The following is a 109481-nucleotide window of genomic DNA, read 5'->3' as shown; positions in this document are numbered from 1 at the left end:
ACGGAGCGCCCGGGAACGGCGGGGCGGCCGCCGCGTAGTTGTTTTGCCCGGGGTAAGTTGGCCGATCGCTGCGGAGGCTTCGCTTAGAGAGTGCAGCCCTTGGCTCCCGGCTCCCTGTCGCCCCCAGCCTCCGGGGCAGTGGGGGCGCCTTTTTTTTTTTTCTATTTCGTTCCGCCCCCTCCTTTGGTTTGTGTTTTTATTATTATTATTATTATGGGGTCTGTGGGGGAGCAGGATTTCCAGTCCGGCGTTGCTCTTCTTCCTTGTTCAACGTTCCACGGAGAACTATAATATTTCTTCCCCGAGATGCTGCAGTGAATTTTAGTTCTAGGAAATCAGGCGAACAAAATCATCCGAATAACCCGAACCATTTGTTACCCTGCGATAGCAAACGCAGCCTAGGCACAGATGATGGCAAAAAATTCCTTGGAAGGGTCTAAAGAAGACCTGAGCAAAATTTCAGAAGAGGAGATGCTGAGATGGAGCAAGGAAGAGCTGGTGAAAAGACTGAGGAAAGTGGAGAATGAAAAGATGAACTTAATGGTGGAACACGGCAACTTGATGAAAGACGTGAACCGGCGGCTGCAGCTCCACCTGCACGAGATCCGCGGGCTGAAGGAGGTGAACCAGAAGTTGCAGGACGACAACCAGGAGCTGCGGGAGCTCTGCTGCTTCTTGGACGACGACCGGCAAAAAGGCAAGAAGCTGTCAAGGGAATGGCAGCGCTTCGGGAGGCACACGGCCAGCGTGATGTGGAAGGAGGTGGGCATGTACCAGCAGAAGCTGAAGGACCTGGAGGCGAGGCAGGAGACCCTCCTGCGGGAGAACGTGGAGCTGAAGGAGATGGTGCTGATGCTGGACGAGGAGCGGAGCGGGGCCGGCTCGCGGAGCTCCATTGACAGTCAGGCCAGCCTGACCAACCTCAACGGCGGCTCGGCCACCAGGGACGTGGGGGACGGGAGCAGCACCTCCAGCACGGGCAGCGCGGGCAGCCCCGACCACCATCACCACCACCTTCACCACCACAAGACCGGCGACAGCAAGGCCGGGGCCATGCGGAGGTCTATGGATGACCTGTCCGCGCCCCTGCACCACCGGAGCATCCCGAACGGCCTCAATGGTGAGCCCCTGCCCTGCCCTCCCTGCGTGTCCCGTCCCCTTTGGCCGTGGGGTGAGAGTCTCCGGGGGTGGGGGTCCTGGCCATTCCCAACCCTGTCCATCCTTGGTGACGTCTTTGGCGGAGCGGCCCCGGGAGCCGGGAGGGGCACCTGTGTGCGGGGTGTGTGTTATCAGTGCGTTGACTGTGTTATCAGTGTCCTGGGCTGAGGGTTGGAGCCTCTTTTATCTCCAGCAGGGTTGGTGTTTGGTTTTGTTTGTTTGTTTTGGGTTTCTTTTTTGACAAAAAACAGTCTGAGTTTTCAGGGTTAAATAAACACTGATTGTGTTCCCACTCTTCCCCCTCTTTCTCTCCCCCTTTAAATATTTTGGTTTATGTTTGGCTTGTTTGTGTGCTAGTTTGGTAAGATTGATAAAGACGGGTTGAGATTTTGGAAGCATCTGATAGAAGTGCGGGTTTGTCCCATGGAGCATCACCTGTTAGCTCCACAGGGTCTCAGGGCAGGCTGGCTGTGAAGTGCTCAGCAGTTTTGGAGAGGTGCAACTCGGCTTTCTCTTATCTCCACTTCAGAAAGAGGAGTTTTGTTTCTAGAGAAGAGGTTGCTCTCGAAGGGACGCTGTACTCACGATTTTGTTCAGGCTAGACATTGAAGTTAGAAACAAGCTCCACAATGAAATCGTGCCAAGCCTCCTCTGGCAGTTTGTATTCAAGCAAGGTTTCTCCTGTTGTCTAATAGCGATCAGGCATTAAAATAGCATTGGAATGTATTTAAAAGTGAGATTAAAAAAACCCAAATATTTAAAAACCGACAAGACCAAATACATAACTTCTAGAAGGAGTAGTCTGGTCAAGAAGGCTCAGTAGCAGTCAAACCAGGTAGCAATCTGAAAAATTCTTATATATAAGACTACTTTTAATGTTCTTAATCCTCTTTTCCAACCAGGGAGGACTATTTTCTGGTTGGGGTGTCTTTTTCCCACCTCTAAGCACACAGAAGGGGATGGAGCCCCAGAGGGTGGCTCTGATTGATGTCAGCAGTGGATGTGGTTACCAGATAACCATGCTTTCCATTCCCAGAGCTTTTGGTGTTCTTTTCTGTTTTTTTTTGTGATTTGTGACCAGTCTTTATGTCTCAAGAAACCTGAGGGCATGGAGGATTGATCAAATCGTTTCACAAGTGTTCATCCACGAATGTGCTGTTTGCAGTCCTGTTAGCTCAGCTGCGTGTCTCAAAACAGCTGGGGATGTTCTGGCCACCTTGCCCAGTAGTCAGGGATTGCTGGTTTCAAGGGTGATCTAGTCACCAGATGGTACATGGTACAGCAAACATCTTTAAATGTTTGGTGTGGCATTTTTAAATCTCTCTCTTTTAGAGCTGTGTAAATCAGAAGTATCTGGTTTGTAAATCTGCAGATAGCTTCTGTTCTTGACGTGACTTGAGTTTATTTTCATAAAGCATTGCTCTCCACAGAGGCTTGAAGAGCACATGACAGATATTGAATGTGTTATTACTGTTTTGGAACAGAAGAGCTTCACAGTTCTGGTTTGTGAACCTTAGACCGTGTCCCTTTTAGGTATTGGTAACTGAATGGGACAAAGCCAGTTGAAGTCGCTTGTTAACTCAGGGCTCTCGAGTGTACAAAACATAACCAATACATTAGAGCTGTCCCTTCAGTCCGGGGTGAAGGCACAGCGGGATGCTTCACCTGGGATTCAGTCGTCCCTGTCGGCACAAAGGGGAAAGCCTTTGCCTTCAGAGCTCGGTCCTCATTGCTGTGTGTGTAACTGTGCCCAGCAGCGTCTTTTGGAGAGGATTGACAGCTGAGTCTCATGTCCTACCATATGTAGGGTCAGAGTAGGAAAGAGGGCAGACCATCTGCACACACGTGTTTCCATGCATGCCTTTGCACACCCCTCCTCATTTCCTGTGTCGGAAGGATGGGTATGGGCTCGAGCATTTTAGATGTGACCTTTAGGCTTTAGTGACTTCTGGTTCTGGGGTGCTTGTGGAAGGTGGTCCCGGTGGGAGGAATTGAAGCTCTTTTCTGTGAACCAGTGCTGTTTCATTTCTGAGGATGCAACGGATATGATCAGCACTTTTAAGGCTAATAATCCTTGTAAAGATGTAGACAAGCCTGATCTCTCCACTTAGGTAGTGAAGCTGTAAAATGACTTGAATAGTTGTCATTCTCAGATAGCATCGGTATTCAGCAAGGCCATTTCCCTGACTGTGCCTTTGGAAATGCCTCTCAATACATATGCAAATACAGGGCTTATCAGGCCCCTTTTTGGACTTACAGTGAGGGGTTTGCCTGGGACCAAGCAACAATTCTGCTAAGCCTGTGACGGTGGAGAGGAGCAGGGCAGGAGCAGGTAAGCATGAAAAACCATTCCAGAAAGTCAGGTGGGTGGTGCAGCTGTCATGGAGCAGCCCCACAGTGAGCATCCTGCTGTCTCCTGCTCCAGTCCCTGCTTTCCGTGTGTGCAGACAAGATCTCAGCCTTTTTGTACTCTCTTCTTGGTGAGATTTTTGTCCTCTGGAATAAAACAGAAAGAAGGCAGAGGAAAGAAAGTGCGTGGCCTTTCATTTTTTGGTTGTAAGCTTGAGTCTGGTTTGCTGTTGTCTTATGTTTTTAAAGCACTGAAGAACTATAACCAGTGGATGAAACAGGTACTGCCCAGCCAGCTCAGCTAATACTGAAATGAACAGCCCTGTGTGCTTTCTTAGGGAGAGGAGGTGGCTGAAAAGGATGCTGTGCAGAATTTAGCATCTGTAGTAAGAACTCAGCAGAAGCTTTGGACAGCTGGTGGGAGCAAAGTTGCTAATTGTGAGGTGCTTGCTAGAGTATTTTTGCTTTTGGAAAAGCTGGAAAGTCCTGAAATTGGAAGCTGGTAAACTCAGAACTGTACTGTCCCTGCTAGTGGTATCTATTGAGCTTCACTTGTTAAATGCTTTTCTAAAGGAGTCAGGAGTATGGTGGCTGTTAAAACACTTGCAGGAAGGTAGACTTTTAGTAGAATCTTAGCAAGCAGAGGTGGGTTAAATGTTTCTCGTTTTCTGTTCAGTGATCCTTGGAAGTGAGTTGTTGAACCAGGGCTTGATTTATTGGCCCCAGTGACCCACCCCAGTGAGAGGTGATGAACTCTAGATTTGTAAGGTGAATTCAGAATAAATTGTGTAAGTGTGAAAAACAACCCCAGCCCAACTGGTGGTCCACCTTTGCTTCATTTTTCTGAACTCTGTTTACTTCTGCAAGTTGTCTTTCAGAAGCTGATGATTAGCTATTCGCTCATGAAAAAGAATAATTATAGTGTGAAAATGGCTAATATTGGAAGATATGTAATCCTGCTTGTTCTGAAATTGAGAGGTATGGCCGTTCTCTGTGTGCACAGGGACCAGGGCTGTGGGACAGGGGCACCTCCAGACTGTGATGGAAACTGACCAGTTGCCTCTGTAATGATATGTCACAGTTCTACACTACCCAGATCTAGGACAGGAATTGAGGGACACTCTCTGTGCTTGTGAGTGCTTTGGGTTTCATTTTTATGCATGGTGTGGCTCTCTGTGTGCACACAATCCTTCTGCCCATTCAGCTTTAGACAGCTCTGTTGAAGCAGCTGCTTGGCTCCTGACAGAATTAAGTTTAAAAAAAAGAATGAAAAAAAAAGTCAGGCGCGTTTGGTGATATTGATATCAACATGACCTGGGGCAAGTAAAACCCTCAGGTTTATTTCCACAGGATACATCCCTGAACTGTGAGGTATGTGGGAATTGTCACATTTGGGAGGAGTGACTCAAAGCTCCCTGAGGCCAGGGCAAGGGCTTTCACCAAGGGCTTCCTTATCTAGATCTGACTGGGACAACTGTTCATCCATCTATGAGCTTGGAGGCACACAGTGTCAACTAGTGATGTGCCAGGGACAAAATCCTGTGCATACAGGCAAAGCATTCAGGCTTTAGTTTCGTTTCACACCCATCAATTGAAGTTGTCATTACAACTTTACCTTCCACAGAAACTTTTTGCTCTAGGTTCCCAAAATGGACTGGGTGGTTTCCAGTGTCTCTGACTTTATTCCAGTTGGGTGAAGTGTTAATTTTGATGTTTTGTATTTATAAAATATTGAAAACATCAACAATTAAAAAGTGGTCAGAGAGGCCCAGAAAAAAGCTGTGGGTACATCAGAGAGACTGTAGTAGCAGAGATATTAATCCGTGGCCTCTTGTTGCTGTCTTCTCCAGTGAAAGAAGAATGGTCTCTCTGGGTGAGGAGGTGGGAAGATCTCTAGTTCTATTGATTCCCACTTGTGGATGTCCACATATTTACCTAGAGGGTACAATATATTGCAGTTAAAATGGTGGCAGAGAGAAATTGCTGTTCTCTGTGGATTGGTATTGATTGGTCATGAGCTACCCTGTACTTACTTCTCTTCTTCACACACCCTTAAGGCCAAAATACTTAGTTTTATTAGTGTATTAATAATAAATACACTTATTATTTACGGTGGCATATTCATGAGACCTTTGAGATGAGAATATGCAGAGGCAGAAGCAAAATATCAGGTTCATCCCATTTAATTTGAGACATCTCCAGTATAGGCTTTGACATCTGCATTCCCTTGGACATCCTTTATCGGCCACGTAGAGAAAGGCACTTTGGTGTCATGATTTATGTGAACTGTGTCTGCATCAAAGAGAGCAGAACTGTGCTGGTTGTGCTCTTTCTCTCTGCTGGTGAGGAGGAAGCCTGGTCAGCTCATTCATACACAACCATCTAAAGCCAGGTGAGATCAGCCCTGTTCCAGGTGTTGTGGTGACCATTGCCCACTTTTGCAGTGCACCTGTCCTAGCTCTGGTGAGAGAGAGGAAAGCACCTTTCTCAGCAGCACTCAAGTGTCACCCCATTATAGTCCCCACACTGCGTGGGCAGTGAAAGTCCTGTTCTATGTGCAGGAAACCTCTCAGAGCTCAGTGGCTCCTGCCAAGCTTAAACACAGGTTTGATTACTTGACCAATTGTTTTCTTTCTTATATCAAAAGCACCTTTCATCCTCTGGAAATGGCTTTAATGTTCTTTTTTTTAATACTGCTGTTTTTAATGTGGTGGTATTTTTGGTGCTGTAGGCTGTTACATACAGACTCCTTGTGATTAAGACAGCAAATCAGCTCTGGGGTGGTACACTAGATAGATGTAAGACCTCTGGAGAAACACCTGATTCCATCTCTGCTGTAAGTTCAATGTGCTCTGCTAACTGGCTTATCAATGCTGAGGTCTCAGACATGAAGGGTACAGCTTGAGTTTCTTGTAGCCAGTAGTCATTGGCCACACATTCAAAGGACTTCCACGGAGTGCTTCATTTGAAGCATCTTTGTTATTATCCACTCCTGCCTTCCTGCTGAGGCACTGCCTGTGTGCCAGCCTGCTTGGTTCCCAAACTTCAGGGTAGCTGGTGTCCCTGAAAACAAGGCTCAGGATGCTTAAATTAAAATTGGGCCATATCTAGAAATATATTCTCCATGGTAATGTGTTCTAATTTTGTTTTCCTCTTTCAATATTATATAGAGATATCTTATTCTCAGCAGTCCTGTTGAAGGAAAAAAACTTGTATTGATTAAAACACAATTTTCTATGGGCCTTTGATGGAATTGTCCATCCATTATTACTCTCATTGAAAGCAATCAGAATAAAGGAAGTAGACTGTGTTGGTTACATGTAAATGATTTGGTCCTCTGGAGACATTTCATCAAATAAAGCTGAAGATCAAATTAAATGGTGATCTAATGAAGTGGCAGGCATGGGAACCCAAAATGCAGCCCTGGCAGGTGTTACACTCTATGTATGTGTGGAGAGGAGAGGCATGAATGCCGACACTGACAGAAACATTGCATCTGAAAGCTGAAGGGTTAATACTTTATGGAGATAAGAGTGCCTGCATCCATTCGACCTTGGGGGTACTGGAGGCCTGCCCTGGGAGGCATTGAGCTTTTTATCTGCCCCGTGCCACAGCATGGCTATGGCCTTGCTTGTATCTCACACAGACATATCCATAGCAGGGTTTGCTGATGTTGTCCCCCCAGGCTGCCCTCGCAGCATCCTTCTATATTGGGGCTTCCCCTTGGAGATGCTCTGGGAACAGAACAATGGACAATAGCTGATGGTAGGTGAGATGGAGGTGAGGTGCTTAAACTGGCAAAAACATCTGGTACACATCAGATGTGTAGTGAGGCTAATGAGAAACATCTAAGCCCATTTAAAATTCAGCTAAAATGCTTGAACCCAGAAGGCTGATGTTCTTTCCACACTCACACACGGGCCTTAATGCATCCCACTGCAAAACACACAACATTGCTCGCCTGGAACAGGGAAGGTTTGGGGGCTGCACATGCAGTTTTCCTGCGAATTAGCTGCAACTGGCTGGGTTTGCTTCTGCATTCTGTATTTTTAACCTGACTTTTTGTCTGCCAGCCAGAATTCATCCTGCCCTGTCGCCAAATGTCATCATCCCCTTGTGGTTAACTTGCTGCAATTCATGAAACACTTGGCTGCCATAAATAGTTATGTGCAGAGGTTCCTCTGCACGCGGAGCGGGCAGAAAGGCGCAGGCAGCGCTGCTAGGCACTCGCACACGAACATGTCCACCAAGAGAAAGTTGACCCACTTCTGCAAATAGATAACTCCTGGCAGAAAAAGTAACACTGTCTCAGAGCATCTATCTTCCCCTTGCCTACTGAATTGTGAAGCAAAAAGCAAGCCAGCTCCATCTTCTGAATTAGCAGTGATGTGAGCACGGTACTCCCCACTGAAACCAGGGTTCGTAAATCGGCCCTTGATCTGAGGAGGGCTTAAAATGGCCACAATTTGGTTGTGATTTTTTTTTTCCAGTGTAATGGAAGCCTTTGTTAGTGAATGAGGTGCATGGAGTACAGGACTCAGCTGCTCTTAGGCATTAGGAAACATTTATCACCATGGCAATTGAAGGCTGCTGGGCAGGTTATTTTGAACACTTTTCTAGTGACTCATGTCTGGGTCAAGACCATTTATGCCAGGTTACTTTAGCCCCTGTACATACAGGTATATATAATCTTCCTTCCTTTAATTTGTTTGTTGCCTTCTTATTTCACCCGTCTTAGGGAACTCATTGCTTGTTCTGACTTATGTCTCCAAGGTGGTGGTGCCAAGTGTTCACCTTGCTCAGAGCTTCTTCTGTGAAGGGTCTTTGTGACCTAAAGTCCTTGTGAAGTAGGTTACAGGTTCGTTTCGACTGGCTTGGAGACTTCATGGATCTTGCAGTGAGATTGAAGCAATCCTAGATCTGATGTGAGTTATCTCATTGTCTGCTTGGGCTGTCCTAGGGGCTTGTAGGATGGGACGTCTCCTGTTAGCCTGGGGTGGCTGTGGTGGGAGGGCTGTCTGCAGCAGGGGAGCACCGTCAGTGAGTGTCGGGCTTATGGCATCGGGGCTTTGGCCAGCTGTGCACTGCAGTCACAGGGTGACACGCTAGCTGTCTTCTGTGGTTGTGTCAACGCCAGCTTGCTGGCAGAATTAGTTCAATCAAAGCTGGAGTGCTCTGAAAAGCCCTTCAGACTTTGCTCCAGCCCCCAGCTCTGTGCAGTGACACTCAGGACTGCATGGTGCTGCCTTTTCCCCCATTTCATCCCAAACTCCTCTGCTGCTGGGGTTTCATTCATGTACAAGAAGGTCAGCTGCATTTGGATGTCTGTGCGAGATGAAAGATGAAGTGTGAGGAGCAAATGGATGGAGTAGGGCTCGGGCTAAGAAGCAAGAGGAGATACTTAGCTGCTCTTTCAAACCATCTCCAGGGGTGCCTACGCCTGGGGATTTGACAGCTGTGTCTGACCTGTCCCTGCTTCCCCAGGGCAATGAGAGCCCCCAGGAGTGGCGGGGAAGGTTGCAGAGCAGCTGCCTCTCTGTCCTTGTGCTTTAGAAGGTCCATGAAGAGGAAAGGAGCAGGAAAAAGGACTACTCAAAATAGAGCAGCAAACCAAACTATTGTTTTAGAAAAGAAGAAAAAAGACAGCATTTCCAGTCCCCAAAGCATAATATTTCTATGGAAATAGCAGGAAGAGGCTTGCTGTCTGTCTCTGATCTACTGGGACTGACTAGATTTTGTTTGTTCTTCCCCACATCTTCCATCATCTCTGGATCATCTGAAGACAGGTTGCTGTGCATCACAAATGCAAGAGTCCTGGTTTCTGACTTTTGATTAAGTGCTAAGCAGTCTCTGGAGGACTGGCATCTATCTTTCATCTGCATTTTTTTACTTGCTAAGGTACATTTCCCTCACTCTATGACACTTATTGATAATGCCTTGTCCTTTAAATGCCACTTCTGTGACACTCTGCTCCTGGCTGTGACTTTGTATGAGGCCATGGACTACTTAGTGGTGTCGTACTTCTCAGTGACCAGTGAAGTTACTGTGGGACAATGCTGGACTTGAATGAAATTGACACTTGGACTCTTCACTCTTTCTTTGATATTTTTTCCAAAGGAAATCCTTTAATGTCCAACAAGGGAAGTAATCTGTCCCGTTTAGGCAATGTTCTGCTTGATTTTTGTGTTGCCAGAGGACTACTGCTGGCTATATACATGCAGGAATTTACCATTTTCACGTTGATGTTTTCACTGTTTCCCCCTCATTTTTCTTTTTTACTAGGATCTAATAGAATAGGTTCCAGGACAATCTACATAAAAGTCTTCTGTTTTATGCAAGAGTAACATCATCAGATACTGACAGAATACCAGTAATTAAAAATAACTAATTTTGGTTGATGCTGAATCTTTTCCAGCTCCTAACAAAGGTGTTAACAAAATCTTATTTTTATGTACAATCTTAAAGGGCTATTGTGATGCACAGTATTCTTTTGTCTTCTTGGTTTCTTTTTCTTATCTCCCTTACTGGGATTTGCAGTCTCATATTTATCTATTTCCCAGCAGCTGAATATAACTTTGATCTATGCTTTGGATCTATGGAGCTTTTAATCCCTTTCCACTGAGTTAAAAGCTTGTTTGCTGTTGAATGTGATACATAGTTATAGGTTATATGATCTTCACCAGCGGCTCATGCATTGCACAGGAATGGCACATTGTGAAAAACTGATAAAATGTTCCCTTGTTCATTTTCCTGTTTGCAGCTGAAACCCAGCATGGGAGTGAGTCAGTCATTCACTCCTGGTCAAACTGCTGATACACCTGTCCTTTGCTGCTACAAATACCTCTGCAGTTGCTTGCTTTATTTCAATTATTCATTCATTTCTCTGTGATGCTTATTTTTATGAGTCTACAAACCAGCTGAGTATTTCAGTCAGTGCAGTAGCCTTTCCATCTTTCAGTTCTGATAATATTTAGAGGATTTTCCTTTTCCATCCTTTTAGCACCTTTTAAAAATAGTGATCCATTTTGAAAGCCTATGTGTTTATTCCTCTTTGGTGTCTTGAAGCATGATAATATATGCCTTGTTTGTGGAGATCTTCTCTTCTGGAGTGGCTGCAGTTTCTACCACAGGAGCAATCATGGTTTCTGCAGCTCTGTCCTCCAGGCCATGTGGATGTAGCTACACGTGTGACTGTATTCAACCATCTTCTGAAAGTTGTTCTTTTCGAGTTTTTGGTGCAGCTGTTTGCTTCCTGGATTCTGAGCAATTTATTTGAAAATCTCCCATGCTTGTCTCCTGATCTCTTGTAACAAAATGCAGTCCTCTTTTTATCATGTCAGTTAAGACTGTATTGGTTTAGATGTAAGCTTTAAAATAACAGAAGGATGGATGGTTCTGCAAGTTAGAGCACTGAGCTGGGGACTCAGATTTGGAGTGTTGTCTCTTTGTTACAAGGCTTTCTGATATAGTCTTGGCTAAATTATGTGATTGTGGTTCTCCTTTTTTTACAACCAGGATAATATATTTCCTTTGTCTTCTCCCAAGTTTATTGTGGTGCTCAACAGAATTAGACCCTTACCTCAAATAGGGCCTCGGATCATTGCTATGATACCAATGATAACAAACAGGTTTTGAGTTATCCTGAATTAACAAGGAAGGAGATGTCTTTAGAGTAACTCCACACATTTCTAATTCCCAGTTTTGGAGTTTCTTCAAATCCTGTTTCAACTTTACTGGGATAAAAACATTTTACATATTGGGCTGCTTCCCTCCGTATTGTATGTACTTCTTGGAACCCCAGGATGATGAAGTGTGGTCAGTCTCCTGCCAAATGTAAAAATCCAGAAACTTGTCAAATAATAATTCTCCCAAATGAGAAGATGAGCAAAATTAGATAAAAAGCAGAGTTTGCCTCTCCACAAACACAGACAAGTGCAAAGATGCTGCTGCTGTCACAGTGACAGATAACCTCGATGCCTTTCAGGGAGTGGACACAGCATTTGCTGTTATTTCAGCTCATCCCATCTATGTTGCCCAGTTGAATATCACGTTATATATGTGTATTTAAAATGTTTCTCTGCCAGCCTAGTGCAGTTTTGGCTGAGGTGAAGAATCACAGCTGTGAAGCAGAAAGGTCCTGTGTGTCACATTGCTCCCTATGTCCCTGCAAAGCAAAGGGTGTCTTTGCTCTTCCTCTTTCCAGTTAAATTCTCACCTGATCCCTTGATTGCTTTATTTCTGATGCTGGTAGTTCGGTAACTCCTAGCGAGTTCTGACTGAAAAGTCATCAAAGTCACTCTTGGGTGTGAACAGAGAGTTTCTTAACCACATGGGCTTTTATTTCCATTTGCGTGGTGGAACTGGGAGGGAGGATCTATTTGTCAGTGTATCACTGACGCACTAGGAGGGTGACAAGACTGCAGTAACTCTTCCTAGGCAATTATGTATGAAAGGTTGTCAGTATGAGTAGTATGGGAAGTTAAAAGCCTTAATTTTCATTTGTAATTGAAGCCCTAATGACTTTCCACTCCCACAGCTCATAAAGACCATGCTTCAGCTTCAAGTTGACCAAGAAAAAATGGGGAGGGGACATCTTTTATTTCAGATTTTTTGTTCAAAATTTTTATGAAAAATCAGACTTACATCTGTTCTTTGTATAAAAGATGATTACTGGGGTATGAACCTCAGAAAAGTGACATTTTATGACTTTGCCACTAGCCATGCAATATGAGCTTTTGCTTTCTCTCTATTCAATTAGGTAAGTTAAACAATATATCAGTTTGAAAGGACTAATTTTACTCCTGTTTGTTGTTTACCTTATACACTAATTATTTTCTCTATGTAAAACTAAACAGCAGAGAGGGGAAGAGAAAGGATCATCCCAAATTAATACTCTCTAATTATTCAAAATGATGGGTGTAGATCCCATGGGGTTAAGTGAAGTTGTATGCAGTCACATCCCTCACTTGCAGCATAGTAAGGAAGAGAAACTGGATCACGCTTTAGTTCCTAACTCTAGGAACTTAATTAAGTTCCTCTGTAAATTTGTTCTTTAAAAACACAGCCCTTAAACATCAGTGTTGTTTAATCTGTGCTTAAAAGTAAAGCCATGTTTTTATCCACTTCTGTGTGTTTTGTTGTTGTGTTTGGTTTTTTTTGCCAAGACATAAGGGAGCATTTTGTAACTCAGCAGCATCTGCTGCCTAATGCAAGTGAGAGCCGAGGGCAGGAGTGTTGGTAGAGGTGGCATGTGCAGGTCACAGTCCTGCTTTGGCTCTGTAGCAGCAGCTCAAGAGCTTGCACAGTGGCAAGTGATCTAGAGCATCTTTGTGGGTCCACCAGGGATACTGAAGGGCATCTTCTGTTCAAAGCACAGGTGCTCAGCATTTTTGGAGTATTAAGTATTCTGAGAGTGATGCAGGCTTCGTTCTTGGAACTGGCTGGGGTGACTAGCTAATTTTCTTGGCCATGGGGCTGTGCTCTTGAGAAAGCATCTCTCTGGAGCTGTAAATGCCCTCTGTCCATAACAGCTTGTGTCAAACAAGTTTTCTGATCCCACAGCTGTGGAGAGAAGTTTGCTCAGAGACCTGCAAGATGAGGAATGGTTCATGTAAGGAGCAGCTGATGCAGTTGTTGGAAAGGCCTCTTTTTTTCCTTCCTTCATGTTACAGCATCTTGGCCAGGCTGCACAGAGAAGGTTTTCAATGGAAGATCTGCTGTCCTGTGCTTCATTCTGCCTTATTTGGACAAAAATTAGGGGACTATCCCTTTTAAATTTTTCTTCTATTTGACAGTGTAAAGTGAAGGAAAGACAATATATTTGGGAAAGCCTTGGAACTGCCCCTGTAAAAGGAATGCTGTATAAAGAGTAAAATTCCCTGACTGTTATGTTCAAGGTGGGCGATATTTGAATTTGATCTTTTTTTTACAGGAGAGATTTCAAGTCTGGATTTAGATTAAAACTATGTCATTCACAAAGGCCCAGGTTTCTTCTGTTGAAAGAAACATCTGTAGAGCAGAGAAGAGCTGGGCAGCATGGAGGGTGTGTCCTGGCATGGGGAGCTACGGAGGTGCTGACTTCCTGGAGCTGCTGTGGGAGGGTAGGGAGCAAGAGGGGCAGTTGGGGCAGAACTTTCTTCCAGCTCAAATGAAGCTCTAATGCAGCCCTTGTGCTATGCTGGGGGGAGAAGATGTTCTCAGTGTGTGAGGAGTGGGCAGCAAGAGTTGCCTGCCTAGCTCAGGATGGGGTTGGAGACCACCACAAAAGGGATGTGGCAGCAGCCGAATGAGGGGATGGAGTAAATCACTGCAAAGATGTGGTTTGGGAGTAGCTGTTATTTTTAACAGCTGATTTTGTTGAACTGGATTGAACTCCCTCCAGCTCAGCATTGATGATGGTGCCTGGAGCTATAAAGATTGTATTTTGATCAGCAAGTCAAAAGCAAGTGTACCACTAGTTATGAATACATTTTCAGAATTACAAGCAAAGGAGATATCAGAATAATAATGGGCAGAAAAAGTTGCCTGAAGGAACTAGCTTCCTTGATAAATGCTGGAAGAGGTGTAGACCTGAACTTTGCACTCCTTCCCATATCAGCTTTTTTAAAATGTGCAAACAGATCTAGAATCTGAGTTTTGAACCTGTTAAAATCCTGAGTAGACATAATGCAATATGGCAGGAAAACCAATAATGCTGAGGTTTTGAAAAAACAAATGGTTCAGTTGTAGATGTGTGATGTGGGTTAAAAAAGGGCATGTGTGTCCTGTGCTGTATATCGTTGACCCAGTTGGTTATTCAGTGATGAATTCTGGTCTGTATGTTTCAAATGACAGATCTGGGTTCTGAAGTGCTGATGATTAGATTAAGACAGTGTAGTAAACCTTAACGGTGCATGAAGAGCTACTGCTGGATTTGCAGTAATACGTACTTTTCTGCCTTAGAACAGCATGAATAATACTTTATGGTTGTATAACTCCTACCAGACAAGGAGTCTAGGAGTGCTTTGTAAACGCTAATGAGTTTGGCCTCATAGCATATTTATAAGCCTGAGAAGTAGCATTATTCCCCTTTTTTAGAGTTTGGATGTTGACTAGCCTAAGTATGCAAAGAACAGGCAGCAGAGCTTTCATCTGCTGGCCGTGGGTCCTGGGCCTTATCTGCAGGCTTCCTAAGTGTGTCTGAGGCATGCTCAGAAATCTATTGCAGATTCATTCCAGAAAAAGGGTTGGGGTTTCTTGCAAACTTCTGAGTGTCCTTTGTGAAGCGTAAAGCATTGTAATTATTTGATGATAATTTTTTGCTTGCCTTTTTGTTCTACAGCAGCAGAGATTGAAACTAATCCTCTACTGGAATGAAATCAGATTGGGCATTATGAATATTGTTTCCTTGCCCAGAACAAAGAGACTTAGTTAATGTGAGTGTAAACTTCTGTTATCTTTACATGGGAGCTGCAGGTGGGTAAGGAATGTGAGGTCAGAAGGATTGGGAGCAGATAATTGCGGGTGTCAAAGGGCAGTGAGAGCGATGCCTGTGAAAAACGCCTTGCAAAGTAGGTGGGATTAGACGCTGCAATGGGCACACACAGATTTTTCCTTAGCAGCTTCCTCAGATGTTCATCCCAGAATGTCTGCATTATTTCTACAGATTTATGTAGTAGGATATTCTGCAACATGAGCACCGTGTGGATTGCAGATAAATTTTGAAAATATTTTGTGTGTGAATTTAGTGTTTGGTGATACATGCTGTAAAGACAGTTCTAGAGGGATAAGTCCCTCTTTAATTGTAGGATAAGCATATGCAAGCAGACATTTCACACAGTGCTTTCACATCCTTAACCTGAAAAACTGCTTCCAAATCTCACTGCTTTTTCATGGACTGGAAACCAGTGAGGATCCCAGCAAAGAGGCTGTAAAGTTCTAGATGTGGAGGTGGTGATCTTCATGATGTGGTTGGTTGGTAGAATTAGCAGCATTTCTGGTCTCATAGAATCATAGAATATTCTGGGTTGGAAGAGACCTTTAGAGATCATTCAGTCCGACCACTCTGCAATGACCAGGGACAACTTTAACCTGATCAAGTTTCTCAAAACTCCATCCAAAGTGACCTTGAGAGTTTCTAGGGATGTGCATCCACCACCTCTCTGGGCAACCTGTGCCAGTGTTTTATCACCCTCATTGTAAAAAAAGTCATTCTTAGATTTAATCTAATCTACCCTCTTTCAGTTTTTAACCATTGCCATTATCCCTGTTGTATCCAAAAAGGCCCTAATAAAAATGTTGTCCCCATCTATCTTATAACCTCCCTTTAAATGCTAAAGGCTGCAATGAGATATCCCAGGAACCTTTTCTTCTCCAGGCTAAACAACCCAAACTCTCTCAGCTTTTCCTCTTGGAGAGGTGTTTCAGCCCTCTGATCGTTTCTATCTCTCTCTCTCTTCTGGACCTACTCCAACAGGTCCAAGTCTTTCTTTTGTGAAACTGTGTTCAATGTGTTGCTGCACTTCACACCTGGGTATCACTGAATCAAGTGCCATTAAAGCAGTTTCCTGTTCCTTATGACTGGACTGTGATTTTGGTCTGATTCTGGTATGTTAAATACTGTATTAGCATGTGACATTTTCCTTATCTGGCTACTTCTGGAACGCAGCTTAGACTTAGCTCTTCAGCACAGAACAAAAGCTTCCTGAAACACTGTTTGCACATGGCTACAAATAGAAACCTCAGGCGATTAGCAAGAGGTTTTGGCAAGTCATGCAGATACAAGGGGTATTTCAGTGTGTGATGTGGCATCCTTGCAGAGCTGGGGGCAGGAGCATCCTGTACAGAGGCTCTTAGTTGACTGTGCAGTGCTTAATCTTTCTAATACACCCCATAATGTGTAGTGGAAGATCTAGATAATGCAAGAAAATAGTTATTTATCTGGGATTAACCTACATAAAACATTTACATTGAGCAGAAACTAGGCCACAATACCATTCAGTCTGATGAGGAGTAGCTGAGGGACCTGGGGAAAAGGAGGCTCAGGGGCACCTTATTGCTCTTTACAGCTACCTGAAAGGAGGTTGGAACAAGGTGAAACCTGGTCACTTCTCCCATATAACAAGCAATAGGACAAAAGGAAATGAGGTCAAGTTGAACCAGGAGAGGCTGAGTTTGGTATTAGGAAAAATTTCTTCAGCAGGAGGGTTGTCAGGCACTGGAACAGACTGCCCAGGAAGTGGTGGAGGCAGCATCCCTGGAAGTATTTTAACAGATGTGTAGATGTGGCAGTTGTGAACAAGATTTAGTGGTGGGCTTGGCAGTACTGGGCTAATGGTTGGACTTGATGGCATTCAAGGATCTTTTCCAGCTTAAATGATTTAATAAATCCATGATCCTATGAATTGCAATGTGGTACATCTTCTAAAATCAAAAGAGCCTTTGTAGTTCTTTCAGTGAGTGGACATTAGGTCTGGATTTTGTCTTAGTACCCCTTTTTTTGGTTTGTACCACTTGACTTCAGCTTAGTACTACAACCTATGTGTATTGATGTTCTTGCGTTTACAAAAAAGAAAAAAAACCCAACTTTAGCCTCCCAAGCACCCAAACAAACACACCAAATAACTAGAGCACAATTAATATCATCTTTTTAACAAACAGGTTGCTGGTTATCAGTAGTCCTTATGAAGAATAGCCTGCCTGCTTTTCCAAATTCCTGCTCTGTTAGTGGTGCACAAGGCATTCTCCTGAAGATTTATTATGGTAGGAGCTACAGAGTAATCCTTGGTATATAGATTTATACATGTGACACTCTACTGAATGGAAGATTTATACTTGGCTATTCCATTGCTGCTCATTACCATATGACGTTTCATTGAATGCAATTATATGTCTGCCCTTACTCTTTAAAGTCCAGAAAGGTTTCACAGTATTTCTATCTTCCTCTGCTCAGCAGGGCCTCACAAAGAGGCACTTTCCCATGTGATGGATGGGGTTTGAGGGTGGTTTTGTCCCTGGACATGTGAGGGAAGGTGGGTTTTGACTGCTAGCAGGGCTCATGGAACTGTTGTGCTGAAGGTGTTTGAGAAGTTTTGCTTAACTTTTCCCAAACTCTCACACATTTGCACTGCAGAGCTGACCTGATCTTATATGTTGTTAGTTGTGAAGACCCTTTTAACTCCTGCAGGTTTTAAAGAGATGTAGGTCTTTCCTCTTGATGAATTTAGTGTAGCATATTCATTGCACCAGCTCAAGATCAGAATATTTTCTGTGACACTAGAAGGTTTTTATTAGCTGATATTTTTCACCTAGTTTCTTTGGCCCATATTTTACTATTTACTGCCATTATCTGCTACATTTTTAATCAGAAAACATTAAATCAAAGTATTTTTTCCTGCTTTGGAAATCAATGCAATGTAAAATCTTTTCAGAACTGTGCCCTAAAGCAATGGGGTCTGCTAGGTATTTTATTTAGCATAGATATTTTGGGACACACCTTGACTGCACTGAGATCTATGGCAAAACTTCCCTTGGCTTTGAAGGGACTGGGATTTTACTTCTTATATTCTGTTTGCCTGTAACTTTTCATTCCTGGCTATTGCATATTACATCTTTAATGATTTCTCTTCAACGTGGCTTTTAGAAACCATGACCTTTTTTGTCCATGGTCAAGCCCTGTGTTGCTGCACCTCTGTGCTCTGAGACCTCATTCATAAACATCTCTCCAAACACGGCTCTTTATCCCGTGTCCAGGGATGCGAGAGAATCCCGAACAATAGCGAGGCTGAGACAAAAGCCGGCATTGTGGAGAGGGCGCCAGGGCGGGAGGGCTGGGGGCCCCGGGAGCCTCTCCGGGCTGGGACCATTGTGTCCCTAATTGGATTTCTGCTGCTGGTGGCCGGTCCGAGGGAGCAGGACCCACCGGGACCCGCTGCAATAAACCTGGCAGTGGTTGGGGGAGGCAGATGACCTCCAAAGTCCGTGCTGTTGAGAGAGACTTAATACGGTACAAATGCACCAGGTTGCAACTTTATTAGTGATTAGACACAGAGATAAGCCCCAGCACGTTGCCTAATCTGCAGAGTCTAATTCCAGGCATTGAAGCCAGGGATGCTGATGCAGACTGAGTGCCTGCTCGGGCTGAGTGAGCTGGAGGGACTGCAGAAAATATGAGAGGGAGTTTTTGGGTGACCTGGGTCTGGGGCAGGTTCTGATCATCCCCTGCTGTAGGGGATGCTGGGGCAGGGAGGCAGGCGCAGAAAGTTTGGAACTGGGGTGATACAGAGTCATACAACTGATGACTTCAAACCCAGCTTAACATTTGCAATGGCTGATCAAGAATATTCACATTGACCAAGGATTGCTCCTTTTGGACAAAAATAAAGGTGCAGGCTATAGCTCACAGTGACATACAGAGTATTTAAGAGGGAAACAAACTCTTCTACATTACATTTTTTGCATCTGAGGCTGTTCCTACTCTATTCTGAGTTTTTTGTCGTCATCTTTTAGACTGGGCTCCCTTTCCTGTGATCCAGGATAATGTCTTAGGTGGGTTTGGTCTGTGGTGATTGATCCATGCTGTTTGGGTTAGTCTGTGACTGAATCCTAGTAATGTGTCTGCATGAATGGTGGTGGAAAATGTCAGAGGTTGCAGGCAAAGATGAATCACCATAGGCCAAGGGCTAAGACAGCACAGCAAGAATGATGCTGTGGTATGCTCTGTTATTGGATTTCCTCCAAGGACTGCTCTTTGAAGAGCTTTGGCCTCATGGCATGCTGCAGAGACCTGCTGCTTGGTGCCATCCTTTAAGTGCAATGTGGGAGCCTCCAGTTGGATCGTATGCAGATCCTGGGCTGTGCTACAAATATAAGCATTGAAATGTTGGCAGATTTACTATGCAAATCCAGACAAGCCCATGCAACCCTAACTTTTAAATCCATGGCTTGGAAATCTGCCTCTCAGAGCCACTGCAAACTGCCTTGTCCTGGACTCTCTTCGATGGTATCTATCTTGTCCTCAGACTCACCTGGACAAGTACATAAATATGATCTAAGAAACTAGCTTGCTAATAGCCAAGTCCTCAAAACTTTGTTGTTCAGAGAAGCTGGTTTTGACCTTTATTTGGGCAAACTGGTATTAAACTAATCCCACCCAATCTCTGTAGTGACAGGGTGACCTATTTCTATTTAATCTTGTAAAATGAAGTTGTTAAAGTTACTGCATCTCACTGCTTTTGCCTCTTGCCTCCAGGCAAAACCCATTTGGGATTCTTGCTTCTCTAGTTTTTCTCTTAGCCCTTCCTAACTGTGTTTTGACTTGTATTTTGGAGCACCTGGCTCTGTATTTGGGACTGAAAAGGGGTGAGAATCTTCATTTGCTGTAACATTTACCCCCAAGCAGTGGCAGGCCACAGAAATGAGAGATTCTGGAGAAACCAAAATCTCATCTTTGCAATGTTAAATTTTTCAGTTTATTATGGGGAAACTTGGAGATGTTAAGTTCTCTGATGGTCTGTTCAGGACTGAGAAATGACCTGGCTGTAGGTGAGATCTTGGCAGGTCCCAGGTCAGCATCCCTTTCCCTAGGAGAGCACTTTGTTGGGCTTCTGTGTCAACTTCCATGTGGTTTTGTATTGTTTTCCCTTTTATCACCCAGCCAGGGCTTGTTGGACTTTTGCCTCCAAAATTTTGGAGAGGAGCCACTGAATTCCCTTTCTGTCCACAGCAGCTCTGCATAAACTACTCTTCTTCTCTGTCTAAAAAACTGTGAATCAAGAGAAGTTTCTGTTTCTTTAAGTAAATGTTGGACTGGACTTCATTTTGTGAAGTCAAAATCTGTAAATAACAAATGATACAAATGAAATACCTGGTGCCAGGTGGCCTGTCCAGGCCATTTGGGCATCTTACCTGCAGGTGTAAAGTGGATATTGCTCCACCAACCTTGTGTTTCATACATCACCTTCCCTCAGGATAGGATTACACTTTATTCTGGAGGTGCTTGGAGAAGGTGAAGCAGGAGTTGAAGTGGAGAGCAGTTGCTCAGCCCACAATTTCGTGGCTTGTCTGTGCTCCGTGATATGTGTGAATGTTTCCTGGACAGATGCAAATTTTGGATTTGTATATCTGTTTTTGTTTTCTGCTTGTGTGCTTTACTCCAGAGCAGTGTTACTGCTGCTGTAGACGCCTCCTATATCATAGCTTCTGCTGGAGTTGCTTAGAGCAGGATTGTACCTAAAGCCTTCTGCCTCAGAAAAGGGGAACTTCTTGTTTGCTCTGTTGTATTAGAAGGTGGTGGTGTGACTTCTTCCCACTCACTTCCTTGTTGGTAAGGACAGCAGAAGAAAGACACTTGAGAGAACAACTTGTATTCATGCTGTGAGCAAGCATTCGTGTCCTGGGAGGAGGTTTGGTGAGCAGAAGGCTCCTCACCACCTCCTGGCAGCTCCTTTCTGGAACCTGGCAGTGCTGCATCCTCTGCTCTCAGCCCTCACCACCCGCAGCCATGGGGGCTCCCCGGCACCCTGGGGCTGGGGGAACACTTTGTTCACTAATCTCCAGGCACTGTGGCCTTGGTTAGATAAATCCATGCCTATAGGCAGCTTTCTGGGGCTCATTATAATACTAATTCAGTTGAATTCCTAATTAGAGACCAGTGGTTTTGTGTAGGTATTTGAAGTTGGTGTAACTTTCTTAGGGTGGAGGAATCATCTAATGAAAGCTGCTTTGGGGACAGAGGCTGAAATGAGATTGGAATCTAAAAAAGGATATCTGTAAAATAATACATCAGTTTTAAGTCTGTTGCATAGCTGGTCTATTACTTCAGATCAGCCAGGGTTTGGAATTATTATTTTAGTTGACATTTTTGTGTGCAAAAAAAAAGTGTGCCCATAGATGAGGAGATACTTCTATCCTGAAATACTAGGAAGGACAGTTTTCAAGCCCAAGTCCAGTTTTTCCCCTTTGGAGTCGGTGAGAGGGTTGCTTCAGATAATTCGAATTATGATTAAATAAAAACAGGTTTCAAGAGAAAGAGGGAATCCAAAGCAAGCCTTGTCTGACCCCTTGATAACTGTGGAGAAATCCAAGCAATATCCCTCTTTGACCATTCAGGGTTAGATGTGCTCAGAACAAGCAGAACAATAATTAATTGTAGCCTATGTATTTTAATTTTGTAAAGTGGAAGAAGCAATCTGTCTACACTGTACCATGTCCTGGTTAGGCTTATGATATCTTCTATTTATATTGCCTCTCCCGTTTGAAAGGGCTGCATTAGAAGGGTTTAGTTCAGGGAGTGTTTGTGCATGTGTTTTTGTGTTGGTGTTGCACTCTATCATTGCTCTAATGGGTCTCTGGGGAATGTGATACAATAGTTAGTGCCAGCTATGCTGTTAAATAATAGCTCTTTCAGGAAGGAAGTGAAGAATAATTTATGTACAGGAAAACGGAGCAGGTATACAGAGAACAATAAAAATAGATAAGCTGTGATTTCATTAGAACAGTTGAGCCAAAAGTGGCTTGGGCTCTGTGATGCCTGCTCTGCCCTCATGCATGCTTCCAGCAGTGACGTGAGGATGCTCCAAGGATGGCCAATGGCTGGGGCTCCAGGGGCTTGAGCACTCAGGAGGACACAGTGAGGAGTGGGCCAAAGCCCAGAGTTGTTCAGCCAGTGCTGAGATGTGCACTTGGCAGCCCAAATGCAGTGTCCTTGCCTGTGTACTGCCAAAATCCTGCACTAGTAAGGGTTTAGGAGGGAAAGAGTGTTACCCCTAAGTACAATTCTGATGTGAGGGGCACTGCTGGAGCTTGTTTATACAGAGAATGGATTATAAACTTTGACCTGCCTTTTGATTGTACCAATATGCTCACTCTTATCTAAATAGATTTGTGCATTAGCGTACTTAATTATCTGCTGGACACTCTCAACTTTTGTTTGGATAACCTTCCTTTTGTATTTAAAAGTAAATAAATACTGATAGAGTAGATTTGGCTCCATGTGGGCTATGGGGCTGAACAGGAGCCTCTGCTGTGGCTGTGCCCCCGTGAGCTCCTCAAATAAACAGAGACCTTCTCGGGGGCTACCGGGAGAACTCCCCCACCACTAATTTAAAAAATAACCTATAAATCAAAAGCGTATCACTCACTTTCCTCTAGCATTTCACTTTTAGGGGTGGTTTACTTTTGCAGTGCACAGCTGAAATGACAGCTTGATTAGTCCTTGCCTGTAGTCAGAGATGTATTATTTAATGTAAATACATTTGCATGAGAAGTGGTATCCTGTGTCTAAGCTGGGAAGTGGGAAGCTGTCTAAGTTGGGAAGTGATCACTGTTTATCTTGTCATAGAAACTTCTTACCCCTTCTTTAGGCTCCACCTGACCACCTTCCCTCCCCCAGGCCCCAGCCCCTCTCTCCCCATTTCACTTGTGTAGGGCCTCTCAAGCAGAGAAGGCATGAAAATAAAGAAATCCCAGTTGCAGTCTTGTAAAGAAGCAGACCACCTATGTGATGGGGCACCTGGGCACGTAGGTCAGCAGTGTATTTTGAGAATGTGGATTACCTGTGGTGGGACTGCAGTTCACATTCCCATATGACAGGGGATGGGATAATGCTATCTGCTACCTCTGGCTATAGCACCCTATCGCTTTTCTGCTAAAGTTCAGACGGTAATTTTAAACCATGGGAAAATATTTTTTCTCTTTGAAGAGTATTGTTAGTCACTTGAAGTCTCCTCCCTTGTTCCTTTGCTGAGTGCATCAGCCTTCGATCAGATTGCAGGGAGCTCAGGATTCCCCGCGTGGTGTGGGAGGGGACTGCCCACTGCCGGGGTGAATGCAGGGGACAGAGGGGATTGCCATTGCTTCTCTTCTGGGTTTGACTCATGTGAGTGTGCTGGTCTGTGTTTGTGAGGGCAGGAATGTGACAGACACTTTTTGAGTTATTCTTGAATCAAATTAACCAACATTTCAGAAGAGGACTTTTACAAATTCACAAATTATGGTTAGGTCAAGAAAATACTAATTGCCTGCAATTTTCCTTCTACCCCTTCTCACCTCCCAGCATATCTGTGTTCCCTCACTGAATAATATTCCACCTCTCTGGAAATGTAGTCAAATGCCTGCATGAATTTCAATGGAAGTGTCATTACAGTAAAAATGCCTAGTGTGTTATGTACTGCCAGGTGTTATTGGCACAGGGGGGAAATCTGCACTTTAACAGATCCTTGGCTTAATAAAGAAGTGAAAATGATGCCTGGTATCTTAGGATTGGGGTTTTTTTTTAAATGGAAAAGCTATCCCTGATCTCTTATGAACAATGCACAGTCACTATAAAGTACTTGTGATTCAATAGTACTGGTTTTTTTTCCTCTCAGTGTTGGGTTGAGGGAGATCTGATAATGCAATCCAGAGTGGAAAACCTTGAAAACTTGAGCTGTTAAAATAAAACACAACGTGCTGTGTTGTATTAAAAGATAAGGCTACAAAGGTGTGGTGAAGGTGTGGTGCTTATTTTTGTGGGTTTTTCTTTCTAGAGGCAAGAGGTGGGTTTGACAAAGTCAGAGCAGGGTGGAGGAAAATTTGTTGCTGGTGGAATTGTGCTCATGATGAGTGCATGCTACCAGACCATAGATCCATTTCTGTTTGTTAGAAATATTGAGTCTGTCCTAGAAGATAATGAGTGATGGTAGGAAACAACTTGTGAGATTAATGTAATACCTTTTTGAAGCTTTCTGCCTTTTTTTCTGAGCTCCTGGGAGCTGTTTCCACTGAACACCTCTCCAGTCCCAGGGAGGGTAAGGAAATCCCTGCCTGCAGCCGGGTGCGTGCCAGGCGTGATGTTGCCCTTATGGTACAAACAAACCTCCAAAAAAGCCCCAACAAAACTAGAGCTTGTGCAGCTTCAAAGGAAAGGCAGGGCTGCAGGCAAGGGTATGCTGAGAATCTGACCCTGGGAGGGCAAAGCCAAAAGGGCAGCAGCAGGAGCAGGTTATGGCCATGCCGGCACAGCGGCTGTCAAGCTGTTTGTTCAGTTGCAGTTTAATTAAAAGCTGGGGTGGCTGCAGCCACATTGTTATTTATTTATTTGTGCTGGTAGAAGCTCTTCTCTTTAGGAAAATTTATGTTTCTGGAATGGAAGTGGTTTGAGTGTTGAAGAAGCCTTTCTAAAGGATAGCTGGTGGCATTGCCTGCTCTCCAAGGACCTCAGTCCCATCTCCCATCTTCTTTGGTGGGCATGGTCCAGTGATAATCTCACAGATACAAAACTGACACTAATGTTATTTAGCTAGAATTAATTATTATAGTATTGTAGAACTATTTAGATTGGAAAAGACCCTTAAGATGACTGAGACCAGTCCTTAACCCAGCACTGCCAAGTCCACCACTAACCCAATGTTCCTAAGTGCTCATCTGCACCTCTGTTAAATACCATCACTTCCCTGGGCAGCCTGTTCCAATGCTGGACAACCCCTTTAGGTGAAGAAAGCTTTCCTAAAAGCCAGTCTAAACCTCTCCTGGAGCAGCTTGAGACCATTTCCTCCTGTTTTTATTAGGAGCATCTCCTACTGGAGACAAGAGATGCGGAAAATGCCTTTTCTTGGTGTGAGGGAATGTTGGTTGATTCAGTTTTCTTTCCCTGGTGCAGATGCCAGGCCAAAGCTCACCCTCTGCCATTTGTGTCCCTGCCTTATTACTGCTGCTTCTGTTCCAGAAAGGTGAAAGCACCAATCCAGATATCTGTGTGATCCAGTTAGATCTGGGCACAAACACTCCTAAAATGTGAAAAACTGATAGAATTTCTTCAAAGTGGCAGGGTGCTATCAATCTATTCATGCCAGAGGATTTTTAGATATATTTTGTTTCTGTGCACCAAGACCTGTGATCTTGATGACATTCATAACTTGACTTTTTGGTGAGGTTTTCAATTAGAATATTGCATTAAAATTCTGCTGTCTTTAATGATACTCGTGGAAAGTACAGGCAGGTAATTACACGTAATTTTCATGTATTTTTTTTCTGAGATAGACAACAATCTTCACATATACTAGGGTGAGTGACACAGAACAATCTTTCATCGAGTATGCCTTAATTAATACAAATGTTAACTAGTCTTACAAATAAGTCTCATTTAAATGTCAAACGTTTGTTATTCTTTGCCTATGAGTAATTTTTCTTGCTTGCATATGTGTGAATTAAGCATATGTTTTGAAGTCATTAAGTATCCGAGGTCACAACTAAAAATAGGGACTGTACATTGTTTGTTTTCCATCAAGGGTAAAAGAAATTCTTGATTGCAGACACTTTCTTGCTGTGTGGTGTTCAAAGGAGAGAGAAATGCTCTGAAGCATTTGTGTGGTGCTGTGGGACCTTCCTGAATGCTGGAGTTTGTAAGCTAGGGAAGAATTATTTACTTTTCATTACGAATTTCCTTGTTTGTACAGTCTGCGTCAGAACCATCACTGTATGGGTGTCATTCCCAGCTGCAAAGCTGTAAATCCAGATATGCTACTTTAAAAAGGATGAATGACAAGGCAGAGTCCTTCTATTTGCTTTCCCTCTGTATTCACTAGCATATTTATCCTATTGCCAAATGATCAGCAAAGAGGTAGTTACAAGCCTTTGCATTTCAATAGTCTTTATGTGGAAATAAGTGACAGCACCTTGAGCTCTGCAAGCCTGTGTTGGCTTGAACTCCTGTTTCCTGGTGGTGCTGCTCCAGTGTCAGGGTGACCAGAGGAGCCTGCCCTGCTGCAAGCTGACACAGAGCAGCTCTTCTGCTGCTGGGGTATGCAGTCTTAAGTAGAGCAGGCTGCTTGGTGGCCTGCTTCAGCCTGTCACTGCTAGTGGGAATACTTGGAAGGGTCATTGGTCAGGATGTTTGGAAGAGTCTCTGTTGGGGATACTTGGAAAAATCCTTGTTGGGGATCCTCAGAGAAGTCCTTGGTAAGGATGCTTTAAAAAGTCCTGGCAGGACCAGTTCTTGAAGCTATTTATCTGGAATGGATGTTGGTTTTACCTCCTTCAGGAATCTTTCACTTGCAGCTTTTGCTATTTTAAAAAGTGGAAAGCAAGGTTTTCCTGTGGTGAGGGAGGTGAAAAGGGAAACATTTGTAGGAAGCCAAAAGGCAAATGCCAAGATGCTGCCTTCCAGTTTAAGTCTTTGTGCAGCTCCAGCTGCTGCTGAGATGACTGGTTCATGAAAATGCTGCTGGAGGTGGAATTCTCTCACACCAGCCATCTCATCAGCTTGGCCACGGGACTGTCAAAGCACCCAAAGCAAAACCAAGCTTGTTCTGCTAGAAAGTCAATCCAACACAGGATGATTTGCAGAGCAAGCCAGGCAGTCGGATCTGGAGTGTTTGGACCTACAAACCCCCCTCATTGCTGCAAGCTCAGGAGAGCTGGCTCCTGCCTGAGCTGGCTTTGATGTCCTCTGTGGCCTGGCCATTGGAACTGCTGGATGAAATGGAGGTGCAGGAACTGAGTGTCAGAGTTGGAAACTGGAAATGATGCTCTGCATCTAGGAATGCTACAGAGAAGAAGTCTCCAAATGTTGCCTCTCCTGCAAAACTTTTCTTATCCATTTATACTTGTTCTCCATAGCACAGTATTTTCTGATTTCATTCTCTTTGTGGAAGAGACTGGGACAGGGTGAGGGAGAAGCTGCAAGGAGCAGTGGTCTGTGGAGGAGTGAGTGCAGAGGTTTCAAGTATGGAGCTAGGCTGCCAGGAACAGGTGGATTGGGACAGTTGTTTTGGAGCAGAACTGCTCCCCAGACAGGCTGGTTTGGGGGGAGACTGACCTGGGTCACCTCCTCCCCACTGCCTGACCCTCTGCTTCCTCTGATGCTTGGTACTGGGACTTTGGAAGGGGCCTCTGATTATTTTATTGCTGGGTTTAGGGCTACTTCTGGAGCTGTCTTGAGCATGATGCCTTTGAGGAGGGTTAGCCTGTGCTTTGATTAGGCAATCTGTGCTTTGATCAATGAAGAGCCTTAATTCTGCACTGGGAGTTTTGCAAAGCAGACATGAGGCCTGAAAAAACAGATGTTTGAGTCAAGGAGTCCATCCTGGGCTGCTCAGTTCCTTGGCACGAGGCAGGAAAAAAGAATTTCAGTGGTTCTATTCCCTTCCAATATCATGGCCTTGGGTGATGGCAGAAAAAAAATCCAAGATTTTTCTCCCCTGTTATGAAGGAAATGAAGTGACCCCTTGGACTGTCCATAACCTCCCAGCTTGTCAGGGATGCTCTTGCAGATTCCCCTGCCAGCCTGGATTCCTGCCTTGAAACACATCTGATTTATCTAATCTCTGCTAAAGTATCCTAAGTGATAAGGGATGTTTTTATTTCTCCATTCCTCCTTGTGCTTTCTGGGAGGCTGCAGTATTTCATAAAAGTACAAAGACACTGTTTTAGGCAGCAGTAGGCTTGTTAGCTACTTGAATCACGGGCCCTGTCTTTCTGCAGGTTTTGTGCAGGACTGATCCCACTGGCAGCAATAAATAACAGCAGTTCCCTGTTGTGCAGATGGGGGTGTTAAATGGTCCATCCTTGGAGATAGCGAGCCAGGCTGGGGGTTACCCACAGCTGGGCTTCCAATGGCTGCATTGACATTTTTGGTGACATGGTCCTGTTTGTATCCCTGAAAGCTTGGTGTATCTCAGGGATGGCTGTCAAGCTCTAAATTGCCATCCCTTGAGCTGGGATCTCTCTGCAGAGCTGCCAGAATGTGCCTGTGACCTGCTCTGGGATGGACCTTAGCACCTGCCGGGCTCTGGAGTTGTACTTGTGGGGCCAGACTGGAGCTGCTCCCTCAGCCTGAGCCTTCCCCAGAGCCAAGCCAGCAAAATGGGCTCAAACAGGCTGCTAATCTGCTTAATGTCTCGACACAAAATAGCACAGCACATTGTCTGCTGCTGGTGGGAAACCGGGCTCTTATCACTGCTGGCTTCAAGTGCCTGGTCACACTGCCGAAACAGATACAGCTCAGGTCATGGAGCTGATCTGATGAAATTAAAATTAAAATTTAGGATTATTTATTTATTTATTTATTTATATTTAAAACAAGTCATCCTTTCCTCTAAAGAGTTGAACTTCTCCAGAAAATTCTCCAGCCAATCCTCTCCCTTTAGCTGTGGCTTGTTTGATGCTTTTCAGTCTCTTTTTGTGGTGTGTACCTCTGGTTCCTCTCTGAAAGGAGAGCTGGGAGTGAGTGCAGTGCTGGGAAGGAGGAAGAGCACATGGTGCTTGTCCTGCTCTGTTCTCACATGCTTCCAGGACTGGGAGGTGGAGGAATGGGAGCCTCCCAAGGTGTGTCATTGCTGCAGTACATATCCAGATCTGTGGGTTTTGTGCCTGCTTCTGGTGTTTGTTTGCTCTCTCCTGTGCAGTTCCTTCTGTCTGAGGTGTAGCTTTACTGCAGGAACATGCTGTACATCACTGCTGTGGGTGGAAGGAGTGTGGTGGAGGTGGTGAATATGTGTGTACCCTGGTGTGATGCCATCAGAACAAAGATGAAAGGGGCTGCTTCTTCCTTGGCTGCACTGGCATTGTTGTGGTGATGTGACTTATATTGTTCAGACAAGGCTTTGGGCAGAAAAGTGGCATTTTTGGAGATGGTTGGCCTGGTGGAAGAAGTTGCTCTTCCTTGCAGAGTGGGACCAACTCATTCGTGTCTCACTGATCTGCCAGTGGAGCACAGTTTGCCTGGATAAACTCTTCACCTTCCTTGGCCAGAGCCAGCAATCAACCTGCTGGGGCAGGAGTCTGTATTTTGTTACAAAGGGAGGAATAGGCATTTGTGATTTTGTTTGTTTAAATATGTATTCTTGAAATGAAAGTAAAGCATAAAACAGCAGCAAAAGAAGGCAGAGAAGCAGCAAGAAATGAAGATGTGAAGGAGGAAAAACGTCAGCACATGAGTCTAGAAGAGATGAACACAGAGATAGGATCTAAGAAATAAATGCAAGGCAAAGGCATGGTCAGTCATGGCTTTCCTTGAGCACAGGGTGTGCAGACCCTCTCTCACAGGCAGTTGTGGCAGCTGTGCCTGCAGGTGCACTGCAGGATCCATCTGCCTTGGAGGTGGTGGGTGATCTCCCAGGTCAGGGTCCAGCCTCCTAACTCCCCTTGCATCAGCAGGGATGTAGTCTGAGAAAGGACCACTTGCTGAGCACTAGAAAAGAGGCCAGCAATACACCTGTGATCTCTTCAGTGAAAGAGTAGAGACTTCATTGGATCTTTTCTTCTGCTTGCATTTAAAAAAAGTACTATGAGAAGCCTTTTCTAAAGCATCTTGGTCTTTTCAAAGCCTACAGAAGATTTATTTTTGCCTGTTCCACCTATTTGAAAAGATGTGGGAAGACAGGTAGTGCTCCACAGCACTCATCAATGTGTACTTGAGCTCCTGGTACAATAGCTAATGAGATTGCTATCAAAACCTAGTCAGTGATTTATACGAGGGTGGCTGCTAGCATCAGGCTTATGGATTGCTCTAGGATTTGAATAAAACGTTGTATTTTTATAGGAAATTATGCTCCACACTTTAATAAACAGCATTTCTTTGTCAGAACTTAAGAATGCCCAACTCCTTCATCTGAGGGCAGTATTTCAGCACATCACATCCTTATTTGTGATGTTCACTGCTGCTGTCCCACTGTGGGGTGAAAAACTTCAATACAAAAGCCCAAGGGCCTTGAAAAAGAAATCTATTGTAATAAAACTATATTGCTTTCACACAAATGCGGAACAGAGCAAACTCTTCCTTAACAGCCACTTAAAACAAGTTTTTAGTTGATAAGGGAATCCTTTTCCTTTTTCCTTTTCCTTTTTCCTTTTCCTTTTTCCTTTTCCTTTTTCCTTTTCCTTTTTCCTTTTCCTTTTTCCTTTTCCTTTTTCCTTTTCCTTATTCAGTTGTGTGGGGTGAGTTGTCATCTGCTGTTCTCAGGCTGAGGTAAAGGTTTTGTGGGAGGCACCCAAGGCTCTGGAGACCACTGTGTTTAATGTGTTCAATCTCACCTGTCTCTGGGGTTGAGAACTCACCTTGGGCTCCCTGCTTTTATGGTTATGGGGTAATGGGGCTGTAAGCCCTTTAAGAGTCTTTAAGCACTTCCACAGGAGAAATAACAATTAAGTGTTATGCAGGGGAACACAGGCAGGTGCCTCGTACGTCCATGGGGAAGGTGGGATGGATTATCACAGCAGGGACGCAGCCTTTGCACGGCTCCCACAGTCCCTTGTGTGTCCCTGCTTTAGCTGTGATATCTCCAGTCACTTGGGGATGAAAAACTTGACTTTATTTTGTGTCTGAGCAGCAGCTCAGACAAGAATTGTTGTCTGTCTGTGACTAGGCTTATAATGCAAATAACAACTACATAATAATAATAGTAATACTATTTAAGCAAAAGATTTCTAGCAGGATTAGGGTTGCAGTCTGGAGTTTTTTCCCAATTTTTCCTGGGGTTTTGTTGTTAGATAAATGCTCATCGGCTCTCTCTGACTGCTTGTCACGCAGCATTTACGAAGATGGAGTTTTGTGCATTAGTAACATCTTTTTATAGAGGTTCGTGAGATGAAACTGTGTAGCTGTTTCACTTCAGAAATGCTCTTTTCAATACACCTGGGGTTTTGTTTCCCACCATTATTCCCTCCCTGTAAGACTGCCATTTAATATGAATTGGAGCTTCAAAACAAGTCCAAAGATGTCCCTTTCTTTCAACTCTTTGGGGTGGAAAGAGGGAGTTTGAATCTTTTAAACTCAACAGATCTATTAATTTACTTTGCTGAAATCAGGCTACCTACCTCCCTCCAGCAGCAAGGTGTCAGATTTGGGACTGGATTTGAGGAAGGGGCTAAGAGGCTGCCTAAGGACCAGTGGCATTCCCAGTCTCTGGCCACGTCCTTCAGCTGCGGGACAAGGCTTTCTTCTCTCACCCACTTCTTTTGCTGAAGAGGTGGCCAAGGGCAGTTGGTGCTAGAGCTGGGCCAGGCCAGGCAAAGATGAGCTTCCCTCACTTGGGGAGAGGAGTGGAAAGGCTGGTGGCTTGTGCTGATGTGGTTTTAGCCACTTTGAGAGAATGGGAAAAGCAGCAGTTGCTGGATTCTGGTTGTATTCCTGCCTTAGCTGAAATGGCCCTTTGCACTGCAGCTTTCTGATATTTTCTTATGCCTCTTGTGCAAGTGTGGAAGTAACATGATTTTAGGAAAGTGGGTCTGTAGCCTAAATTTGCAGCAATGTCAAAGTGCCTCATATCCCTTGAAAGAAAATGCCCATTGATAATGATGTTGATTGCTTTGGTAAATTTGCTCCATCAGTTGGCTAATGTCCAGTCTCACACTTAAAGGAAGGACTGACCCTTGTGGCAGCAAAAATATTGTGACTGCTACAGAATATTTTTATTTAGAGACTGGAGGCAGTGGGGACCCATTGTCACTGTGTGCTGTACCACCCAGCCCCTACCAGCGCTTCTGAAATACCCCCTTGGGCACTGCAACCAGTAATTCTACACTTGCACTGGGGTTTTGTGTTCAGATTTTCCCTAGCAATTCTCTGAAGTAAGGGATGCAGGAAATTGCAGATCTGGCAATCCCAGTCTTGGGTCCTCTTGACCCTTTCAAAAATGGAACAAACATCGTCTGATGCGTTAAAACCTTCCCCCTCTGGGCAGTGTAGATGGGAAGCTGAGCGTGTTTTGTTCTTGCAGAGCTGAGCTGTTAAATTGATAGTGCCTGTAGTTACTTGCTACTCTCACGAAGGGAGAGAAACATCTTAAATCTTTAAACCTCTCAAACCCGTCTTTTCGTGCCATGCTGTGGGAATGTGTGAGTGTATCAGAAGAAATCCGACCTGAATGTAGCCATGCCAAGAGGTGCTTGCAGATCTCAGCCTTCTCCTACTGGGCATGAACCAGTGCCTGCCGGGGTCACTCGTGGGGGTCTTTCAAGGCTACTGAGGGCTGTTGTTAGTGTACCTGGCTTTTGAAAGCATTGTATGTTTCAGAAAACTACAGTGATGTTGTAATTGCTCCATTCACACCATGGAGATCTTGAGGATTATTTGTTTCTGTGCTGAAATCTTTATTTCTAAAGTAATAGTGGATGGCATGTATGTCTGACCAGATCTGTTTTGAGCACTGGGATGAGTGTGCTTTGTGCTTTCCTTTTATTCAGATTTGGTTTAACTAATGAGAAGCACAAGTAAATGCTCTTTGTTGCCTAGAGGGAGATCTTGAATGTGGATCATTAAGAAATGGGGTCAGATAAAGAAGAGAAAATACCACTGTCCCCAAACTGGAACTTGCAAACCCATGCACTGTGCAACGCCCCACGGAGCTGGAAATCTTCTGTCAATGCTCATATGACTGTGATGGTCTGCAGTGATGATAGCAGTGCCTGGCTCCAGGGTCTGTGCTATCCCTACTTGTCACAATCACTGTGTTTCAGAAGCCTGGATTGCATTTCCTCCTGGAGAGTTTGTCTGATTGATTGCCCACAGCACATAACAATTTGAAAACGAGTTTGTTTTTAGTAATAAACCTTTATGACTCTTGCAAAGTGGGTCTTCGCAGTCTGTTTGGGGCAGAGCAGCTCCACCTGACCTCTGGTTTGGGAAGAATGCCAACGCACAGGGAGGTAAGACAAGGTTATCAGGAAAAGGGGAAATGAAAGGTTTTTCTTACACTTAACACTTACTGTGAGCTGAAAAGTCACAGCTTGGCAAAATATATATTTCTCCAAAATTCTGAAAAAAATATTGAATTAATGTAGCTGTAAGTTATGTGAAATGTAATCCAAAGGAATTAATTAGAATTCTGAACCATATGGTCATGTGAATCCGGAGACCCACACAACTGCGTTTTCATATCTGATGTTGACACATTAAAATTCATCAGTTTGCAGGCAGAGTTGTCTTAGTTAATTTAACTAATACCATAACATTCCTGAGATGCATCATTACACCTCATAATGTAAACATAAACCAGGATGATTAGTGGAGAACCACTCGCTTCAAAGAATTAATAGAGCTGAAAAACTGCTTACAATTTGTAAGGATTGAAAAAAGATGCTAAATATGTCTCCTTATGCCCCTTGTTAAAGCCAGACTTTTATCACTTTACACAGTACCTGATTTCTGGTGGTGCATAGAAGCCCATGGCTTGTTTACACTTGGTTCTGTGCCATTGAGGTGCTCGTGAACATTCTGAAATGAGAGTTATGAGGAAGGGGTTGTTCAGTTTGTTGAACTGAATTGTCCCCTTGGCTCCAAAAATGTGTATTCCCCAATGCAAGCTGCCCCTTGCCATGCCTTGGAAGGAAGAAATGATGCTCTCAGGGAGAGGGAGCTGGAAGGGAAGACAGCATTTCAGCTGAGATGCTGACCAGTACTTGGCTGCACTGTGGTGGGAAATGGAGCCTGGCCCACCTCTGTTGTTTTTAACCAGGTCCAGGTTGGACCTTCCTGTTGGTATCTGGTTTTTAGTGTAGGGAGGTGGAAGAGGCTCAACTCTCTTCTCATGCGCAGGTAGAACTGGAGACTTTCTGCTCTGAGGTGAAACTAAGGCAGATGTGTGTGACAGGAGAGCTGGGTTCAGAAAGTTAATACATCCTTGATGTCTGCTTAGACACTGGGTTTTTTCCCCTGATGGTTACTTGTCATGTTATATGTCTTATATATCTGTGGTGTATGCATGTAGCAAGAGACAGAACATGCTCCTTGTGATTACAGAAGTCAGCTTGCAGACTTCAGTAGCTGGCAACAAAAATGTTCATGGGGATTTGAAGATTGTTTTCAAAACCTCTCCATTTGTGTGCACAGCTTGGGGCTGCATTGGTTGCAGGCTGACCTAGGGACACCAGTTCAGGAGGGCACTGGTTGTGCTTCAGAGTTCTGTGTGATCCTCTGTCAACTCCACCATCATTTGGACATCTTGTCCTTGTGAGTAAGACCAGCTACTTTGGACGTCCTCCATTTCATGGAAAACAATGTGGAAACAAGCATATCTGCATATGCTCTTGTGGTTGCCTGCTTTGTTGGTAGGGGTCTGGGACCAGCCTCACACAGAGCAGTAGTCCTGGGAGCACTGGGCTTAGCACAAAATATGCAGACGTCAATAACAGGCCTCAAACGAACCAATTGATTTGAAAATTGTGATATTGACTTGTGAAGCACTGTTACTAATTGATTAAGCAGCAACAGGATGTGAGTCTTTCAGGGGTCATTTAGCTCATCTCTCCACCCTAAGGCAAGACCACCTCATATCTAAATAGGTGTTTTTATAGCCTGGTCTTAAAACCTTCACGGATGGGAATTCCATTACCTCTGCAGGCAGTGGATTCCAGGGTGGCACTGTCATTCCTAACTGGAAGGCTTTTTCTAACCTCTAACCTAAATCTTTTACCACTGCAGTTCAGGTCTGGTTTTGCCATGTCCAGTCTGCTGTGGGAAAGGGGAACAGGTTATTCTTTCCACCTACTTGTCATGTATTTCAGATATAGTTATCGTGTCTATTCTCAGTCTTCACTAGACTAAACAACCCAGTTCCTTCAGTCATCCTTTGTAGGTCATGTTTTCTAGGCTGCAGAGAAGTCTTGTTCCCCAGTGGACTGTCAAATCAATGTGCTTCCTTTTTTGAAGCGTTATGCCCCAAACCAGCTGGCTGTGTGAGGGTGATGCCAAGCAGAGAGGGAGGAGCTGGTACAGGCCAGCTGCTGGTCACCAGGAGCTCAGTGTGCCCATCTCTCTGGGAATAATAAAGTTCTTGAGTAATGCATCCTACCAGCACACATGCCTCATGGCCTGCCCTCAGAGAGGGAGAAACCACCTTGGCACAGGGGCTGGTGCCTTTGAGGTTCCCACATGCCCAAATGGGTTGTTGGAGCTCCAGCAGGGTCTGTAGCTTGGGCTGAGTTTCTTGACAGGGGTGCTGGGTCTCAGAAGTACCCCTGAGCGAGTCCTTGCTTTTGTAGCCTCGACTTCCATTTAGATGGATACTAACTTTTGTATCAAGCAGAAACACATGAAAAAGAGGAGTCTAAGAGAAGGGAGTGAAATTCTTGGTTTCTCTCCTTGGCTCATGCAGGAGCTACCTGAGTTTCCAGAAAGCCACTCAAGATTTGCCTCTTTAAAAACTCGGCACATTGCCATTGTTTGAGGATTTTTTTTCTTTGCTCCTAGTTCTTCAGCTGATTTCACAAGAAACTGTTGGAGTGGGGGCAGGGGGGATACCTTGTACAATGAAATCAAACCAAGGGACCATCCTTATTTCCTTAGTGTGACATGGGTCGAGGGATCTCTTCTGCCTTGGAATCGCAGTTTATACTTGGGCTCAAAATAGAGCAACCTTACAGGGTGACAGGGAAGGGTCCAGCAACCCAGCATGCTTTCTTCAGTGGCAAAACTGTTTGCTTATCAGTCTCTCCTTCTTTGCCACCAGTCTGCTTGTCCGAGAATTCCAGCATCAAAGTCAAGCCAACTCCTACATTCACACTCAGAATAAAGGATAAAACAAAGCAAGCTCCCAAAACATGGCCAACAGGTACCTTGCAGCCAAGCCGCTTGCCCAAAGCAGGCATCAAGCCCATGTCCCAACTGGCATTACCTGTGGCAAAGGAATGACTAAAGGAGCCCTCCAGCCTTTTTCCCAGAGCTTAGGATCACACCCCTGTGCATTTTTCTCTCTGCTTGTTGATGGATGCTGCTTCCGTGCTTTCCCCTCCCTGAACCAGTGGGCCAGGTGCCAGCCCTGGAGTTGTGCAAGCACTCAGCCTTGTGAGGCTGCCAGGCATGGTGATGGTGCAAGAGGACACAGGGCTTTTCTTGCAGCATTTGGAGGCAATAATCCTAATTTCCCTTTTTTTCCCCCAGTTCTGGCAATAGTTGGAAAGATGGAAGATAATTATCCTGTGAAACAGATTTGGTTTCCTACCAGGTCTTTTGTCTCTGCCTCAGATACTCTTAAAACTTGAGTGTTTTGGAGGGAGAATTTCATAACACGACTGATCATTCAGCAGTCCACGTGTGGATTTGACCTTGGAGTGTTTATACAGACTTGGTGGAGCTGCTGAATACAAATATTTTTCTTTTTCTTCGTCTGTATTTGCAAAACATTTGGGTCTCAATCATCTGCTGTGTTGCCATTTGGAGCTGCACACGCTGACATGCCGTTTGTTCCACTGCCACTGCAGGTTAAACAGTAACCCGGCTGGGACACTCATGACTTGGTGAAGCATCTCTCAGAGCTTGAAACCAAGGCTCTGCTGCTATACACAGCAAGATTTATGACCTGGTGGATAAATTTGATTTAGCACAGCTAAAGCAGTCATGAAATGATTGTATCAGATTGCAGCATATGAATGTGGGGGTGAGGGTCGTGTGGGACCCAGATACCTTCTGAATATATTCACTTTTCTTGTTAGGCCCTCTCTCTCCTGTAAAACCATGCTAAAGCAGTGAGAAAAAAACAAAGCAGATAGGTTTGGAAAGAATCACTTCTGACTGGCTGACTTCAGAAGGATGGGTAATTTTAAAACAACAGCATTGCTTCTTTGAGGTTGAACTGGCTGACAGCATTTCTTCTCCCCCTTCTCTCACCCCAACGGAGAGATTTTATTTTCTTGCAAGTACAGGTCCAATCTGAGGAAGAAAAAGTTTTTTTTTTTCTTATTAAAGGTTTTGGGGGAAACCTTCGCTGAGAATTCAACCTATGTGCTTAAATTTTTTGCAAAATGGACTGTACTTCAGTGCATGTTTCTTTCTTTGCTCCTTCACTGTCTCTCTTTGAAACACCTGTTACCTGAAACAGGGAGAAAGCAGTGAGAAAATTCTGGCATTACAAGGAAAGGAGGATGTAAGATGAATACAGTCTTCCTAGTCTATCCAACATCCCACTGGGATTACTGTTTCGGCCTGCAATTGTTTGTTGAGTTTTGACAGAAGATGAGATGGAGTGCTGGATGAAGGCAGACCAAAGCTGTAGGGCAAGCTGGACCAACAGTGTAGGCACAACTGTTGATGCATTTGGAAAGGACAGGCCTGTACCTGGCTTCAAAACTCGCTCTCAGGTTGTTGCTGTGCCTGCCTGAGTATGCCTCTCACTGGCTAAAATGGCTTTTGGTCTGTATTTTGGGTTTAACTGCCCATTATTAGTGTGCTCTCCCTGGCTGAGAAGGGTAGACCAACACCATATCCTTACTGGAAACTGGTCCTGTTTATTTCTGTGTCTTCTCAACTCAGAATTGATGCAGAGAGCTTCTTAGACATGGTTGTATGCTCCAGAGCTCCCTGGGAGGGGACGAGAATCGGCCAACCATGCACTGTATGATCTTTGGGATTAAGTGATCTCTTCCTCAGAAAAGAGGATGGAGGGAATGTGTTGAGAACATCATGATGAGGAGAGATGTCTCTTCCCTTCTGGAGCAAAGCAGTCCTCCCATGTACTTCAGAGCCTCACATGACCTCCATGAGCCTCCAGCCGTGCAGACTAATATGGATTACATTAATATAGTCAATCCAAAGATTAATTTTATGAAGCGAACTTTATTGGGGGGGGGGCAGGTTAACTTTCTCCCTTCAACCAGTTTTCATTAAAATGATTTGGAGGGTGTGCCTGTACCTTGTCATGGAGCACAACCCAGGGATGGATGGATGCCTGTGGGAATGAAGGCTGTAGTGGAGGATCTGGGCATAATGTAACCTCCTTCAGGGATAGTTGTGTGTCAGGACTTGTTCACTTGCAGTGCTATCCTGCTCTACTCGCTTGAGATCTGCCTAGCATTGCTCTTGGTTCTCCCTGCCACACCTTCTGCAGGCAGCAGATAAGCGGTTTTAGGGGATGATGTAAGGTTTTCCATGTATCAGTGCTGCAAAGTTGATTTTAGGGCAACTCAGTTAAATTACCTTCTACCTAATAGTAAAGGGTGCTTTTTGGATAGATTTCACTGGGTTTCAGATTTTGTATAATCTAGAGAAACAGTTGCTGTTCCTGGGAAACAGGCATTCCCAATACAAATGCAACGCTGAGTGAGGGTGGCTGACAGCTAGGGTGCACAGGAGATTTATTTACATTATATATATATATACACATACATATATATATATATACACACATACATATATATATCTCTACAGAGATAATAGTAATAGGAAATCAAGTAATAGCAATAGTGGTTGCAGTCTGAGAGAAGACAGAAGTGTGTCTGGACATTTTGTGGACACAGACATTTTCTGGCATTGATGACTATAGTTGGTAGAAACCCTGCTCATTCCATTAAAAATAATGTTCATAATTGGTCAGTTCAAAATTCACCAGTACAGATCATTGCTTTCCAGAAGCAGCTCTTTATGCTTTTCATTGGACATTGCTTACAGCATCAGTGGACAGTGCAAGAAGAAAATGGGCTCATTAGATATGAACTTAATTGAGAGTGACATGACTGGGTATTAATATTAGTCTTGCTGCAGGCTTTTCCTTTTTATTTTTTTTTTGTGTGTGTTTATAGTCATGCTAGTAGATACTGAACATGTTATCCATTTACCAAATTCCACAACAATAAAAGGCATATATTTCCTTTTTTGTTTCTAAATGGAGATGCAGCATCTGATGTCCACCTCCTCCAGATGCAGGAGCAGCTAAACAGAAGGGCAGGGCTCTGCCTGGCTCCAAGCACAGGTCACACTTGCTACCGGTGTGACCTTTCTGATGGTATTTCTGTTTGCAGGAATCCGCATTTGTGGTGGTTACGGTGGTTTATGGAATTTAACTTGGCATTTATTTTTCTGAGGAATAGTCTGGTGACAGGAAGCTGACACAGATTTCTTTGGGGTCCTGTCCCTGGGCACTCCTACCTATTTCCCCTCCCCCCTGAAATATGCTTGGGAGAAGAAACAAATTGATAGATGAAATGGAGGGGTCCATTTTCATTGGGAACAGGAGAAGCACGCAGGGAAGGCGGGTGGATTGGCGCGGAGGGAGGCGCTGCTTTGTACAAATCGCAGGATGCGCTCCTTTGTGCTGGAGAGGTTTCCCGTGCTAGGCAGAGCAAAGATGCCGGGTGTGCTGCTGCCATGACCAATTCAACTCTTTTGTAGCTAAGCTTTTCTTTTGGGGCACGGTTCTTTCCCCGCACCGTTCCCTCGCCCTGCGCAGGAGGCGCGGGTGCCCCGGCTGGGCGCTGCGCGGTCCGGGCTCCGTGCGCTCTCCTCCCGGCCAGGGTGAGCAGGGACCGGAGCGGGTTGTCGCACAAGTCAGTGCCATCTGTGCAGGGCGCCTTGTTTGCCGAACAAAAGGACTTGCAGGGGATGAGGGACTACGGCTTTAAAAAGCCCCAGTTGAGTGGAAGAAAGGATGCTGTCACCTGCTTCGAACTGCACGCTGGAGCATTGTTCCCCCCCCAAAACGTTCAGCATCACTTTTATTACCTGCAGCCGTGCCAGCGCCTGGCAGCGTGGGTTTTGATTGGGGGATAGGGTAATAGATTCAGTCATTCTGCCTGCTACTGATATGTTTTGTTTTGTTTAGAGATATTTTACAGGGTTTGGTCTGACAGTTTTGTCTCCTGGTTAATTGAGTTGAATTATTGAAGGCCCTGAAATTAACCCTTAATTTTTAATAATTAAAATAAATCTCAGCCTGTTTATCAAGTTAGGTTATTTCCTCTTTCTGATTTTGAAGGGGTGTGTGAACTGGTTTGGAAGAATGTGAGTACTCAGCTTGGTTTTAAAATTTTGTTTAACAAAGTATGGGGGAAAACCCTAGGTCCAGGTAAGGTCTCTTAAAACATCCAAGTCTTAAAAGAAAAGAGAGCAGTAGGTGGGAAAAAGTTCATAGTATGGTAAGCACTGCTGGCTAAATTTTTCCTGCCCAAATATTAGAGAATAAGAATCTCTTCGAGATTATTCTGAAGCAAGGAAGGAGCTTTAGAAACATAGTTTCTTCTTTTTTGTTTTAGATCGAAACACTGGCAACAAATTTTTACTGGCTTAATTATATGGGTGTGGGTTTTTAATTTTTTTTTGGTCAAACATTCTAATTTATTTTGTCATTTCTTCATTTTTTAGTATTTCTTTATTCAATATTGGAATTTCCTATTTGCTGTGGATTTGAGGTTCCTCCTCCTTTGCTGTCTGGGAAATCCTCAGTGGTGGATTTCCAGGAGCCTGATTTGTTAAACTCCAGTGTTAACAGCAAAGTTCTGGCCTTTGTTCCCTAGTTCTGGGTCAGCTGTACCCAGCCTCATATCTATGAATCACTGAGCTCTTACTTTCTGTACTAATCTGGTGCTTTTCTGTACCAAGTTCTATCATTTCTTGCAGGATCAAGAGCTGTAAGCATGGATAGTAACATCTACATGTTTGTGGAGCTGCAGCAAAGAAAGGGGCTGCTCCCTATGGGGGTGGTCAAATGAGAACTGAGACACTCAGATCCCATCAGTGCTGCTGCCTTGCGAGTGAGCATTTTGTGCCAGTGAAGGAACAACTGGAGTCAGAACAATGACCAGCAACAGTCAGAGGGAAGTTCAGGCTGGAAAGGGCCTCAGGAAACCTTTTCACCAACATGCTGCTAATAGCAGGGTTGTCTGTGAGATCAGAGGGGGTTCTGTTGGGTCTGGAGACGATGCAGCCTCTCAGGTCAGTCTGTTGCAGTGCTGGACTGAAGGAGCAAGGAATCTCCTCAGGCCCATAAGTCTTTCTGTGTCTCTGCTTGTGCATGTGCTAATGGCTAAAGCCACAGAGGAGGTCACAGGTGGGTTAGGACAGCTGGAGAATAGGAGGAGTGGCTCCAGGCCCAGCGAATTTAACTGGTTTGTCTGTGCAAACTCAACGCTTTTTATTGATAAACATATTGTTGTATTTCCTTGGCAACAGTGTTATGGCAACAGCTGGCTTCCAGTTTGCAGACTGAAGGTAAAGGAGAGGAGGTGGTGGAGAGGCTGGCATTGGCCACAGCAGGGGCTGGGGCCAAAGGGCTGTTTTCTCTAAGGGGAGAAATATGAGCCATGATCTCCAGTTGCTGCATGAAGCTTCAGTGCCGCTCTCAAAGTTGCTGGCTGCTGCAGGACGTGTGCCAAGGAAGGGCTCAACCATGTGGCTTTGCCTTGCGAAACATCAGCAGCTCTTCAGCTTCTGCCTGGTCACCACATAAAAGAGAGGAGCTGGTGTGTGGTTAAGGCAGTGGATTGGGCCTCCTGGGGCTGGGATTGGCCACAGACTCCTGATGTGACCTTGGGCAAGTTACTTAGCTTCTCTGTGTCTGGGTTGCCATTGGCAAGATGGGGATGGCAAGGTTTGTTCCATTCAGCATGTCCAGCTGAATTACAGCTCTTTGGGCAGTGCTGGCCATCCTGGGCACTGCAGAACGGGGCTTCAGGCTCGTTGTCTGAGTGCTGCTGTCACAGCCAGCTCCAAGGGACACATACCAGGTAGAGTACTGCTTTACAAATAAGGAATATTGCCTTAGGAGCCAGGAGGACACAGCTCCTGAGGATTGCTGCCCACCGGTGGGATTGTGCGGGCTGAAGAGCAGAGTGCTGGGGCCGTGTCTCCTCTAGTCCTGCAGAAGGAGGCCCTGCTCCCTTACCTCTCCACAGCTCTGCTGTTTGCTGCGTTCTCAGAGCCTCTGTCCTCCCTGCAGAAGCAGAAACACCAGCTTATCCCATTTGGGTTCCTGCACAGCAATGAGTGACTCAGACCTGCCTGGAGGGGGTTTCAGCATCTCACTTGGAGGACTTCTTTGGCCTGACTTTGCCAAGCTCAGGGGGAAAATGGGCTGGTAGAATACACTAGAAGTGCCCATCTCCAAGCATTTGCAGACTTCTGTGTCTTTGCTCCATCTTACTTTTATTTATCATGCCTGAGCATTTACGGGAAAAAAAAGCAGTATTCTCAAATAATGCTGTTTTTAAATCATAAGATTTAAAGGTTTTAATCTTGGTCTACCTCTTGCCCACATTCCCTTTCATTCCCTCTCAGAGGAATGGGTGAAATAGGGGACCACTTGGGCTGTGTGTGTTTCTGGGGAATATTCACTACAGCATCTCCCAAATCACTTGCAAAGAAGCATTTTAGCATTCAGATGCCAAGCCGGTACTTCAGAAAGCTCCTTCAAATGAAATTTGGCAAATCTGTTTTCACATCTCTTAAAAGTGTGGGAAGATTTTTTTTAATTCGAAAATCTGGTTTGGGCCCTTGCTAATTTTCAGGAAAGAGTGATGGAAGGATTATGACCAACCCTAATTTTGCAAATGAGGTAAGGGAGCAAAACTTGTATAATAAAACCACAGGATAATGTGTCATCTTGTGCCCTTTCTTCACTCACTGGCTGAACAGTTTACTTCTAATGATGTGTGAACTTTTCTTCAAGTGAATTCTGGAATTTATTTTGCCAAAGGAAAGAAATCTCAGGACTACCAGATCTCATGATATCTCCCTGCTGTTTGGGGCATGCAAATTATGGGCGAGTTTCTAGTGTGTTAAGTTCCCACAAGCCTAAACCAAATCCTTAAGGAGAAGCCAATGGGAAAGACATTTCCCAAGACTGCAGGACCTCTTTTTTTTTCTTTTAGCCTTGCAAAGAGTCTAGGGTTCGGGTTGTTGGGTTTTTTATTGTTTTTTACTTTTAATGAGCAGCAATATTAGCTAAGATTCCAGCTCTTAGGAACACAAGGCATGAACTTTCCCATTGCTGTGTGGGCATGTTGTGTGAGGTAGGAGTGGTGGATTCAATCCACTGGGGCTCAGTGCTCCCACTATTTTCATATTGATATCTTTGAGCTGATTGCTGGATGCTGAACAGATGACAGCCTGGGAGACTGTGCAGGAGGGGGTGAGGAACTGCCCTGGGGCGAGCAGAGGGCAGCAGGGCTGGGAGGTGCAGGCAGGGGCTGATGTGCAGACAGGCGCTGCAAGGGCAGCTTTGGTGTCTCTCAGGGGCTGTGATGGCAGGGAAAAAGCCTTGCTCTGGGATCACACTTAGCAGTGCTGGAAAAGCCTGACCATCTTGTCCTGCCTATCTCCCCAGTGCTCACTTTGAATTGCTCGTCTAATGTTTGTTGTACTCACAGAAGGCTGCTTTCCAAACTGGTGATCCCTGGATCTGGCTGATACTCAGCGCTGTTGTTGTTTTCTTGGATTCCAAGCGCTGCATCCCTTTGCAGTCTGGAAACCAGGCACGAATTGTTTGCCCAATATATTTTCCTCAGGTAAACATTGCTTTAGATACTGCAGCTGCGTTATGCAATGCAGAAAGGTGGGGACAGTCTTTTCTTTCTGCCAGCAGTAGAAAGGGAAAGTTATTTTGCTAAGATAAAAGTGTGATTTTCTCCAATAGCTAGGTGCACAATATAACATCTCTTTCTCAACTTTGTTATCCTTGGCAGCTAGAAGTGGCTGGAGCTCTGCTCTTGGCGGGGAGAGGTGGGTGAATCAGACAAGTCTTTCAGAGTACAGGATTTTTGACCAAGTTTTGGACAGATCTCTGTTCTCCAGGAGCAAGGGAGGGCACAAAATGGGCTCTGCATGCACCTGGGGCAGCACGCAGGGCTGCTCTGAGTGCTGGCTGTGCCTGCCCCTCTAGCTATAATTCTGCCCCTGCTTCTGGGCCAGCACTGTGCTCCTCCTGCCAGTGCTCTCCATCAGCTGAGATGCCGCTGCCGGCTGTGTCCTCATGCTGCTACCCTCGGCAGATGTCACCAGGGGTTTGCTGTTGTTGGGGCTCTGCCACTGGCTGCCGGCTGCCTGTGTCTGCACGACAGACATCTTCCCCAGATGCCAGCAAGGCTGTCAGTGCTAAAATTAGAGTGGCGGGTTGTGGGTCCCCAAAGGCCGATGGTGGCACGTGTGTCACTGTGGGGCTGTGTGCTCCCCACTGCGGCAGGGGAAGGGGCAGGGCTGCCTGCACTGGAAGAGCATGGGAAGGGCTGCCTGCACTGGAAGGACCTGGCAGCTGCCTCTCCCCATGCCCTGGCCTCCACTGCCTCAGTAGCACGCCGATGGTCTGAATGTAATAGAACATTTTGTGCTCTCGTGCAACAGACTTACTGGCAATTTGGGGGCTAAAAGGAAGGAGGGGAAGAGTTAAATTTTCTATCTGTTCCCTCTTGTCCTTGGTGATGTCCTTTATGGGCAAAACCACGGACAAGTATGTGTGCATCATTTTAGTGTCATTATTTCTAATTCACAAAAGGTTTTAAAAAGTCAAGGATGACCCGGTAGCTGTGGTAAACTCCCTGTGGTAAACTTTCCAAGGGCCTTGTGTACTGAAGGCCCCATGGCTTTTCTGATGATTGCAAATTCATTGAGTAAGTCTATAATACCTTAACAGGCTAGTTGTTTCATGGAAACATGAGAATATTTGTAAATTATTTGGTTGTTGTGTTTTTTAAATTATTGTCACTGGACCTGTGGTTCTGGTATCTGTGTATTTGAGTATTTAAAACCATGTCAGTAAAAGCAAAAAAGCCCCAAAAACCGATTTTTTACCCTTTGTCCACTGTCTGAATTAAAAGTAATTACCAAGAGCAGAAATATTTGCACTTCATTATATGAGGACTGACTTTTCCAATTGAGGAATCCTGAGATGATGAAGAAAATTCAGTTCAAGGATGAGCCCAACTTAGAGTCTGTTAAGCAGTGTCTGTCATCTTCCCTTCTTCAGTCAAGCTGTATTAATCTGTCTGAAAGCTCATATTCCCAAGGGCCACCCAGCACTTGCTACACTGTGGCAGTGACCTGAAGGAGAGCGTGTTACATGTGTTATTTTGAAGAAAAGCTGAGACTAAATTTTTTGGCTAAGCAAAAACAACTGTGAAATCAGCAGATGAGTGCTAGAGAATCCTAAGCCAAGAGGCACTTTTATCCATTGCCTTCATCCTGGACTTGCCCATCCCTGTATGTGATCATGCTTGTTAAAAAGACCCATTGCCCCTTTGTAGGTGCACAGCTTATTTGGTAATAATGAGACATGGGTATTCAAGTTGCCTGAATTCATCCCTAAGGTCATTTCAGATGACTCCAGGAGAATTAAAACAGGACTGAATTTGCTCCTGAATCTTTGTGTTTGCAAATTAATTTCTGTGAAATCTATTTTTAATTATGCTGTACCTAATTATACCAGATTTACTATCACAAGGGAGAAATGCTCTAATGTCCAAAACACACAATATTTTCTAATATCCAAAGTGGAGTGAGTATGGCCAGCCCCTTAGATTAATCTTACACTGATGCTGTGTGTGACACATGGTGATGGGTATATCCAAAATGCACCAGTATAAGGACACAGGAGATCAGAAGGACATTTGGGGTTGGTGAATGTGGTCTTCTGCCATAGTGAGCACTCACATTTGACACGGACTGCCTTCTGAAATTTTTGTTCCTGCTGCTTATATTAGAAGGCAAATTATCTTCCTGAATCTCATACCTTCCTTTCTATTGTAAATGTCTTCGAATTTAGTCTGTGTTCATATTTTCATCTCTTTCAGTTGCTGAACATTTTGCTTTTCCTGCCATATTATTGCCCAAGGCAAATGCTGCTGAGTCCTGGAGGAACACAAGTCAGTTGGTGTGAATCCTGGGCTGTGCTATCATGATGTCGCTTTCATCCTAATAGCAGCATCTAACCTCATGATATATGCTGTGAATGTCATAGGCAGCCTTGCAAAATGAGCCCTTCAGCTCCCACCTGGGAACCTGTGCTAATGCATTACTTTGGAAGAAGACCTATATGGGCACAGTCAAGGGCACCTTAAAATTCCCATTTGGTCAGTACATTTATAGAGAAACATATTTAGGGCAGCCTTGGCTCACAGAAAGGTAATGCAACTCCTGTGGCGTGCAGTGTGCTGCTGTGCCTGGCAGCTCTGTGCTCAGCACTTCTACCTGTGCTGGTGAGCAGGACACAGCCCTGCCCTGTGGGGGCTGTGCCAGGCAAGAGAGGAGTGGCAGGGAGAAGAAAATCTCCTGCCTGAAGTGTGGGGCTTGGGGGTAGGCAAGGAAGATGCTGCTCATGGCTGTGCTGAAGGCTTGTGATGCACAGCTCTTGTCCAGAAAAGCATATGGAAGTATGATTGACTCTAGGCAATGCCTTTTTATCATGCCTTAGGTTAGTGAGTTATTCAGCCAGGGTTTAACACTTGCTTAGCTCTGCGGGAAGTTTTGCTTAGCTGGCATTAAATTTATTCAGATTTTTTGTCTTGACTGGGAAGCCCAGGCCAGAACTTGGGGTGGGGAAGTCGTACAGCACCACTGGAGCCTGGGAGTGCCAGGCTGGTGTTCAGAACTTTATCAAGTTGTGTGGGAAGTGCTGTAAGTTCCGTGAAGCATACTGACAGTTCCAGATTTGTTAATGCTGCAGAGACAGCAGGTTTGCCACCCAGTGTGGCTGGGATGCTACCTTGACTGAATTGCACTGTAGAACATCGCAGTGCACTTTCCATTCTGCTTAGCTGAATATCCTGCGCTGTGGAGGGGAAAAAACAGTGGGGAGCCATTAGCTGCAGTTCAACGATGAAGCACCAGGCATGTGGTTTCACAGGCAGCTTCGGCTGACCCTGTGTTGGGCAGCTGCCAAGGGCTGGTGCTGGCTCCCCATGCCCAGCTGCACGTCCCCATGCCTCGTGCCAGCCCCAGACAGGGATGCTCTGCATCACCAGGTCATCCTGGGATGTCACTGGGAAGTGTCGCCCCTTCAGGCAGCTGCCTGCGGTTGGATGGGCACAAAAGCTGAGGTCCCGCCCATTGTCAGTGGCAAGCTTTTAAGCAGAATGTAGACTTTCCAGGTCCCATGCTTTGGCTCCCTGCCTCTCCCACACTCCAATTTTTGCCCTCTTTGCAATCACTGTTACAGTATTTCTTAGATCTGAGGTCCCTAGCCAGCTCTGATATCTTCTGTGACCAAAACCTGCCCTTTTATTCATTGTGGGAGTAGCTAGGAATGCATTTATTTTTGTTATACCTCTTAATGCATTTTGCTTGAGGAAGTGTTTGTTAAAAGGGTTGAGTAGGGTTAGAGGAGATGAATTTGAGCCTCTGGGCATACTGTGGCTTGATGGGCATGAAGCTCTTTCTGTTTCTGCCTCTGAGACTTGCAGTGCCATCATGTCAAAGGCTGGCACTGGCTACTGCAGCACCATCAGGACTTGCTTTTCTCCTCCTTCTGGCAAGAAATTTGCTGGGAAACCATTTGTATTATTTAACTAATGATGACTAATAGTTGAGGGTGGGTATCTGAGCAATGCAGGAGTGTGCCTGTCTGAGGTCTCAATACTTACTGTCTGGGTTTTGTGCCTAAGAACACAGCCGCCCCTAAAAAGATAAAAAAGCGAAAAATATTTTGCAGGAATCCTTTCCTCGTTTTTGAGAGTGAATCATCCTGAAAATGAGTCTTCTAAAAATTCTCATCTCAGTTTTTGTTGAGGCAAAATTGGGTGATAAGTAGTTTCAGGGGAGAAACAGAGAAGTACTTGTCCCTTGTCTCTTCTGGTACATGCACTCCTTTGTGTGTGTGTGTGTGTTTTGTTCCAGCTCTGGGTGACAGCCAGATCTCCAGCATGTTCTTCCTTCAAGACACAGGTGTAGGGACTAAGGACATGTATTTCCATTCTTCTGAGGGTGTCAAAAGCAGATTTTGGCAATTAGCAGCAGCCAAGGATGGCTGGAGGACCCCTGGACTCTGAGGTTGAAGGGCAGATGAACCTTTGCAAACATAACCCCATGCAGTCCCATTCTGGTTGCTGCATGGGGAGCAGCAGCCCCTAGCCTGGACACTGTGCTTTAGGAGAAGTCCAAACAGCTCCTTGGAGCATCTCATGCTTCTCAGGGTGATGGAGTAGACTGACAAAGCAACCCGAAATGAATCTGCTCTGTGACACATGCAGTTGATTGGGTTGAACTCACCAGGAATGAAGCTTTTACCTCATGAATGACATTTTTGAGCATCATGTCATCATATGTCTTGTGTATTACTCTGCTTTGGCCTGAGTGTCATGCTGTTGGGTGCTCATGAAGCCTCCAAGGTCTGACAAGTCTCAGAGGTCTCTGTTAATTTATTATTATTTTTAAAAATTATTTACCAAGTTGCAGTCTTACTTCTTTCTCCACACTGCCTTTCAGGACAGCACCTGCTTCCCTCCTAAAGAAGCCATTAGCTTGCATGCTCTGAACCAAAATGTTAGCTCAGCTGTAACAGATGGATGGATATGGGCATCATGTAGCAACTTAATGAATAATATCTATCACCTAATTTCCCAAATGTTGGCATGTAATGAGGCTGGTGCCATGATTATTACCTCTGTAAATCATGGCTTTAAGATGATGACAACCCCTCCTACCCCAAGGATATGGGACAGCCAGACAGTGATGTACATTTAATTGCTGTGGAGAGAGGCGATGTGTTCAGGAGCTTGCCATTGCCTCTAAATTATCTTCTACAGCACAGACACTGGAGGAGATTAGTGCAGATTGGAGGGGAGGGAGCTTCTGGGTGCATGTGTGTTTATTCCCTGGAGCCAGCTGGTGTTGGTGGTGTGAGCTGGCCAGTGTGGGATGGAGGTGTGACTCCCAGGCTGGCCTTTTTGGTCTCTCCTCAAGACTAAAGAAGAAGGGGATGGAAAGGAGATTGCTCACCACCATGTAGAGATGTTTACTTTGTTTTTCTGATGAGTGTTTGTGGTGAATACCTCTGTGGACAGAGGATTTTGACCTCTCAAACACAATCTTAGCTTCAAGGGTGAAAGCTACCAAACCTCTGCCTAAATCTCCTCCCACTACAGGAAGTCTCTGTCCCTGATTTCTTCCTACCACAAACCACGTCTGGCCATAAAGCAGAGCCAATGCCCATATTGTGGGCTCTCAGCTTGCTCATGCAGCTGATTCCTAGCCAAGAGAGGCATCACTGCTTCTCCTTCTTCATCATTTGCTTGTAAAATTATTGTTCTGGTGGGCTATTAAGGTGTCTTTCATTAGATCCTCTGCTATGGCAGTTGATAGGGATGTGGATGGATCAGATATTGCAACTGATCCTTGGAAAGCAGCTACTGCCAGTCTGCCTGTAGTACTGGCTAATGCTGCTGTTTTGCTGTGCTGCCTCCCCTACTTAGATACTTCTATGTGTTTGTTTAATTTACCTTTTCCTTTTAATTCTGCCCCCATCTCATGGTGTGTGGGTCAGCGTGGTTATAGCTGGCTGGATGTGGGGCAGAGCAGTGGACATCCTGATGCTGTGGTCCTGTCCTCCACTGCAGTGCCTCTGAGCCATGTGATGAGAAGAGGTGAAAATTGCCTGAAAACTGTGACAGTGGCTGCTTTGGGTCAGACTGAAGATCCCCCTGGCCTGATGTCTGGTGTCCAGTCGTGCTCAGGGGAATGAGAACTAGGGGAAAGTGATGACAACGTATGATGATGGGTTTCTCTACAATACTGCGATTTGCAGCTCAAGGACTTCCCAAGCCAGGAGTGTTACCTTTGGGTTTGGTGTCCCCTATGCAGTCACCACTGGCAGTATCACAGCTGCTCTCAATTCCTGCAGCTCAGCCCCAAAACCCAGATGCTTGCCTAGTTTGTGGGGAGATGGCTGTAAAACCAGCAATGCTGTGAATATTTGGGTGATGTGAGCCATAGGTCATTTCCAAAGCCACTGAGTGCTCTGGGCTGCATGGGATGGGACTGCTCAGCCATGTGCCAGTGTCTGTGTGTTTCAGGAGGAGTCACTGAGGTGCTGGAAGAGGAGACCCACAGTGCTGATGGACCATGTCTTGTGCAGGGAGTGGCATGCCTGAATTAGCCTCTCTTCCCTCTCTCATGTTGACTTGTGCAGCAGTGACCAGTGTCACCCCAAATGGGTCAACTCCCACAGTGTTGACCCCGCGTCACCCTCATCTGACCCTGTCTTGCAGAGCTCCCTGCTGGAAGTGTGGGCAGGTTCTGCAGGAGGAAGGTGAAGGTTCAGGCAGCCTGCATAAGTGCAGAGCCAGAGGGGGAAAATACCTGGGCTCTGAGAGCACATACTCTTAGGGGTTTGCAGCCAAAAGATGTCCTGGAGCATTTCCTTGGTTTCCTTTCTTCCCCCAAGCAAGCAAACACCATCCTCCCAATGCTTTGTGGTGTCAGATGTTCCTATACATGCTGGAAATTACTATCTGCTAAAGCAACTCTGGCCATGCTGACGGATTTCCCAATGTAACACCAGTTTCTTTTTAGCTCTCAGCGGTGAATTGGCTGCAGTTGGTCTGAGTCTGTGTTGAGCCTTTTTGTCACTAAAGACATTGTAGTGCTTATGGCATTAGTGATTACATAAGCTGGCTGTCTCCAAGGGGCTTTGCTCTGGCAGGATGCTCCTTTAGGGTAAGGGAAGAGCCTGCCTCAGAACAGGGGGACATGAAAAAAAATACACACATGTAGTCGACTTATTTGAACTTAACACACCCTGCAGGAAAACCCGGATTTTGGAGTTTTCATGTATTCTCTCTGGCTCCACAGATTAGAAGGGGACCGTGGGAAAGCTGCCAGGGCTTGGAGATCAATCCAGCCTTTGTAAATCCTTTCATCTGACTGGCGGCTTCATACAATTGAGTATTACCCACTTTATTATTGTTGGTTGATTAAATTCCTGTTGGTCAACACAAATAGTGCTGTGCAGGCTGTGCGTTCATGGGATGGAGATTGGCATTGCAAAGCACTTCCTAGAGAAAGGCAGGGGCAACCTGTCATTTAAAACCACATTCAGAGGGTGTTTGGCAGTGATGTGGAGGAGGGGGGAAGAACAAATCCCTCCATGCAAACAACTTCCCAGGCATTTCTCACATGCCTGCTGAGGTTCAGTTGGCAGTGAGGGAGTGTGAGGGCTGGGTCTCCACTTTTTCTGGCAGTGGGAGTAAGCAGCCTCAGCAGGAGTGCACTCACCAAGCCCCCTGCAAGGTGGGGGAGGTGTGTGGGGTGACTCCAGCCTGTATAACCAGGATTAATGGGATGAAATTAGGTGAAGGAGAAAGTTGTCAGGAAGTGTTTCCTCAAGGTGAAAGCTATTAGGCTGCAGCACACTTTCTCAAGGGAAGCAATGGGCACTCGCCTACTTGGGTTGTGTTTAAATGACATGAGAAAAATCTGGCTTTGGGGAGGAGATGGATGTTCAGATGCTCCAGGGAGATATGAATGCTCTCCAGGGATAGTGCATTTCTGGGAGGAATGGAGGGGACTGAGGTTCAGGTTCCAGGGAGCTGTGGGATGTTGTCTTCTGAAGCAGGATGTTACCAGTAAGCCAGCAGCTGGTGTTAGGGCTCTGGTAGGTCCTGAAACAGCACCCCCTAATTTCTTTTCTTGCCTTTCCAAATGCTATTTCTATGTAATGTCTGGCTTGTAAGAAGGAGGCCATAGAACATATGTCTCAAGCGTGGGAGTAACTGGCAAACAAAACAATTTGGGAACCTCTATGCTAGATGACCTGAAACATATCTATTCTTTTATGAATGGCATTACTTTGACCATCCATGTGTTTTACTTCACTATCCTTGTGCCTAAACCAATGAAACACCCTGTATCTTTGGGTGAATGATTTGTTTTGATCTCTGTGCAGCATACACCTCTAGAAAATGAACCCATCTGGTTATTTGGGGGGCGGATGGGGGATATCAGCTGCTTTAGGGGGCTTGTGCTTAGCAGTCTTTTTCTTCCTCTATGGGTGCAAAAAATAGCTATTCTGTGGAAATAAGAACATCTTCTCTCCCTCTACTAGTTCTCAGGTAGTCCTGAGATGTGGGCTCAGAGGAGCCCCAGGTGTCTGCAGTGAGCAGACAGGAAATGCCTGGAGCAGCACATGGCTGAGAATGAAGATGCTCATCACAGGGTCCTTTCTACATTGCTTCCTTTTGCCCCAGCTCTGCCATGATGTGTAGCCAGAACCTGCTCATGAATGTGACACGAGGGAGGGAGCAGGGGTTCACACTGCTGAGAGCCTGCTCTTCAAGCCTGAAACACAGAATATGGATTTGAAACCCAGCATGCAGAGGTGGATCCTATGGGCCCTGTGTGCTGCTGGAGCAGTGGGGCCAAGAGTGAGCCATGAAGGCTGCTTTGTAGCCTAGAAAAGCACATGTCAACCTGCCTGGCAGGGAGCCGTCAGCAGCCAGTCCGAAGGGCTTGAGTGAGAGGCAATAAACTGGTTAATAAATAACAGGGAAAGCTGGCTGTGGTGCATAGTTCTAGTTCCTGCATATAACCTCAGAGAAACATGGCAAAGGTTCACACAGCCTTTGCAAAGCTGTGTGAGCACTTCTTTGGCTTGGGAGGATCAGAAAGTCTCCTCCAACCGCCTGCACTCTGAATCCTTGTGGGACTGATTTTATTATCCCCTGGGGCCAAGTGTTTGGGCTCGCCTTCCCTACCCCAGGCAAGGTGATGGTGCAGTTTCCTGGTTTGCTGTCATCACCAGGGACTTTTCCTGTGGAGCGCTGCCAGGACACCTGCCCTCACAGTGAGGGTTGCTCAGCATCCCCTGTAAGGGGCCGGTTCTGGCACAGATCAGCTCTGTAGTGTGCTTCCCTAAACTCTTGGCTCAGGGTGGTAGCATAGGCAAGAGTGAGTTACAATTATTCGGGAGAGTTACCTGAGGATGAACTTGCTGTTTCTAAATTGTATCTCCTATTGTTATTGTAGCAGCACTGTACTATTAACTTGTTTTAAAACAGGTTTTGTTCCCTTGTCTCATTGTTTCAATCCAGCCCACTGATACACTGTAATCTGTGCCTCCACCTTGTTTCTACTCCCTTCAGGCGCTGTGCAGTATGAAATTCCTAGGAATGCACGGCCTGGCCTTTCTTTCCAGGCAAGAATTATACATTTGCTGTATTTGGATTCTTAAGCCATACCCTGTGTTACTCACTTAGGTATCTGGAGTCCCTGTTCTGCTCAGTTCTGGGTTATAGCATATTTTTGGTTGGCCTATTGCTGTTCCCAGCTGGTCCTGACAAAGCCCATGCTGGTTTGGCATCGCCAACACATTACACTTGACAGCCCTTCTCCTGTTTAATTTCCTCTTGCTGACTCCCGTGGCAGGGCATCGGGTGCAGGCAGGAAAGGGCTGCAGGTAGGAGTAGGGGCATTGCTGTTTTCCAAAACGAGGATTTCCCTCCACCCTCAGGTAGGAACATAGGCGGCTGTCTCTGCTCTCTTTGTGTAATTTGATGGCATAAAGGGTCTCCTCTGTGACACAGTTGTTTATGGTTTTTTGGTTGAATTTTTTCTCAGGTGAAAGCTGGCAGGGATTGGATCCATGCCATCTTCCAGCTTGACACTGAAGTACAGTGAATTCAGTGTATATACATTATCATTTTTTATGGGTGGCTGTTTCTCCTGACTGTAGTGAGTCCCTAAAGATGTTTAGGATGTTCACCTTCATCTCATGATCTCACCATTGGATTGTGTTTAACAAAAGCCAGTTAAGTTAGAAGGACATAATGTTTAACTACAGTCTGCAGAAGGAGAGTGTGAGGCTGACGGGTTTCTGCTACTGGATGGAAAGGAGGAACTGTGCAGGGGAAGAGAAAATAAATTCCTCAGAAAAACCCCTCATCACAGGGGAGCGGGTGGAGGGGAACAGGATCTTCTGCTCTGGGCTGCAGCAGAGCATTTCTTCTGAAAACACTGGGTCTCTGGGAGAGTCCAGCATGTTAAATCAGCTAACTGCAAAACACACAGAGATCCACAACTGAGCTGTAGGTGAGCACTGGAGCCTTCACAGGTACCCATCCTTGCTGGTAGGAATCACTGACTCTACAACTGCAGTTATTTTTGGCAAATAGGACTGGGTGTGGGATTTCTGCCTGCAGTTTAGCAAAGCTCCATATCCCTGGCCACAGAAATTTGTGTCTTTGACACATACACGTACAATCCCCAACTCCAGAAGAGCTTAGTGTGCAGGGATTTAGAGGTTTCCTGGTGATGGCATTAAGCCATGGACTCACAGCTATTTTAGGCTTTCTCCCCTTTTCTCCCTGAGGGTCTGACCAGAAATTTCATCCAGAGCTAAAAATTGCTTGAAACTGAGTGAGTGGGATTTAAAAAAAAAAAAAAAAAGCTCTTTTGATAAAACAGTGTTTTCCTACCAAAACCTGCTTTACCTAAAGCTTCCCAACCCGCCCTCATCCCAAGTAGTGTGGCACGGTGAAATCAGAACCCTTGGCCAGGAGCCCTCCCCCACCAGCCCCTGTGTGGGAATGAGGTTTGTTGCCATCCTGTGCATAAATGCCAGTTATAACTGGATAAATGCTTTTTGCTGGAAAAAGCATTAGCACCTTTGCTACCTTGCACTTTTTTAGGCTCAGGGAGAGAGATGGGGGCAGACAGTGCTGAGGTTAAAGATGAGATGTAGGGCAGCCTGTGCAGTGTGGGGGGAGGATAATGAATTCATGGGCACATGGAGACCATTCAGCAAGCTTTGGGCTCCTGTGGGCCCCTGGGTGGAAGGACTTTGATCTGACTCCAGCCTTTTCCCAACGAGGCACTGCCTTTGAATGCGTTCCTGCTCTCAGCCTTGCCCTGTGCAGCAGACAAAGACGAGGGGAGCAGGGAAGAAGAAGGGGGGCTGTTTACCCTCATCTGAATGGTCGAGTGGCCCGAGTCAATACAGCCTATTTTTCATTAACCTAATCATTAGTTTTTCCTCACTGCCAATTAAATTTTTCCTGTCAGTACTCAGAAGGGCATCATTTGCATCTATGAGATATATTTTTTTTTAAATAGGGAGCTTCCTGGACATGGTGGGGTTATTTGAGGAATGGAATTGAAAGTTTAATTTTTCTCTGGATGGAAGAAGATTTTTGAGTTTTAATTATCACGCAGCTTGGATTCCTGACAGTTGAGGACCGTGTTGGAAAGGCTGGTTTCCATTGTGTAGAGTGGATAATTATGCAGCCCTCTCCCAGGCTCATTGCATTTATTGTCCAGAAGAATCTTCCCAAGCAAAAAGAGGGAGCAGATTTACAACCCAAAATGCATTTTTAGAGCCTGTACAATTTCAACTTGATGTTTGCAAAGGAAGACTTCTGCAACTATTCAAGATTTTATTTACCCTTTTAACAAAATAACCCTCATCAATTAATCTGGTACTCTGCCTTTCCCCTCACAGGTTGCTTTGAAAATAGTTTTGTAAACTCAAGAGAGCCCTTCTGCAGCTGGACTGCTTTGTGCTATCAATTTCTAAGCAGAATTCCTTCAAAGGCAGTGGGAATTTCTGCATAAAATCTACTGGCCCATTTATATGTACAGTGTCGAATAGAAGATTTACAGCCATCTGAAGCTTGGCAGTGCTCCTTACCTAGGAGGTAATGTTAATCTATCCAGGAGAACGTGTTAAAGGATTCAAACAAACCTAAAATGTCAAAGCAAAGCTCATTTACAACTGTTATCTTTCACAAGCCTTTGGATTAACCTTGCGTCTTTCTCACTGGGTTTTGAACCATCAGTGGTTAGAGGTTTGCTATGAAAACGGAGACATTTCAGCTTAGGTCTTGTCAAATCTGGGGAAGCTTTTGGAACTGCAACAATCTCGACAAATCCTCCAAGGGCGGGATCAAATCTGCATGTGTTTGGGTGGGATCAGATCTGGGGACAAACATCCTGTGCAACTTTGATTAGTGTGATGAGATGAAAGAGAAAAATGCTCGTTGTGGATGCTCACTCTTTTTCTCCTTGCTGAGAAGTGGAGCAACAATAGTAGAAACTGGGGACAAGGGAGGAGATTCTGGAAGCACTTGAGCTCATTTCAGTGGATTTGTAAGAGATAGTTCAGCAGGGCAGCTGTGCATGCAAACATTTCAGATAGGACTTATTTGCAGAGCTTTCTGACTGTGATAGGGTGGCAGAGGACTCTGAAACCAGCTTTACTTTGATTTGCGAATCTTTTTGGTTTGGGCTTCTGATAGCTACCTTCCAGTCTCAAAAGACCACGTAGTGGTCTTTTTGGGGAAGTTAGCAACTTATTATGGAGGTTTCTGGATTATTAAAATAGCTTAAAACAACCCAGTCTCCATCCCCCCATCCTCAATTTTCAATTGATATTTTCATTTATGCTGCCCAAAGACTCACAGACATGGGCTCTGCTGCCTCTGTAGCCTTCTCCAGCCCTTTCCTCTGACAGGGTGTCTATGAGCCTTGACCACAGTTGGACTGTCAGTGCTTCTGAGGCTGTTTCCTAACCCACGTGGTTTTCTGGCATTCTCCAGCTTGCCTACATACACTGAGCAGCCTCTTTTTTAAGCTCTTTCAGCTAGAGACCATATGTTGTTACTATAGTCATACCAAGCCTCGTGTATGTTGGCCTTCTGTGATTTAGGACTGTGAATTTATGTTGAAAAGCTGGATAACTCTTAAGATAAAAACTCCCTTTTTTTTTTTTTTTTTTTTTTTTTTTGTGGGGAAGTACTAACTATTGAAATCTGTCTGTATTTTACACAGCCATCTGTTTCTAATATAACCTTTTAATTGCAAACATCCCAGTAGTGTCAGAGAGCCCTACCCTAGCACTTGTTCCTCTCCCCACAGTCCTTCCAGCCCTCTTTTCTTCTTTGCCAGCCACTCTGTAATTAGGTGAGATTTTCTGCAGGTGATGGAAAACCCAAAGGCATGGATGGTTTCAGATTGCTGAATCTGACATGACAACAGAGGCTGCTTAGTAATCACTAAGAAGTTCATTTTTTGCCTTCAAGTAACTTGTGGTGTTTGCTTTCTGTAATTAAAGTGAAACATCCACAGATTTTCCTCATGTGATATCGTATAGGGTAGACATGGAAAACAGGATTGAAGGGCTCTCAGTTTCACCTAACCAATCCCTTTGCCCCAAGTCAGACTCCGCTCTACCTAAACTGCTCCTGACAGATGTTTGTTTAACCTGCTTGTGAAAGTCATCATCAATGGCAATTCCACTGCCTCCCAAGGCAACCTCTTCTAGCCTTTAAATATTTCTGTTATTAGAGACATTGCTCTTCTTGGATGGAGATGAAGTACAATTTACGCACTTTTTAATTTTTCTGAGAATCATTTACATATTTAAATCCATGACTGCATCTATGTTTGGTCTTTTCTTCCCCAGGCTAAGCAAGCTGGATTCCTTCAAGCTCTCCTGCTGGATTATACTTTCCACACTCTGATCCTCCTTATTTCTCTCCTGATTTTTTTCCAAATAGCCCACATGAGTCTTGAAGCGTGATGCCTAAAACTGGACACAGATCCCTATTCAAGATTTTTAATAGCACTGGTGAAGGAGGATTATTTCCCCTGTTTACATACGAGTCTCTTGTTTCTGCATCAAGATATGATCTCAGATATTGTTTTCAACAATAACAACTAACAACTGGTTCATGCACAGTTTATAAATTGCAGTAGTCTCCAAGATCCCTTTTCACAGAACTGCTGTATGCTGAATGAGGAATCAAAGGATGCTGCCACAAAAGTTTGGGTTGACCTTGGCAGAGGCTGTGAGCATGGCATGCTGGCAGTGGGGTGGACTGAGTCTTCAGCTGATGCTGCAGAGACAGGGACAGCAGCTACCACAGCAGTATCCAAAATCAGACAGGAAGGGCTGGGTTTTGGCAATGGGAGAGAGGAATTGAGTAACTGGATTGATACAAATAGTAATGAGAACAGCCTGTCCCATAGGTTTCAGGGAATTTCCCCTGGGACCATACTCTCTTGCTGACATCTAGAGGCTGCAGTGTTCATCAGTGCCCCCAAAAGGAGGTTGTGGAGCAAAATGGGCCACTCTTGTTGAAACATCCACACTACCCCAAATGTTGCCAGTAGCCAGTAGAAAGACACTAATCGGCTTTGGGGCTTTTTTTGACCTGGTCACGTGATGATGCTATCAAGATTAAAGCAGCACGAGGAAGGAAAAGAGGCTTAAACAGCTGAGGGTGCCTGGCAGGTCATTTTAACCTTTTCATAATCATTAAAGCTGCAGAATCCCATTACCAGTGAGTGACTTGCAGTTCCTCTAACAAGCACTGGTGACACAACTTTCTGTTCAACTTTGTTTTCCTGCACGGGAGAGTCCAACCCATCTGGCTGCTAGGACCCGAACTTTGAGCAGAGTCCGGCCATTCCTTCATGTAGATCAAGGAGTTTGTTGTACCAAGGATGTAGCAAGGACCAATCCATGGGTCTATCAAAAGCAGAGGATTTATCTCTCTGTTTCTAAAATTAGACTCTCTTGGAAGGTCCTGCTCAGGCCATACAGTGGTAGATCAGCCCTTGTCCATCTGTGGCAACAGTAGAGAGGTACAGGATAAGGAAGATTATGATGATCTCCTAAGTCACTGCTTTGGCACTGCTCAGAGGGCTATGGCTTTACTCTGCTGGGATTGGTGACAGCAGAAGATCTTGCACTGCTACAGTGCAGTTCTGACGTGGGAAGCAAAACTTTTTGAATGAAGCTTTGTTAACTAAGGCATGAGGGCCTCAAAGAGCCTGCAGTTTGTTGGTGTTACACATCTTTTCCTCTCGTGCAAGTTTTCATGAGTGCAGCATCACATTCAGTAGTCAGTCTGGTCGTTCCCCATCTTTCCTCCAACTTCTGTATCTCCTTTTGTCTCCCTTCATGTCAACTAGTAAGCCCTGGTGTAGAAATGCTTGCCCCACAGTGTCTGAAAGACAGGATCACTCTGATCCACCTGAATTGTGAACATTGTCCTACTTTCTTTAGAAATTGTCTTTTCTGCATTCAGGCAGAAGTCATTGAGTACGTCTAGTGGTTGCACAGCAAATGGCTTCTTAAAGAGGCCAAGGAAGCCCTGAATTTTGCCACTGGGCTATGATGGGTGTTGCAGGTATTGCAGCACCTGGGATTGATCTGGAGAGCGCCTGCTTTCTCAGACAGGGCAGGCTTCCATGTGCAGGGAGCGAGAGCCCTGCAGGGGATGCAAATCAGCTTTTCTCTGTTACATGTACACCAGTCAAGACTGTCTGGCTTTGCGTGTCTTGGACATTAATATTTCTATCACTGTGTTTGCTTATTTCATCTAATTACACTCTATTCACTCTTGACTGAAAGCTTAGTCTGAGGCTGAACCATTAGAAACTCACACTGATTTTTCTCGGGTGATGCCCACACTCAGGCATTAAACACAACTTGTAAAGCAAACACATTTTTTCCTTGGTTGTTTCCTTCAAAATTTCTGGGGGAATAGCAGGAAAGATGTCCCCAGGGATCCTGGATGACCAGCAGTGACTAGAACCCAGGGTGAGGCAGTCTGTCACGCAGACAGCACATCTCAGAAGTCTGGTAAAGATGCTGTCCTCTGCATGCAGGCTTACAGGAGGGCTGTGCAAGCCCTGGAGAGCCACAGCAGCACTGTGGTCTTTGCCCACTCCCAGCAGCAGAAGAGCTGCTTGTCCCCTGAGGAGGGGGAAACTGTGGTTTCAGATAAGATTGGGAGGTGTTTTACCACGTTTCTGTTTGGCAGGTTTCGTGGGTTGTGTGGGTCAGACATCCTCAGGAGCAAATGTTCCCCAGTGGTGCCTGCTGTTCTGTGTGTGATAGAGGGACAGCCCCCACAAAGATTGTGTCATGTACACATCACCCAAGCAAGGAAGGGGAAACTGGTGGCCACTGTGCTGCAGCACATGGGCACACACACACTCCTCCTTCCCTATCAGCCACCTCCAATGAAATCCTGGTATCAGGAGCTCCTGAACCGTTGACAGTCATTGTGGGCAGATATTTTCCTGTGTGTGGAGATGATGTCATGGCTGGAAGTCACAGTAGTGAGCTGTAACAACCAGAGTCGGGAGAGACCTTGCCAGACTCTTATGGACCAGCTTGAGACTGCTAAGCACCCAGGCAGGTCTGATGAACTGAAACTGAGTCGGGAACATAAAGTCTTGAAAACCTTCAGAGCTCATAGTTAGAGGCTTGCTATGAAATGTTAATTAAATAGCTGCAGTGGCATATGTTCCATCCTGTCAGAGCTGCAGCACAGCTATGTTGCCAGTGCATAGCCAGTCTTGTTAGAGTTAAAAATGTGTATTATTCTGAGACCATATTTCTTTATTATTTGTGATTGGACTTGCTACAGACTTCTTTATTGTTCTGACTAATGTTTGAATACCTAAACTATGCCTGAGCTATCACCTGCACTTTGAAAATGAGGCCTGATCCTACCAGTTTTATTCTGACAGATGTTATAGTGGGTAGTTTTAGATGCTACAGATGGACCTTTTATTTATTTAGTGTAGTCTAAGGCAGTGTCTGTTCAGTAGATGCACCTCAGCTGCACCTCAGCTATGGAAATATTTAAGATTTGCCTTTAGTTCTCTTTCTGTGAGTGCAGTCCTGCTACCTCTTTAACACTGACTGTCAGAGTGCAGAGGAAACTTCTCCCTACACAACCCACAGGGAATAAGGTGGTGGGACAAGAGATAGAGGAGGTTGGTATGGCTTGCTTGCTGAATATCTTGCAGAGGTACCAAACACTGGGAGCTTCTATTTACCATAGACCTTATTGTTGCATATTCTCTTACCACATCTCAAGGAAGACCCTTAGTTGTGCCTAAGATACTGCTGGAAAGCATGGGAATTGGTATTAGCAGAGTATGATATTTTGGGCATCGTGATCATGAAGATGATCAGAGGGCTGGAACATCTCTCTTCAGGAGAAGCTGAGAGAGTTGGGATTGTTCAGCCTGGAAAAGAGAAGGCTCCAAGGAGACCTTAGAGCAGCTTTTCAGTACCCCAAGGGGGCTACGAGACAGCTGGAGAGGGACTTTTTACAGGGGTATGTAGTGATAGGAGATGGGTTAATGGCTTTGAACTGATGGAGGTCAGGCTTAGGTTAGATATAAGGAAAGAAGTTTTTACAATTAAGGTGGTGAAACTGTCACAGGTTGTCCAAGAGGTGGTAGATACTCCATCCCTGGAAACATTCAGGGACAGGTGGATGAGGCTCTGAGCAATCTGATCTAGTTGAAGATGTCTCTGCTTGTTAAAGGTCCCTTTCCACACAGGTCATTCTGAGATTCTGTGCCAAGGCAAACCAAGGAGCATTCCCTGAAAACCCTGGTGGTGCCATAGCAGAGGGCAGCACCTGTGAGCCTAAAGTAACTCAGCACTGGCTTTATGATGGCCCTGCTCACATTTGAGCCATCCACTGACTTAAGCCTTTTATGAGAACTTGCTTTGCATAGCAGTCTGAAACAGGACATTGGAAATGAGGTTTTCTGGTAGGAGCAGAAAGGTGAGGGTTGCCTAGGAAAAGTAAGGGTGGTGCATTTGTCCATCTCTCCCAATAGTTTCCTTTAATGACAGTATTCAAGATATGTGAGTTTCATCTGCTTTCCAACTGCTTTGAAAGAGTGCTGTTGCTTTAATAAATCAACTTCTTTACAAGATATAACCACTGGCCATTTTTCAGCCTGCTTGTGTGTGTCAAGAAGCAAGACCAGTAGAGCAGTACAAATATGAAATATAGTGGGGAAGAGCAGAGATGTGATAATGAAACTGCCAACAAACAGCAAAGTGTTTTATTGAGCACAAGTGAAGGCCTTCTTATGAGATGATCTTTGATGGAAACAGAGGAAGAGAAAATGTCAGCATTCTGTCATGCAAAGAAGGCAGCTGGCTGCAAGGTGCAAATCTGGCAGAGCATCACTCCTTCGTGTGCCTTTCCTCTGTGGTTTGGGAGAATCCCTTTAGAGATGCTGCTTTTTACGAAGTTAGGAAGAGCCTTGTTTGCAGGACATTGGCAAAATATGACTCTGCTTTACTGTCTTGAATCATGCTTAGTTAAAGTAGCTCCTGGGGAAAAATGCAGTGGCAGCAGTGGGTGTCCAGCCTCGCTCCTGGGTGCGTGGGGCACCTCTGAGGTGCATGTGGGGACAGAGCTGGAGTGGGGCACCATGGCCCTGACCTGCAGCCAGCACTCCATCTGGACACTGCCTAACCTGTGCTTTGTAGCAAAAAGGCAAATCAAGAAGGCAAATCAAACCTTGGTGGGATGCTGTAGAAGAGGACTAAAGCACCTCTGTGTTTTGGTATTGCCCAGGCTGGGTGTAAGGACTGTCCTGCTGTAAATGACTCCCAAAGGGCTCTTGTCAGTTTTCTCATCTCACAGACACCTACATTAACCTTTCCTGGCATCTCTGGTGTGAACTGCACTAAGTAAAGGGCAGTTTTTTTCTTATATTCATTTTGGTGCTTGCACCTTATTATGAAAAGGTCTTAAATAAAAGTGTCTCAATCCCAACCTCACAGCTACCACACAAACCTCTGCTCTGCATACCTGTGGTTGGAGAAGTGGCATAAGAGGAAATAAAACCATTTATTTTGTTACTGTCAAAATAAATGTGCAATTTATCATATTTACCCCTCTGCCAGATTCCTCTGAAATCTCAGATGAGAATCAGAAAGGCTACAAGTGTCTTTTAAAATTACACTGCTCTGTGCTCTGCAGGCTGCAAGATTGTTTCGTTTGTTAAAACAATTTCTAATTTATGTTTTTACAAAGCTTGAGAAGCCAGGCAGTTCCCTGCTCTCTGAGAGACCATTGAGTTAAAACAAGGTAGAGTGATTTGTCTTGCCTCCATTTAGCTATAATGAGTATTAAGTGGTTTATCTATGTGGAGAAAAGTTACTCAGCTAGATTACATCCAAGCTGAATTACATCCCATTCCAGATGGAGTATGTTTTGTAGAACAGTAAATCTTGGGGAGGGTGGATAATAACAGTAATGCTCCTTCTTGAGCTGGAACACAGCTCCTCTACCTCTCATGGAGATAATGTGGGGAGCTACATCCAATTAGTTTTTCCAAGGCTTTGTGAAGAAACAGGACTTCAGGTTTACAGCTCTGTGAACAATTCAGCTTGTAGAATTTACACTGTGCAAGTGAGGATGGCTGATGGTGATTACAGTTTGCTGTCGTGGGTAGCAGCCTGGCAGGGCATATTGCTGCCTCTCTCCCCAGCTTCCTCTTCTGTGTGATGGCTCCACGGGGAGGGTGCTGACTGGGATGTGAAATGTTTTGATGGGAAATTTTGTTCCCTCTGGTGCCATCTGTTTCCCTATGGCACCCACTGCTCGTGCAGCTGGTTCTCGTGGCCCCAAGGGGTAACTGGAGGAGGATGTTGGCTCCGATGGCATCGCAGGCACACTGGGTGCCAGAGAAAAAAGAGTGCCAGAAAGCTTATCCTTGACCATGTGTCCTTCACCACCATACTTGTCTGGTCACCAGCAGGCCATTAGTAGGTGTGAGTGGACTCAAAACCAGTGCCATGAGGTGTGGCTAGGTGGGTGTGCTGGGGGTATGCCCCAGTACCGGGGTCTGGGAGCTGCTCAGGAACACTCACTGAGGAGAGTGCTTTTGGGCTGGTGAGGGTGGAGCACTGCTCACAGCTGGCAGCAGGCTTTGACACAGCAGTGAGGACCATTTGTTTGATTTCTAATGAAAAGGGATGTGAGGATGTGATCAGTCAGTGATCCAGCTCTGCTGCCTCTCCTGGATAGATCAGTGGGGCTGTCCTTGCCTTCTGGCACTGGGGGAGGCAGGAGAGGATGGAAACTCACTGATAAGAGAAAGGTCAGAGGCAGAAAAATGTTCGGAATGTGTTTCTTGATATGACATGGGTTAGACCTAGCCTGAGGTTTCACTGCTTAGCCTGGCAGTGTTAGTGCCTGCTGTTGTGAGAGTGATGAGCTTTTTTAAAACTGAGATCAAGATGCAAATGGTTCATCTGGCACCTGCCTCAACACAGGCAGGTCCAGAAGATGGAGGTAATTAATCTCTGAGGGCATAGCAAGGACTGGGATGGCTCTGAGCACTGTTTCCCAGCCTTTGCCCAAGATGGAGCATCTTCTGCTGACAAAATGGCTCATTTGTTGTTTTTTTTTCTTTTTTTCCTATATATATATTTTATGTTGCCATAAGGTGTTTTCTGGCTGAGGTCAGACATCAAACATGGTTTGGAGTTGTACAGTGGCTGAAGAATTCTAGCAGTTCTCAGGTCAGGCTTTCAGGACCAGTGGTGTACATTGGATGCAGGGCTCGCCTTCCCAAGGAGTACCCCTTTTTTGGTAAGGGGTATGAAACCAGAGAGGAAATACTTCTCTATTTCCTTTTCTTTGGCAGTCAGGCTCTATTCTTTTCATCAACCAGTCAGTCAGTCCTGGTAGCATTCAGAGCCTGAACATGACAGCTTCTGCATCACCATTCATCCGCTTAACCTAAATTTCTTGTAGCTGCCAGCACAATGAGGGTACTGGTGGAGCTGGAAGGCAGGGGGGAAGGACACTTTATCTGACCAGATCTACCAGTGGAAGGTGTTGTATTCAGCACACAGCCTGTAGTCTCTGGTTCTCTTCAGACAGAGATTGACTAGTTTTGGGACTATTTAGCCAAATGGGTATTATTGTACTGAATTTAGGGTAAGTTAACAAAGTGTGGTGGCCCGGGGCACAGAGGAGATCAGACCAAAGAATGGATGGTCCTCCTGGCTTTAACAATCTCAAACTCCCCTTGCACCCTGCTGGAAGACAGGTTCATTACTAATTCAGCAAGTTCTTCAAGCTGACCCCGAAATCTTGCTGCATTCAGCACTGATCTACTGCAGCATTCTACTTGCCACCTTTAGATATGCATGGCTAATGCTGTGGTGCGTGAGGCCTTCACAAGGAAAGTGCTTTAGATTGATCCTATAACCTACTCGGTTTGCTCTATGGCCTGGGGACTCCCTTATATTAGGGTGGTTGTTGGCCGAGTTTGTGGTCCCTGCAGCTCAAGCCGATGTTGCTGTGAAGCTTGTCACCACTTAAGCTGTTCACTGAACTTACATAGCTCCCTACAGTGTCTCCTTAACCTTTCTCATGAGGACTTGTTTGGATTTCCTGGGTTTGAACAAAGCATAATCCAGTCAAAAAACTGAGCATTTTTCCTCTGAGAGTGTGCTTTAGATGGGCACTTGACTCAGATCCATCCTGCTGTTCCTTTGTGTGGTTTGGCACTGGTCTATGGTAGCACTTTTTTGAGCATATTCCAGTTTTTCCCTTGAGTGGCCAAAGCAGTCTCAGTGATTAGCTGTAGCTTCCCTGCTAGCCCTTTAGCTGAGCTGCCCCAGAGTGGCCAGGAAGAGCATTCAGGCTTAGTGCTGAGTGTGTTTGGCAGCCACTGGCAAAGGCAGGGAGAAGCTGTTCAGCACAGAGCCAGCCTAAACCTCCCACGTGTCTGTGGGTGAGTGGTGATGTGCCAGAGCTGCAGCCAGGGGTGCCTGCTCTGCATGGGGGGGCTGATCCCAAAAGCTGCTGGCCATTGCAGCACACACCCATTGGCACTGGGGCCCTGGTGTAAACACCTGGTTCCTTGCCCATTCACGCTCAACAAGGATTCCTGGGGTTGAACAGTGGCTTCTGCAGTCATGCCATAATAAATGAGACGAGGAAAATTATTATTTTGCACTTTGCATGGCCCCTTTAGAAGTGTGAAAAATTGTTTGGAGTTTTTAATATACTTACATTGGAAAACTTTTCCTCCAGCTGTAACAGCTCATGGCCTCTGCTACTCAAATTACAAATGGAGGAGAAATTTTGCAAAGATCCAATTGTATGGATGAGATCATCAAGCTATAATGAAAATGGAGAAAAGATTTTCCCAGTTTCCTTTATTTTCTTCCCTGTGAAATTTTCAAATGTGTTTCTTCAAAGCATGGTTCAAAACAAAAGCCAGATGCTTTGGGGAGCAGTAAGCCACCCACAGAGCTCTCCAGTGACTTATCTTCTATGCCAGACCACCCTAGCTGGTGTTGCTGTCTTACTGCAATGGTAAATTGGCCATTGCATTCCTTCAGGTTGCATATTACCATTTTATGTGAGGGTATTCCCTATTTTATTGTCCTGGTGTTTTTCTGGGTAGTGTCACGTGCTTCCACTAGAAAAAACAGATGTCCTGGGTAGGCTCTTGTTGTGTGTGTCAGGCTGTGTGCATGCTGCAGCTCTGTGGCCTTACTGAATAAATTTCTCCCCCTTTTACAGCACTGGGAGTTGTGGCACTGACCTCCTCTTAGAGCTGTGCCAAAAGCTTGGTTTTGTGAGTTTCTCAGTTGTTTTTGAAAGAAAAAGGCACGTGTCTGGAGGGCTTGTTTATTCAAACCTAAAAGGAAACATCTTGTTCTGTTGTGGTGTATTTTGGTGCATTCTAGATGAATGAGAATAGCTATCAAAACTAGGAAATTACTTTTATGAAAATACAAAACACAGCGTTTCCACTTCACTTTCCTTCTGTATCACCCACCCCTCAAACTGGCATTGATGCAGATTCACACAAGATATTGCTGTTACTGAATCTCAGTTTTTTAGTGAAAAAGCCTTTGATGGAGTCCCTCCTCACCCGACACACATAGGGTTTTATTCATCAAGTCATTCCCAAATTTGCCTTCTACAGAATGGGAAAACATGTTGCTTCTGACAATACTTGCCTGCACCACAAGAAGCTTAAATGTGTTTTTTTTCTCTTTTTCTAAAGATTCATCTTCCAACTATATCAGGCAACTTGAAACAAAAGTGAAACTCCTGGAGGATGACAACAAGCTTCTTTCCCAGGTAGGTTTTATTGCCTAATAGATATTAGTGTGGCTCAGTTCTCCTATTTCCATATGATTGTGTCTGACTGATCATTTGATGCCAATACCATAATGCACAATGGCTTTTGGTAAACATCCTGCCCAGGAAGAACACAATTCGTATTAACCCCACACAGACAGAATTTGGCCTCCTTTTTGTTAAAATTAAAAAACAAACAAACAAACAAAAAAAACCAAACAGGGAAAAAAAAGTGAATCTTCTGTTAGAGTCTGTGGGTGTTTCAGAGATGAATGCCTCCCTGCAGAACTCCTTGACCCATCTCTGCTCCGGGGGATGCTCTGAGAGTCCAGCTCTGCCTGTGTCCTTGCTGTAGGATTTTGTCTTGCTTGCCCATTTACATTGACTTTTATCTTGTTGAAAGAGGAGACTGTTGTCAAAGTACAGCCTTGGGAACAGTTGTATGTGGTGCAGGCTCACAGCTTTTATTTGAGATGTTACTTAAATCTGAACAGACTCTCTAAAGGGGCACTTTCTGCTTGCATCTCCCTTTCAAAGTCTATTCCATGTGCCACTGTGCTTTTGATCACTCATGATGCTTACCTGTCTTTATACAGCAATGCCAAGCAGTGAGAAGAAAACAGCCATTCTGTCTGGTTTGTCCTCTGGATCCCCTGTAAAACACAGCAGTTGGTGTAAACAGGGGCAGCTCTGCTGCTTTCAATAAGGCACTGTCTATTTAAATCATAAGAAAAGTTACCCTTTTTTTCCTGTTCTTTACATCCTTTCACTGTTTTTATGTTCTACTTTCCTGTCATTTTAAACTTTTTTTTTCCTATACTTTGCTTCTTACTTCGAGCATCTTGTTTCACGGTCATTTTGTTCCAGATTCTTCCCAATTATAAGGACTGGAAATAAAAAAGCCCTTGTAATATTTTTAAGTGCCTTTTTGCCAGTTATGTTGTGCTGTTCTTTGCATTTTACTAAATTAGAGAATAGACTGTTCTGGGATCACATTTCTAAAACATTCTCATTTAAAATAAACAAACAAAAATAATAAAGAGCTCGATGTGTACTGAAGTTTTAAGAACATAATTTTGTCAAATGTTATTTTTTTCTGAAATACACATTTTGACCCGACTCTGAGATTTTTAAAAAATTGCTTCTTTTGCTCAGCTTACACATTGGCCATGCAGCATACTCATTACTAGCCATGGAAAAACTCATAGGGTGCCAAAGGGTTAAACCCCAAAAGGGTGCTCAACTCAACAGCTTTGTAGTTGCTTCATGTATTAATTGATTGCTAATTTGATTTTAACCCCCCTGTCTTTCCTCCCAGACTGAGCTGGTGTCTGGTGATGGTTGAAGCCCGACTGTTTGATTGGAGCTATTGATGGCAGATGGTCTGAGTGTGGGCAGTTGGGGTGTGCATGGATTTGGGGATGGCTCAATGTGCCCTTGGCCTGGCTTTGTCCTGCCACAGCCAAGCACATTACTCTGTCAGATCTGCCTTAGGAGGTCAAGAAAAATTTGGTAATTAATGGTGAAAATGAATAGGGTCTGCATAGCTGCATGGGGTTATTGTATTGAGAGGATGAAACCCAATTAATTTTGGGTTGTGCGGGGCTGCTTCAGGCTCATGTATCAACCCTTCACCTACATGCTGCCTGGGTGTGAAGGCTGTGCTTTTTCCTCCACTGTCCTCAGGGGTCATCACCTTTTGGGCTGTGTTATTACAAATATTTGAATCCAGGAATGAGAGAAATTACCTTAAAATCGCTCTGTGTTCTGGAGAAGGCCAGCCACCTCCCCAGTGGCAGCAGGCACTGATGCCAACCTGGCTGTGATGTGCTGTGCAGCCCTGTGTGATGTCTCAAAAAAACCAGGCCCTTAAAAAAAACCCAGGATCTAACGTCTTTTAGATCACATTCAGGAAATAACTTTATTTCTTATAAGCAGGGAATCAGCTTTCCTTAGGGCAGCAGGACTGTTGAAGCTACTGTGGGCTGGCTGAACTCCCTGGGAGTCTAGCTGCATCACCTCCAGTCTGTCATATTACACACCCAGATCTAGATTTTTTCTCTTTTAATGAGAAAGATTAGGAAAATCTGAATAGACACAAACTCACATGCATATGTACATATAGCTCCCAGCACTTTCCCAAAAAGTATAATCCACTTACTGTGCCTTTACTTGCTTTGTCTGATGGGAAAGTGTTTAGCTGTTACCATGCGGATCTTGGGATAAGACTCTAGTCAGAAAGGATCCTGGCAAACTTTCTCCTGTTTTGAAAGTTGCCAGGTGATCCTGGCTGTTTGAACTCTGCAGTGCCAAACTGGCTTGTCAACACCAAAGTCACATTTTAACTCAGCTTGGCTTTCTCCCTGGGAGTATTGACTTTGCAATAATATTTGCAGCCTGGTGTCAAGAAGTTCTATCACCAGCGTGCTGAGGAGCGATGAAACCTGACGTCCTAAGTAACAAACAGTGCCTGTGCATTAAGGGATTAACAAATCAGGGGTGGTTATGGAAGTCTTCCTGGCTTCCCTCCAACTGCTAAACACGGAGCTGAAATAGTGCTTTATCCAGAGAAACCTGAGAAGGCTGGTGCTCAAAGGATATTTGCAAGCTTTATGGCTGGATTTATATTCCAGTGGCACAATACCCCTTTGGTGGCTGGTGCATCCTGAGTGAAATTTGTTGCTTTATCTTCTTCAGCATCTCTGGAGTGAAGGTGTGCTGAGAGGTGGTGTCTTTGTAGCCCCTTCTGGAATCAAGTTGTTTTAGGGGATCCTGAGCTTGCACTTTTTCTCCTGCTTTACCTGTTATCCTTTCTCTATCTGCACTTTAGATGAAAGCCTCAGTGGGACAGGCAAAAACTTCCCAGCCGATGCCTGGCAGCTGCTCTGCCCTGTACATGTCACCTGCAGCACAGGTGTGCTGGGATTCACACTTCTGTTTTTCAAGTGACTTATTTGAACAGGTTAATGGAAAGAGCTTTTCTTGCTCCTGGAGATCACGAAATACCATCTCACAAGCCACACTGCAGTGGGAGGAAAGGAAATGGACATGAGAGTGTTACTATGATAGCCGTATATGTATGTGTTTTTTTGTTGTTGTTTTGACTTCTTTTGCCTTCTAGGGAAGGACATGATGTCTATTTCTGGTAGGAAATTGATAGGCTTCTGACATCGCTAACCCACCAGTACTCATCACTCTCTCCATTTGCCTTTCTCTGAGGAGAAACGACTCCAGTTTTTACTTTTTTTGATGCAGTTCATGGTGTGATGTTTTGTTGGCGTGGCCGTATCAGCTAGAAGGTCATACTCTTCGATGGCATTGCTGTGCTGGAAAAATCTCTGGCAGCAATTCTGGCCACCCACAACTTTTGTTGTCCTGGTTTATATTGTTTGGGGAGAGGTTGTAGCAAATGCCATTACCAGAAAAGACCACTCAGTCCTGCTCTCCAGTGCTGATAGGTGTCTGTGGTGTAGCCACAGTGGCAAAGACCACACAAAACCCGGTGGGGATGGTGTGACCCTTTCTGACAGGTGTAGCAGGTTTCTGGAAGTTTTAGTTATAATGTAAAGAGGATGAATGAGAGCTCTGAGAAGTGCTGGGTGTTGGTTTCAGAGAACTTCACGGGAATCACTTCTGTAGTTTCACATTCTCCAGGGAAGGATTGCACTGAGCTCTGCTGTGTGCATGCATTTAGTCTGTGCAACATCACATGGGTGAAGTCTTGATTTCCTCTGTGTCATTGTGGGAAATGCCCAGAGGAGCTGGTGTTAACCTTTCTTTAGTGGTGTCTGTCTGACTGGGCGAGGGTACCTTCCATGTTGTTAAGATATAATCCCTGAGGTGGGAGACCATATTTGCTTTCCATTCCTATGAGATAGAAGTGTTCAAGCACAAAATAGACCCCTTAAGCCTCTTCATGCTGCCCCTTGAACAAAAAGGAATTTTTAATTACGCACTTTCCCCTTAAGGTTAGAGAGACCTGTATTTACAACATTTAGGAGCTCCAAAGGTCAGTTCTGGGTAGTTTCATGAATAATGCATACATTTTAGAAGTAATAAGGGTAACAAACTTCTGGCCATTCTTTGACATTATTTTGCATTTTCAGCTCATTCTGTATGCACGCAAGAATCGAGCACTTTTAGCTAAAGCTGAAGTTTATAGACTGTGTGGACTCATCACTTTCCTCTCTCCTTGTAACTAAGTACTGTGCACCATGGGCTGGCTGTCAGGACTCCTTTTGGTTTATAGTCTCTGCTGAGCCTGTCTGCCTTTTCCCTTGAGAGCAGGAATGCCAGAGGCATTTTTCTGTTCAGAGTTGCTCAGGGCACATCACACACCTTTGTTTCAAAAAGCCCAGCTTTTAAAAAAGCAGATGCTTTGGGCAGGTGAGGCTCTAAGTAACTGAATGTTTGACAGGGAAGTCCTGGTGCCTCTTTCACGAAAAATTTCAAGTCTCCTGGTGCAGAGCAGAAACAAAAAAAATTCTTCTCTAGGGAGTGACAGCCCTTGAGATTTATGAAGAACATAAGAGTATTTAATTAAAATTGCCAAATAGACTTCAGTAGCACCAGCACTTCACAGCAGTTCTGCCTGCTAGCTGCTCGGGATTTAGAGAATCTTTGGAAAATCTTTAGAGCATCACTAGAAGTTCTTGAAAACTGTTCTTAGTCTTACTTTTAAGAAATGGTATGCTTTTCCTGAATTAAAAGAAGGCTGCAGCTGTAGAGTTAGTAAAATGATAGTAGACAATGCCTGTAACACTGCTGTTAAAACAGAGCTGAGGTGTTTGAGCAAGGAACTTCCATGGTGTCAGCATCTGCAGGCTGCCACAATTCTTAAGCAAATGGGATCTTGGCACAACCATGCACTCAGCAGGCAGTTTCCAGCATGTTTTTCTGAAAACAAGGGGGAAAATCTGAACCCCAGGACTGAAAAGAGCCTGACAATCCTTAGTACTGCAAAGAGCAAAGATGTAAATGCTGTTCAGTGGAGAGCCTGACCTCTTCCCCAGGAGGAGAAAAAGAAATTGCCCACAATATGCTGGCTGGCTTCAGGAGAGTCAGAGTGCAATTTCCTCTGTTGTTTTATTATCAGCCACTTCTGTGCCAAGTCTGCCATTAACAGTTCCTGCTTGTGGAGTTGCCTCTTGCTCTCAGAGCTGCTATAAGGTCTTAGCATTTGGGCCTCTCTGTGAGTTGGCTCTGGAGGTTTGTCTGAGGCCGTGGCTTGTGCCAGGAGCACTGCACACACTCACCACGACAGGAACAAAATTACAAACCTGTCTGATTTCCCCAAAGTCTACCTATTGTTTGTGTGCGAAGAAGATAAGTATAATTGCTTTAATTTAAGGTCTCACAGGGGAAATTGGAATTTTTTTTTTGTAATACAGAGCTACTCAGACATGAAAGCTTTCCAGGCAGTTGGTCTCCATTTAAATTCAGAATACCGAAGGGGATGTGCCCTCAGTTACTCTATTACCATTTTTAGACAGTGTTTCAATGTTTAGCTGCTTATTACTTTAAAGTAATAAAAAAGGAGATTCGTATTTGGGGTCACATCCAAATATTCCTTTCAAGTCAGCGGTGAGAATTCCTATGCATGGAGGACTCCATGCATTTTGGAGTACAGCTCTTGAAGAAACAGATTTTCATGAGACCTTCTCTCTTGAGACCAAAACTTTGATATAGTTTTGAGAGTGCACTGCATTGCTTACATGTGTAAATGCAAAATATGATAGCAGAATCCCTCAGATGTTGCTTCCTTAGGCGTAGAAGCAGAATCTTAAAAAAAAAAAATAGCATGTGAAACCAATCAATGTCCAAGTGTGTTCCATTTCACCACATTTTATGAATTACAATGACAAGACTGATCTGACCAATTTGCTGTCCAATAAGTTGACTTGAGATGTAAGTAACAATGTGTATTTATTGAATAAAACATTTTTCCTCCTCAAATAAGAAATATATGGTTTTATAAGAGTGGTTCAAATTACCTTCAAGCCCTCTAAGACAGTGGAGTTCCTTCTGTTTATTTTGGACATCGGGGGTTTGAGCTGCTACCTACCAAAATAAATATTCTCTGCATTCATACACTTCTAAAATGCACGATGAGTGAGAGAAATGAGCTTTTGCAATTTGCAATGAAATCTGAGTGATGTACTGTGTGTTCTGGGGGTTGTCACCTGTGGTATCCAGGGATTTTAGGAGAATGTAGATAGAGTTCCCTAAAAGCCTAGGAAATATAATTCAAAAGATCTGGATCCAGAAGTCGACTAACATATAGACAGGGACATACTGGGTTAATTGAGTCTTAGAGATTTGAGACCATGATATAATTTTTTGCAACTTAAAATTTTGAAAGGGCTAGAGCTGAATTTCAGTGTTTGAGTGTGTGTGTGAGAGATGCACACATGCAAAGCTGTCATGCCCCATTTATTTCTGTTGTGGGTAAGCAACAACATTGGGTTTAATGAGGCTCAGTTTAACCTCCAGCTGTGAAATACAGGATTAGTCATATCCTGTGCTTAACCAGCTTTGTAATAATTTCACTAAATTCCACTTTTTTTCTCTGTATGAGGACAGGGCCAAGGAAAAAGCTCCTAACTGCAGTTAGATCAGGCTATGAAGAAGCAGCTTTTTGTGTCTTTGAAACATGTGGAGAGGTTCAAAGTACACAGAGTCTCAGTGATCCATCCATCTGAGAAATACTGAAAAATGTCTTGAGGGGAAACTATGCAATAACTGCAGAGGCTTAAAAACAGATTTTTGCAATGAGTAAAATGCCAAATTCAAGCCCATATCAAGAAAAATTCAGAGTCTTGACATCTGAAAATAACTTGGGCAACAATGGGAAGGATGTTAATCATTCATTGCTTTGAGAAGAAGAAAGCCTCTTTACTCAAAACTGTAAGTTTATGACAAGATTTTCAGTTTTGTTTTGTTTTTCATGAAGCCAGAAATGCAAATCTAAAACTTTATAAGAGACTTTTAAAGAATATTCAGATTTTCTCCAAAAAATCGAGACAGTAATTGATTCTCCCTGGCTACTTGAGTCCTGATTCAGAAGAGAGCTTGGAACATCCGAGTGGTCCTCCAGGGCAGAAGGATTTGGGTGCTCAGCACAGCCCTCAGTCAGCTGGTGGCCAGCATGAGCTAAATCGTGCAAGGGACCTTTGCTGATTTCTCAAGAGAGGTTTCATGTCTTTATTTTTGTCATTCCTGACAGCTCTGTTGTTTTATGAGATGTGGGGAGTGCCTTGAGGGCAGCCCAGAAATGTTGCTATGGCTGCGATTTTGGGAGGAGGTGCAGTGGTTCCCTTTAGACTCCTTGCCTGGAGTGCAGTTGACAGGAGAAGATGAAAGGTGACTCCAGGGGATGCTTGATACTACATCCACATCAACATCTACTTCCCTGGAGGAACTGGGGCAGCATTCTGTAGTTTCTCCACTGGTACCCCTAGTAAAGACACTGATTTTGGTTCCAATGAGCCATGATGGGCTCTATTAGTCTGTGACTCTGAAACTCGTGGCATGCAAGCCACAGAGAGACTTGGGCTGCACCAAATGCCAATGGCTATAGATCCATTTGGCTTTGTTAACTATTGAGCTGCATTTCTATTTGGGTTATAGGTTGTGATACTTGGATCTCTCAGCCGTGCCAGCTCATATTTTCTCTTGAGCGAAACCTGCCAGTTGTGTGATTATAATTATATACTGCAATTTGGTTTGAACTGATTATCTGAGTCTCCTGTGAGTTATGGGCTTGATCTTTCTCTGCAGATCTAAAACAAGAGGACAAAAATGCAGACATTCTTGAATATTAACAGTGTACTAAAGTTCCCTACCTCAGTTGCTACAGAGAATGGAGAGATTTGAAACCTGCCCTGCTTTTATATCCTGTACCCCACTGAGATACTAATAGAAGTCTTTTTCCAAGAGTGATTTTACATGGTAAAATCTGCTAAGCCTCTTACTGACTGTCTCCTGCCTTCCCCAAAGTTGTTAACTCCCCCAACAATGGTGACTTCCAGCTGTCACCAGTGCAACCAGGTGAAATCTGCTTCCCCTCCGACTTCTATGAACACAGATCATGATGTGAGGGAGAAGTCAGAGCCTAGGCAGAAGTGGGGATCCTCATCCCTGTGTTACATTTGTGAATGGCTGAGATCCAGCCATGGCACAGTGCCCAAATACATTTCCAATTCTACATGAACTACTAAAAATGGATTTACTGATGGAAGCGGCTGAGGCTGTGCTTGTGACCTCCAGGCTGAATACTGAAGAAGGAATCAGGAGAATAGGTGTCTTGACAGACCCTTATCCTCTAAAGCCTTTGTCACCAGTTCAAGTGATCCCCAGAAGTGCTGCATGTACAACAGGGATATGAACCAGTGTGAAGGAATTTAATCTCTCCTGTTACAGAAAGCTCATATTATTTCATGACATGGAAGATATTAAATAGTTTTAATCTCATCCCTTAATTTTTTTTTTCCTTATTTGCCGAGTTCTTTCAAGATCAAATATGTTGATTTTTTATTGCACTCTCATGTGCATGATTTCCAGCTTGCCTGATAGATGCTGCTGAAGCTAATGGGACTCTTCACATATACTTAAAGTCAGATATATGCTTTGCTGAGCTTATTTTTGCTTGAATATGTCTTGTAGTGATAACTGCAATTACTGAACCTTAATTCAATTATTTGCTAGCTTCACACAGTGAAATTGCCCATCCCTCAGATTCCTGGTGCGTGAGACACTAAAACATGGATTAATGAGATAAGGGGGAAATGTTTGTGCAAGGTCATGTGGTAGGGGATGTTCTCTGGGGCACAAGGCTGCCTGACAGGGCCAATCACTTGTGGTTCTGAGGTCACAAGAAACAGGGGCCATTGCCCTGATGCCCCTGTGAGAGCTGTGCAAGGCAGGTGCTCTGCACCACCTCCTGCACATTACTTGAGATGTGTTCCTGCTTTGCTTTAGCTCAGCAAAACATCACTGCTCTGCTGTGATACCTAAGGCTGCCTTGGGCCAGATTGTTGTCACAGAGCTGTGTGCTCTGACAGTGCCACTGACCTCTGCAGGTGCAGTACAATGCCCGTAGCTGTGAAGAAGAGTAAGGTGATTAAGCTTTATCAACTGTTTGGGGGGGTCACCATGATCTGAATCTTGATAGTAAGACATTAATGTTTGTGCAGATGGGTTCTGCAAGGCCTTATTCATGAATATAGGGAAAGGGGTTGAAGTTCAAACAATGATATTACCTTACCAAGTGCTGCATATAAGACCATTTGTTCACCTGTGGTAAAGATGCAGGTTTTTTTTTCAAGATGATAAAATAACTTTATGTCTGTTAAGTTTTCACATGTATAATGCTCTTCTGTTCCCTTCTAGCTGGCTGACTGCAATAGCTTATCACAAAATTTCAGTAAGGTAGAGAGAGCTAATGCATCCACGAGCATAATTTTGGAACTGGGGGGCTGCCTTTTAGTACTTGCTGCTGGTTGTTTAGGGCTCTGATTGCTTATTCTTTCACTTGCTAATGGTGTTGATTTCCATTTTTTTAATCATCTGAATGTATTAAATATGCCACTAATTTATTTTTATTTCTGTTCTGCACTTGTGCAAAAGACATTGGTTAGTAATATCTGTGTTTTCGCCAAGTTCAAATCAATGCCATTTGCCTATGTGAAGAGAAGTGTGCGCTTTCAGCTAAATTGCTACAGGAAATAGCAGAAAAAGGTTTTGAGCTAAACCTTCCATTTAATTACTCAGTTGCAAACAATGGGTTGTTGAGTGTCAAAATTGAGGCAGTTTCAATTACTGGAACAATTATGGTTTAGAGTATTGTTGCTGGTAGGTTAAGAATTTATATTACAGTGGCAGACAAGTAATCCAGGTAATGGGCAGTGCAAGAGTCCATAAAGATGAAGGCAGCCTGACATAGTGGGCTGAAACAAAACCTTCTGCATTTTTTTTTCCTCTTCACAAATTTATATAATCAAAAGCCAAAGTCTCAACAGAGTTTTCCATCTAACATCCAAGATTTATGGGGTGAAACTAAAATCTGAAGTAAGAATGATTTTTTTATATATATACTATTTTTTCTCATATAGAGAATTACCCAAATCATAAGCCAAAATCCTTATGGGCTTACAAGGTTCAGGGTGTGATGTCCTTGCCCTATTGCTGAGGACCAAGTTCACTCTGATGTTTGAATGATGGCTGAAGGAAATCCTGGGCTTTGTAAAAGGAGAAATACCCACTGAAAAATGGAAATTGTGTGTCTGTCAAAGGGCTGGGTGATGGTGTGGCATAATAATCTGTCCAAAGAAAATCTTCTGGACTGGTGTCGATAAGGGTATGTTCTCTTGTCAATATTGAGTTCCTTGCAGTATTCCTTTCCATCTAGTTGCATTTCATACTGTTACATAATTTCTGCTAAAGTTACGTTGAAAGCAGATATAATATTAATACATTTAAGTGCTGCCGTGTGTAATCTGCTGTCTCTTGAGCTTAGTGCAAGTGGGTCTGCATCGTAGAAAAATGAAGCTGATTATTATAAACCCTTGGAAATGACAGTCCTTTGGGAAGTCTGCTCTCAGTGACTCATGTATGCTTGATTCTCTGTGTTCTGGACACATTTTGCCATCCTTTTGTACTCCCCAGAGGTAAACAAAAAAGGGGCTCCTGACCTTCAGTTTGGGGCTTTGTTGTGTGTTTTTTGGTCTCTTGCAGCTCCTTATCACATCCACCAAAGCTCCAGGGGTGCCTCGGATATGCTCAGGCACGGGATGCTCGTGTTCAGACACCCAGATTGCTCCCAAATGACCCCACAGCCCACGGGGAGAAGGGAAGCTGTGACCCTTTGTGAAGGCTTTAATATTTCCACCGGGTACAGGGTCAAACTGATCATTTATGATTAAATACTTATTTTAACCTCTTTTCAGCCTTCATCTGCCAGAACTCATGCGAAAGGGGGGAAAAAGTGTTTTCAATTAAAGGCTACTTATGTAACGACCCTGTTTTGAATGCTAATTCATGAATTACTGGGAGCTGACAGTGCTGCTTTTTAATTTTCCTCGGTCACTTCAGAACATAATTCTAATTGAAATAGTTTTTTGCTAATCTCTCATAAATGCTGAGAACTTTCTGTCAAGTAAATTTCTGTCTTTCTGTATTTAATTTATGTTAAGAACAGTCCATTTTGTCGCATCAAAGTATTTCAGAATTAAATATTTGTCTTCTTTTTTCTCCCTTCTAGTAGAAGTAACACTGAAGTATAACAGAAAAGATAATTTGTCTGACTTGTCTCTAAGTTTTCAACACTTTATCTTCACAGTTGGTCCAACATGGCCACAGCACTGATCTCACTTTACTGGACAGAAACGGAAAGGAAAATAAATGTTTCTTAGTAGTACTTTGACCTTAAAATACCACAAACACCATCCATCTTCTTGTGTTATTTGTGTTATTTTTCAATTGAATCACTCAGCACAGCAGGTCAAAAAGTCAGAGGCCACCATTTCTTCTGTTTGCTAGCAGGATAGAAAGCTTTGATAGGAACAAGTGTTTGCTGTTTTTTCATTGTTTTGTTTCGGCTTTTTTTTTTTTTTTTTTTTTTTTTTTTTGGGATGTAATTTTAGTCTTTGGTAAGCACCAAGACTTTAATTTCTATCTCAAGCATTTAAAATTATACATTATTTGTTATGGAAAATACCACTTTCTACCCATCAAATTGCTTCTGTAATCAAATTGCTTCTGTTTTCTACACAGAAAAAATGTTGGGTTTGCAGTCTATTTTTACTAAAAAACTTGATTTGTTGACCCTACTCTTTTCTCAGTGGTAGGAGTAGGCCAAACTCACTTCCCTGGTGGGAGGGGAATTCCTGTGTCCATTTGTTTCATAACAGGCTGATGAAGGTTTTGCTTGGGCTTTGGTCCAAGAATGGTATCTTCTGGGGTCACTCTTAAGTCATGCCAAGTTAAAAGATTTATTAATAAACGTTCTGTCATTTTTTACGAGTATTGAGGAGTGACTGTGTTGGGATGAGCGCTGTGGGGTGACAGTGCTGGCAGTGTGGCACAGGTTTGTGCTGCAGGGCAAGGCGCTGGCTCTGCAGGCTGATCCCCGTGCTCATCAGCTGGGAAGAGGAGGCAATGCCATGGAGAGAAGGGCTGAGTTAGACTGAGGGCAGGTCTTGCACTTTTGTACCACTGTGAAAATCAGGACATGTTGGGTTTTTTTGTTTGTTTGTTTTTTTAACAATGAATGCAACTAGGGTTTGCAAAATGCTCTCACAATAAGAGAGCAAGAGCCACTCCGGAGTAGTCAGTGGCCAGTTGTTTGCTGGGGACAAGTGTGTGAGTCTCCTGAGCTCTCACTTGGTCTCCTTTGCTGTGTCCCTCCTTCTGTCTCTGCTCCTCAGCTTAGGAAACATTTCCAATAAAAGTTCAACTGAGACTGCATGCTCCCACGGAGTTCTGGTTCAGATGAAAATGACTTTGCTGATGAATTCCTTGAAACTCCAGAAATGTGAAGTGATTTTACCTGAAGGATAATTTATTATAGATATGTTGAGATAATCTCCAGCAATGATGATGAACAGAGATGATCAGGGATTCTACTTTTAAAATGTCTTTCTGACTAGAAAAGCAATTTGGGATCCACTTACATCTCAGTAATGAAAATTGGGTAAGGTAATAAGAGATTTCATTTTGTGAGTGAATTGACAATGCAAATACCAGGATTTTTAATTTAGGTTTAAGTGGAGTAATGGCTACTCATTCTGATGCATCATTAGTCATATTGCTTTTTAATGAGGAATTCACTTTCTTTCCCTGGTTAGCTCTAACACTGATAGCAAAGCCTAAGGAATGTGCAAATGTTTAGGGAGGTTTGTTGAATATGTGTCACTGCACCATTTTCATTTTAAAAAGGAAGAAAAAGCAGTTTTATTTCTATGGTGAAAAAAATACACATTTGCTTTTAGTATGGGGAAGATAAATAGTGCAAAGCTGTGATTGGTAGCTTGTTGTAAAAAAGCACAAACAGTTAAAGTAACATTCCCAAATAACTTCTAGAAAATATAGAAGGAAAATTGCATTGAGTGGAGGGCTCATGAAAGGGGCTGGCTTTGTGACAGACAGTGGGAGGAAAAAGTTTACTCTGCCCATCTCTGACAGGGATGTCTTCTAAATAATGGCAGGTGAAGACACTTTTTGTCCTAGCAAACCCACTCTCTGCTCCAAACACCTCATTCCTATTCTGGATAGATCTCTGCTCAGCATATTTATTTCTTAGATGTCTTTTCTTTTTCTTGTCCTATTTTTTTTCCTCTTTTTTCCTTTCTGTTCTTTAATTAAGAGCTTGTTTTGATGTTCATTGAACTCAGTGGGAATCTTTCCATCAAATTGAATGCGTTAGGTCAGATTCATAATCAGCTGCCACTGAAACAACCTAACAATAGTTTTGTCACACGCTAGTGAAGTCTTAAATGGGATTTGCTTTAAAAAAAGCAGTAGAACTAATCCATTATGAACACTTGTTAGAGCAGAGTTTTGACTGTATCTGTGTATTTACCAACACAATTTCAACCAATCTTAGCCAAGTTGAAATTATTGCAGACTTTTTCTCTAGGCAGGAGCATAGGGAAGTTAATTAAATCAATTTAAACGAGTGTATTTCTAGCGACAGCAGTGTGATACTGGGTGTTATCTGGACTTAAGTTTGGTTGTCTTCCTTCCTCAGTTGGGCAAAAGCATTTTGACTATGTGTGAGGACAAGCTGTAATGTGATGAAATATATGGGGAATCCAATGTAGACCACCTAATTCAGATTTGGGGGCAAGACAGCAAGTTTCTGGGATGCAAACAAATGTCCACCAAATCTCTTTCTCAGGCCTGTTACTACATTTCTGGTGCTCCATGATCGTGTGGCATCCTGCAGGTCTCAGTGTGGTTTGCAAAACTCTGAGTAATCTATGGCCTCTGAACTGCTGAGGCAACACACATTCTGGAGCAGAGACTTCAAGGAGATCTGCAACCTCTGGGATCTCCAGCACGAAGACACAACCTCACATTTTGGCTCTGCTGTTTTATTCTGCTTTTCCCTTGGCCACACAAGTGCCCCTTCATCACAGATGTCAGGGAAGAGTGCCTGAGCTCCCTAGCTGGCAGCTGTAGGGAGTGGGGAGCAGAGTGCCAGGAGCTCTCCAGGAGGTTGCTGTGTCCCCACGCACACACAAGAGTGGAGGAGAGGTTGCACACAGCAGCGCTGTGGGAGCACAACCAGACAAGGTGAAATCCTTTCAGGATAACCACCAGGAGACATCACATGCCTGGGACACTGCCAGTAAAATAAGTCTTCTTATAATCTTCCTTTGTGACCTGCTAACCTTTCTTTGAAATTATATACTTCCCAGGAATAGTGGAAACTCAGTTTTGCAGCAGTCACTTTTCAGCTTCAGAAGGAGTTATCTCCTTCAGATCTCTCTGTCTCTGACTCTCTGTTGTGAAATGTGAAAGAAATACAGGCCACATCTTCTCTCTCTGTAAATTCAGGAGAATCCCAGATATCTGATATGCTGAACTCATTCTGTATCACTTGATTCCATGTGAGACACAACAGGTCCCAGCAGATTGGGTCATACAGGACCAGCATCCATTTCTCATTATGGCTTTCTTGGGAACTGCCCTTCTCTTCACAGCTTATAAAAGGAAAGTTGATAGGGTGAGGGCACCAGAATGGTTGTGAAAACACTGGGTCACTGCAGAAGTTTTAACCTAAGAAAACAACATTTTGAAATAAAACCAAAGCTGAATGTCAACTAAAACAGGCCACATAGCTACAAGAAAATATTTCTGACACTGATAGAAAATAATATATCCACTCAGAGTGCATCAATTCTTCTCTTTGAGCAGGAAATGGAAATGAACTTTCATTATTTCCAGAGATCTGTGCATGACAACAGTGTCCAAAGTGTCTGTTATGTTCAGGCCTTTGGGTTACTGTGGGGTTTTTATATACAATTGAGTTGATTTATGAGATCTCCTGTTAAATTTTATTGCTCCAATGACTTTTCTTTGGTTCTTTTGAAGTAGAAAACATAATTTCTATAGCAAATGGGAGTCGAAAGTCTTAATGGAGCATAAAAATCTGAAAGGTCATGATTTTTTAGCTTTAAGATAGAGGACAGTATACTGCTTGATACTCTTAAAAATGTGAAAAGTTAATGAGGATGTTTATTGGTGATAAAGATAGAATCTTCTCCCAGACCTTTGATTTTGGCTACTTGTATATTGACTTTTTCTGGGTGCACTTTTATAAATGAGAAACATTTCTCATTCTTCCCATTTCAAGATCACAGAGAGAATTAAAAACACAAGGCAGAAACTTTGTCCCAGGGAGATTATTCACCCAGTGCTCCTTCCCCTGCGAGTGCTGACTCTTGGTTGCATTTATCTGGTTTCTAGGGTCATATAGACTACCTTCATTTATTTGACTATGTTTAAGACCTATGGGCGCAAGCAAATTTGTAACCAAATAAGAAACTGTTCCTGTCAACACACATTTTGCAAGCTTAGGTGAATCATAGCAGCACTACTTATAAACCCTTAATCTAGAAAATGTCTCCTGGTGTGGGTTTTTTGGGTGTTGATTTTTTTTTGTTTTGTTTTTTTGTTTTTGTTTTTGTTTGGGGTTTGTGGACTTTTTGCTGGTTTTGATTTAATCTGAAGTCTCAAAAATATTTTTTATGTGCTTCTTAACAAATGTTTTTATTGAACATGTAGGAACTTGGGCAAAACAAAAATGCCTTCCTGCTTTATCACGTAATATTGCAGACCTTGAACAGTTCACTTCCAACTGCTTGCAGGTGTTTTCTCTAGGACTGGACATGGAAAAAACATTTTATTACAGTGTTCACTGTCACTGTTGGTACAGGGAGAAGTATGAGAACCGGTCAGGGGACAGATGTGGTCATGGGGAAAGCCAGGACATCAGGAGGGGCACAGCTTTCTGTCTGCTCATTAATGTGCACTGTCCTGTTTTCTCTTGTCTTTGCAGCAGTCCAGCACGGGCGACCTGAGGACTCTGAGGAAAGGATTGTCCCCGTACCACTCAGAGTCACAGCTCTCATCACTGCCACAGTACCAAGACTCCCTGCAAAACGTAAGAGATGTTTCCTTACCTGTACAGGCAGAGCCGTGGGCTTCCCCAAGAGTGGGCATGGCTGGAGGGGGCAGGTGAAGATTACGGGGGAGCTCTCCAAGTGATTGTTCACCCTGAAGCTGGTGTTGCAAACGTGCAGCTAAAACCTGCAGATGTTGGGAGGATGGGGAGCCCCTGGAACATTAATCTTTGCCTGAATTTAGTTCATCAACTTCTCAGCATGGGTTTTCAGTCAACTGACAGTCACTGATTCGTGTTGTGAGTCTTTGAAAGTTAGGGTGAGTCTTGTTACACCTGCAGCTTCTTCTTGGTAAATGCCCTGTGCTTTCAGTAAAAAAGCTGGTTGTGGATGAAGCTTGCCAGGTGTCTGGCAGTTCATGGACAGGATTGTTTAGTTAGTAAGTTTTTAGACTTCTCTGTATCACATATGAGGTTTGTGTTTCCTAAGATTTGCCTGCATTGCTTCTCAAACCACTGAAGAATCTTGACTAAAGCCTCTTGCATAAGATGGAATCTGTGTTGCTGTGCCAGGGCACCCATGTGCTAGGCATGGCTGAGGATCCTGAGCCCTGCCAGGTGTTTGCCTTCCAGATGTTTCCCTCACTGCTTGGGCCTCCATGTTTGCATGGTGATATTGTTTTCCAGATTACAGGAAGAGTGTAGAAGCTGTCAGAGAGTCCTGGTGCGAGTGGATGTGTTATGAATGTGAGCAAAATCCTGACAGCAGCACAGCTGGAGAGTCCCTGCTCCATGTCTGGGACACTGCTCAGGAGAGCTGCAGGTCCTGTAGTGTTGGCAGGTCATGTGTTGGCTGCTTGATTGAGAAAAAGTAATTCTGTAGATTTAGTGTGTCTCTTACAGTTATAAAGAAGGGCACAAATTTAATAAAGTTTGCATAAATAAAACTCAAGTATGGAAGCATATCCCCTTTAATGATGGATGGATGGATGGAGATGCTTCAAGCAAAAAAAAAGGCGGATAAAACTGTCCAGGTGAATATTCACTTTTCTAACTTTGTGCCCCATGTATAAAGACAGGAGACGTTATAGGGAGTGCAGAGAGACTTGAACCTGGAGATGTTTGTCTGGCTGTGCCAGCCTTAAAATTTTGGAGATTTTGCTTTGCCTCTGTGGTGTTTAGGCTTTTGATGCCTTTGTTCCAGGCTGGCAATGCTCATTCAGCCTGTGCTGGTTGCTCCAAGGAGTGCTGCTGCTCATGGTTTTACGTTTATCTTGTCAGTCAGGCTGGGATATGTGTAGCAGCTTTCTGCAGAGGAGCTGTGCTGGGATGGGAGCTGGCAGGAGAGTTTTCTGCTTGAGCATTGGCCCCTACAGTTCACCAGGGCTGTGTGAGGGCTGGTAGCAGATGGTCCTGCCTGCTGGAGCCCTTCCTGGCTACTTGTCCCTGTTTTCTCTCCTTCCTCAAGGAAGAGATGGCACCTGGCATTTGTGGAGAGGCCTGGGTGCTGTGTGACATTCACTTTCATCTGTCACCCTAGCTGTGTTCTGCCCTCTTTATGGGAAGTTGATAGAGAAAAAAACAAAAGCAGCTTTGGATCCAAATCCACATTGTCTGAGATACTTATGTAGCCATTTATTTACTTATTCGATACTTATGTAGCCATTTATTTACTTATTCCTACCAAAATCCCTTTGGTTTGTGGCTTGACATGATACACTGTTTTTGTGACAAAGGATAATGATCAGAAATTCATGCAAACGTCTTTGAATGACTTGAGCATGCCCAGAAGTGGACATTTAGATGCACTTGAGTTTCTCTGTGGCTTTTTTTTTATAGACAGCAGGCATGAGTTTGTGAGAAATCATTCTTTTTTGTGCCTTCAAAAGCTGCATGTGGGTAAGTGATGGACAATTGGTGTCAGCTTCAAAGCTGTCACATCCGTTCAGGGTTTCATCATTGGCACTGCCCGTGGAGCTCTTCGGGAAGCTCCTCAGCACATCCCTCACTGTCACACAGGTAAAAGCAGGCATCACTCCAGCTCTCCAGGGCTCTAACATATCCCAGTTGATGACATAGGGGCACCAGTGCCCACTCAAGATGCAGAAGCAAAAGACACTCACAGTTGCACTCTATGCATTGGGCTTCATGCACATGGGTAATTTTAGATTTGCTCTCTAGTCTGCAGTGGTTACCAAATATCCAGGAACAGCAGTCCTTGGGGTTAGTCTGACCTACAAGACCCTGGCCTTTGCAAGGGAAGGTGTGATATACATGTTAGCTTGAACTGATAGCAGAATGGTCAATTTTTCCAGCTCTGGGAACTGTCACCTAGCATCATTTAATGAAGTGCCAGAGTACTGTGTCCTTTGGGAGATGAGGGTGATTTCCTCTGGCTTGCACTCATGAGAGGAGGCAGCAACAAGCTCCTGATGGGATCTGCCGTTTCCCTGGGATGAGACTAAGCTGGATAGGCTGGCTCTCTTTCTCCCATTGCCAGCAGCCTCCAGAGCTGCTCAGTCTCAGGTTGAGTTGATGTCCCAGGCATGAGAGCTGTCTTTGAGGTACCTGTAATCCGTGCACTGCTGAGGACTCTGTGACCCACCTGGCATCTGGGTATCATGGTTTAACTGCAGCTGGCAACTAAGCCCCGCACAGCTGCTTGCTCACTTCCCTCACATCCAGGGGGACATCCAAGACCCCAGCAGCACAGCTGAGGATGCATTTGGGGACAGAGGCATGGCCCAGAACTTGCACCTCTCTCTTGTGCTCTTCATGGGTGCTCTGGCTGCCATGTGGACACGTGTTCCCTGCAGACTTTCATGTACCTGCCCACTGCCCTGTGGCTGTGCCACAGGCCTGTCTCAGTGTCCAGGCATGAGAAGTGACCTGAGGGCTGCTTATGGTCCTATGGCTGAAGGTACCGTCACCTTGAGAAGCTCATAAAGCAGCTGCCTGGAGGAACCATTTATCCACATTGGCAAAGAACACCATTAAACATGAACCAGCTTGTTGCTAGCAGTTGGAGCTAGCCTGGCTGGCTCAGATTTTAAATCTGCTAGCAGTGTTCATGTGATTTATAATGGGAATACTGCCTTTGGTGGGAGTAACTGCAGAGATTTGTAATGGAAATACTAAGGCTAGTGTGGAGGGAGTGTGGATGGAAAAGTGTGTGTGAAAACACCAGCAGGAATTCTAGGGGAAGGGATGCTTTGGCCTGTGCTGATGGCCAAAGATGTGACTGGCAGCAAACAAATGGGTAAACACCACAGGATGTGTGGTTTGCATCAGGACTGGGAGGTCTGTGCTGTGATAAGGCCACACCACAGATGGCTCATCAGCAGAGGACTGCTTCCCTGATAACGGGAGCAATGTCACACCACGACTTTTCTTCCTGTGATTCCAAGAGGAAGGAGTAGATAAGATGCCCAAAGTGATGGAAAGGAGGCAACAGGCAGCAGCTTTCCTAGGGTTTTTGGAGGGTGAGTAAGCAAGATGCTGAGATAATGATCAGCCTGTAATAACCATTGACTCCTAAGGCATGTGAAAAATGTGTCCCAGAACCCATTTCTTTGCTGTCAATGAGGAGGGATGCCTGGGCTGTCATTAGGACTTGCTGGTGGGTGTCCCTTCCTTTCTGTGCCACACACAGTGACCCTGACCACCTTTTGGTGAATATGTGAATGTGTGTTTGTAGGTATGTGGGTGGGAGTGACGTGTTAGGTTAAAATAATCATCACCTTCCCCTTCCTTAAGTTTTTGTACTGAGTTTGTAGCATTCCCTTGCTGAGGAGCAGGAGCTCCTGGTGGTTCCTGGGTGCAGAAGGATGTGTCTGCCAGTGCTGTAGGTGGTGACTGGAGACCATCCTGGGTCTGGAACTGGGAATCCCTGGGGAAAGCACCTGCAGATAGAGTCTGTGAGAGCCGAGACAAGCTCTGTCTTTTTGAGAAGACAATGCTGATGATGCCAATACTCAGCTTTTATATATGCCCCTGAGGACTATAATAAGTATCTCCAGATAAAAGTGAGATTTCTGCTAGAGTGTTCAAAGCTGCTTTTCTCAGGAGTCTGTATAGACTACAGACCCGACTGGGGAGACACAATTTATTTTTTCCCTTTAAATCTGTTCCAGAAACAACAAGGTCTGTAGGAAAATGCAAAGGAGTAGTAGTGTGGTTATGTAGTGGAGAGCACTGAACTTACAGGACGGCTGAGTCTCTGGCTTCCTGACACTGTTTCTGAGTGTATTGCTCTGCAGTCCCCACTTCTTGAAAGATGCAAAGCCTGGGAGATACATCTGGCAGCCTGGCTGCAGCAGCAGCCCCTTCCCTTGATTCCCACCATGCTGACACAACGAGTCATGTTTGGTACCTCTGCCTTGTAGAGATACTTGGGGGAAGTGTATTTTGTTTTGCCAGATGGCACACTTGCTATTACAAAAACAAGCCCAAATGTTTGTGGTCTGTAGGTGTAAAGAGAAGCCATTAGATGGAGTGGGAAGGGATGATGAGTCCTTGGCTGAAGCGCTGGCTGTCTGCTGAGCCTGTGAGAGTAGTGGTGAGGAGAGGTGATGTGAAGGCACACAGTAGCTAAACCCCAGCCCCAATGACAGTCCTGTCTCTCCCTTTTGGCTGGAAAGACAGTGATCCCCATCCTGTTCAGTACAAGGCGGAAGAAAAGCAAGAAGGTAACTTGGTTTCTCTGCCTCAGCTCCCTGCAGAGGAAGGACAAAACTGGCCCCTGAACCAACCTGGTGTAGGCAAGGAGATGTAACTGTGGCCCAAGCCTGGTCTTGGGTCTCACTGGGGAGTCCAGAGCAAGTCTTGTAGTCCCTCCTCAGGCTGCATGGGAGCAAATCTATTCCTGAGAAGAACTGGATCAGCTTCTTAAAACCAACCTGACTTTTAAAAAGCTTGAAATGGCAAAAGATCACCACACTATTCTCTTTGTGATGTCCTGAAGATGCACCCAGAAGAGTCAGGGGAACCTTAGGAGCACTGATTGCCCCTGCAGAGCCACCTGGTGCACTGGGGACCTTAGCAGGGCCCCAAGGTGTCCCAGCACAGCAACCCCTCCACTGCCAGCAGGGAACCCCCAGCTCCTCACAGTGCTACATGGAGCACCTTGGCAGGGGGATCCCTGGCTGTCCAGTGCCTCTGGCATCCCCAGGGTTGCATTTGAGTTTTCAGTATCTCATTGCAGCCTCTCAAAATGCCTTCAGTCCCTTCTGTTGCTTCAGAAGCCCATCCTGTGCAGTGCCCTGATGGTCCCGTGCCTTCTCCTATCCCAGCACCCCATCCCCTGTAGCTGTCAGGTGAGCTGAGCACAGCTGGTGTGTGTCAGAGGATGACTCTAGGCTGGTTTCTCACCTTCCCACATCAGTGATGGCCATGGTGTCTTTTTAGGCAGGGAGGAGAAATGATTGAGAGAAGTGTGAGAAGTGTGGCAGAAGGCAGCTCCTTCCCACTGGCTCTACTGATACCACCAGGATGTTATTGAGCAGACAAAAAGAGAAATTATAAGGTGGCTGATTTGCTGCTGCAGCAACAGTAGCCATGGGAGAGAAAGTAAAATGAAAGTTTTGTTGGGATTTATGGCCCAGGGAGTGCTGTGGTGAAGCCTCAGGGTGTATCACCAGCAGCTGAGAACAAACCAATCCATTTTTGAAGGCAGCTGCCCTTCATCTGCTGCTATTGCAGAGGCTCTGAGCAGTGGGTGCTTTTCTCCCCATGGCAGCTAACCAGCACAAAGTTTGGCAGTGACGAAGTTTGGGGATTTGATGAGCAAACGAGGCATTGACAGGTTATGCCCATATCTGCCCTTACAGGTAACCACAGGAAGCAAGAAAAATTCATCTGCTTTGAGAATCTGCTGTAGGTTCTCATGCTCATTTTTCATGTACCTTTGTGTGGGGCTGGCAATGGGTCAGGGGAGAGGCAGGGACACAACAGATTCTTGCTCTGCCACAGGTCTGGAAGGGCAGCCAGGCTGAAATGGAGACCTGAGGGGCGATACAGATGTGCACAGAGGCTTTCACCTGCAGCATCCCCAAATCAGATTTGCTTCAAAATCATGAAAGTCTTAAAAATGCCCACCGTTTCCTTCTGAAACACAAATGCGCTTGATGTTCCTTTATCAAAAGTAGTAGCACCTTTCAAAATCCTTACGCTGACAGTGCCCCTGTGAGTCAGTCAGAGTTAGTGCACTTGGCTGCTGGTACAGCGTGGGCTTGCTCTGTCCCGACAGACTTTTCTGTTTGCCTGTGCCAGGTGGTTACGGGCTGAAACTGCTCTGAGTATGTCATATTGATAAGGGTTTCACAGTCCGAGGGGGCAGCTGAAGCTGTCGGTGGTGATTTTACCAGATGCACCCATCCCAGCGCTGTTACCAATCCAGAGTGACCGCTCCCCTCTCCCCACCGCTGCCGGAGAGGCTGACTCACCGGCTCTGCATGCTCCAAGGAATCTTCCGAGTCTGGGACTGTGATCAGCTCAGTGCTGAGAAAAGACACCCTTCCTGTTTGTAATGACATCCAGTTGCAAACTATGTCCTGACTTTGTTTTTCTGTTCGGGGCAGTCCCTGAAATCCTCCCTTCCCTGCGGTGCCCCAGCACGGCCGTACAGCCCAGCTGTGCCATGCCTGCCAGGGAGAGCAGCTTTTCTTCTCTTGGGTGTCTGTGATGTTTGCTGAGAAAGCAATGAAAGTTAAATTGTTTCTTTAATAATCAGAAAGTGCCATGTAAGTCCTTGTTATTACTTAAGAGACATCCATGCATGCTGGGAACACCATGAAGATGCAGGAGGAGGTGGCAGAGACACACAGACGGGCTCTGTCTGGCTTCTGTGTGGACCCAGCAGTTAATTCATGGATTTGAATGTTTACGTGACCAGCTGCTGTCTATGATTAAAGGCAGCAAATTAAGTAATGCCAAAGAAGATTATCATCTGCAATAAAGTCCCTTGATTTGATAAGGAAGATGCTAATACAGAGAACTGATGGCTCTGAACTCACTCCCTGTCAGTGGCAAGGACCTGTGTTGTGCTGGAGAGCTGGATCTGTTTAGGAATCTTCCACAGGTTCCTTCTCCTGTGCCTGATGGCAGGCTATCAAGTGCTTGCAGCTGCAGGGCAGCCCACTGTGTCTTTGGGAACACAGGACTGTGCAGCCATTTATTTAGGTGCCCAAGAAGGGAGCTGGTGGTTCGGTTTGAACTGGATGCTGGCAGGTTTTCTGCACGGTAGGGTAAGCATGGAATAACAGCAGCCAAGCACCATCACTACCTGGATCATCTGCCAGGCACACAGGACACAGTCGGGTGCTCCCTGGGTCCAGTGAGGGTATCCCATACTCAGGTATCAGGGGTCTGGCATCATCTGCAGTAGGGTGGCAGAAAGACGTGGTCTGCAGAGGAGCCGACGCTGGTCACTTTGTACCTCCAGGAAATCTTGTAGCCTCAAGGAACCCTGGGGCTGCTGCCAGAGTTGCCACCAGGTTACTCTGTCCCTGGTGGTCAGGGCCATGTCCCTGGTGGTTGTCCTGTCCGTGGCAGGGCCATGGGAGGAGCTGGGCTCCCTCGGGAGCGCCACACGTGGTGGCAATGGACACGGGAAGATGCAGCAGGGAGGGAAGGGACTTTGCAGGAAGGGAGGGTGAAGCGTCAGCCGGGAGTCACGTCATGGTTCAGCGCTGTGTGGCACCGGTGCTTTGTTCCAGCCATTAACCCCTCTGCAGCTGCGGGGCAGTGGAGCACGGCAAATGTGACCCGGGATGCTAAACGATGAGGGCGCCCAGGGAACTTCTCAGACTGGTGGTAACAGGAGAGTTTTTTGATCACTCAGGAATGCCACTCATCTTTGTGTGAAGGGAGATTTCTCATTCTGAATGGACCATCAGTCCGTGTGAGCCCAGTTCTTGCCCTTGGTGCTGCCTGTGCTATTTCTGATGGGGCCACCATGCTGCAGCATCTTGGTGCATTCCTTTCCTTCCCTTCTGCCATGCCAGAGTGGCTCTGTGCTCTAAGTCTTTGCTTTTGCTACGTTTTCCTCATCTGCCCCAGCTTGCCTGGCTGGAGCTGTTCCAGGCACGTCCTTGAACTTGTAGCCACATGTGCCATTCACAAAACAAAAATGTGCTGTGCCCCCTGTTCTGTTGGCACACCAGAACAGGGGTGCCAGTCATGGCACCTTTCCACAGCACTGCCTGGCTCTGCCACCCACCTTCCATGAACTGTGGGCGTGCTCCTGCCTCCTGCTTGTCTCTTAACAGTTCCTAATTTGCAGAGTGACATTGACACCTTTGTTTATTTATTTATTATTTATTTAAAACACCTGGATGATGACAGGTGCTAAGGAAGGGTCCAAGTACAATTCAAACCTGGCTAAGCAGGCTGCAAACAAACCCGCTGTGAGATAAATAGACGTGCTTGGGAATTTTATTGTGAGCTGTCTGACAATGCCTGATGTAATGTAATTTTCTGTGTTCTGTCTCAGCAATAAAAACTTCATGGTGTCTGATATGACTCCATTTAGCTTTAATGTTGTCTGAGGTATGCCATTAGAAAAATGTGGCTCATATAATCGGGTTTGAATTCTAAATGCTTGTTTTTTGAAATGGGAGACAAAAATTAATAGAAGGCAAGGGGAAGATGTGAGGTTCAGAAGCATTAATATTTTTCATGTTGGTCTCATATTTTTCATGTTGGTCTGAAGCATCCTCAGTGCTTAGGTTGTGCCTGCTGGCTGAAATAAAACCAGCATGATGTTCTCTTTTGGGTTTTGTAACTTAGTCTTTTGCAGTCTTCCTGCAGATCAGGAATAGCTCTCTTGGAGGTGAGGTAGGAAAGGGTGTCATTAAAAGACAGAATATAATTGAGCAAAAAGATTGAAAACTGATGGAAAGCCCAATGTCTCATGTCTTTTCAGATCCCTGGAGGAATCAAGGAGAAATTGTTTATCACCATTTCTTTGTTCTTTTTTTTTTTGAAATTTCTGATCCAAAACCTCTAAAAGAGCAGACACCTGCCATCCCCAGTTAGGCTCTTTTCTTCTTGGGTTGCAAAGCATTCCCACTGCTGTTAAGAGATGTTCATATTTTAAACCTTGCTTTACCTCTGTGGAGGTGTGTCATTTTCAGGATTTCGCAGTGTGCCCTATTTCAGAGAGTCTTATTAATTTTGGTCCTCCAAATACACAGGAATGGAGTATCCATGGCAGTGCTTGTCAGCATCTGTGCTGGACCACATCCCATGCAGCCAGATAGAGCTAGCAAGGACTCATTAGGAAACTTGGTCTTAAGACACTGTGGCGTGACACATAGCAGCAAATGTTCACCAGCAGCTGCAATCGGAGGCCTCTGCTCTGATTTTTTTTTTTTGTGTCAGATTGAAAAGGATCATTGGCAGTATTTGTGGTCTGGGGATTTTCTTTCTCACATTAACACTATTGCTTTGCTAATGGTTTTTGGCTGGGGCACTGAATGGGGGTACTTTGATTTGCTTTGTTTTCTGCTTTGGATTGGAGGGTGTCAGTGTCATTCTAGCAACAGAGAATTGGGAAACTTATCCCCTGCTTGTAGCATATTGCTTCAAGGATGCTCTGGAATGAGAGACTGCAGAGTTTATCTTTCTTTTCTTAGTCAATTATACAGCTGGACTGTGACTCTCCATACAGACTTGGAGACAAGCCCTGTGGCTCCAGAGAGAGGTTTCTGGGAGGGTCTCAGATAGAATTGAGCTTCTCTGGTGGATTTGTGTTTTCAGCATGCCTGACGTGGGGTGGGTGGGATGGGGAGGGGACTGATGCCACATGGGAGCAGTAAGCTCTGGAAGTGCATTGGTCCTATCACTGATACCAGCAAATACTCAGCACTGATCTTGAAATGGAGGAGGAAGCAAGGGCTGAAAGGGAAATGTGTACAGTGGTGCTTCAGTACTGCTGTCTGCACAGAGGCAGCAGAGGAATAGCTCTTGTTGTGATTTTCCCAATGGAAAAGCACTGTCCTCCCTTGAGTTTTGCAAAGTCTCATCAGGACCCTCTCAGGACACTGCAGTCCCAGAACCATCCTGGCAGCACAGAGAGGGCTGTTCTCTCCAGGGCTGAACTCATCAGAGATTCATGCCACAGCAATCTCGAATGTTCTGAGCAGCCACAGTGGTTTGGAGAGAAGCAAAAGCATCAGCTTGCTGAGGAAGCATAGGATGGGTCACACACAGCTCCACAGCCTCTGGTTCCCTGGGACTTTTGCTTCTTTAGGAGTCTTTGGGTCTCAGAGGTGAAGTGGTCGATAAACTTTGTGCATAGGGAAGAAGGCTTGCTTCCTGCAAGCACCTGGGAACTCAGAAACATAACCTATACTCCCTCTCCTTAATTAGAGTGGTAATCTCATTGCTGGGCAGCTCTTCCTTTTGGTGGGGTGACTGTGGCTGTGGATGTAGCTAAAATGGTATGCTATTTCTCAACATGTTTATTATAAATTTTAAAGGCGTTTTTGCTGACTTCTGAGCTGTCTTGTAGCACCGTTATTTATATAATTATGTAATGCCTCAGCCACATATCTGGGGGTGAACAGTAAACCACCTCTGAAGCACCAAACACTGTAAAAACCTAGCAAGTGGAAAAGCCATATGTCCATCTAATACAAAGATTGCATGCTCGACAAAACCAGACAGGGAGAGGAAACTGAGAGTGACGCTTGCTTCAAAACACACCATATTGCTTTTTGCCTATATGGACAATTCCTGCTTCTTAGGATGTAACCAGATTAACCTTGCTATTATTGTCTGCCAGGGTGCTGAGTCAGTTGTGTTCCTATGTCTGTGAAATGTCAGCTATAGGGAACAGGAAGGGCATGGGTTTCTGCAGTGGTGGGGGTCCTCAGATTAGCTGAGTTAGAGTGCTGGAGTGCTGCTGTGGGAATTCTTGCTCTTTTCAAATGCATCCATTCTAGGCATGAGGAATCTCCTCCATCTGTGCAATTTTACTTACTACTTTAACACTGATATATTGAGATTTTCTCTGCCCTCCTTCCAATCTCCTATGTCAAATCTCTGGTTCCCTCTCCTCTGCATTTCACCTCAATGGGTTTCCTGCTGGGTAAAATACACATCCTCCTCTTCCTTCCCATTCCCTCCCTTCTCCCACTGTTGGCAGTTTTCCAATATAGCAACCTTGACCTTATCTCCAATTCCTTCCATTTCCTCCTCTTCAGCTAACACTATTGGTGAACTCTGCCCATTTTCCTCTCCTCTATCCTCCAAAGGCTGGCCATGCATCCTGCTGGCCATGTATCCTGCTGGATATGTTGTCACTTCTTTCCTTGCTGACTGCAGTCCCCTCAGTTCTGGCCTCCTTTATGTGTGCCTCTGTGCAGGAAGCTGATAGGAGTTTGGCTGAAACTTTGTTTTGTTTTGTTTTGTTTTTTTTTTTTGGGAACCACACTGAAATCAGTGGGAATGAAGCACCAACCCCTTTAAAAAATGCCGGCTCTTTGTGTGTCCGGAAAGAGCCTTGCCTCAGGGTGCAGCTGCACAAGAAGCACTGACTGCAATGATGGCTATTGAGCCACCTAGAGCTCAATATTTTTACTAGTTGAATCCCATAGCTGCAAAGAGCAGGGATGTTGGTGAGATCCTTGCTTGCTCCCCCACTTTCTTCAGTTGTGTGTTTGACAAGCACTTCTGTGTTTTACAAGTTTTGTAGCACCAGCCTGGCATGGTGGGGAGGTCTCTGTGGCCTGGGGCAATGGGTCAGTGTCATGGCCATGTGGTGCACTTACCACTGATGGTGGCACCCAGCAATTTGGACATCTCCTTCTGTTGGCTGGGGCTGTTGGCTTCCAAGCTAAGGATCAAGGATCGTGCCTATTTTAGAAATGATCTGTCACTTAGACTTTGACTGCTAGTTTTGGGTTGACCTCTTTTGCTGCATTTCTCATTCTTTAAAATTATTTTTCCCTTCTTCACTCAAATTCTCTACCTGTGTTCAGAGGCCACTCAGTTGACTGCCCTTGTCTGAGAAGAAAGGTGACCCTTTGATTGCTTTTAGTCTGAATGGGTATATCCAGTATATCACTGTGTTTGCAAGAATGCTTTTATCTTGTCAGTATGGTGATTGGTTAAGTATGATCAAGCTCTTTAGAAAATATTTCTCTCTAATCATTTTTGTATCATTTGTATTCTGTGATAATTTTGAGAGTGATTGCGATCATGGAAGTGCTTTGTAGCTTATTAGTGACTTCAGTTGAGGAGAAGCTGCTGCTGTCTTTCATATGGGAGACCTCGTGATCTATTCTAGTTTGGCCAGGAAACTGTATTTAAAATGTTGTCAGCAGCAATATCCAGCAGAATTCCTTTTAACTTTGTCATATTACTCTCAACTCCAAAGAAATATTGGATGTTAGACCTTTACTTGGCATTTCCTGTGTTAGTTCTGAAGAGGGCCATGGGAGCAGATCCATATCAAGTATGACCACAAACTCTTCTTTTGATTGTCATGAACCTGGTCATTTATAGAAAAAGAGCATCTTTCATGATGAAGCCAGAGTAATTATGCATGGATTGGTGTCTCTGACCTCTGTGGGAAGCTGATTCTGGAAGGATTCTGTTGCATTTACCAGCCCTGTGAGAAATCTGTACCCTGTTTTGCAGTTGTAAGTTGCAGCTGTAAACTGACTGGATCCAGCCCTAGTGCTCACTCCCCAGCCTCTGTCTTTTCTGTCTGATGTTATGGATGGTGTGGCTGAGGATGTGTCCCCAGGTGGCCACAACTCCAGCAAGCTGTAACACTCTGCCCTAGGCCCAGAACCATGTCTATCCTGTGAATGCCTCTGCTTTTTCAGGCTCTTAAATAACCTGGAGAATTATTGTGGGGTTAGTAAGTCTAACTTTCCTTTTTCTGAGATGCTACCCCCTTTCCAAAGGAAGTTTGGGTATCACCTGCAACTCTGTTCATGAGGGTTGCTATTATGAGTGAATGGCTGTTTGTCATGGCATGGGTTAGGCACAGATCAGTGGCCAGGGCTTGAAAGGCTCCATGCCTTTTTGTCTGTAGCCTAATGGATTAGCCCATCCTTTCCTCTAATACATGCACATGAGTGCTTTTATGAGTAAAAAGGCCCCTTCAACTTAAAACATTTGGAAGAATGAGAGCTCAGAAAGTGCCCCTCCATTGGTTCTCCTTTACTGTAAAAGTGGTGGGGCACTGGCACAGGTTGCCCAGAGAAGTTGTGGAAGTGTTCAAGGCCAGGCTGCATAGGGCTTTAAGCACCCTGATTTAGCGGAAAGTTTCTTGCCCATGCCAGGGGGTTGAAACTAGGGAATCTTTAGGGTTTCTTCCAACCCAAACCATTCTGTGTTTCTATTATTCAATGATTCTTCTGGCATAACTAACTTACTGGCCTTGGAAGGCAGAGTGATGAGACAAAGCATAAAACATGCTGTGTTTTTAAACAGGGAAAAGACGTGGATGGAGTGCCTCGTGTGTTGTGTGTGAAAGCATTCCTGTGATGGTGCTACATGCCGCTCTGCCATCCTAATTTGCTTTCAGAGGCCCCTAAGTATAATAATTCTTTGTGTTTCCTAAAGGATGTGAAGACTAAATACAAGTTTGGTCAATGATTTCATTGTTGATTTCTCTCGGAGTTACAAAGCAATGCAAAAATATTAGAGACAGGCAGGGTGCATCTCACTGAATAAAGATATTGTGTCTCTCATAATTCAAGCTGGATGCCTGTAGAAAAAGGAAAGCCCTATGAAAAGTGCTTACAAGGCTGGTTGGACAGTAGAAATCTTTTGTAAAATGTCATCTCGGCATCTTTCCCAGTGGAATCCTTCATGCAGGAGGACTGGCCAGCATTTTGGAAACAAACCCAGCCAACATTAGGTTTGGACATCTGCTTGTTTTAAGGTTGCTTTCACAATTTTCTCTGTAGCTGAAGATCGGTACTTGATGTCTATGTGAAAACGCTGCCAGAGAAGCAATGAAGTTATGCCAACTGCTTCTTTCATGAACACAGCTTCTTAGAAATTACTGGTTTAGGCTGGAAAATCATCTTGTTTGCATTGCTCCTGTGTCTAGAAGGATGAGTGCTATTTGATCTTGTCCTTGTAGAAAGCTATCCTAAATGAACAAAAAATATTTCTTGAATCAATTTAGATTTAAACCAGAGTAATCTCCTGCCTGAATACATCTAGACTGAGTGCTGGTACTTAAATGGTGTCAAATCAAGTGACTTGTGAGGAAGGGGTAGTGGTGTCTTTTGTCTTTGAAGGTGGCTAAGGGGATTAAATTTGAGACAAGCTAGTGGCCAAAATTTCTGGATATTTTCTTTGTCCTTGTTTAAATCACCCAAAGGGAAATTGACACATATCTTCTCTGATTTCCAGGGCCCAGCTCGCATGACATCTGATCTTGCATCTTCTCCTGCAGCAGGGTATGTCCCTGTGGGCCAGAAGCCAGAGGCTGTGGTGCATGCTATGAAGGTAAGGCTGTGTGGGGCACTGAGGTGTCCTGTGTTGCACCTGAGTGGCAGAGCTGGGCATTGGCTCTTCTTGTGGAAACAACTGAACACAGAAAGTTAATATGCAGGCAGGATATTGGTAACCAGCACCTGTGTCTTGATGAATAAGCATTGCTTAAAATAGTTGCAGAGCTAAGCAAGATTATGCACAGCTATTTTTTGGGGGGTTGGAAACCTCCAATAAAAGCTGCTGATGCTGAAGGTAACAATGGTTACCCTTTGTGTTAATCAGTCCTGTGTAAACTGGGTCACTGGGGTGACAGTGGTGACTGAAATGCTGTTTTAAAAAGGGATACAAAAACTGAATTTCCTCATATATTTTGTTATTGAAAATCCTACAGCAGCCTTCAAAGAATAAAGATTTTATTTTATGAAAATAAACAACAAACAGTGGCATCCTACCCATGTAGGATATGCATCATCAGTAGGGATTAAAGCCAGGACCATTGGCAATAGGACCATGGGAGACTGATAGGTGAGTTAAAGCAGAAAACTTGCACTGTGATTTCACAGCAGTTTTCAGGTTCTAGTGACCATCCATTAGCAGAAAAAGTGTAATTCCCCAGTGCTACATGTTTAATAGTTAAGGAAGATACTTCTGAGTATCTAAGAGTCACAGAAGCACAAATCCTTTACAAGGTGCCATAGGGGTGGCTGGAAAGTCTCTTAACTAAATTAATCTTTGGTTGAAATACAATGATTTATAATGTAATATATATAATATAAAATGTATAATGTATAATATAGAATATAGAATATAATTATTTATTATATAATGATTTGGATTTGCTGAAGCTGAAGAATGTTGTGCAGGTTTAAAAAGATGAACATCAACTCAAAGGAGGATTCCTGGATGGCTGCTCTGGAGCTCAGATCCTTATGGTCATAGCTGGAAAAAAGGTCCAGCAGTGGCATCACTAGCTTGGATGATCTTAGACCTGGAGACAGATGCTTACAAAGCTCTTTGCTTTGTACCTTTCCACATCTGACAGATAAATAAATGGCACATATGTTGCTCATGGTTATGACCCACATATTCCCTACATTTTCTAATTTTTAGTGTTTCTATCTTAGTATATCATGCCTGTCCAGGGTCTCTTGGCTCCAGGACAGATGTTGTGGTAGTGGTGGTGGTGGTAAAACCAACAAATGTCAGGAGAAGCAGTAGTGTGGCTGGCAAGGATATTGGTTTCCACTGGGCAGTTGCCAGATCCCAGGAGGATATTGAATACCACTATTTCTCAAGTAGTCATTAAAGGCAAGAAGTAGTTATTAAAGGCAAGACAAATTTGGTTTGATTTGGACAGAATTTAAATTCTAAATGATCCTTCAAATTGAAAATCTTGGTTTTTCAGCTTTCTTGAGACTTAATATATCCAAATTGTATAACTACTATTGATTGATTGTATAACTCCAGAAGAAAAGGATGTCCAGCATGTTCAAGGGTTAAGAAATACTTTTAGCACAGTTTTTGCTTGTTCCCAAAGGAGCTGACCACACAAGTGGCAGTTCACTTGTGTGAATATATTGTTGCTATTTATTTGTCCTATGTTTTCCAACAAATTTCTTCTTTGCTTGTTGTGAATGACTCTGTGCTATCAGAAAGCTCCATCCTCGTCTAAGCTGCAATATGCTTGTGGGTGACATTTCTCCTGTGTGTATATATATATACACACGTACAGATGGATCTCCTAACTGTTACCTTGCAGAATGCTGCAAACTCATGTGAACCTTTGATTTTTTGTCACTTTGTACTGATTTGACTTTGATTGCATTTAATCAACCAAACCCTGATGCAGTCCAGACTACTGCTGTTGGCTTATTCTTCCCAAACTGTGGAGTTCATACCTTTCTGCTCCTGCTCTTAATTACATTTGGTGAGGTGATGGTGAGGGATAGTATTAAGCAGAGGTGGTAGTGTTTTTAAATTACAAGATCAAATACTTATAAATTGATTATGATCATATTCTGGGGAGTAATTAGTTTCCTATTTGCTTTAGGAATTGCAGGACTGAGTTTCTCACTAAGGGCAAGAAACATAAATGGTTTTAAGATGTGGTTTGATAAGCTTATGAAAAGGATTGAAAATTAATGAGGAAGATTCTTGGAAACTGGAAATTAGATTTGCGAAGTCTGGTGCAATTTTTCATTTAAAGGAATTGAAAGGAAGTTGGATGACTGGTTGTTTGCACATATTAGTAATCCCTCTGCTTCAAAGCTTTGTGGATTCCTAGGAAGGGCTAGAAGAAATTCAGAAGAAATTCTCCTTCGCGATTTCATAATTTGGCTGGTGAAGTGCATTTGTCTGTCTCCAAAACCCTGTGAACTTCCATGGCCTGAGTCAGAAAGAAGGTGACATAGAAGTCACATCTCATGATCTCACGTGATGTGTTCTGCTCACTCACTTGAGGTGAAAAATATTCTCACATTTGAAGTGAGGAGGAAATTCTCCTCACTTCAAATGTGAAGTGTGTAGGTCAGTGTGGTATGGAGGGATGAGAAGGTATTTATTTTTCCATCCCGTGGCCCATTTTCAAGGATCATCTGGAAATTGAAAGACTGAGGAAATTGGTCATGGTCTCAATCTCTCCTCCTGCCTTGTGGCCCAGTGAAATAGTTAGTAGCTGTTGATCTCCAGCTGCACCCCTTTTTTCGGCCATGTCATGCTGTAGCATATGATGTAAGTTTTATTTGCACAGTGCAGTACTGGGCAGCTTTTCCAGTGCCAGCCCCTGCATGTGGGAAGCTGAGTGCAGCTGTTGCCTTAGACCTTCACCTCCTGTGAAACAGATCATGACTCTCTCTTGAGAAGAGAGCAGCCTACAAATGAGACTTTGTGCTTTGGCTATATCACAACAGATATTGGAAAAAGCCCTTCTTGGTTGAAAAAAGAAGTCCTTATGGCTCAGCAGGCCAGCTCCTTACTGCAAGAAAAGGCAAGGAGGGATGGAAAAGCTATGAAGACGATCAAGGGAATGGAGCACCTCTCCTATGAAGAAATACTGAGGGTGCTAGGGTTGTTCAGCCTGGAAAAGAGAAGGCTCCAGAGGCACCTTCCAGTCTTGTGAAGGGGGCTCATAAAAAAGAGGGAGAGGGACATTTATGTTACATAGTGATGGGACAAGAGGTGATGATTTTAAACTGAAAGAAGGCAGGAATTCTTTACAGAAGGGAAGGAATTCTTTACTCTGAGAGTGGTGTGGCACTGGAACAAGTTGCCCAGGGAAGTTGTGGATGCTCCATCTCTAGAAGTGTTCAAGGCCAGGCTGGATGAGGCTCTGAGTAACCTGCTTTAATAAATGGCATCCATGCCAAATCATTCTATTATTCCATGATTCTGTGCAGTTGGCCTCACTTGTCTTGTGGAATTCTTGAATGCAAGCCTGTCAACATGTGATGAGGCTCCTAGGATGTGGCTCTGTGCCCAAGCAAAAGTCACTGAGGGACTGTCCACTCCATATGGATCTGCAGGGCTTCTGGACTGCCTCTTGTCTGCACCCACATACATAATATCCCTTAGGCTTTTTCCTTGGGATTTTCTGCCAGCTAAATTATCTCTATGTGGCTGAAGTGCTACCTGCAATTTAGTGCAAGTTCTTCCTTGAGCATGTTTAGGATTTTCTTTATTTTTCCTTCTGAAATAGTTTTGTTTGTTTGCACTTACTAAATAAGGAGCAAGATGACAGGTTGGCACTCCTAACAGCTGTTTTTGCTAACAAGAATAAAAGGTACATATGCTACAGCTCAGTATCTCACTGAACATCAAAGCACTTTTCTTAGGAACTGAGCAAATCTGCTAAAGGCGTGGGGAGGTGATGAGGAGACAAATGTAAAAGAATAACATTTAGCCTATAACCCAGCTGCCCCCACAGCAGCAGCCTGGACCTCTTCCATGCACTAAGAGCTATCAAGCAGTAATCATCACTCCCACTACTTGTGGATAAGACAGGATTTGGCCTTCCAAAACTAGGGAAAAGTCCTAGCAGAATGTTTCCCAGTGCTGTGTCCAGCTGATTTATGAAGCAACAAAATTATTGAGGTTTGCACAATTTGGGAAGTATCCTTCAATCCCAGCATGCTTTGTGTTGCAGAAATGAATACCTCAACTTTCAGCTTCCCTTCCAAAACTTTACTACTGTCATTCGGACTCTTTAGTGGTGTTTTTTTGATTGAATGTTTGTTTTTAAAATATGTTTGGCCATATGGGGTCAGTACAGCAAGTCAGAAGGGATGTGGTGGACTGGGTGGCTTTGAGGTGGCACTGCCTTGCTCACAGGCCGCACATCAGTGTGGTCTCAGAGAACACTTGAGATGTTCTTCAGTTATGTATCAGTAGGGGAAAACCCACACAAGCCAGCATGCTCACTAAGAGCAAGGTGAAAGTTGTTTTTGGGAAGTGACGTCCCTATGCAGAAGAGCAGAATTTCACAGTCCAGCCCCATCCTCCTGCATGTGGAATAGCCCCATCCCCAAGTGGAGCAGGCTGCTCTCACTGGGTGGCATTTTACCCAGGGAGATCACAAAGGGCTGCTGTGTCAGCAAAGGACCAAGTGCTGTCAGTGCAGCTTGATGAAAAGCAGAATGGAGGGGATGGCATCAGCCACTTTGAGCCTGGGGTACATTTGTCTGTTTAGTTTAGGCTCCTGGGATGAGAGGTGGCAGGAATCAAAGGACATACCCCAGTTTCTTAGACCCATACTGAATGCACAGTCCTTGAACTTTAGCTGATCCATAGATGCTGATGTGAAGGCATGTCTGTACTCCCCAGTGGTGTAACTGGAGGAACATTAACCTGGTCCTTCTAAACAGCTGAGGAGGCATCTGTCAGGATCTGAGAATAGCCGGGACTGGATCAGCACTAAGAAAAGACTTTCCTATCTTTCTTCAGGAGGTTATTTCACTCTTCAGAGTGTATTTTCTTCCAGTATGCCTTCCCTGGATAGGGTGTTGCGTTTTGTCGCTATGAATCCCATTTTCCCTTACCCAAGATGCTAACACATCTTTACAAAGTGCCTAGCCAGACATGGGTTGAGCCTGGGAAGCAGGATTATTTCCAGAATAAATGAGATTCAGAAATTAAGTACAAACATATCTTCCATCTGATCATCTTTCAGCTCCAGCTCTGCCTGGTTAACACTGTTAAAAGACATTTCCACTGAAAGAAATATGCCGTGCCACCTTTTCACACCTCCTAGACTAAGGAATGTGGGTTTAGTTTAAGCACAAATTGTAGAAAAACAGTTTATTTTAGTCCACTGAGACTCTTGTGCCTACAAGATGGATGGCTGTTGAAAGCAGAGGCTGGGGCTGATGTGATCTTTAACTAATCTACCCCATGGTTTCCTTGACACCTGCCCTGTGGACACAGCTGATGTTTAGGTGCCAGCCAGGCAGCCCTGGTGCTCCATGCCAGGATGTGATCCTGCAGGCTGGTGGCTTTGCAGCCAGCGTCAGAAGCACATGGGCTCCAGACAAGCAGGTTCAATGTGCGAGTCCAGCTGGATCAATAATTAATTCCCTCCTCTTTAGCAGAAAATAGATGCTCTCTTTGTCAGCACATACATGCTTTTTGCATCTCTCTCTTAGAATGGATGTGGATAATTCCTATCTGTGCAAAGACTGGTCCCAAGTAGGCTACAGGCCCTAGGAGAATGACCTATTTTTGTTTGTAACTCATTTTGAGTGCAGGATTGCTGTGCTGAAGCAGACCTGGGGATGATCTTCCCTGGTATCCCATTTCGTGAAGCAGCCGGTGCTGTATGTACACCTCAGCAAAGGCTGAAACCTTTTGCAGCATGGCATTTGGCTCTGTACCTCCCTGGGATGTATAGGAATATTTATTCATACAACTACAACTGTTGTACACCTTCACATGCATGTGGATGCATCATGGTGAAAGAGAGCACATGCTGTCTGATGGTGTTGGGTGGTTGCAGCATCTCTGACCCTGCACACTGAGCTGACCACCTGGCTCATCAGTGGTGAAGCCCTGAGTGAGGTGTGTAAATCAGCACAGAGGCAACAGTAAAACCTGGAGGCTCCTGTGCTGTGCTGTGCTCACCTTGTGTGATGTGCCTGTCTGGAGAACTGTCGGAATGCATGCAGGTGCCACAGAGGGATGGGTATCCCTCGGGTCAGTGTTGCCAGCTGGAAGTGAAGGTTGCCTTTAGCCCCAAGCAGTCTCCTTTCTGTGATCAAGGGACCAGCTGGCCACTTCTTCTTAAAGGAGCTCTGTGGGGGTGGCCAGGACAGTGGGATGTGGCAGGCCAGGGCTGGCTCCCACTTGTGCTGCTCTAGAGGTTTGGGGTGTGGGCAGCACGTGGTGAGGGCCAACATTGGGGTGCTGCCTGGAAGGTGGGACTAACAGCAACCTTTTTGGAAGAAATGCACTTGTGAGCACAAGCAACCTGCTGCCAATGGCAGCAGCCACACCATGCAGGTGGAGGGACAGAGGCAGGACATGCCTGGGGGAACAGGGAAGATGGAGGTGCCCAGCTTGATGCCATGTTTGTCTTTGCTTGTCCTGAGGCTTTGTGAATCCTGCCAATTTAAATACTTGCTAATGATGTTCTTAGGGACACAAATAATTATTTGAGGATTATAATGGTTTTGTAATATTGGTATTTTGTAGGTCCTTGAGGTCCATGAAAATTTGGACAGGCAAATGCAAGACAACTATGAAGAAGACCTAAGTGAAAAGGAGAAGGCAATCGTTCGTGAAATGTGCAATGTAAGAACAAAAACTCTTGGAGTTCCTTTTGTGGTCTTTTGTTAGAAGTATGGAGGAACAGGGATCTGCTGCATGTAAGCTGCATGTAAGCCTTGTGAGGTCCATAGGCACAAGGGACAAGTGGAGGCTCTGCTGGTCACTGTTTTGGGTGATCTGAAGGCCTTGTTCACTGCACAGAGCAGCCTTTGCTCAGTAGATAGTTCCCACTTTGCTGCCTTCCTGGCTGTGGAGTAGCTAGTCTAGTTGACCAGAGATGTGCAAGGGGCTCTCCCTGACTAGGAGAGTCCTGTTAGCAATTGTCTCTTCCTGTGCCCTTAAGGACTCAGTTTGGGCTAAGCAACCATTGCTTGCCACGTTTAAAGCTGTACAGCTTGAGCCTAAACCACAGGGGAATGTCAGAGGGAGAGTCTTGTCTGCAGTCACTGAACAGCATCATGGTATGTGGGGTGCTATTAACACTTGTGATGTTTTGGGCAACCACACAGTAAACTGAGGTGGCCACATTCTGTATGGTGAGTGCTCGTACCCAACCTCTGCTCTGCAGTGTCAGCTGTCATGGCATTGCCTCCATAGCATTGGCCACGCTCTGGCTTTGAACAAATAGTTTGAGATTTCTGCTGGAACACAGCCTGAGCTGCCTGTCACCTGCAGTTGGGGATGTGCTGTTCAATTGCCCAGAGCAGGGAAGAGGATGCTTATGAGCCTTCTTTTTTTGAAGTCCACATAAGAGGTTGGCCCAGGTGGCATCATTTCGTGCCTTCCAAGCAGTTGAGAGGGGCCTAATGCTCTGTTTAAATTCTGAAACCCACCTTAACCCTAATAAGAGGGTGTGAGAACAAGCAAAGCTTGCTGAACTAAGTCACTGTGAGCATCCTTGGCAAGGGCTGAGGCACTTCACTTTGGTTGCTGGATCCCTATAAGCAAAGTCAAGACCAGAGTAAATGAAGGTCTGCTTTTTAGGATATTTTGTCTGCTTAATTTCCCAGTCCCTTGTAGCTATGCTGGGGGAAAGGTAAAATACTGTAAATTCATCCTCCCAAACTGACTCATCTCTATTTGTCTATCATCAGCTGTTTTCCCTTTAAAAATTCACTTCATGTAGATTCAAGGCAGCTATAAAATTTTTTGCAGTTTATTTTTTATTTAAATAGTGGCCCTAGAGTGATAAAATGTATGTTTTTAGAAAGTCATGTATATATTTTTAATCATTATCTTTTTCATTATCTTTTCTATTCAGGGTAGCATCTTTTCTGTAAGCATGGCAGGGTTGACCGACCATTGAACTTATGTTCTAAATCTAGTGTATTTGGTTTAGACTATTACCTCAGGCAAAAACGGTTCTAATTTCAAGAGGGACTAATTAGAAAAACGCATCAGTTTTTTTTCCTTGCAAACTGGTGCAAAGATGCCATCCAGTGTCCCTGCTGAGAACTGCAGCCCAGCTCTAGGAAAGGGCTGGTTTTGGCTTTCAGACTTCAATTAAAAAAATTCTGCTGTTCCTCAGTGGCTTCGTTGTTTGGATCTTTTTTTAATCATTATTATTATTTTTAAATTCCCGTCTTTCTCTCCCCAAATCCTTTATTTTTTCTTGCAGGTTGTCTGGCGAAAGCTGGGTGATGCTGCGAGCTCCAAACCCTCCATCAGGCAACATCTGTCAGGAAACCAGTTCAAGGGTCCCTTGTAGGAACACCATCCTGGCAACTGGAAGTGATGGATTCTGTGAAGACTAAAGAGGCAGAGCTCAGTGTTTCTGGCTGCCTGTTCTTTGGGAGTTGGGGTTGAGTTTTTTCAGGGTTTCCTTTTTTTCTTTTTTTTTCCCAGCATTTTTTTGTAACAATAGTGTAAATATGGCAGCTAAAGGCCTGATTTCCAGGCTGTGGTGCTCTGGAGCTACTGTTCACCGGGTAACCATCCAATAATGCCAGACTTGCATCATTTTTATTGTAGTTCAAACCTGCTTTGTTGTAATGGTCTGTTTGTAGAATTGACTAACTCAAGAGAATTTCTAAGAGGAACAAGAAGAACCCTTAACCTGCGGAGAAGTCACTGTTTGTATCGCTCCTGTCCACCCGCTTGTCAGTCATTCATAGCCAGGTTAGTGGCTCCAGGCAGCCATGAAAAATGCAATTCAAATTCATTGGCTTACTGCCTGCCAAGTTCATGAGCTGCTAACACTTTTTTTGGAGGTCCTTATTTTGAACATGCAACTGTTTTCACAAGGTTCTATGTAAAATACTGAGTGGCAAGATAAAAGCACTTGTACTGCCCTACATTGTATGGTGGTACTCATCACACAAGCGTACATAAAGACTTAAGACTCTGTATCAGATGTTAATGAACAATTTTTCATGATCAAATGACACAAGATTTCTGCAGTTGTAATGTGAATGAAGTCACTTAGCCACACAACAGTATTCCCTACAAAATGGCAACACTTTTCTTGTAAAGCTTTCACTATGAAATAATTCAGCAGAAACTGCTATCCTGACAGTGCTTATGGCTTTAACAGGATCTTCAAAAGCAGCTCATCTCTCACATAAGGAAGATTGGGGTGGGTATTTAAAATGTTATTGCTGGATCCCTTACGTTTACTGGTTCCTGTGTAAGGTAACCAAACAACAATCTTGCAGAACTGAATAAAATCTCCACAAACACGGGCTGTCAGGTGAGATTACTTCCTGCCATTCAAGCTTTATTTTTATAAATGAACCAAAACAAGTGGGTTTTTCCTTCTTCAAATGGTTGTATATAAAATAATGGGAGTTACATTTTGCTATTGTGCAGTAGCTGCCTGTGTAGTTTTAAGAATTTGACTCCCTTCTTTTCCAAGTTGTCACAGCAGCTGCCCCTGTATTTCATTAGATGTTCTTTCCCAATAGTCCAAGGAAGTGGGCTTCATTATTAGAACTCATTGGTGTAAAATAATTTTCAAGACAGGCATGTGAAAAGATCAAAGCCTCCTCTTCAAAAGTTGCATCGATTTTAGTGATTAGTTGGAGGATGTAATGACCTCAAACACCATTACTTTCTTTTTGTTCTCTACAAGAATCGGTCACAGCTACAGACAGCTGTATTAGCTGGACAGGTTCTTCCTCTAAATTAATTTGTTCTACCAGTTGAGTTCTTGATTTGTGGTATTATATTACATGGAGCACTGATACAATACCAAGGAACCCATGTGGCAACTTATGAAAGGTAATTGGTCCCATGGTGTACAATAAACTATAGCTGCCTGGCTGAAGAATTTGCAGTGTCGGAGCCGAAACCTGTAACCGGGAAAAAAATAGAGAAGGAATACAACCAAAATACACAATAACCAGTAAGAGTAAGCACCACTTCATTATTCATTGCAGAAATAGAAATGTAACAGTTGAGTAGGTTATTTAAAAATAACCAGCCAAGAACCACCCCCAAAACACAAGTGCATACTCTCACTCACACACCCACCAGTAGATTATTTCTTACTACTGCTCAGTCAGTGAACACTGAGCTAGACAGCTCTCAGTCTAATAGTATTTACATCCCATGGGGTCTGGAAAAATCCATTCTGGAGTCTGACTGTCTCCTTTAAGCATCTTTGAGGATTCTGGATTTCCTCCTTTGCTTTTTATTTTGACCTCCAATTTCTAGTCACCATTGGTGATTACTTGTCTTCCTCCTGTACAATTTACACATCGAGATTTCTGTACCAGAAAAGGTGATGTAAAGCAGAGCATCATTATTTCTTAACATCTAAGGTCAAACTGAGGGTTACTTTAATCTATCTGCTTGAAAGCTTATTTTAACTCTGGTGGCATCTGCTGGATTAAGCAGAGAGTTCAAGTATATTTGGAACAAGGTTGATTTATGTCAGTAAATTTTAACTAAAGCAACACAAATGTTGCCAGCACTTGGAGAGAGTTAACTGTGTTCATGACATGCTTGCTATTTAAAGGGTATATGAGGCTATTAGCAGGTCCTCTCAACAAGACAAGAGCTATACTCTATCAGATTACTAGTTTCACCACTATGTAATTCCCACTGAAATATTCTCTGCTCTCAAATCTCTCTCAAAATCTATTCAATGACTTCAAGCAAAGCTTGTTTTGTCCCACCTGCAGATCTCACCTATAAGGGAAACAAGTGCTGCAATTGAGGTAAATTAGCCCTGCAAATCCTGAATAGCCAGTTTTTAGGGTAGCCAGCAGTTCATCTGAACAAACTTCATATTCGTAGGGTACTGCCCTTTTAAAGATTTTATTTATCTTCAATGTAAGATGTGCATCGCTGATTCTGCAGAAGAACGTGGCAGTGCTGTACCTTGGGGCGTTACAGTTTAGGGGTTTTTAGGCTTGCCAATCTTCATACTTAGCTCCATTTGAGCTATAAAATGTCTTCCTGGGGTAAAATGATGCTCAATGACTTTACAGGATGACTTGGGTGCTGAATTTTCAGCTGTCTAAATAGATATTTTATATGCATATTTAAATTCACTTACCTATGTGCTCAGTATTCATTCAGTGAAAACTACCTGAGGAGCTTTGTACATTAAGTTGGAGGGGAGCATCCCTTGAAAAAGTGGCCATTAAATTAATATATTTGGGGCACTATTTGGGCCAAGATAATTTCCTTAAGATTGAAGCCCTGGGTTCTGCAATCCTCTGGCAAAGAAAGCATCCACTGTTTACAAATGGACTTTGCTTGCTTAAGGAAAGTAAAACCACATCCTTGACTTTTGTTGGAGTGACTGGAGTAAGCAGCATTTCCCTAACAGTTCCTGAAATGCTGCAGTGTAACCAGCTTCAGTTGGCTCTTCGCACCTTCATAAGACTGCTGAGCACAACCTTGTTTGAGAATGGCACATTTTTATCCAAATATTAGATATTAAATGAAATCAGTGTTAAAGTGACCTTTTATCTTTCTAGAAACTGGGAGGGAAGAGTACTACTGATCTTTTTCAAAGTGCATGACTGTAAAGTGATAAAATTGTATATTTTTCATAATGTGGGGAAAGTCTATTTGTGCTGCTTTAGAAATCAGTTTAAAGTTTGATTTCTGTTAAACCTGTGATCTTACAGCCCTACTATATTTTCTGTAT

General features: G+C 44.4%; 1 protein-coding gene across 1 annotated transcript; it reads left to right on the top strand.

The window, feature by feature from the left end:
* The first annotated feature begins 271 nt into the window (after positions 1-271).
* Positions 272-107058, top strand: CCDC85C (coiled-coil domain containing 85C). The gene is made up of 6 exons (XM_014872000.2): positions 272-1120; positions 66956-67032; positions 83096-83200; positions 97541-97636; positions 104306-104404; positions 105999-107058. The coding sequence occupies exons 1-6, from the start codon at positions 409-411 to the stop codon at positions 106086-106088; spliced, it is 1179 nt and encodes a 392-aa protein (XP_014727486.1). The 5' UTR covers positions 272-408; the 3' UTR covers positions 106089-107058.
* The last annotated feature ends 2423 nt before the right edge of the window (positions 107059-109481 follow it).

Source organism: Sturnus vulgaris, chromosome 6 (genome assembly GCF_052056855.1).
Source record: "Sturnus vulgaris isolate bStuVul1 chromosome 6, bStuVul1.hap1, whole genome shotgun sequence".
NCBI lineage: Eukaryota > Metazoa > Chordata > Aves > Passeriformes > Sturnidae > Sturnus > Sturnus vulgaris.
This window is presented reverse-complemented; position numbering and strand designations above follow the sequence as displayed.

Bases quoted from the DNA above. Each gene is read 5' to 3' on its own strand.
- CCDC85C (XM_014872000.2), top strand. From the start codon at position 409: ATGATGGCAAAAAATTCCTTGGAAGGGTCTAAAGAAGACCTGAGCAAA. The intron at 83,201-97,540 runs GTAAGAGATGTT...TCTGATTTCCAG, and splicing joins ACCAAGACTCCCTGCAAAAC to GGCCCAGCTCGCATGACATC. The intron at 97,637-104,305 runs GTAAGGCTGTGT...GGTATTTTGTAG, and splicing joins CTGTGGTGCATGCTATGAAG to GTCCTTGAGGTCCATGAAAA.